Source organism: Peromyscus californicus, unplaced genomic scaffold (genome assembly GCF_007827085.1).
Source record: "Peromyscus californicus insignis strain IS unplaced genomic scaffold, ASM782708v3 Scaffold_5__1_contigs__length_169319896, whole genome shotgun sequence".
NCBI classification, from domain to species: domain Eukaryota; kingdom Metazoa; phylum Chordata; class Mammalia; order Rodentia; family Cricetidae; genus Peromyscus; species Peromyscus californicus.
In genome coordinates this window covers 149602524-149746702 of record NW_026294573.1, presented here as the reverse complement: position 1 = coordinate 149746702, position 144179 = coordinate 149602524, and the positions used below count along the sequence as shown (strand labels likewise).

The 144179-nt window shown below is 38.8% G+C and overlaps 1 pseudogene; it reads left to right on the top strand.

Moving 5' to 3' along the window:
• The first annotated feature begins 47675 nt into the window (after positions 1-47675).
• Positions 47676-48984, top strand: LOC128097572 (NEDD8-activating enzyme E1 catalytic subunit-like; annotated as a pseudogene).
• The last annotated feature ends 95195 nt before the right edge of the window (positions 48985-144179 follow it).

Genomic DNA, 144179 nt, shown 5'->3' with positions numbered 1-144179 from the left:
GGTATAGTTAGAAATTGAGAGATTTTTTTAAGGTCTTTCAGGTGAAAGGGGAAAGAAAACCATAACAGCTATGTCTGGCAACTGGCTAATGTCCAAGCGCAATCAGCAGATTAGTAAATCCTTCCCATGTCAACCAACCTAATGTGCATCTGCAGGGGAAAGCTTCAGGCTGTTCCTCAATGATGTCTTCATCAAAGCCAACTGCTGCACTGAAACCATGCTAATAACCCCACAAAACTGAGCAACAACTGCCTATATGGCGCAGTTGTGGCTCTTGGAGGACAGCAACGATGTATTGCTTACCACTATGCATCTCAGGATATTCTAAATCCAGGCTTCTTCAGAGTAAATTCATCAGAATGTCTTTACATTTGGAGGCTGTGACTCAACACTGAACATTCCAAGCAGGGAATCCACAGCAGAGGAGAAAGAACTCACAAGCTGGAGGACTGGGGGATCTGTTCCTAAGGCTTAATGAAATGTCTGCTCAGAGTCTGATAAACTGAATTTCTTTTCAAATTTTGCAGAACAGGGTTTCTGCCAAGGAGGTGTATTTTGTAGACAGGCATTGTAGCACAAACTCAACTTTGTATTTTCAGAAGTTGATAATTTGTTGGAAATGACAGAGAATATATCTTCCATATATTCCCTGTGTGGGCTGTTGTAGCACGAATTGTTAGAAGGTCTTATTAACAAAACAAACCTGGAGCTGGGTGTTGGGGTGAATGCTGGAAGATCAGAGAAGCAGAACAAGCCACAGCCACCTCACCTTGCCAATTCCTCAGCTGATTCTGTTTCCTCAGACTGGAAGCTTCTGAGTCCTCATCCAAAATGGATCTCAGCTGAACTGCTGCTCAAAAGCCTAAAAGCTTAACCAGGCTCTAGTTCCTGGTTTTCACACCTTATATACCTTTCTGCTTCCTGCCATCACTTCCTGGGATTAAAGGCGTGAGTCACCATGCCTGGCTGTTTCCAGTGTGGCTTTGAACTCAGATATCCGGATGGATCTCTGCCTTCCAAGTGACAGGATTAAAGGTGTGTGTGCCACCATTTTCTGACCTCTGTATCTAGTGGCTGTTCTGTTCTCTGACCCCAGATAAGTTTATTAGGGTGCACAATGTTTTGGGGAATACAATATCACCACGGGCTGTTTTACACTTCTCTCTCCAGGTCTGCTTCCCAGCCTTTCCTCTGTCCTCAGCTAAGACTAACCTGGAGGAAACACATCCCTTAAGTTCCTGTGACTTGCGGTTTCTGGCTGAAAGCACTCCCAGAACAGCACCATTAGGAGGCTGAGGGAGGCAAGTTCCTGCCCTTCACTCCTCTCTTCTCATCCTGCCGCCCTCCTAGGCCTGGCTATGCCACCAGCTAAAGGTTTCTGTCTTTTCAGTTTCAGGAAATAGATTACTTTTCCTTCTTCTTTTCTTTAGACATACAAATTAACAGCTGTCTGCAAGATATTAGATTCTTCCTTTTGAAACCCTACATTCACACCCTTGAAGACAACCCATTATAAAGAAACTCTTACTGAGACAGCCATGTGGACTGAGCCATCTGTTTACTCTTGAAACAATGACGGACAATACTACCATTCCCAACCCCAGACGTAAATCTGCCCTAGATTTAGTGTATGTTTGCATTTGGGTGGTTCTTTAGAATACACGCCTGCATACACTCCACACCACACACACACACACACACACACACACACACACACACACACACACACACACACACACACACATCCTGGTTAAACCCCATTTTTCTGATTTCAACTTTTCCTTGCCTTCCAAAAGGCTATAGTCACCCCTCTCTCTATCCATTCCTTAATGTCAGCCTGGAGCCGTTATTCCAGCTCTTGCTGTTCTCCTACTTTAGTTCTCTAGAAATGAAAAGCTCCTACAGCCAAATGGTTTGCAAAGATTCAGAATTCCCTGTGAACATAAGCTGCAAATGGCAAAAGTGACTTTTGCTAGCTGCAAGTGGCCTTGATAACACGGTCGCTGCTACATGCAAATGAGTGCTAATGTGAGTGTAGCTTTGTCACTTGAGACTAATGTGTTTTAGAAAAAAAAATGTTAAGGGGTACAGAGATTTCTGATCATTCTTATCTGTGTCAGTCGCTTTGAACCTCTTAACTGACCCTGAAATAATCAGCACAACATTTTTCTTTCATTTACAGAATATAAAAACAAATCTCTAAAGTTAAAGGGAAATGTTCATCATTGATTCAGTTGCTGAACATACTCAGGGCTTACTGTACAGAAGGTATTGTGTTTGATTGTATGGGCTTTAAAAATGGTCAGGACACAGTCTCTACATTTAGGAACTTCATAGCCAATGACTGTGACAGAAACAAGCAGAGGAAAGTACCTTGTGCCAAGAGTAGAAACAGAGGACCCATTAAACCATCCCACGAGCATAATGAAGGGGTTGGCAAATTTTCTTGTGTGATCATAGGTCTTCCAGAGGTAGTGTTTGCATTAAATCAGCAAGAGTAAACATGTGCGATGGCATACTTAGCAAATCCTCTTCACTGCTCTGTGGAAAGCCCAAAGTCAACAAAGTTGGGGTTGAGCGAGTGGCTAAGAACATTTGCTTCACAAACCTGAGGACCTGGGTTCAAATGCCCAGCTCCAAAGTGAAAAGCTGAGTGCTGCTCTGTGCGTGCCTGTGACCCAGCACTGGGAGAGAAGTGAGACAGGACAATGACAGAGCTTGCTGCTTGTCAGTCTAGCTCCAGTTCACTGAAGGACATTGTTTTCACCAAAATAAGGAAGGCAGATCGTGATGGAAAAGTACCTCCTGGCCTGTCCGTGTACACACACACACACACACACACACACACACACACACACACACACACATATACTACAACATACCACACACATACCACATATACACACCATACACACACCAGATGCACACAAATACTACACTGTAACGCATACACACACACACACACACACACACACACCACATACAAACACTCCCCCCACATACCACAAACACACAGGCGCACACAATATATACCACATACACGTACACATATACAAAGAGATCACACACACTATATATACATCCATACCACACACCACACACAAACACCACACACACACACACACACACACACACACACACACACACACACACACACATATACACTCACATATACTCAGAAAAAATCAAGGAGATTCAAAGTATTTGTATTATCATTTCTTTTTTGTTTATTTCTATGTTTGTGGGCTTTTTATTGTTATTGTTTGACAGGATCTTGGCTTCATTTCCCAGTTCAAATCGTCTTGATTCAGCCTCCCTCTTGAGTGATTACAGACATATGCCACCATGCCTGATGGTCCTCTATCACTTGCATCATTCCCTCCTGTAATTCTTTTCTATTTTTATTTCTGCTCAGTCACCTAAACTACAAAGTCGGATAACAGTCCCAGCAAATCTGTCTGAAACAAAGTCCTGCTGGATTTACTTTCCTAAAGGAATGGAAGGAAAGGAGTGGAGAGGGTTAGGGCCAGACTGTGCTTGCAGATGCAGGTGTCCTGCTCTTCATCATTACCAGTATTCCTCAAAAATAACTAAACTTTACCCCAGAGCAGAGCTAAGCTAACTATTGCCTGCCTTAACTTTTTAAGTACAGAGATTTTTTTATCTAATACTTTATTCATTTTTGAGAACTTTTTGGTTTTATTTTTGAGATTATATAATTAAGTATAATTAAAACTTTTCTCCCTTTCCTTTTGCTCCCTCCAACCTGCCCCCCCCCCACTTTCCTTCAAATTCATGGCCTCTTCCTTCACTAACTGTTACTTCATGCATATATATACATATTTTTTCTAAATATAACCTGTTAATTCTGTGTAATGTTATTTTTACACATGTTTTCAGGACTGACCCTTTGGCCCTGGACAAACAATTGATGTGCTCTCCTCTGGAGAAGGCCACCTCTCCCACTCCCAGCTTTACTCAATTGCCTGTAGTTCCTTGTGTTTTCATACAATATATTTTGGTTACATTTACTCTCCCCTGTCCAACTCCTCCTAGAGCAACTGTCTCCCTTCCCTATCTGTCCAACTCCATGTCCTTAAAACAATTGCCCACATTGAGTTCAATTCGTGCTGCCACTGTATCCTTGTGGGTGGGTGGGGGCTTTCACTGGAGAATGAGCCACCTACTAGAGGCCACAACCTTAAAGAAAATCAATTTTCCCTCTCCCAGCAGTCATCAATTGATGGCTGTGGAGTGCTCACCTTCATTGAACACATTTCCAGCACACATCTTACACCTGAAGTTCAAGGAACCTCCCAGAAGAAGGAGCAGAAAGATTGCAAGAGCCAGAGAACCACAACAATTGTTAAGAGATAGTGTCTCCTTTAACAACAACAACAACAGAAAGGGAGGGGATTTAGGGGATTAGAATGCAGTGGGGAATTGTGCTGGTTTGGGAAAGTGATAGTAGGTCTTTCCCTAGGTTCCATGGCTTCATCAGCCATGAGTAATTGGTTCAATTTGCAGTGACAGGCATGAATTCCCTCCTGTTGAGTGGCCCTTAACTCCAATTTGGTGACTGGTGGTTATCCCCAGGATATGACTGCCAATATATATATATTTAGAATATCTTGCCATGTTGGTCATTGTTGTGGTTCATTGGCATAAGATCAGGTGTGGAGACTTCCAGGTTAAATCTTACATGCCAAACTTCAAACAATTCAATGTATATAACTTATTGTTGTAAATCATAGTGAGCCCATCATACTGCATAACCTTAGAAGTTATTCCTCTGTTCTAACCAAGTTGTTGAAGATGTTAACTATTGTTTTAGTTACTTTTCTATTGCTGTGAAGAGACAACATTCTCAAGGCCACTTATAGAAAAACGGAGCTTATTGGACCTTAGAGTTTCAGAGGGTGAATCATGACCATCATGGTGGGGAATATGGCTTCAGGCAGGCAGGCATGGTGCTGGAGCAGAAGCTGGAGTTTACATTTGGAGTTTACAAGTAGAAGGCAGAGAGAGAGAGACAGAGACAGAGACAGAGAGAGAGACAGAGAGAAAGAGAGACAGAGAGAGAGACAGAGAGAGAACTAGACATTGGTAATAGTGTGTGTAGGCCCCAGTAACACACATCCTCCAATAAGACCATACCTCCTAATCCTTCCCAGAAAGTTCCACCAACTAGGAATTAAGCACTCAGATATATGAACCTGTAGAAGCCATTTTCTTTCAAATCACCACAAGAATACTCTTTCTAACCCCTAGAAGTCACTGCTCTACTCTCTACTTTTAAGTGATAACTCAGCTTCCACATATGTGGGAGCATGTACTATGTGTTTTTCTATGTCCAACTCATTTCACTTGAGATGATGCCCTCCAGACCCATTTATTTTACTACATATAACAAGGTTCCACCGTTTTTAATGGCTAGATTCTCCAATGTGTATACACACCATTTTTTTTTAACAACTCATCAGTCAATTGGCATCAAGGTTGATTTCATATGGAGACGATTTCATTAGAGAGAACTGCAATACATATGGAAGTGCAGGTATTTCTTCAACAAACAGATTTCTTTTCCATTAAATATGTGACCAAAGCATTCTTAATATTTGAGCAAGCACAGAACATGATGTAATTTCATTTAAAAATGATTACTATCAAAACCAAAGATTCACTTAAAAGTCTATTTAGAAGTGATAGAAAAATTTTTAAAATATATATCTATTGTGTATAGTATCGTGATAGGTATCAGTGCTGGGAAAGTAAAGCAATTTGGATACAATATTAGAAAGAAAGAAACAAAGTTTAAATGTTACTTAGACTACAGAAGAAAATCTGAATGTTTCATGCTGCTCTTTAGTTTTTACTCATTTTGCAAAGACATCAAAATGTGAATATTCTAAAATTGCTTATGGTAAATAACATGGATCCTGCCTTCCTGTCTCTTCAGTAGCAAAGCTTGGTAATTATTGCTGTCATTCGATGTTCAGGCTGCTTCGATGCATGCATTGAACCCTGATGCTGTTGGCTGTGCTGTTGGTTTGAATGAACGAGGGTGAGCAATCCCACATTCCCAAAGCAGATGCTCTTTGCTCTAGATCTTCCAACTGTTCCAGGAAACTGTCACACAACATAGAACCCACAAGGAGATCGTACCCTTATATATTTTATTAATATATGTCGGTGTCTTTGTTATACAGTTTTTTTTTTCTTAAGGACCATCAAAGCAGCCACTACAATGTATAATAAATATAGCAATGTCCTACTAAAGAAGCCAAACCTGATCAGAATGCTTCAGCTGAAAAAATTAATTATCCAAGATATTTGTCTCTTCTTCCGTCTTCAGCATTCCCTCCATTTATTTCTCACTCTTCTTCTCTTGCTGCCTCCATCTTCCTTTCCCTCACTTTTTCAAACACAAGCACGCACGCACACACATGTGCACACACTCCACCCTCATAAAACAGAACTCTAAAGGTAATTCTGCTTTCGTCTCAGGTTGACCCAGTTCTTTCTGCCCCTCTTGTATATCAACAGATACTCATTATCTTTTGTTTTTCTTTCTTTTCTTTCTTGACTGTTTGCAACTATGTTACATCACTTCATTATGTGATTATAAATTTTCTTTAAAATTTAAAGAAATTACACAAAAAAACCCTTAGGGCAAGATATATATTATCACTGAAAATTGTCTTCTCAAATAGTGTCACCATCAGAAAAACATGTTACAGGAATGCCATATTTTATTCTCCAAGAATGTGGACTATGCAGATGTCACTCTGCTCCACTGAGTCACTCTTCCTCCAGGTAGCCAGAGGTTCCCTCACACAGAAGACAAATGTGAAGGAGAACTTGAGCACAGAAATCCAGACAGTGAGGTCCTATAGGAAATCCATGGCAGCTCAATGAAATAAAGATCTCATAGATTCTAATCAACTGAGACTCTTACACCAAACACCTGCTCCTTTCTATTCTCACTGGACTTAGTAATATGGGATACTTGGTGTTTTACAAGTTTATTAGAAGATATTTAGCTATGATCCTTGTGAAGATGTTAAATGATATTAACCATTGAAACTGGAAGTCACCACTCTAAACCCCAATACTACTTGAGCCAATTGCTTTATAGAAATCTTGCTGTAGGGATTCTAGGCTCATTCCCTATTGACCCTATTCTCATGGTGGAATTCCATGGCAGAAGGACAGTTATAAAATGTTTTCATACATCAGTTTCAATAAAGTGGTGTGAGTGAGAAGTGGAGACTGCCCCACCTCTTTCTTCCACTACTGCCCATCAGTTCTTCCCTTTGTCTTCCCAACTGCTATAAAGTCAGGGCACTCTGATTTACCAAAATGGGGGAGCAAGGAAGCATTATAACCACTGACAGTCCACCAAACCTTCTACTATAAAGAAAAAAAAATTCAGTTGCCTTATCCCTACCAGAAAAAAAAGAAAACAGAAAACAAGATAATGCTCCATATTATTCTTCTCAAAGCCCAGAAAATCCAGTTTTTGCCTTAGTCTTTGGTTCAAGCCACTGTATTTTCTACTTTTATAACATCAGACCTATCATTGAAATAATCCCTAAAGTGGAATACAATTTTTCTTTAAAAGTTCTATTTTGTTTACAAAGTAGGAAAATAGCCAAAATGGCAAAGTTGTGGTTGAAAAACACCAGGATAAAGTGCTACCAGTATAATAAAGACATGACACATCAATGTGCCATTCCTATGTGGGGCATGGCCTGCAGCTACTTACGGAGGAGCATCACACCAATGAAAACAGAGCAACAGTTCACACAGTGAATGGCATGTACTAACCAACACCATGAAAGACAAATACACAAGCTAAATGCAATATGCACCATGAGGTTAGATTCGCCAGAACAATATAAAATAATAAAATAGAATGATTAGAAAACATATGGTAATTGAAAACTTTTTACTAAGTTTCTCAGTCTAGATAATTGCACCAAAGTATTTTACTAACTTCCCTCTTTTGAAACCATCAATATTTTAGAGAAATACACACTGACATTTTTAAGAGCCAACGAGCACAACATTCAGAACTTGCTCTCAACTAAGAATACTAATACATCATGCATCCACACATATACAAGCATATAGACACACATTCATGCATACACACATACATGTCCACATGCATATGCTCATACATAGACATACATGCAGGGTAATGGGTGATGGATGGAGACAGAAACAACAAAGATAGCAAAATATTAATTCATGAAGAATCTGAGAAAATGGCACTTCAAAAAAAATTCATTTTATTCTAAATTTTCTGCAACTTTAGAATATTGTAAATTGTTAAAATCTTGTTACATTGATTCAATGTGAAGTTGTTTTATGAATTCTTAGAACTGCTGAGTTATCTCTTGAATTTCTGATGAATCCCTTTTATTCTAAATGGGAATAAGAGCAGATTAAAACAACTTTTTACCCTAGTCAGTCTTTATTTTACTGATGATCTGATCATTCCTTTCTGTTTATTACTGAACATTACAACAATTTCCTTGTACCATGTGCAATAGGTCATACACCACAAAATAATTTTAATATTGAAAAATGTTCCATTCTAATTATATCCAGAGTAAATGGTTGGCAGCAATTAGCACTTGGAAGACATCTTTTGATGAAGGCTGAAATAAAATTATTAACAAACTGACATTTACTCCCACATCTTCTGTAGTCACTGCCTCAGAGATATTAAAACAAATATGGCACAGAATAGTGAGGCCAAACTACTGGCAGGAAATTGCTACAATATCAGTGTGTGAAGGCTGGTCCTAGAGGGCACTGTATAAGCCAAGCTTCCAACAGCTAGCTCATGATTAGCCCTGGCTGGTCCTTTAACAGAGTGGTAGAACTTTGTAGCAGGGGGCATGTGATCCAGCAAAGGAATAGCCCCTTCTAGGACACCCCACCAATGATTTAACTTCCTGCTCCTAGGCTAACCCTCCTGAAAGTTTGACTAGCTTCCCATGGCACCATCAGCTGGGAACTAAGTCACAACGCCTGCAACATGGGGGGGACATTAAAGATCCAAATCTTAACAGCTACAGATAGACAGGAAATCAAGAAAACAGGGGGAATGGTGTTTTTGCATGTCAGCATCTTTAACTAAACTTATTCATTGATCTGGTTTTATAATAAAATACATATTCAGGAAATGGATCCAGCCTGCAGTGATTCACAGGCATTGCATACTAGAGGAGCAATCAGAGATTGTGCAGAACGTTCCGTGTGTACTGTTGTGGCTGATAGGAATCTCTGGTTAAAGGACTCGCTGTGCACAGTTTAGGAACAGTTGTTCAACTTTCTCTTCCCCTTTACCCGGGATTATTCTTTGTACCAGACTAACTGCAGATGGATGACCTCTTTAAACAGATATAAATACCATAAGGAATCATGAGGACATTGAAAATGTCTCCTATTGTGCATGTAAGAGAAAGTTTTTGCCCTAATAAGTCAAAATTTTTTAATAGTAGATTTACTATAGTAGATTTCCATCAGAGGATAACACCGCCATTCTACACATTAACATTAATCTTGCTCTCAAAGTAAAACCATTGACCACGAGACCTGAGCTGTTTCCAGTGCCTGAGTTATGCCCTGCTAAGAAACTATTCATGTTGGGAGATTTATTATTTATCTTAAGCAAATAAAGTACCAGTAACTTGCTGGGCGTGGTGGCAACATGCCTTTAATCCCAGCACTTACAGGCATAGTAGATCTCCGTGAATTCAAGGCTAACCTAGCCCACATATTGAGCACTATTGTAATGTTCTGGTTCATAGATGCACAGAATGAAGGCCAGCCTGAGTTCAAACTATTCCAATCACAGGTTACATGATCTTTGCACAATACATTAAATACTAGTCTCACTAATTTTGTCTTCTTCCCTGAAAAATGAGCATAGAGCATTGTGTATGTCACAGACATTTTGAAAGGCTTAACCTATAAGACTTTTAATACAATGTAGGGATTAAATTAGAATTAAACATGTTTATTACTTTTCTATTCCTTGACTATATGAAAATAATCCATTAGTTTGAAATCTCTAGACTAGGACCATCAGAATGGAAAATAAAATTTAAAAGACTTCATGTCATTAATCTTCTTATCCCTTTACCTGACTTTCACAGGACCCAAATTCTGTTTTGTGTGTTCATGCAATTAGGTATAACGAATGCTAAAAATGATTATAACCTGTTGCTTGGCTTATATCCCACATCCATTCCCTGTCTCTCTCTGACTTCCACCCTCAGACCTCTGCTTTTCAAGATAAAACAAAAGAAATGGAAATGAAGTGATGTCTCACCAGCCTGCCTTCCCTTGCCAGGGAGGCAAGACAAATGATGAGCTTGTTGTTTGTCTCCAGACAGCCTCCACACAGCCTGCAGCAGCCCTGTCAGCACCGCCCCGTGATGCCAGGGAATTGCTGGGAGTGCCACTGTGCTGCCGCCAATTTGTGCTTCTGCTCTTGCAGAAGCCACTCAAAGTTTCTGGCAGTTTCTGTACTTCCACCCAGGCTCTTGAGCGTGCGTCAGATGTGTGCCCTTCCACTTCCCGCTCTTGCTTTCACCCCCCACCCCCCCCCACCCCGCGACTGGGAAATTGGGTTAACCTCTCTCTTTCCCCATCCTCCAGCTGCTGGATCCAGAAAAAAGGTAAAGGACAATCGGATGACTGTATTAGAAAATTAGTCTGTGGGAAACATCCAACAGATAAATATTTCAAACTGCAATAATGAATAATTCCTCAAATATTCCAATGCACAGCTTCCTACAGAAGCACCAAGACCATTATTATTAGAGTATGTAGTGACAAAGGACAAGGAAGACAACTAAGAAAGCCAATAAATGACACTCAAGCTAAATCCAGTGGGCAGGAGCAGTGAAGCAGTGTGGGACACAAACCTGGACCAGCAGCTAGTTTTCTATGTCATCTTGGCTCGGCTGGGGCTCCCAGTTGTCTATCAAACACTAGACTAGGAGTTGCTATGAAGGTATTTGTTAAATTTGACCAATGTGTTCTGACAACACACATCACCATGTTACCCTCCTGCTGTGGGATGGTTTGTATGTCAAATCTGTTGCTCTGATTGGTCAATAAATAAAACACTGATTGGCCAGTGGCCAGGCAGGAAGTATAGGCGGGACTAGCAGAGAGGAGAATTGAGAGAACAGGAAGGTGGGAGGAGACACTGCCAGCCGCCACCTTGACAAGCCGCATGTGAAGACACTGGTAAGCCAGGAGCCACATGGCAAGATATAGATTTATGGAAATGGATTAATTTAAGCTATAAGAACAGTTAGCAAGAAGCCTGCCACAGCCATACAGTTTGTAAGCAATGTAAGTCTCTGTGTTTACTTGCTTGGGTCTGAGTGGCTGTGGGACTGGCAGGTGACAGAGATTTGTCCTGACTGTGGACAAGGCAGGAAAACTCTAGCTACACCCTCCATAGGAGGGTGGGTTTTTCCCATGGGTTAAAGGACTTAGTGATAAACATCAATTCTCCCCCAAAAGGAATTCTGCCTCAAGAATACAAGAGAACCTGCCTGAGTTTCCAGCTGTGAGGACTGTCCCGCTGTCGTGAAGACATCAAACTCAAGACTGCAGCAGCAAAGTTCACATTCATTTCCAGCCTGCTGGCATGTCTCTTAAATTTCACACTTCCTGGCCCTTTCACTAATCTTAAACAGTGTTGAAAGTCAAGTCAATCTCTCTCTCTCTCTCTCTCTCTCTCTCTCTCTCTCTCTCTCTCTCTCTCTCTCACGCACACACACAGAGGTCCCACTTCTCTGAAGAGAACCAATTATATTATATAACACACATGTGGTTAAGTATATTGGGTACTGGTATTCTGATCACTGGTCAAAACTATGCCCTGAGGTAGTCTAGTACTAAGCACCTCCTGTGGTGATATTTTATTTGTGCACCCCAATTAAGCTTATCTGAGGATCAGAGGAAAAAGCCAGCCACTATATTAAACATAGTATTAATATATTAATAGTATTAAACATGGTAGCACACACCTTTAATCCTAGTATTCAGGAGGCAAAGAATCATCTGGATCTCTGTGAGTTCAAGGCCACACTGGGAACAGAGCCTGGTGTGGTGACATGCCTTTAATTTCCAGCACTAGTTAACCATAGTGGTCTGGAGGTCTGTATGGACAGACAGGAAGTGGTAGAGCTGGACAATAAGAGGAAGTGTTGTAGCTGGATGGAGAGAGGAAGTGAGATGGCAGAACACAGAAAGGATATAGGCGTGAGTATACAGGAAGTAGCTCTCTTTGAGGATTTCCTAGCGGTAAGAACATGGCTGGCTTCTTTCTACTTCTCTGATCTCTCAGTTTTCACCCCAATATCTGGTTCCAGTTTTTTATTAATAAGACAGTTTAGCAATTCATCTTGCAACCTACAGCAGGTATGCCCAAGTTTTTGACATGGACATGATGACACATTTTTGTATCTACTAAATTCACACTGAAGAACTGTGCCATTGAGTTAAGAAAAGAACACAAAAATTACATAATGTTTTAAGTAATTTCATTATTTTGTATTGGTCCACAGTTGTAGTTATCTAAGGCATCTGTGGTCAGAGGGCTGAAAGTTGGACATCCCTGATCCCAGTATATTGTAAGGAGAAGCAACACATCCTTTTCTAGCTCTGGGATGGGCCCAGAAAGCCCTCAGACAAGAATGGAGATGCTAGTGATTAGAAGCTTGTTGATGCACACCAAATGATGGGCCTAAGGAATGTCAGTCAAGTGTGACGCATCCTCTCAGTCCACACCTGTACTTGCTTGTCTACCTGACAGCTTACCATCACTGTAAGGCAAAAAGCAAAACAAACAAGGGAAATACGAACTGAAATATCAGTGTGTTGGACTTCAGCCTCTGCAGTCACGGTCCCCCTTCCCTCTGCCCCCAGTGTTCCTTCTCCCTCAGCCTACACTTCCTCTAACCTCGTTGCTTGCTTAGTGCAGTAGCCTGGAACTCTCTGCCGGAGTGATCTGGATTCTTCAATGATAAACCCATTATCAGTTTAGGATTGCTACAATTACCTGCTAATGCCTTTATCAAACATGGAAGCAGTGAGGGATTTGCCAGTTCACCTTCCAGCCTTCTTCACCCTACCATTGTTATTAGATGCAACACTATCCCTTTCAGAAAATGAGAGGTTCTGTAGAATCCTGTGAGAGCAAATCTGACTTTCTGTGTATCTTCAGATAGTGGTGATGATGGAAGCAGTGTGGTCAACAAAGCAAAGAGTCAAAATGCATCACTGACCCTCCAGGGCAGAAGGCTTCTGGACAGAATTAATCATCTGTCATTGAATGGCTAACTGCTATTTTTGAGGGATTAGGTCACACTTTCAGGTTAGAGGGGACCAAATATCACAGACTTACCATTACTGGATGGCTGATTTCCTCAAAGAATCATACTACAAGGGAACAGCATAAATATGAATGTCATAGACATAGCAAGGTTTGTGCTGTGTGATTCTGGCGTAGCTGTGTCTGTGAGTATGTGTGCTCTGCAGGTTTCCTGGGAGTTCCAGGTCACTACCTCCGTTGCACAATGTATTGCTGCTGCTCACACCGTGTCTTCTACTTTAGTCAGTTTAATGGTACTCAAGATGGAAGAGAAATGATAGTCTCAAAGTCACTTGAAGGTCAATTAGTTTATTATCTTAGTTTATTCTATTTTGTCTTTAATTTTTTGATTTTGATTAGCATTTATTAATTTTATAAGGTAATGAGTGTTATGATGACATTTCATACGTGCATACAGTAGACTCTGATCATCTTCAGTCCCCTATGCCATACCCTGATCTGCCTTCTACTGTTTCCCTTCATCTATCTCCAAGTCCTTTTTCTCCTTTCGTATATTATCTCTATTGTATGAAGTATGGGACTTCATGACCACCTCCCTTCTCCATGTTGGGTCTTGGTTTGGCTTGTGAGTAATGTCACAACTGCTGTGAACTCAAATGTGTAGCTGCTTCCCTGTTGTGTCTGCAGGGCACTGTAGTTGTCCACTGCCTCTGGGTTTTATACTCTGTCTTTTCTTCTGCAATAATCCTTGAGCCTTGGAACGATGAGCTGTGATAAAGATGTCTTATTTAAGGCTGAGAATTATGCAATCTCTCATTCTCTGTACTTTGACAAGTTGTAGGCCTCTATGTTAGTCAACATCTACTACAAATAGAAGCTTTTCTAATGAGGGTTGAGAAATGCATTAATCCAAGTCATTAAGAGTTAATTTATTATTATTCATTTGCTAACAGTTTGCTCTGAATTTCTGTAATAAAATTCCTAAAGCAATGGAAAAAAAAAAGAGTTAATTTAATGCAATGTCCATTTTTCAAAATAATGGTAGTAGGTTCTCCCTTAGGACCTATGACTTGGGTTGTCACAGGTTCTTGGCCTGACAGTGGTGTCAGGTGTGGGTTTCATCTTATGGAGCAGGACTTAAATCCAATCAGAAAGTGGTTGGTTACCCCCATGATGTCCCTGACGTTATTGTTCTGGTGGGAAAAAATCTAATAAGAACAGTGTCATCGACATTACTTTGAATTAGATGCAACGATTGGATAGGTTTTTCCATTAAACATAATTCTTGGCTCCAGCACTAAATTTCTTAGTGCTCCTTTTCTTCTCAAACTGGACATTTTGTATTTTTTTTTTTTGCCATGGATGCTCTTTTTCATTGTAGTCCTACCTAAGAGTGATTACTAATGACCATGCAACAAAGTCAATGTTAGTCTGTCTTGAAATCTCCTCAGCCAAAGAAGTGAATTCAATACTTTTCAATTTAGCCTCAGACAGGTTCTTAGGACAAGGGCAAGGAGCAGCTACATCTTTGCCAAAATACTACAAAGAAAGGTCTCTAGCCTAGTTGTTAGTATTTTTCCCTCTGAAACCTCTTATGCTGGGCCTTAGTAATCCACATTGCTCTCAGCACTATTGTCTTCCAAGTTCCTGCTAGGATGGCTCATCAAGACCCACTTATAGTATTTAATCACTTCTCTAGTTCAGAGTCCCAAAGTCTTGTAGATTTCTCCAAATAAAACAAATAAAAACAAAAATAACAAACAACAACAACAAATGGTCAGCCCTGTCATAGCAATAGCCTACTCCCTGGTACCAATTCTATCTTAATTCCTTTCTATTGCTATGGTAAGATATAATGTATAGAAGACAGAGTTTATTGGCGCTTACAGTTTTAGAGGTTAGAGTCCATGACTATCATAGTGTCAAGCACAGCAATAGGCAGGCAGGCAGGCATAGTACTAAAGCAGTAGCTGAGGCTTACATCTTAATCCACAAGCATGAAGCAGAGAACAAACTGAGAATGATGTGGACTTTTGGAGTCTCAAATCCTGCCCACAGTGACACACCTCCTCTAATAAGTTCATATTTCCTAACCCTTTCCTAATCCTAACCCCTGTCCTATGAACTGGGGACAAAACATTCAAATATATGAGCTATTCTCATTTGAACCACCACAATCATACATTCCATTTGTTTTTGGCAGATTAAATGATTATATCTTTCAGCATCTTCTTGACTTAAGTAAAGCAAACCAGATTAGGTTATAATGAAGGATATTCACACCAGTTCTTGGTCTATGAATTCACTTTAGCCAGTTTTCCATCACTATGGCAAACTTTCTGAGATGGCTAACTTAAAAGGAAAATCGAATGTATTTTAGTTGATCGTTTGTGAACTTCAGTCTGTGGCTACTGGACCCCATTACACTGGGTTCGGAGCAAAGAACATGGTGCAAAAAGCTTCTTATTTTATGGTGGCCAGGAGGCAAATAGAGAGACTTAAGAGGCCAGAACCCTAACATCTCCTTTAAGGATGCTGCCCAATGGCCTGACTTCTTCCACTAGGCCCCATATGGTTCCACTATATCTCATTTAATGATGAGAAGCTTTCAACAGATAACTTTTGAGAGACATTTAAAATCCAAACCATAACAGCATTAAAAGTCACGTGAACTGTTTTCCCCTCCCCCACCTTTCCTTGTTAGCCAGTCCTTAATGTAGGAGGAGCTGTCTCTAGGATAAGGTGAACAATGTTATGAGTATAAATATGCTTTCTGTGTTAATTCATTGATATTGGGGGAATGTTTGTTGAAGTAGTTAACATGTGAAGACAAGACTTGTTTTTTAATATCTGTTATTTATCTGATTAGTTGAAGTCTCTTGTCTAATTGTTTGAGAAACTTAACTGAAACTCTGATATTTGTTCTGCAGAACATTTTCAAATTCTTCTCTGTGACTTTTACATTTACTTAATAGTTTTGTTAAGTATAGTTCTTACACATTTTGTATACATAAACAAACAAAAATATAGTTTTGTTTATACTTTCCTTCTCTGAGAATGTTGCAGGCAATATTAAGCTGTAGTCTAGCATTTATTGTCACTATAGAGAAGTCTAAGGAAGTCTGAATGTTTATGATTTGTAGCCATGTTGACCTTTCATGTATAAACAGAGACTTCTTTGCTTTCTAAAGTCCAGTAAAAATTTCAGCATATGTTCAGCTTTTGTCATCCATCTATTGTGCTGTTTCTAACTATAGATTTCATTTTCTTTTCACTTACAAGGAAGATTATAGTTACACTTGTACAGTGTACAGGAATTTAAGACCAATGCAACTATTTTACATGCTAAACTCCAGAACTTGCCATTACAGCAAGATGTCCTCCTATGAAAATGAACTTTGTACATGGCACACTTGGTATTAAAATTCTATCTAGATGGGCCAAATGAAACCATATTAACTATTTTAATCTTGGTCTTCTCAGGTTGAGACCAGAAGTCAGAGAGATTAGAATCAAGAAGAATTTGACCCGATGGAGGAATCCATATCATGAGGGCTATGAGCAGTTTCTAAAAGATGTGTGTGGCCCACAACTAAGAGCCAGAAAGAAAAATCCCCACACCTGAAATAGCAAAAATAGAGTTTTGCCAATAGTAAGGATGAACTGAAAGCAATCATTTCCAAGATGATTCAGATGAATGAGCCATTGGTAAACTCCTTCATATCAGCCCTTTGAAACTCCTTTCAGAGGACCCAGTTGAGTTGTATCGGATTTCCAGCCTTCATAATCTGTAGAGTGATAAATGAGTATTGTTTTAAGCTAACAAAATCTGTGGAATTTGTTAGACAACACAACATGGGTATGTTTTGTGCTGGGTGTGATGGTAACCGCTTATAATCCCAGCACATGGACAGTTGATGTGAATGGATCAGGAATTCAAAGTCCTTCTCAGCTGCAAAGTAAGCTTGAGGACAGCCTGGGCTTTATGAGGCCCCACCAGAAAGAGAGAGATAGAGAAAGAGAGAGGGGAGCAGAGATAAAGATACCTTTTAAAGCATTTCTCCATTTCCTTTGCTCCAAGGATCTACCTAGCTACCTTTAATCATAGACATTTCTCAGTCTATCCCCACATATGTTATTACATTTTCTGTGATGTTGAACCTCCCTTGTGTTATCAATTGGTCTTTCCAACTAGAATTGCTCATTTTTATCAGTCTTTTTATTTGTGAATTCCAGTGGTTTCTCCTCTGGTTATCTCCTTCAGTGGTCATCATATACCTTCTGTGTTCCCCAGTTTCTACTCTGAACTTCAAAAATGGTTTGTGGTTTATAAGACAAAGCAATAAGTTTACTCCTGATTATTCTATGGTGCTTTGTAATATTTTTCTAGCCAATGTTCCTCTGGTATTCTCTCTCCCTATTCCATTCTTTTCATCTTTCTTGCCTAGATCTCATGTCTTATCTGGTTTGTGTCATTTTTAAGTGACAACTGTTCTCCTTGGATCAGTCGTTTGGGAGTGATCTGTGTAGGAACAGAGACCACAGCTCCAGAATGGCACAAATGTCCCCAGGTACACTGTGAGCTTTCTTACAGTGAGAGGTTGTGCATATTAGTGAACTGACTTCCCTTTTTCTATCTTCTTAGCCCACATAGATTGTTAAACAACTTAAACATTGCCTCTTCATCCTGCAGCTTTCCTCAAAGATGGAATGGGTTTTTTTCTGGCTTTTCAGCTTCTCTGAACAGGACAGAAGTCCGCACATCCTGTCTTCCTGCTGTGGAGAAGGCATTGTCAATACACCCATACAGACTGTGCCTTCTGCCTTTTAAGACTGTTGCTTGTTGGTTTATTTGATATATAAATCTTCCCACATACATTCTAGGCATTTTCTCAGCCATCTTCCTTCTCTATTAAGAACACAGTTTGAGTCTGAACTAGACCTAAATGCAGTGGGGGTGAGTAGGAAGAGGTTTTGACCAGGTGGGCTTTGTTTGCTTCATGTTTTGGATTTCTTTAGATAGATTAAGTAGATCATTAAAAAAAAATTAGACATCTGTCTATCTCTCCTCACTATATCAATGCCCCCCCCCACACACGCACATGTACATACCTAGGGGACATCATGAAAAAGAGTTTGGAAAGGATGCACAAGCCAGAGAAAGGAAAGGAGTTTTGAAGTCCTGTCCTGTGGATATGATGTGACTGTTGGGTGGATGAACTCACAGCAGCTGTGTTCGTCTAAACAAGGCCAAGCCAGTTGAAACTTCCAGCATGAAGAGAGGAGCCACTTCTGAGGCCCTATCCCTACTTGTGGAGCTATTGGCACTAAGTAATATCACTGGGGTGATGGCACAGGTAGTTCACCCATGCCCCAGTGGATGTTTTCACACCCTCAAATAGACAGCACTAATTGGACTCAGTGTGTTAAGAACATTTTTTTTGAAAGAAGACATAAAGCATGAAGTTGGGAGGAAGACATGCTGAGGCAGCCCCTGGGGGAGTTTGAGGGAAGGTGTGTTGGGAATGTATAATCAAGATATATAGTATATGTGTGGGAAATTTTTCAAGGAATAAAATTTTAAATTAGAAAACACTAATTTTTTTTTGAGATTACTATACCCAGCAATGAACAACATATACTTGTGTGGGATTACATGTCAAATCTATACAGGAGGAAAAGAAAAGAAAAGCCAAGTAGGCTGCCAATTAACTGGAAGAAGACTTTCTAGATAAAAAATAATGACAAATTAGGCATTAACTGTACTTTTCATTATGATATCCAGAACTTAAGCATCAATATTTTACTATTGTCCAAAATTCGTTGTGTGAAACAGTCATCAATGTATACCTAGAAATCAGATGTGATTAAAAGTAAGCAGACTGCCGGGCATTGGTGGTGCACACCTTTAATCCCAGCACTTGGGAGGCAGAGGCAGGTGGTTCTCTGTGAGTTTGAGGCCATCCTGGTCTACAAAGTGAGTTCCAAGAAAGGCGCAAAGCTACACAAAGAAACCCTGTCTTGAAAAAACTATAGATAGATAAATAAATAAATAAATAAATAAATAAATAAATAAATAAATAAATGTAAGCAGACTATAATGGAGACTAAAAGAGGAAATGGGAAGATGTGCATAAAAACCATCAGAATGTGGATGGAATTTGTTAGCAAAAACAGTACATCCTTTTGGTCACTGGAATAATTACCCTCAAGTGTTAAATTTCTGAAATACTAGCAGTATAGAGGTAATATAATTGTTTTTGTATTTATTGAAATTATGTAATCTGGAGTGTGATTTTTATCCAGTAATTCCCAACCCATCCAAGCATCCTTTATGACAACATTCCAATAGCTGAGTATTTTGTTTTCTCTGCATAAGGATAAATATATCAATGGAGAGGATATACAGAATAAACTATGTGATCAAAAGCTGATTATCAAATATTTCATTTAGCTAGAAGAATAACCCTGTGCTAAAGTGACCAAAAACAGAGTTTATTAAAAAAATTTCAAAGTTCTGTTTGTTTTCACTGTCTATTAAGATCGTCTCTTTAGAGACAAAATGTTTGAATTCCTGTGCTATTTTCTCAGAAGAGATGTGAAACACTTTCCCCTCTCTTCAGAGTCCTCACCGAAAGCATGGAGGCTGTGTGACGGTTGTGACTTCCATAGTTTAGTCTTTTGTATTTGACAATGCTATACAGAGATTCACTCTTTTCTATAGGCTGTCCAAATTTAGACTGAGATTGTCTATAGACTCTCCATACAATTAAAATTCCTTTCAATTTGCTTTCATTTTTTTCCTATTGTTGATTGATCTTCCTTTTTTCAGTTATTTTTTATTTGAATATATCAGAAATAATCTCATTCTTAGCTTCCTGAGCAACAGAATTTATCAAACAATCCTTGGGAGACTTCCAAAGTGTTCCAACAGCCTTAGAAATAGTGTTTGCCCAGTCACATCTGCTACTGTGTATATTCATCGTGATTTCTATACCATGAGTATAAGGCAATGCACCTCATTAGGTCAAGAGATGGTAAGAATTGAAGTGATGTGGTTGGTGGTTTACTTGAGAAATATGAGGCAAGCTTGGGAGACAGAAACAAAGAGAGCAAGTGTGGGTCCCCAGGCCAGCAAAGACCAGCTGAACCCTGTACTTTAGCAAGCAGTCCCTTCTGGATTATTAAAGAACAAAAATCAAGGGATCCCAGAGGCACAAACTAAAGCCTAATTAAAAAGACCAGAAAGTTCTAGAATGAGCCCACTGTTAATGTAATAAAAATATGCATGCATTTATTAGCATTATTTCTACCTGAAACCTTTTTAGGAGTAACAACAAAAAGACCACAATATGGACCGCAAATGCTCCTCCCAATACTTATCTCTGTGAATAAACGCTTCTCCTCAAGACTTGAGGCCAAACCCTGCATTAGGAGAAGCATGCTCAGGGACAGATGAGAGGGTACACAGTACATATGGCACCACTGAACTCTGGTGTGGAGACTGCAGCCCTTCCTGGTGGACCAGACACAGCAGAGGTCAGCCTTGCACAAGGAAAAACTCCTTGGACATCCCTTCTCTCAAGTCAATAGAAAGCATGGATTTCCCCTTCATAAATTCCTTAGAAACTTTTGTCTCACATAATGTCATTGACAGATTACATAAAGCCTTTTGTATTCTTAAGGTCCTTTCATGTGTCTTTGTTTTTCCTTGTAGATCACAAGTTCAAGGAGCACAGTTTACCTTTCACAATATCTGTGTGGACACTCAGAAGCTCAATATAGCATTAAATTTGTTTTAGAAATCCAATGTTTATCCTCAACTTGAGGTTTTGTTCACAGAACGTAACTAACAGGAAGTGCATAAAATTTTCTCTTCCTTGGATGAGCTTCCAGTGAGAGTAAGTGTTTTCTTCTCTCATTTCTAGAATGTAATATCCAGCAAACACATCTTGAAGAAGGGAGAGTTTTGTTGTTTGTTGTTTGCTTTTGTTTTTGTTTTGTTTTCACAGTTGGCAGGGAAGTCAGGGTGGTAGGTGTGTGAGTGAGGCAAATGGTCACATTGCATCTACAGTCAGGAAGCAGAGAGAGAAGAATGCTGGTGTTCATCTCCCTTTCTTCATTTCATTCATTCAAAGACTAACCCATGAGAGAGTGTCACCTCTATTCAGGGTAGGTCTTTCTTCTCAGGGAAAGCTCTCTGAGAACACCCTCATAGACACACCCAGAGCTGTGATTTCCATGGTGATTCTAAATCCAGTCAAGTTAACCAAAAAGACTAACCATCACATCACCCCTTTCTTCTAGTAGGTTTCATGTTTTGTGTTTCACATTTAACTCCTGGTGAAAACTAAACTGGTCCAGCCACTATTAAATCAGCATAGAGAGTTCTCAACAAACTAAAAGCAGAACTCCCGAAGACCCAGCAACACTATCCTGGGTGTACACCCTTGATAAGCCAGTGTACCACACATAGTTGCATAGCCAGCAAGAATGGGAAAAGGTGGGAGGGATGTGGGAGACCAGCTCCCACATTTTAAGACTTAAGACAAAGTACTCTTGAGGAGTGAGGGATAAGAGATATTAGATAGAAAGATGGAGGGGAAAGAAACAGATAGAAACACAGGATAACCTTGGGTGGGCCTGGATCCTTATCCACCAGGCCCCTCTGTCTCTTCTAAAGGGCCTTTTATAGGAATGCCAAGGGTGGGGGGAGCAAAAGACCTGCCCCTAGCACAGCCAAGGGCAGACCCTTCCAATCACCTGGTAACCACACACATGGTCAAGCAATACTCTAATGCAGCCCTGCTGGGTAAAGCAAGCTCAGATCTCACTAGAAAACCTTTGTGGGCCTCCACAGAAGGAGGACAATGAGAGCAGTGAATGAAAGTGTAATGACACATAGGTATGAAACTGTCACAGCGAGAACCATTTCTTTGTATGTCAATAGTATCACTTCACTTACTTCTTCCCAGTCCCCATAATATGGGTGTATTGAGTATTCCTACTTCAGTAACAAGGAATTTAGAGCATATATAGGAGTTGTGCCAATCAGGCACATTTCTACAAGTGATAAATCACACAGTGTTTTGGCATCACCAGTACCTGGGGCTCATGTTTTTAAATATTTGGAGACTTAATAGATGGTTATGGAATAAATCAATTGGATATACTTATTGTCAATGGAATATGGAAAAACATTGAGTAGAAGGAAAAGGAGCCAGGACAACAGCCAGGAGAAACAGATATATTAGCCATAAGAAAGCGTTGTGAGTGAAGACATGTAGGGCAGAAGATGAGTATGGTGGTTTGAAAGAAAATGGCTCCCAAAGGGAGTGGCACTATTAGGAGGTGTGGCTTTGTTGGAGTAGATGTGGCCTTGTTGGAGGAATTGTGTCACTGTGGGGGTGGGCTCTGAGGTTTCCTTTGCTCAAGCTACACTTAGTATCATAGTTCATTTCCTGTTGCCTGTATATCAAGATGTAGAACTCTCAGCTCCTTCTCCAGCACCATGTCTGTCTGCACATCAGCATGTCCCACCATGACGGTAATGGACTAAACCTTTGAAACTGTAAGCCAGCCACAATTATATGTTTTCCTTTATGAGAGTTGCCTTGGTCATGGTGTCTCTTCACAGCAATAGAAACCCTAACAAAGACAATGAGTGAATAGCCCCAAGTATGATGCTAGTGGAGAATATGGGAAGAAATTTCTTGCTGGAGATAGAAGACAAGACCTCAGCACCAAAGACTCATGTGCCATGTGAGTTCTTAGGGAACCCATGACATATCTGAGAAGTGTAAGTGTCCTTGTACTACAAATGAGACAAAATACTTGACAACAGTGTCTTCTGAGAAGCCTTGGCTCTGCCTGGATGGTACCCAGGAAACTAAAATTCCTCCCATAAATTCATGTCTTCACTGCCTCTCCCAGTTCCAGTGCTCCTCCTCTCCTTATGGCTTAGTTTACTTATTATTTCTTGGTCTTTCAAATGTGTTTCACATGTCGTCTTCTCCAAGAAACGGCCTTTCTCTCATTTTCTCTGTACTGCTGTACAAAGCAGCCTGTCATAATTCTTATAACACTGTAGTGTAATCAGCTGCCACTTTCTTTTAATGCCTTTTCTCCCTAGGTGTGGACATTTTGCAAGTCCATATCGTTCACCCTTTTGTTTACCATTTTTAAAAACAAGGTAAGGACTAAGTCACTGCTATTCATTCAACTGTCCTTTAGAATCACACTATAGTTGCTCCCCTTAATTATTTGGCAATAATACATAGAAAATAACCTCCAGGGCTGCCAACGTGTCTCAGTCAGTAAAGACATTGGCCTTGTAAGCCTAATGACTGGAATTCAATCCCCACATAAAAGTGGAAGGAGACATCTGACTTTTAAAAACTTGTCCTCTGACCTTCACATGTATGCCATGCCTTAAATGTGACCACACATATCACACACATACAACTAAAATAATAAGGCCTAAAAAACAAAGCTCAGTGTATTATGACTACCTTGAGTCTATCATTTATGATATCAAAAAGTTCACACAGTTGAGACTGAGCTCCATACCTCTGCATTTTGATCAGTTGTGACTTTCTGTAGTGGTCTCCATTACAAGGGAAGGCTCACAAGGCCTCAAGCCTAGACAAAGAACTGCAGGCAAACAAGGAATGCTGAGAGCTGAAACTCTTTTCCTAGGAAAGAGCACACCAATTGGTCCTCCAGTGCCAAATGGTCAGCCCAGACAACATATATATGGATTGAGCAGATTGTATTTATATCTTTAGGAATAAATAAATATATGTTACATATATATGCTACAATACAGAAAAAAGAAGCCATGGATTTTAATGATGCAAGGGGGTACAAGGGAGGGTTTGGAGAGAGGAAAAGATTATTTTATAATCTCAAGAAATTAAAAATTAAATAAATTTAATTTTTTATTGTTTAAAAAATTCTACACACTACAAAATAAAGTGCAGAGGTTAGCGGTGTTTGACAAGTGGGGGAAACTCCAAATTTGGTTTAAAAAATTGAGAAAAAATGATAATAGGACTGGTGTCTAAACATTCTGTGATTGAAAACAACCCACCCTTTGTCTCCTTCATCAGCTAGCTTCCAGCTGTGACTGTACAACTGACTGCCAGCCACCCCTGGCTCAGCCAGTGAGGAATGTCTCCCAGGGTCCAGTCACAGTCTCCTGTAGTCCCAAGGATCTCACGATAACCCCTGAGGACTTCTCCGGCCATTGTTGTGTACTGTTAGCCTGTTTCTGATGCTCAGCAGGTGTGCACTGGTGGATGTGCCCAGCTCCGTGTTGGGAACTGAACATGTAAAGGGAACAGGGCTACCTACCACAGACTCTGCCTTCACAGAAGTGACCTGTGCAAGAGAGTGACCACTACTAAGACCAGAGAAAACAGGTGGGACAAGAGCAACAAGGACTTCCAGTCCCAGTCAGTTGTCAGAGAGTACTCTAACACCTAAATAAAAACTTCAAATTAGCAAGAGAAGAAGAGGAGGGGGAAACGGAGAAATGAGAAAGCATGTGGGACATGGATGTAAAGAAAATTGAAACTCCAGAGATCAGCAAACCTAGAGAGATAGTTAAGAGGTAGTTCCCTTAGTTAGATCCTATATGTAGGTAGTCTGGTTGTTGAAGTGGCCAAGGTGAGGTCAGGAAGTAGCCTGGCCAACACACTAAGTTTCAGAAACCTAATCAAGGGGCATGGTTTTTGGGGTTTTTTGTTGTTGTTGTTGTTTGTTTGTTTGGCTTGTTTTTGTTTGTTTGTTTTTTGTTTGTTTATTTTGTTTTTGAGACAGGGTTTCTCTGTGTAACAACCTGGCTGTCCTGGAACTTTCTTTGTAGACCAAGCTGACCTTGAACTCACAGAGATCAACCTGCCTCTGCCTCCCGAGTGCTGGGATTAAAGGTGTGAGCAACCACCATCTGGCTTGCGGTCTTTGTTTCAAAGGCAACCGTAGACAGGGATTCAAACTGAGGAGGGACAATTCAGTGCTGTTTCAGAAGGACCCCTGCAGTCCCAAGTAGGGAAGTACAAAGCTGAGGCAGTGATCTACAGTTCTAAAGACTGAAGCAGAGACTTAAGTGGAGGGGCTTACAGTCAGTAAGCAGTGATTGGGAACAAAAAGCTGATGCCGTGGAACTCAGCTGTGGTACCCCAATCCAGTGAGCATCATAAGTTGTCCTCATTTAGCATGTGGGCAAACTGTGCTTTAATTCTACTTATCTGTTTATGTTGTTGCATTTAGCTAATTCCACACTAATAAAATGTGATGATACCTTGGTTGGTTTACTAGCTGAGTTTCTTTGCTCTGTATTTTGGTGTTGGCTGTTTCCTATGTGAAGTCAGTTCTGACTACACTAGTAGACATAGGCTCTCTTTCCTCCAAATTTGTTCTGCATTGTACCAACGTTCATCATTATAACGTTTCATTGTAATCATCTGAGTCTCTGACATTAAGAAACAAGCTCTTCTTTTTTTCTTGTATTTCCTGTATCAAAAAATATGGTGCAATTGTACTCTGCCGACTTCATGTAGACTTTGATAATATTTCTAACATTGCTGTTGCAGTCCACAAAGAATACTTCATGCTAGAGAAGTGCTAGAGCAATAGAGACTCTGTGTTTCTCAAGTCTATTACATGTTTGTATCACTTTAAAAGGAGTAAAACTATAACAGAACACAATACTAATGACTCTATAAGGCAAGCCCTTTGTACTGCCCTGCGCTTCCTATGTAGGCATTGCCAATCACAAACTAAAGCTGAAACAATGATTCATTCAAAGTAGCTCCGACATGCAAACTTCCAGAAGTCTTCCTCTACATAATTGTACGAATTACTCATTTTCTCTCTGGCTCAGCCATTCCTCCTCTCTACCACCGTGACCTGGAAAATCAGAGCAGGGTATATATAGAAAACCACAAATGAAGTGCCCTGGGAGAGGCATCCACGTCTTCCTGTCCTGTTCTGCCAGCCTGGCCTTCCGCTTATGTCTGGGTGCGCTTTCTATCAAACTTCTGTCTTGTATCAATTTTTAGCAGCATGGATAATTTATTGCATCTAGGATGATAGAAAACCAGCTTTATACATCATTCAGCTTGCAAAAGATGTGTAGCTTCAGCTCCTTAATGGTGTCATTTTGGCTGAATGCTATTAACAGATTACCCCTGCCTAGGGCAGTGGAGCATGTGCGGCAGAAAGATAACCTTGTGTCCATAATTTAATATTAACTGTTTTCTCCATAGTACCTCTTTCCAGTACATTAACAACAAACCAATATGGCCTTGTCCCCTGCGGTTGTAGTCCTCAGCAGAAAAAAAAAAAGAGAGAGAGAGAGAGAAAGAGAGAAGAAGAAGAAGAAGGATTACATGATAGCAAGTTCCTGAAGATTTCCAGTGAAGTATTACAAATCACTCAACACCCGCTCTGTAGAAATGAAAAATAAACAGGCTTAGATTCAATCAAATTTAATTCCTCCAATTTAGCTTTACCACACTTCAAAGGGTGCTCTTATTAATGTCTTGGTGAACAAATTTAACAGTCATTTTTTCCCTTCTTATACAAAAGCCTCCAGTTGTGTTCAACATATAGTGAGATCAAGAAACTGTTTTATTTTATTTTATTTTTAGCAAGTACTTTGTCACAGTTTGATATAAAAGTGTAAGCCATTTAACAGAAAACTCTTTCTGGAATTTTTATCCTATTCCATTCCCGGGAGCTAAATTTATATCCTGCATTAGCTATCATAGCACGGGAGTATTAGTCTTCTCCCTCTGCAAGCAGTTCAGGGCAGTCGGAAGCCTATCGCTTGCCACCACTCACATACACAGGCATTATGAATTTATCTCATCTTCTGCAGCAAGTGCCAGGCCCGATTCATTCCTTTAGGCTACTTTACTAATAACCTATTCCTTATCAGGGCCTCTCCACCTCAGCTTGTGATCAAAGACCCAATTAATGGGATGGAGAAAGGTGAGGCATTCAAATAATGGAGACAGCTGTTTTTCTCTGTTAGAGAAAATCCATTTGTATTGTTATCGCACACGCATGTTCCGTGGCCCCTGTTTAATTCAGTCTTCCCTCTATTCCTGCTGCTGATTTAAAAAAAAAAAAAAAACAGGCACAATGAACTCTGAAGAGAGTGGCAGAAACATCACTGTGTTTCAACTCAGTCTGGGAATTATCAACTCGAAAGCAAAATACAAGGTGATAAGAAGAGGAAATGTCTAACAAAGACCACATCAAAAAGAACTGAAATGTTTCCAAGCAGCATTTTCTAGCCATCATTCTGGGTTTTTGTTGTTGTTGTTGTTCAGTTTCTTCCCTAGTATCTCGTGGCTCAACTGTCTACTTCAGTACAGCAGACACTGACAATATCTGGAGTTCCACATCAGTTGAAACGTACTTAAGGCCAGGAGTAATCATAATTGGCCAGTGAGGACATTTTTATGAATGTTGTGCACTTCTTAGCTCAGGAACCATTTTCAACTGACTTTAAGAAAGCTATTCCTCCTCTAGTCATACTATTTCCACCAAACTAGTTTTTAACTTCTTTTTCTGCCTTTAAATATTTTAAGCATTTCCTACCCTCGAGGACATGAATGCCTTTCTTACCTGAGTCCCTACATGAAAATATGTGATCAGTAATTCTCAGGGAAGAAAAAAAAAAAGTCTGACCACAGCTACATAACTCCTCTACTAAGAAATTTGACTTGTCCCTAAGTGCTGTGTCTTTCCTGCTTGGCAATGGAGCAGGAACTTTGGCTTTAGAGTTAATGCTGCATTGTCTATATTTTTTCTTAATAAAATCAGGTCAGATGCAAACCTGGAAGAGAAACAAAGACAGCCCTTCACTCAGACTGCATTCACGGAAGGCATTTCCATGTAAGGGTCTAAATCCTGGATTGGTTTTGCTTTTGTCAAATAAGAAAAGAAACATGTGTATTGTTTTTCTCCCCTCAGGAGAATTCCTTGGAAAGCTAGGATGAGAACCACATATTTGAATTCCTGCCTGAACACATATAACTAGAAAACAAAAAGTCTACAAAGCTATCGTATATGCAATGAACAGAGACAGTAAAATCTAAAAGAGCTGTTCTCCAGGGTGATAGCTCACAGGGGATTCCAAAATGTGTGTGTGTGTGTGTGTGTGTGTGTGTGTGTGTGTGTGTGTGTAGAAGCATTATGCATCTGCATGCAAATTGAATATTTAAAACAAGATTTGGGGAAAATAAAGATAATCTGTGTCCAACATGGATTGGTAAGCAGGTCAAGCTTTTCTATTATTTTTCATTGACTCCAGCCTTTAGAAACAAACAAACAAATTTTTAATTGGCCTTTTTCATCTGCATTGCAAGAAAATAAAACTTCCTTTATTTGAAGGCAGTAGGCCAGTATGTCATTTTCTTGCCTTGAATCCAGTCCAAATAAATATAAAATAAAAACACATCACCCTTCTTTGTTTTTTTTTTTTTTTTTTGGTTTTTCGAGCACATCACCCTTTTAAAAGGACATAAAATAGTAAAAGTAGAACAATCAATAATTTCCTATAGGCACTAGAGTACAGGGCACTTGGTGTCAATGGAGTACAAAACACAAAACAAATATGAAATGTAGCTTCAGTCCTTCAGCTGCAGAAGAAAAGATCTATAAACCTTTGGGTGTGTAACTTTATCTTTATGGAGACAATAACATATATATATATATATATATATATATATATATATATATATAAAATAACTTTTCTCTAGCAATCAGAATTACAAAGAAAATGCCTTTTTTTTTACTAGAAGGATTTTATCAGTCATGAGAAGCATGTTATATGGCGATGACAAGTGCCCACAAAAATCTCAGTGGTTGAAAGCATTTACTTCCCAGTTAGTGTGAAAAGGGTATGTGGCCATATGTGTTTAGGGACATGGGAAGACAAAAGCTCTGTCATCCCAAGGTATCACCTTTCCAACACAATGCTTCAGGGTCCACCAAAGGAGAGAGAGGACTGCAGACAGCATGTTCAGGAGTAATTAATACCCAATTGTGAAAGGATCGTCATCCTTCCCACTCATAGCCATTGGCCAGAACAAGTCACATGGCCACACCCACTATCAAGGACAACATATGCCCTAAAGCAGAGTCACAAGCATTGGTGAGCACTACTGTCTGCCACAGGAGCTACTTGCACTTGTTTCAAAGTTTAAGAATGAAGAATGTAATTAATAATCTACTTTCAATATCCCATCATAAAAGATAACATAATAATATGACATCCAGAGAGTCACATCCAGGTTTGCCCTTTCCAAGATGATGCTAAACAGGATATCGAGGAGATGGAGTCCTAGTCAGTACCACCTGCTCTGTGATGGAGAAACAGGCTTTGTGCTGCAGCTCTACCTGTCTGTACAATATAAAAACCTTGGGTGTGTGTACAAAGACGTCTCCTGATTAAGATCTGGCTGGTTTGTTGAATAAAAGCAGGTAACATTCTCCATAATTTTAGCTAGATAGTGTCAAGAGATTGAAGTTTTAGAAAGAGAATGCCCTGGCCAAGAATACTCAAGTCTTAAATCAATGGTATTTTCTTTGTGCCCTTGAGTTCCATAGACAGAATTAAAGACTTACCACAGATAGACACTAATTCATTTTCCATATCAAAGATCAGGGAAAAGCATGCTCCCAGCCCTCAAGAAACCCAGTTTAGAGGAAGAACCAGAATGTAATATCAACTAAAATATCTGAGGAAAAAGTGCAGAGGACTGAATGTTTTACAGCCTGCAGCTGCCACCAGTGATGGCAGCGGGGATTCTGAACATCCAACATCACACACCCCTGTGTACACTCTGGTCTAGTTTTCTTATTTCTGTTCTTTCCTTCTTATGACATAAGTGATAAGGAACTTGAAAAAGTATGCAGACCTCCCTCTTCCACTTCAGGTTGATGTGCTCTTTCTCTTTGGTCCCCTCAACTGCCCTACATTCAACCACTGACCAAAAGAATCCATCATTCACATACTACCGCATCCAGCAGCATTTGCTGACAGTCTGCTCTTCCTACAGCTGTAAATATCTTCATCTTTTTCTCCACTTCTGCTTATTTCCCTTATTCTCAGTCCTATTATGCACTCTGAGCCCTGAAGACTCTGAAGGTCATTGAAACTTTGTTTGTACATCATTCACACGATTCCCAACACACCATGCTTCACCTCACAACTTTTCAACTTTACAATGATAGGAAAAGGATGCACATTCAATGGGACCACACTCTAAATTTGAATCCGTGTCCTGAGTTAGCAATGTGTGATCCAGTCCTATCTGGTGATGCTCGATGTGGTATCAAGCTGCAGCTCCAAGTCAGACACACCAAGATGCGGGGGAAATTACTTTGATTTCCTACAGCACTGTGCTGCAAATTGTAGTGTGTGGCAGGTGAGGAATGATCAATTCACTTTTGCCTTACAATGGTTTCAACTTACAATTATTTAAGGCGAACTTTATTGTTAAAGTCTGATTAAAATTTTTGAAATTCTTGGTAGCTTGAGAAGCCAAATAACCTTCAGCTCATCTTTTATCACAGCATAATATGAATATGTGGTTATGACCTAAGATTCAAGTACCATGTTTTATCTCCAGTTGTCTAACTCTGTTCTTGAATAGATGAAATTTAGATGCTGAGTCAAACCAGATTATATTCCCCTATAACCAGAGTCATCCCTCAGAATTCTCATTTTTTAATGCTTCATCCAGTCATGAAACCTGAGTTTCTTTAATCATCAAATACTTTGAGATCCTTTCTATAAATCATTCCCTTGACTTTTCTCCCCTCCACCATTAATACCATCTTAACTTTAGCACTTTACACCTATATTTCTAAATGGGCATATCATCATGTATTATGCCTTTTATCTTCCTTATTCTTAATCACCTAGCTTATTATTGTAAATTAAATTTTCCTAACAAAAAGTTATGTTACATTTATCGGGTCACATTCATATTTAGCAGCTGTGATGGCTAACTGTATGTGTGCATGTGACTTGGCCACGGGAAGCCCACAAATCTGATAAAAGGTATTTTTAGAGTGTCTGTGGAATGTGCCTCTAGAAACAGATAACATTTGAATTGGCAGACTTGGAACAGCAGTTTGCCCTCCCCAATGTGAGTGGACATTATCCACTTTGTTCAAGTCTGAACACAGCACAAAGATAGAGGATGGATTGGCTTTGTCTGCCTTGCTCTTTGCCATACAATATCAGGCTTCTACCATCCTTTAAGGAGACTTGCATCATTGGCAGCCCTTCCCTTCAGTCCCTCACACTTAGACTTTAACATATGCACCATCTTCAAGTCTCCCAGCTTGCAGTGGCAGATCTCAGGGTCTCCTCTTGCATCATTACCTCATACCATCTTTTGCACTCAATCTCTTCAGTTGGTTCTATTTTTCTGGAATACTCTCACTAATGCAACAACTGAAAATAATTTCCCATTGTTTACAGAGTTAAGAACAATATTTATGCTCATATTTATGCTCAAGTTTTGTAGCATTTCATCTGACATTCTTAGTGTTCTCTTCCTCCACCCACCTGCCCCCCCCCCCCCCCCCACTGCATGTAAACTCACTATAAGGTGCAGATCATCTGATCCATTTGAGTTAGCTGTTAGGAAAATGGAGTTTATGCTTTCCTCCTTTCTACAAGTCAAAGCTCGTGTTGTCTTCGCAGTTGAAAAATTCCACCCCTCCTAAAGGACAGCTCTTAAATCTACTGTTTAAGAAACTCCTCGCCGGGCGGCGGTGGCGCACGCCTTTAATCCCAGCACTCGGGAGGCAGAGCCAGGCGGATCTTTGTGAGTTCGAGGCCAGCCTGGTCTACAGAGTGAGATCCAGGAAAAGGCGCAAAGCTACACAGAGAAACCCTGTCTCAAAAAACCAAAAAAAAAAAAAAAAAAAAAAAGAAACTCCTCTATACAAACTATTAATTTTGTCTGTGATGCTTATAGACAGTACTAGTCACTGTAATCTAGACACTGTATTGGTTCTTTCTTAATCAACTTTCACTCCCTTGTTATATTGAGGTAAACATATGTCATTTCCATAAGCTATGAGAGTCACGTAGACTTTGCTCAATTGTTCACATTTCTTTCTCACCTTTTGTAAGAGCTACAAAATACTTCATGTGAGATGCCTAGTATTTGTTGAATGTATATGTAAGATATTTTTCAACCTCATATTCCCTCAAGTCACAATATATTATGTTTAATTTTAGTTCATGAATGTGATTTGATTCAGTTTTATAATCCTTTTACATAGTTTTATGATTACCATTTGAAACTACACTCTTTTAGCTGGACATAGTAGCTCACAACTGTAATCCCAGCACTTGAGAGGCCTAGGCAAGAAGACTGAGATCCCTAAACCAATGCTACTAAAGAAAACCTTGTCTTAACAAACAAACAAAAATATTGCAGTGTTTTTAATGTTAAATGAGAACACTGAGAATAAAATTAAAAGTATATAAATACAGTATGTTTTAAATAATATTTTAATTGATTCCTTGAAAATTTCACACATGTATAAAATGTATCACAAAAATACCCACATCAAACCTCCCCCAGGACACCTCCTCCCCAAATTCATGCCATTTTTAAAAGAACCTACTGAATCCAATTACTGCTGCCCATATGCACATAGATAGGAGGCCATCCACTGGGTCATGGGCATCCTATCAGAGACCGTAACTTCAAAGGAAACTGACTCTATTCCTCACCAGCAATCAACTTCCAATAGCTCCTCAGATGGGCATCGGCCTTGGGAACCTCTCCCTAATCCATGCTAGAATTTGTAGAAGCATATCATGTACAGGTTTTTTGGTAGATAATCATAGATGCTACAAATTCATGTGTACAAAAGCCATGTACAACAAACAGCTTTCTTCTCCAACCCTTGCCTCTGCACTCTTTCTCCATCCTCTTCTGCAATGTTCTCTGAATCTTGGAGGGGGAATGATATAGCTGCTCCATGTATGGCTGCCGAAGATGAGCACTCAGAGCCACTTCTTACTTTGAAGAATTATAACTCTCTGCAGTAGGAAGCTTCTCTGACTATGGTTGAAATCTGTGGAAAACATATGAATATAAACATAAATATTTAGAAGAGAGTTTGACAACATCAGAAAAACAGCAACAGTAGATCCATTCCCCTGACTCACACACCTAGAACCTATGGTCTTCCCAGACAAATGATGGTGGTATTTTGTTGTTGCTTTTTTTTACTAGATTGACAGTGTTGAACATGAATTTTCTCCTGTGTAACAAGCCTCAAATCCAACCAGAAAGCAATTGGTTGCTCCCATAAGAGCTAAGCCACTATTGCATCAGTGGACCTATCTTGCCTAGAAGGTCAGTATTGTGCTATTCCAGGACTGACTATGACCACTGATGTCTTTTCTCCCCCAGTAGCCTGCATAGCATCTTCCAATACTATGAAAGCTTCCCAGGTGGGAGAGAGTTTTCTGTTCAGTTTGACATTGGTTTCTCTGTGAACTGAAATCAAACTGTGTAGTGTCATCAGCAATAGAGTCTTACCAACTTGTTATGGTAGACAACAGAGCAATGGCCATAGCCTGTCTTGTTATATATGCCTCTGGGGTCTCCCCAACCAATAACTCCTAAGAAGGTAACGCATGCCTGGCATTGTGCATTTACAATGCTAGATTCCTTTGTAAAAAAAAAAATGTTTCAATGGACAAGACATTCCAAAGAACACAACAAGAATATGAATATGTTCTAGAAAACTAAAAACGAGACATTTCCTCCTTGGGATTCCTCCAAATAGCTGAAGTTTCCTTTTCTTGCAACACCTCTCATCTACAGTGACATAAGAGACAAGAGTGGGCTTCTAACCCTAATATAACACAGATCAGTCATTTTCATGTACAGGAAATTGACTAACAAGAGGAGCTTGGAGTTTGGGACAATAAAGGCCCTTTTTTAAAGTTAGATATTTATATACTGCTATAACTGTTTATTTTTACTTCTATCTGAATCAATTATCTTTCCTTGTGGCCATCACACAGTTATTTTAGTTGAGTGCATTTCTAGCAAATTATTCTGTTCTCTTGAAGAGCTTAAATTTGTTCTAGAGACTTCTATACCCAGTATACATTTCCATATACATACACAGAATCATTTATATTTAAAGACACTATGCATTTATAATTTCTTTATTTTACCAAAAAATGTGTGTCATACAACCATCCTATTTCATCTAGCAACAGACATGAAGATTTCTTCCTACACACAATCTGTCTGATGTCAAGGATCCCATCTTCTGTTCAAAGAGACTAGTGTATAATCTGGGGAGGTAAAGAGATAACTCTCCACATTATCATAGCCTGGGAAGGCCCCAGTTCTACCACAAGACCTTCAGCTGTCAGTTGATAGGCAACTGTCAGTGCTTAGTCCTGCCAGACTATGCAGAGAAACTGTCCTTGTGATTCATCAGTCTAGACCACATATAGAGGCCAGTGGTCATTAATGGTCCATTTCTAGCCTTGTCTCTATTTGCTCCCAATCATTGGGCAGCATGAATTTCACCATCCTTAGAGATGGTCTTGTATTCACTACTTGCTCATACTGTACTTTTGAGAAAATCAGAATAAGACATTCTTACTCAAAAGAACCTCTATTGTTTCCCAGTTTTATATGCCAGAGACATATAATATCCTGATTTTGTCAGAATAAGACAGTCTTCTACAACCTTTAAAACATCTTCATATTGAATGCACAACTTGATGTCTATCATGTGATCTTTCAGACAGATTCTTGCAGAGTCCAAAACTGCACATCTCTATGTGGAACAAAATCTGAGTTCATGCCTCATCAATCTTCCCCAGACTCTTGTATCATTCAGCTCTTTCTTCTGTGATGAGCATCACTGTCTTGTTCTTTTAAAAACATATTTTTTAATATCTTCTTCTTTCATATATTACATCCCGACCACAGTTTCCCCTTCTTTCTCTCTACTACCTCCCCTCCCCCCATCCACTCCTCCTCCATTTCCCTTCAGAAAAGGGCAGGCTTCCCATGGATATCAACCAAACATGATATATCAAGTTGCACTAAGACAAGGCACCGCCTCCCCTATTAAGACTGGATGAGGAGACCCAGTATGAGGAAGAGGGTAGCAAAAGCAGGCAAAAGAGTCAGAGACAGCCCCTGCTCCCACTATTAGGAGTCCCACAAGAAGACCAAGCTACACAACTGGAATATATATGCACAGTGCCTAGGTCAGTCCCATGCAGGTTCCCTGGTTGCTGGTTCAGTCTCTGTGAGCCCCTATGATCCTAGGTTCTCTGTCTTTTTCTTAATAAAAATGGAAATCTTAGTACTTCTAATCTAGCATGAAACTATCTTTAGTTTCAAATTACCCATATTTTCATAACAAACTCAAAATATCTATAAAGACAGGTTTGTTAGATTTTTCTTAAAAAAAAGAGAGAAGATTTTTTTTGGAAAAGGATTTTTATAATACATAAAAAAACAAAATTCTGCATAAGTTCTAAGAATAATGTAGAAATACCTATTAGTAAGTTGTGCATATATCCTTTGGCACAGAAAGTTTCAGATAGTTCATCTAGAGATAAGTAGGCATATAAAGATGTATATGTAAGTTTATGCAATATAAGAGGAGACACTCCAAATTGCTTAAATACTCTTCATTAATGGATTCATTAAATTAATTGTGTATATCCACTTGGTAATAAGCAGGCTTTGGAAAGAAGAAATCATGATAGTAGCTATAAATCAGCAAAGAATTTCAGAATATTCATTTATTCATGGATTTATTGTTACAATAAATATCTATTGAGTGCCTATACCATGATAAACACTTTTCTAGATATGATGATGATGCTACAGTGGAAAGGATAATTAGATTCTCTGCCATGTCAATCTTGTACATCATGAGAAAGTAGCAAATTAATAATAATATAAAATGCTGTGCAGTGATATGTAGTGGAGAAAAAATAACACAGAGTGAGAGAGTTGAGAGGGATGGAAACAACACTGTTTGGGGTAAGGCCATCTGAGAAGGCCCCAAGGAAAAACTACTTCTGAGAAGGCTTGCATTAAATGAGGCAGTGGGCAGCACGGAGAAGAGTAAGAGGGAAAACTAACTCAAAGGTCAAGGAAAGTCCTGCATTGGGAGCTTATAGGAGAGGTTTACAGGGCAAAGAGAAAAAGAGAGTGGAAAGGGCCTTAAAATATTTGAAAATTGCATTACATTTTATTATTTTTTGAGAATTTCCTACATGAGTACTATATTTATATCATTTCCACATCACATTCTTCCCTGCGATTCCTTTCATGTCCCTTCTACTTCCTCTTAACTTCGTGATCTTTTCATATATATAATATATGCTGGACTTATTTAGTGTTTATTATTTAGTATTTATTATTCTTTAATACACTGTATACACACACACACACACAAATATATATATATATATATGCTGAATTTATTTAGTGTTGCTCATATGCACATATGTTTATGGTTGACCACTTGGGATAGGATAACCTATCAGGGGCTCTTCTCTGTACTTACTTTGCCTTTCTTAGAAGTCATTAATTATCTGTAGCTCTTTATCAAGAGGTAGAATCTTGGGAGATTTTCCCCATCTACAATGGGATGGATGTTAGTTGATGTTGAAGTTTGGTATATTTTTAGCCAGAAAAATTAATCTGACTTGAAAAGGCATAAAATAATTACAATATGAAAAGACAAACATTTTAAACTTTCTCGTAAAAGTTAATGATTTTTCCCCATTCATATAAGAGCTACCAGAAGCATATGAGAATCCTATGTCAGCACAGCTTCATCAACATCAGAAATTATAATTATGAACTAGTGGATAATTTTATTTGCTAACCTGTGTGTTTGTGAGTGAAGGTGTGAATGTGTGTATGCATGTGCCCATGTGCACACATGCTGTGGGTTAATGCTTTTGTACACTGGTTTAATAAAACACTGATTGGCCAGTAGCCAGGCAGGAAGTATAGTCAGGATAAGCAGACAAGGAGAATTCTGGGAAGAGGAAGGCTGAGTGAGGATACGCCAGCCTGCCATCCAGGGAGCAGCATGTAATGGCACACAGGTAAAAAAATGTAGCAACATATAGATGAACAGAAATGGGTTAGTTTAAGTGTAAGAGTTAGTCAGTAGGAAGCCTGAGCTAATGGCTGAGCAGTTTTAATTAATATAAGCCTCTGTGTGTTTACTTGGGTCTGAGCAGCCACGGACCAGGTGGGACACAGGAAAACTTTGAGGTACAAATGGTGCCCAACGTGGGGCAAGAGTTTCCACCTAAAGCCTAGAAAGCTTTAAAAAAAAAAAAACAGATTCTAAAACAGAGCTCAAAACAGCTTCCTACTTGTTTCTCTTGGGCCAGTTGCAGCCTGTGGACTTGAGCTACTCTATGGCAGGTTTGTGGCATGTGGGCTTGACCTGCAGCATGGCAGATTCCTGCAGTGGTACACAGAGGCATCTCCAAACCACATATTATGCTGCATGGTGGATTTAGCCTTTGTTAGTACAAAAAAAAAAGTTTCTGGGCTACACGCTGCTTTAATGGAGGCATAGACCCACTACTTCCAAGAGTTGGTGGTACACATGGCTCCCAGAGCCAGAGCTGGCAGTAAACATACCACCACCATGTTGGAAAACTGAGGTGGGTGGAGCCAGCAGCCAAAACTGCCATTTCAGTCCTAGTAATGCTGTAGTTTAAAGCAATAGATTCACAATAAGGCATATTCAGATGGAATAAGACTTTAAATGGTTTACAGTGTGTATAAAAAAATACATAGGCTTGGAAGAGAGAGGAAAAGAAATATAGACAGTTATATAAAAGAATTAGAAAGTTTTAAAAAATAAAGTCTTTAAAGAGAAAATAAAAGTAATATGAAAAATAAGCCACATAAAGATGGATATTACTCAGAGAGTCTGGATTATATTGTTTTGGGGATTTTTAACTGCAGAAAGACATTTTATTGTAAAGGATGATGAGTTAAACCAATATGTATGTTTTAAAGCTTTCTTGACTTCAAAATTTGGATCTAAGGACATGTTGCTTTGGAAAGGAGGCTCTGGTTTTATTTCCAAAGGAAACAAGAGGCTATGGATTTGTTCCAGGTTAAGATGGATCAGATTTGATCAAGCCAGACCTCCTCAACTTTAACAGATGGTACCTATCAACAAAGGTTATAGCTGGTCTTTCCAGTACTTGACCATTATTTCGAATTTTCTTAGGATCCCCATAAGACTACCAGCACCCCCTATCAGCAGGAAGTAGCCTGGAACACTACACCCACATTCCCAAAATAAATGAATTATGGATGTTTGTCTTTGTTTGTTGGTTACAAATTGTTATTAGTTATAGTCAGTATCTTTCTAAAAGATGAAAGGGGGATATAGATATAGATTTGGTAGGGTAAAAGGGTAGATTGTTGAACCTACTTTTAAAGAGCAACTTGTTTAAAATGTTTTACCTTGGTATAGATTTTAGTCATTGATACAAATTTAAACTTTAAAGTTAATTTTGTTATACTGTATGTATATATTTCTACTCTCATTTAAGGTATTATGTTTATGTAACTCATTTAAATTGTAATGGATAACTAAGAAATACAGATTAACAATTAGTCTTCTATGATAGTTAAAAGAGTCATGTTGAGTTTTCTAGATATACATAGATATAATTCAATTAGGTATACATAGATATAATTCAATTAGGTGGGTAATCTTCAAACACTTCAAAGACCTACAGAATATCGCATTTAAAATGTTTTAGAAACTTAGACTTTCTGGACAATGAGACATGTCTGCTCCTGGCAGCACTGATTTACTTCAGAGAGAAAGATGGGTGTCAAAGACACTCCATATGGAGTTTATCTTCTTCTTGGCAAAAATAGTCATTTGAGCAAGAAACTGTTGTTGCCTGGACTGCTTGACAAAATGTTGTATCAACTGGACATGCAGGACCTATAGAAATGTGACCACTGAATTTTGCAAGGCAAAATGGTTCTTCAGGATCCTGCTTCACAGAAGAAACTGCCAGACATTCTACAGGACACATAGAAAATTGACTGAGAGACTCTAGGCCTGTAGGCTAAAGAATGGATGCCTCAACATTGCAGAAAAACTTTGACTGACTGTTCAGGCAGCCAGCTGTCTCTGTTATTCTAGATTTTTGGAAGTTGCTTACAATGCTCTTCTTATTTACTTAGAAATATTACATCCTTCTGGGGTCTTTGATGTAGTTGAAGACTAGATAGTTTTACTTTTCCTTGGTTATGATAAAAGATAAGTTAGATATGAAGCCTTAGACTCACAAATATAGAATAAATAAAATATTTTCTTTGAATTTGCTAAATATAAATAGACTAGATATTATAACTATAATTCTTGCTTGATAACTGTTTTGTTATATATAGTTTTACTATGTTAAAGTTAAAACTTTCCTTTTTAATTAAACAAAAAAGGGGAAATGCTGTGGGATAATACTTTTGTACACTGGTTTAATAAAACACTGATTGCCCAGTAGCCATGCAGGAAGTATAGGCAGGATAAGCAGACAAGGAGAATTCTAGGAAGAGGAAGGCTGAGTGAGGACACGCCAACCTGTCATCCAGGGAGCAGCATGTAATGACACACAGGTAAAGCCACGGAAAATGTGGTAACATATAGATGAACAGAAATGGATTAGTTTAAGTGTAAGAGTTAGTCAGTAGTAAGCCTGAGCTAATGGCCAAGCAGTTTAATTAATAGAAGCTGCTGTATGTTTACTTGGGTCTGAGCAGCTACGGACTGGGTGGGACACAGGAAAACTTCCAGCTACATATACAAGTTGAGATCAGTGGAAACTTTGAGTGTCCTATTCCATTCACTTTTGCCCTTGAGACAGGGTATCTCACAGAATCTGGAACTAGGCAAGCAGCCATCAAGTCCCAATGTTACTACCATCTCTACCTCCACCTAATGTGGTTACAGGCAAGCATACAGCCATGTACAGTTTCTCACAAGGGTGTTTATGGTTTGAATTCAAGCCTACATGGTTCTGAAACAATTACTCTTACCTACTGAGCCATCTCTCTGGCCCTTGCTATGGTCTTTGAGTTTTTATATTTTTACAATAAAAACAGAAATTTGTGAAAGTAAATGTTTTCTTTTGTAAACCTTCTATATTCCAACCTAAAACATCACCAAATTAGTGTCTATTATCTATATGACATCCAAGCTTTTCTGTACTATCATATAGAAAACTGTTGAAAGGATTGGGTGGTATGTTGGAATAAACTCATACTGGCTCACAAAAGACAATTGTGAAATTTTCATGGATTTGTAATCTAGTAGCTAAACTGTTTATGTTACAAAATGCAAATTATCAAACTTTTAATCAGGATGAATTTTTTTAACATAATCAATTTCCCAGAAAACTACTGATTTAAGCAATCTCTTATTTTGAATTACACAATAGTTAAAACTAGATTATTGGCTCTGAGACTCATTTGAGACATCTCAATTCTTCATAGAATGTATGTCTTCCATCTTATCACCCTGTCAGAAACCCAGTCACAATGAACCGTGGTAGCAATGGATACTTTCTTCTTTCTTTTCTTTTCATTTCTTTTTCTTAAGTACTTTCAAGGAGAAGAAAAAAGTTCAAAGATCTTGGTTCGGTATATAGTTCCCTTTGGAGGCATCTATTTCTCTATTCTGCCTCTGTCATTGCTACTTGAAGGTTACACTGCATTTTAGACTTTGTCTCTATGTCTTAGAATCAGTGTGATGAAAAGTAGGCAAAAAAAACAGGATGTTAATATCAATAATGTAGGATCTCTCAGAGTAGGGAAACAAGCCAGAACTAGGAACCAAGACACTTGTGCTCCTGGTATATTTTCAAAGTATATGGTTAAAGATTCAGAGTCTAGAGAATTTGGCTGTATTTAGCAACATCTCATCTTCCAAAATCCAAATTCCTAAAGACCAAACCTTTGTTACTTGAGAATATGACCTTACTTAGACAATAAAGAATTTACAGATACAATCACATTTAGATTAATTATGTTAAATGAGGATAGTTTCTAAACCCAAAGGCTAGTCAATTTATTTACAGGAAAACAGAAAGAGTGTTTTACAGATAGACAAGAAGATAGGGAGAAGACATATAAACATTGCCCTTTCATAAGAAGGCAGTTAATAGTAAATGGAACTCAGTCTAAGCCTGAGTCTTTTGACTCACCATTGGGTGCCTGTTTCACACACTCAACTCTTACTGTTCATCATTATTCCTGTGACACAGCCACAAGCCAAATACCATGAATGCTTGGCCAATCTCAGCAACAAAGATCAGGCAAGGCAAGAGTTTCACTACAGAGATCTCAAGTCTGCTTTCTGTAGAACACTAAAATGTTGTGGTTTTAAACCATCAAATTTGTGGTTACTTCTTACAGGAGCTAAAAACAGCTAATGAGTTCAACAACTTCTTTTGTTTTCTTCATGAAGAGACCAATAAACTCTCAAATCTAAAACTATCATCCACTTTTCTCAGAGTGTCCTCTCCTATGGAACGTGACAACAGATTTTATGAATTAGATTATCCTGAGAGTGTCATAGATGATAAATACCTAATAATTGGAATGCAAGTATATTTGTCATAAAACTGTATGATCATGTCACGTTAAATATCACTTTAAAATCAATGATGACACAGATAGAACAAAGAAAAAGGAAAATGGAAGCCTAGTTTGGTTTTCTGGGGGCAAAAAAAAAAAGCAAGATAAAGATTTATTTGTCACAACAGTAGAAGTACAGTAAAAAAAAATTGTTTTTGTGAAATCCAGAGGACACAGAATAAGCAATAAACAGCACAACAGCATGAGTTTCTAATAAGCAAGCTTGCCAGGGGAGCGTGATTGATTTCCTTTCAGTTTCATTACATAATTAGAGCACTAAAGAAGTCCTGTAGTAGACCCTGTATATTTGAGCATTAGAAAAATACTTAATTGAAACTCATGAAATCTTGCTTTAAGATTGAAGTAAAATTGGCTGGCTCACAAAAACCTTCACACAAATGGGACTCGGGTCAGAGGAATATAAACAAGAAAAATGATAAACAGTAAGAGACTGAGTGTGTGAAATAGGCATCCAGTGGTGAGTCAAAAGACTCAGGCTTTTAGACTGAGTTCCATTTACTATCAACTGTAACAATTTGGAAGAATAGCTTCCATTCCATGGGGTCATTAAACTACTGCAAGATACTGATTAGTGGAGTCCTTGAACCCTAAGGAAAGTGGTAATCTTGTGGGCTCACTAAAGCCCCAAACATAGGCAATATAGAAGATAAATTTTTGCCATGAAAAGAAGCAAGAATGAAATGCTGGGGTGTGGGGTGGCTGGAGGAGGGTTAAAGCAGCAAGGGAGTCAGTACATAATTATTAGCAAAACAATACACAATGCTGCTAAAACCCAAACAAAGGCTTTGTAAGGATTCAGCAACCACCAATTGTCTTGTAGTGCTAGCATGGCTTTTTAGCTGTGTAAACAAAGTCAGCTAAAAAACAAAGAAGTGGCATTCCCCACTGATTTGCCTCATGAATTTAACAATCCATGAGAACCTGTATAATGTATGTACCTAGTCAAGACTTTCTAATGGATTAAAAATGTAATTACTTGCTGGCATATGCCTTAAAGAAATAGATAGCATGCCCTTCTGGTGGACAAGGGTACTGTAATCAGTACTGTATAGATTGATTTAACACAAGAATTGTTTCAGGATATATATTGAATATGGATTCAGCAAATATTTACTGAGGTAATATATGATAAACACGTATTTGGGAACCAGACATTTATCTGAGAACAAAATGTAGGGTCATGCTCTCCTGACAGACATATTGGAAAGAGGTCTAGAGCACAGACAATTCAATGCAGAACCATAAAGAATAGGATGACAGTATGGGGCAGAGTGGTCAGGGAGGGTAGTGCTATGAGGCAAAACCATTTAAAATGGACTCTAAGTTGGGGAGCAAACCATACATAGAGCTTGAACAAAATGGTAGCTATTATAAATATTACTGTAAATTCAGTGAGGGATTGGGGAAAAGGCAATTAGTTTTTGAGCCTTATTCTCCTACTACATACCAAAGTTTATTACAATTGCTTAGCAAGAAAAAAAATGTGTGTGTATGTGTGCATGTGGAGAGTACTGAAATATGAGAACATAGGTTGCTATGTCCACAGTTCATTTGATTGATTCTAATCCTTACCTAGTCTTGGGCACTCACTTACAGAAAGAACACTTTCCCCTAGAATTTCTTTAAGTATTAACCTTACAGGTATTATTTCTTTTGGCACATGTCATGTAGAGTCCATGGACACACAGCAGTGAAACAGACTCTGGTTGTGGGGAAAACAGAACTTAGAAGAAGAAAAGCCAAAGAACATATTTATAGTACTGATACTGGTCGGCAATGTGAGCCAGGCACAGGAGTCATCATGCAGCATGATGAAATCCCAGGAAAGAGGGGACAGCATAGGCGACTGACTAGATGCATTAGCCAATATTCCAAGAAAGAATGAGTCTCCAGTAGGGTGAGCACTACTTACTAAGACTAGTCATAACCAGTTCTCTGAGTCATAAGACACATTTTCAGGGCTTCAAAGCCACAGAAGTTATGTTAGTAGTGTGTACACTTAAGACCAAGTTCTGAGCCTGGCTCCTCCAGAAAAGTGATATCAGCCCGATGCCTTCCCTTCTCTTTTCAGTTAGCTGAGCCAGCTCTCTGCTATGGCACCCAAAGGAGAAAACAAACTAGCTTCTAATACCATTCAAATTTGTCTCACATCAACCACATGGTCCCTAACTACTACATCTGAGAGATGAAGAGCAATCTTACGGGCCTCCATTCATTTGCTTCTCCATCATTTTATTTACATTAATGTCACACACATGCACACATACACACACATCTTTTTTTCTTGCTAAGCAATTGTAATAAACTTTGGTATGTAGTAGGAGAATAAGGCTCAAACACTAATTGCCTTTTCCCCAATCCCTCACTGAATTTGCAGTAATATCTATAACAGCTCCCATTTTGTTCCTTGCTCTGTGCTGAACCGTGTCATGAGCTTTTTCACCTAAGTATAGGAACAGTTTTTCTCATTTCAAGAAAAAAGGAATATAAAATAAAGTTGTCACATCGCTGGTTCAAGAGTCAAGAGACAGATACATGATTGGAATCTAGGAGTACCTAAACTGGGCCCCAGACTCATTCAGGAAATCTAAGAATTGGGTTCAAGGTTCTCCCATGCCCAGTCTCTGCTCCTATTTGCCACAGCAGCCTCAATGTTCTACTTTACATGGAGAAATGTTTTGCTGGGATGGGAGATTTTAAAGCAAAGTAATTTTTATCACCTTCCCCAAAGATCACTATCTGTAGTTATTTGAAGAGCAGCGGGGAGGAAGCAGAATCTCTGTATGCAGTCCAGGCTGGCCTCAAACTTGCAGCCTTCCTGTGTTCTCTCCCATTTATGGGAGTTAAAGGTTTGTACACTACACACAAACTGGGGCTGTTGTTACAACCTTTGCAAGTGTATTGAATATTTCTGCAGTACATGATTTGTGTCAATATTGCACACAATTAAGCTCCCTGAAAGAATCAATCCTATACCCGTAATAAATGGAGAAAGAAAGCATCAACTCCATTTTGCAGAATCTTACCTGAGGTTGTATTACTCCTAAATGATAAATAGAGGGCTTTCTTAAAAACAAACAAACAAAAAACTTTTATATTTTGATTGTATTTCACCCTATCCCAGTTCTTCCTTGATCCCCTCTCCACCTCCCTACCCACCCAACTTTATGCCCCCCTTCTCTCTCTCTCTTAAAAAATAAAACAATAAATAAGAGTTTTATCAGAAAGTACAGCTGTAGGCAATGCCTTTATCCACAAGGCTGTGCCACCTTTTTTTTTTTTTTTTTTTTTTTTTTTTTTGGTTTTTTGAGACAGGGTTTCTCTGTGTAGCTTTGCGCCTGTCCTGGAACTCACTTGGTAGCCCAGGCTGGCCTCGAACTCACAGAGATCCGCCTGGCTCTGCCTCCCGAGTGCTGGGATTAAAGGCGTGCGCCACCACCGCCCGGCATGTGCCACCTTTTGTGAAGCTCACCAGTGAGACAACCACCGCCCCACCCCCCACCCCCCACCCCCAAGTGTTTTCTTCTAGGGATTCCTGGAAGAAGAGAAAAGAAGGAGTTGCTGATAAACTGTTTTCCCGAGGAAACCATCTTTTACTCCCCATTGCTTTATGTACACCAAGACATGGCCTCCAATGTGTGTCCCCTCCCTTTGTCTCCCAGATGTAGTACACCAGAAAGCTCAAGGTATGGAGCCACACAGTGCTAGCTGAGGATCTTCCACTTCAGAGCTAAGTGAGCCCAGAGACATTTAGAATGCTTGAACCTCAGTTTCTTCATCTATTATATGGAATGACAACAGCAATTGTAATACATACAGTAATAAAAACAGAAAATTCTATTAAAACACACTAGGTTCTGTGAAATTGAACAAGATAAAAGACATTTGCCATGGAAATACATATCAAATAAACGTCAGCTGTTATTCTACTATGTTATAATTATCTCACTATCTATATTCCCAAGTGTACAATAAACTTTCTGTGGTCCCAGTGTTTGGCAGCTAGTAATCCCTCAGAAAATATTCATTAAATGAATGTCTTCATTTCTCTTTGGGAGAAATTCCTACACATGCTTCTTTTAGAAGACGGTCTCTCCTTAAGAGCTCACAGTGTTACTCTTAATGACTCCAGTGGAGGCATCAGCACAAAAGCAGCCCCAGCATGCATTGTGCCATGACGGACTGCATAGCATACTCCGTGTCTGCACATATGTGAACTCCAGGCTTTCTTCACAATTTCTCTCTAACTGCTGGTGCTTCACGGACAATGTGCCTGTTGAGTACAGTCTGAAAATGGAGACTGAATGGAGATAATTTGGTACATTATTTTGTAGAATATAAAAGATAATTCCTGCATTCCATTCCAGATGTCTACACAAAGTGAGATTCTTTCTTTCCTAGGATAAGCTTGTCAATAAATGTAATTTTAGGTGGAGAAAATGCTGTTTTTCTCTGCATATATATTTTTTCTCTGCAAATACATGTAAATCTATATATAAATAATCTTTCCAAAGTTGTTTTTCACAGAGGAGTGATATTGCTCCAGGGAAAATTATGAGAGATGCCAGGTCTAGAGGTTTTGTTCATAACAAGTTGAGAACAGCTAAAGTCACCATCTTAATATTGCCTTTAAAACAAGTCTCTGAAATGGGCCAAGATGTAAAAGAGTCTCCTTTCTCCCAGCCACATGCCATATCTTGTTGCTCTGTCCAGTCTTTCTCAGGCTTTACTTACAGGGCTCTGCTGACCTCTGAATAGTGGGATGAAACTATACTCTGTGCTCTTTGAGGGTGTGTGTGTGTGTGTGTGTGTGTGTGTGTGTGTGTGTGTGTGTGTGTGTGTGTGTTCAGAGTCCCTTATGGAAAGTAAGGTGTTGGAGACAGTGTAAGCCATGAGTGTCGCAGTAGTTTCACGCAGCATGACAAGGGAAATTTCCAGGCTCCATTACAACTTGCCCAGTGCCCTCAAGGTTTCTGTACATACCTTCAGCCTTACCGCGAAAATTAAAAACAAAAAGCCTTTTCTACTAGTCATCGGAGTACTGCTTTTGAATAATTTTAATAGATATTGAGAGCAGATGCTTTTCAAAATTGCACTGTTTCTGTCATGTGGTCATTTACAAAGTTTATCTAAACTTTTTGGCTTGATGTGATCTAATTTGATTATTTGAAACGTTGGACCTCTTCGATTGCAAGTGAACACTTAATCATTGCGTTATTTAAAGTGTCTTTTGCTATGTAACTTGGCTGGAAGATCCTTGGAACTAGTTCCAGAAGATTTTGGTGTTTATAAGACACTAAGATCCAAAGACAGAAGTAACATGTGGCAATAATAGTCAGGGTAGATGTAGTTTAGAAAAATTAGCTTGCCAAGAGAATCTGTAGAGATATTAAACATTTAACAGATGAATTTATAGAACAACATAAAAGGCAAAAGAAGTACAGAAAACCCTACATGTGCTCTTCAGGAGGATGCCTGAGTGCTCTCTTATCATGAAACTTGCTAATGAAAATCGTTCTGGGGGGAACAATATTGCGGATGGCTAGGAGCCAATGGCTTTTGATGGTGGGTGTGGGGACAATGGAGACTGGGAAGGTCATTGGAACCATGTAAAGAAGTTCCTTGAGCGATCTGAACCCTTCACACACCCCGATTTCGAACCAACCACTGAATCACTCCAGTTCTTGTTAGATACATGCAAAGTTCTAGTCATTGGAACCGGTGGCTTAGGATGTGAGTTCCTGAAAAATCTGGCATTGTCTGATTTTAGACAGATTCATATTATAGACATGAACAATCTAATACGCAGTTTTTATTTAGGCCTAAAGATGTTGGAAGACCCAAGGCAGAAATTGCTGCAGAAATTCTAAATGACCGAGTTCCTAAATGCAATGTGGTCCCACATTTCAACAAGATTTTAACTACACTTTTTACCAACAATTTCATATTATTGTATGTGGCCTGGACTCTATCATAGCCAGAAGATAGATCAATGGAATGCTGATATCTCTTCTAAATTATGAAGATGGTGTGTTGGATCCAAGATCCATTGTCCCTTTGATAGATGGGAGGACAGAAGGCTTTAAAGGAAATGCCCAGGTGATCTTGCCTGAAATGACCCCTTGTGTAGAAATTTATCCCCCACAGGTCTGCTTCCCCATGTGCACCATTGCATCTATGCCCCGGCTCCCAGAACATTGTATTGAGTACGTAAGGATGTTGCAAATGCCTAAAGAGCAGCCTTTTGGAGATGGGGTTCCATTAGAGGGAGACGACCCTGAACATATTCAGTGGATTTTCCAAAAGCCTGTAGAGAGAGCATCACAATCTAATATTAGAGGTGTTACCTATAGACTCACTCAAGGGGTAGTAAGACGAATCATTCCTGCAGTAGCTTCTACAAATGCAGTCACTGCAGCAGTGTGTGCCACTGAGGTTTCGAAGATAGCCAGAAGTGCATACATTCCCCTTAATAATTACTTGGTATTCAACGATATAGATGGACTGTACACATACACATTTGAAGCAGAGAGAAAGAAAAATTGTCCAGCATGTAGCCAGCTTCCTCAAAACATTCAGTTTTTCCCATCAGCTAAACTACAAGAAGTTTTAGACTATCTGACCAATAGTGCTTCTCTGCAAATGAAGTCTCCAGCTATCACAGCTACAGTAGAGGGAAAGAACAGGACACTTTACTTGCAGTCAGTAACGTCTATTGAAGAACAACGAAAAAGACCCAATCCTTCCAAGATGTTAAAAGAATTAGGATTTGTGGATGGACAAGAACTGGCTGTTGCTGATGTTACCACAGCACAGACTGTACTATTCAAACTTCATTTTACTTAAGGAAAGTAAATCTATACATAATAGAAAATTCATAGAAATAATATACTTTATGAATGCTAAGGAATTTAATTGAAGAATAGTGAAGATGAAGCAGAGAGGACACCCAAGAAAGGAAATTTAACTGATGTCATTTTTAGCATTAGTGTTGCTAGAATTTGGCATATATATATATATATATATATATAATTTATTAATATATTAATGGCTCTTTTTAACTTTATAAGATTCTCTTGAAGACTGAATTTTAGGGTTGGGCTAGTAAGCATTTTCATTAGTAATATGGAAAATGATGCCTGGAGAGAAAGATTATGAACAAATGTATTGCTTCTTTAAATCAGGACAAACACTGTCTTTTGTGTGTTTGTTAATATGGTCAAAGAATGTATTCTTCAGCTCACATTTGAGTTTCTACATGAATAGAAAAATATCCTTGAATGGAAATGAGGAATTATGTTTTAAGAACATTGAATACTACAACCTGACATCTAGAGTATATCAAATATAGGCTGTTTCTTTATTACTGCTCATATAATTGTGGCTATCCAAATGTGTATTAATTATTGTAGAGTTAACTTGCCCATAATAATTTGTAAACAGTATTACAGATTAATACCTATGCATGAAAATATGAAGTATTTTCATGTGTTTATTTGCAATGCCATAGAGGTCACTATGCACAAACTTAAACCAAGACAATGGCTGTTCAAAGAAAATTAATGTTTAAATAGTTATCACTGATGCTTTTGCACTATTTATTAATAACATTGTACATTGTCTACTTTAAAAAAAGAAAAGAAAATCATTCTCAGACCATGCAATTCTGCTAGTAAATGAAGAAAAGCAAAGATTCTAGAATCTATTGGTATCCAGACTTTCATTATCACTCTAGATTTAAAGGGAAGGATGGAATTTTGTCACTTCAGATGATGGACCGTTGAAGGATGCTCTAACAAAATGAGGCCAAGAATACCTGATGAAGTCAGAGCACTGAGCTAACAAGACAGCAATCCATTTAAGCAGACAGGTGCCCAAAGATCCCATCATGTGCTGATCTGAAACCACCGAGGGTATCGACTTACTTAATTTCTTCATACTATGCTTTGTCCCCTAAACCATACATCTCATCCCAAATCCTAACCTCATCTCATCCTCTAAACTCATCTGGATCTATCATCCATCCATCTATCTATCTATCTACCTATCCATCCATCTATCTATCTATCTATCTATCTATCTATCTATCTATCTACCCATCTATCTATATCTCTGCTCACAGTTTGAGGTTACAGTCCATCATCATGAGAAATGCATGGAATCAGAAGTAGCTTGGCGCTATAGCAATAGGAATATGTTGGCTCTACTCTTTGAGTTGGCACTACTCTTTCCTCTTTGAAACAATTAGTCCAATTCTTTTAAATTCAGTCTCCTTCAAAGTTTTGAGACATTGGCAGAACGTAGTCAAAGTTTTTACCAGGCTTTAACATAAATGGCCTCTAGCACAATTCTTAATAGAATAATTCACTCACTCTGAAACTTTGTGAGCCTGGCCTTCACTGTGTGCATTACCATCAACATTCTGGTCATTAGAATTCTCACCAGGATAGCCCATTAAGCTCTGTTTATAATACTCCAGGGTTTCTTTGGCTGATACCTCCCAAATCTTCCATATCCTCCTCTTGAACCAGTTCCAAAGGCCTAAAACCTATATAGACACTTGATCATAGAAACAACTACTTCTCAGTGCCAATTGTCCATTTCAATTACTTTTCTCATTATTGTGAGTATGTACCTGACAGGAAGCAATTTACGGGAGAAAGGATTTGTTTGGGCACATGGTTTGAGGACACAGTTCATCCATCAGGCAGGGAAGGCATAACAACAGAGACTCTGTGGTGGGGAAATGGAGCAGCTGGTTACACTCCACAAACCTTGGGAAACAGAAAGTTATGGTTGCCTTCTTCCATCTCTGAAAGTGTTATCCCTCAGGATGGCTTGTGCATAAGATTAGTTCTGTGTAAAATGCTCTTCTAGGGATTTCTAAACACATAAATGAATCTTTCCACTGAGCTCTATCCCTGCATAGATGTGGGTATAACTGTTTTTTTAATTTTCAGTTTCCCTATATAAAGTAAATCTGCCAAATTCTTTATCATAGCTAACTGCCTTCCAGTTTTTTTTATCATAAATTTCAAATATATATATATATATATATATATATATATATATATATATATATATATCCCTGATTAAGTACTATGACACAGTCTTAGTTTAAAGACTTAAACTAAACTTAAAGTTTATCTTTACTTTGGAAAAGGTTTTATGCTACCAGAACTCATGCTGACCTCAGGTCCAGACATCTCAGTGTGAATACCTCAGGTCCAGACATCTCAGTGTGAAGACCTCAGGACCCCACATCTTAGTGTGAAGACCTCAGATCCCCACATCTCAGTGTGAATACCTCAGGTCACCACATCTCAGTGTGAAGACCTCAGGTCCAGACATCTCAGTGTGAAGACCTCAGGTCCCCACATCTCAGTGTGAAGACCTCAGGTCCAGACATCTCAGTGTGAAGACCTCCGGACCCCACATCTTAGTGTGAAGACCTCAGGACCCCACATCTCAGTGTGAAGACCTCAGGTCCAGACATCTCAGTGTGAAGACCTCAGGTCCAGACATCTCAGTGTGAAGACCTCAGGTCCCTACATCTCAGTGTGAAGACCTCAGGTCCAGACATCTCAGTGTGAAGACCTCAGGTGCAGACATCTCAGTGTGAAGACCTCAGGTCCAGACATCTCAATGTGAAGAGGTACTAGAACCTTTAAGAGGTGATTAGGTTATTAACAATGTTAAACACTTTTGGAGTGATTGCTCCATATCACGGGATCAAATTGTTATAAAAGGAGGTGGATAGAAAGTGAGTTGATATTTCCACTCCCCGCTTTGCCATGGTACCTTCTTCTTCCAGGATCTGCTTGCTTTTCTGTTTTTCTGCCATGCCAGAGTGGTCAAATCTTAAGCTTTCACACAGTTTTCTCTTCAGATCCTGAATTTCTCCACCTTGAACAACTGTCATTCAAATATAATTCCTTCATAACTTATCAACCTCTTGTACCTTGTCATAGCCACTGGAAGTCATGTAGGATAAATCTGTTTTCTACTATGTCTCCAAAGCTGGATGTAGTATATGATATGGACATATAAGTAAATGTTGAAAGTATATCTAAAGGAACAAATGTGAAATGGGAACAAAAACATTACATAACAACATGTAAGGCTATCTTACAGTCAAAAAATCCAGTGATTCCCAAATATGAGCTCCAGCAGAATGTCCTGAAGAGCTCCCTAAGGGTCATTAAGAAAAATGCACTTCTAATAAGGTCCCAGGTGATACTGAGGCTATGGGACAAAGAACTACATGGTGAAAGCCACTAACTGATACTTTTGTGTAAACTTTAGCATCTTCAACTTCTTCATGTTGGGAGGAGGTAGAATACTAGAAGGGGTGTTTTTGTGGTGAGAAACAAACAGAAATGAAATGAAAATAACTGGTAGCTTTAGGCATAGTTTCCAAGTCAATCACTTCCGTGCTGCTCACAACTGAATAGAGATGTCAGAAATCACAGAAGGCCATTCAGCTGAGGATGGAGGCAACTGGAGAGCCTATACTGTGGCAATACCCTCTGTGCTGACTGTAGGGTGAAGATCACAAGAAGAAAAAGCCCAAGGTTTATTAATGAAGAAAGGTAATGGCAAGAGTTGGTAATGTACAACACCTATAACAGATAACCTATAACATCTCCACTGATGCAATCAACTACGGAATTCTGGTACAATCAATATAGTTCCACCTTTGCACAAACTAGTCTCTCTCTGTGACTCTTCAGAACGGTCTTTACAGTATGCAGCTCAGCCTGCAGGTTTTCAGTAAGTTAACACACACTCAAAGAAGCAATTTACTGTGCCTTTGCTTTAATCTATTCCTTAACATTTAATATTTATGCTTTATCCTGAGTGTTTTGGCACTTGAAGGGGATCATTTTCCTGGGCAAGGCAAGGAATGCGGTGCACCTCGGAATATAGCCGACCTGCTCACTTAAGAGCCTCAGTACATCATTTTGCAATCACATATCTCAGAATAATTTATACAATCAATTAAAAAGCATTATCAAGGGATGATTTGACAACGGTTGCCATGCCAACCAGTGAAGTAGACAGTGCCTCCATGTTTAAAGGCTGCACCTGGTGATGGATGTAGCAGATTTTGAGGACTCAGACAGAATCACAGATGTCCAAAGGTGTGGAGGGAACATGATTTAAAGCTTTGATGTTGTGCCATTTTTACTGGCAAAAGGGTGTTGATGGCATGTTGTTCACTTTCTCATTAAAATTCTGTCATTTTTCACAGTGTTCTGCATTCAGAGCTGAAAACTGAAGTGAGAATGCACTTTACAGACTGATAAAATATGATAGCAAAATGGATGATGTTCATTTGCAGGCTGAATTAATTTTTTAAAAAAAGTTTGTGTCAGTGCATTTATGAAAAGCCTGTTAATCAGGAACAACTTTACCGGCCTTAATGGATATATTTTAAACACTTGTACATTAATAATTTCAATTTGGGATGGCAAATGGCTTCCAGTGCATTGAGCTGAGCAATGTGCTTTGCAGTGCAGAGATGTTGCCTGACTTCTTGCAGCCAACAGAGATGATGAAATCACTAAGTCTTAAAGATGGCAAGAAAGACTGGTGTTTTCTCTCTCTGAGTTTTCTCAGAAACCTAGAAAAACCTATGTATATTCCTGAGTATAGACATTATACTAACAATCAACAGAGAAGAACGCATGGCTTATATACAATATATAGCATCAAAGGGATTAACAAGCCAGCATGCTCTATTTCCCCACCCTGTAACACTTCACTTTGGGTGTGATAGACTGACATGACATTGGTTTAGAATTGTAATGGTTGTAAGATTAGGATTCGTAACCACTCTTTAACTGCTCTGCCACGTACTCTGTGACACTGGCAGTTCATTTAACCTCTCTGCTTCTCTTAGCTGATCTATAAAATGGGAATAATAGTGTCCACATCTTGAAGTAGTTATGAGACTTAAGCAAGTTAGAATATGTATTGACTTAGGTCAGCACCTGAACTGTTTATTCTCAGGGTTATTGGTATTATCATGTTCATCATTATTATTTGATTCAGCCTTTCTATAAATAGCAGAGCATCGATTGAGGTACCCTGTAAAGTAAACTAATGATGTTCTGATTGAATGGAGTAGTCATAAGAAGTTACAGTGTGATAAAACAATTTTATAGAAATTAAGTGTGATTTAAAAAAGTGGTGGGTACGGGCAAAGGAAGGAGAAAAATATGATACCATGGTGTATTGTTATAAAGCAAAAGCTTTTCTCCCAGTGCCACCTCCTTTCTGGGCTATAACTCATACCAAGTGAAGACAACAGCAGGCAGTGTTTTGTAGGACATAAAGAGGCAACATGGACTTTTTAAAACAAAATATCCAGCTCTCCAGACTTATGTTCTGAGGCCATTTTAGTGATAAAAGATGATGTTTGAGAAGCTTAGTCTGTGACTCCTGAAAGCTTGCTGTGTTCTTTATCCCTACTCTCAAGAGTACAGGGGCATCCTCCCAACTTGAGGGAGAGCAGATGACATGAAAGGGTAGATACCCTGGCTTGAGACTGAGCAGCGAAAGAAATGAAAGCTTCCATGGCCACACAGAAAGAATGGGGAATTCTCAAGGGACCTCTGCTGTGGGGTGGTCTGTATGTCAAATGTGTTGCTGATTGGTCAATGAATAAATCACTGAATGGTCAGTGGCCAGGCAGGAAGTATAGGCGGAACTAACAGAGAGGAGAATTGAGAGAACAGGAAGCTGGGTGAGGGAGACACTGCCAGCCACCATCAGGACAAGGAAGATGTAAAGTACCGGTAAGCCACAAGCCACGTGGCAAGGTATAGATTAATAGAAATGGATTAATTTAAGCTGTAAGAACAGTTAACAAGAAGCCTGCCACGGCCATACAGTTTGTAACCAATATAAGTCTCTGTGTTTATTTGGTTGGGTCTGAATGGCTGTGGGACTGGCAGGTGTCAGAGATTTGTCCTGACTGTGGGGCAGGCAGGAAAACTCTAGCTACAGACCTCATGTAGCAGATTCTCCTCCAGGCCCACGCAGGGAGAATGTGTGCACATCCTAGGTGTCTTAAGAGGAAAGCATAATGTGTATTATGAAATGATCTATGGCTATTTAGCAAATGTGTGATACAAAAAGATTTCTCTAGTAATTCATTTCTTTTATCTTGAGTTTTCTGCTTACATCATTTCCCTTTTCTTTTTCCTTCAACTTTGAGCAATTTCTTTACTTTCAGTATTACTTCTTTAAGATAGCCAAGATTCCTATTTTCCTTTGATGTAACTAGAAGAAAATCAATACCTGATTCCTTGTGCATGTTCTTCGTGGTATAAGATTTCTCCCTTGCACAGGGAGCTTTCTTCCTAGACATTGGTTGTTTTTTCTATGCTAATTGTCAATACCTTTTCATATGGGAAAAGAAACTTCACTCATTTATTGAATAAGCAAGCATTTACTGAAAACCTACTATGTAATGGGCACCAGCATCATAAAGAAATGAAAGCCAAAGTCCCTGCCCTTGAGAAATAAGCATTTAAAAATAGAAACAAAGGATGCTTGCAAACCAAATATTGATCCTCAGAGGCCACTGCATTTTTGAATATGTAAAAGAATCTCAAAATATTCCAACAATTTGGGTCTTTTGTATTGGCTCATTAGCATTCGTTTGTTAGTTTGTCTCTCCTACCTTCTTGGTAACAGTGAAAGGTTTACCAACTATGAGAAGTGGAGGTAAGGTCTTTGGTATTTTCACACTCTATTTCTTCCATCGTCTTCCTTACTCTTCTTGTCTCTTTACGCCTTCCTTGTCCTTTCACAAAATTATTAACACTCCTTCCACCTTCTGAATAGACATAAAGACACACCCTGAAGGAAGATGCACAGTTCCTAAAACCCACCACGCAAACATGGAGGGATGTGCTGTAGCAAAGACCTGACTGCTGACATGTATCCACTGTCATTCACAAATGACAAGTCTCAAGACAAGGAGAACACATCCCTGCAAGTCAGTGTGTAGGGGAAGCTCTCCCCAAACAAACGTGAAAGCTCTAGGCAATGGGATTTCAAACCAGTGGTTAAAGGAAATGAAACACACATGGAAAGACAGAGATAAAATATGAGTTTACTTCAAAGTTCCTTTACAACATGCAGATGATGTGACTTAAAGAGAGCTGAAACACAGGGCAATTATAAATTTGCTCATAAGACCAAAGTATGCCAAAGTACTAACAAAGATGGCACCACGCACCTCCTGTCTCCCCATTTCTTGCATTTGTCTCCTTTAAACCGCAGCATAACTTGGGAGGAAAGATTGTATGACCGCTGCTTCATCAACATGTCAACTTCTATTTGATTTTTCCCCTCAGAGATTTAAGGACTAAAAGCGTCAACTCATTTTAAATGGCATCATACCAAGCACATCTAGCGAGCAACAAACCAGTTCTTTTTACTTCTAAATTGCCTCTTAAACATTATGAGTCCAAATCATAACTTACTAAATCCATTTTTCATGCTTCCCCTGGCTAGTATAAAGCTGGAGCTTCCTGTTCAATGAGCTTAGCTTTGATATCTACTGGATAAATAATAATTGCCATTTAAATTTATATGCAGAATTTACTTTCAAAAGCCTTTTTTTTTTTCAGTTGTTTTATTTGGTTTCTCCAACAGGTCCTCTTACAAGTGAAGTGTATCAGCCTGTGCTCAGTGCTTTCCATATATGGGTACATTAAGTCCTTATGCTAAACCTGTGAAGAAACTTTGATCAAGTCTGTTATTTACTCCATAAAACTACTTATTTATCTGAAATGTATAATAGTAGTATTTAACTCATGATTTTTCATGAGTTATAAATATAATATGTATTTATATAAGTATTTTTAGGACAGTACTGTTGTGAAAGAATACTAGGTTCTTAGGGTACCTCAGTGTGTGATGTGCATTACTTTTGGTATTAGTGTCATCTTACAGTATCTATCTATAGATAAAGAATTGAAGCTTGAAGAAGCTAAATAATACAAGTGGACTAAATAGTTGAGTGAAAATTTTAATCCAGATCTATTCAGTTCAAATATTATTATTTGTATTATAATATGCATTATATGTATAATATGTATTATAATATGTATTCAGTTCAAATATTATTATATGTATGTATAATATGTATTATTCTAGCTTCCCAAGTCACTGAAGAGAGTAATATTCGTCTAGTGATTTGACAAGCACTGAGTTCTTAACTTTTCCCGTTTCTAAATTTGACACTTTGGGTGTTTTCTTAAAGATACAAAAATACTGCTTTAGGAGACTCACCCACCAAGGTAAATAATAATAATGTATGTTAAACAAAAATAAAATTACAGATGATGTATATTGTAAGGCAGGACAAATTCATGTCTCACTGAGAGATGGAGAGAATGTGTTTGATGTGTAAGGAAACATTCCAGGTGCTTATGTTTAGAAATAATACAGGAGAGAGTTGCAATTTCTCCGACCACTGAAAATAAATTTTACTAGTGGCTATAACAACACTCTTTCCTGGAGATACTGATATAGTACAACCATGGCAACCTTTGTACTAATTAATACATTGTCTTGCTCTAGAGAGTATTACAAATAATTGTTACCAAATATTTCAAACTCAGAGGCTCTAGCTCAGTAGTAGGGTCCTTGCTCTGTTCTCCAACAGTAACAAACAGCAAATAGACACACAATTCAGAAGTAAGGATTTAAAAAAGAGTGGAGGAGACTAGAACAAAGTAAACATCACAAAAGAACAAAAGATAAACAATAAACGATAGAAACCTCTTGCAGAAATCGATGGCACGAGAGGTGGGAATTGATGGTCATCTCTCACCTACACAAGGACCTGGTGATGTAGGGGTCTGCAGCAAGCCATGTGAAACAGTGTAGACAGGGGAATTGTGGACCAAGGACTCAGAGGTTTTCACCTAAGTTCCAGGAAGAATGTTGTGGATGAGGAAGCAGAGACCGTTCCATCGACATTCTGTCAAAGGAAATGATGTGGTTCAAAAGTCTGCTGGCCAATGTTCTTAGCCTTACAACAGGGAACCTATAGGACGTAGGCAGGTCAATTTGTGTACATAGATGTCCTCCAGGCACCTGGAACTTCCTTACTGTAAACAGAGTTCATCATCCCCTCCCAGATTTCATTCTTCCTCTTAGGTGCAGTCTCAGACCAGTCACTTCCTCTCTTCTTCTTATTCCCTCACATTAAGGAAACAGACATGCCAATTCCAGTACTGGGGCTTCTTCCTTCCTGGTCCTTTCTGCCCATCTTTTTGTGTACCTTGTGTCCCAAACAGCCTGCCATAAGGGCATCAAGAAGACTCTTTTCTAAAAGGCAAACGTGATCGTCTTTATTTACTTTGTGATAAAATCTGAACCCATACCACAGCCAACAATGCCCATCACTGGGCTTCTCCAGAGTCGTTTTCATAGCATGAACAACTCCAAGAGGGCCAAGTTTTGACTCCTGCTTTGCTTATCTAGCTCGCTAGCCAGGCTGATCTGCTCCTTGTGTGCATGATGAAGAGTCGGCCATCTTAGTTGGAAGCCTCAGATTCCTTGCAGTGTTTCCTCATTGCCCTATCTAGTTAGATGTCCTTCTTTCATCTCTAACATATTTCAATGATTGTGCCTCATTAGACTTTTAAAATATTTTTCAACCAATATTCTTTGAGTGCCTTGAGGTTAGAATTTTTATTTATTCAAATTTGCACCCTTGATATCTTAGGAAATTCCTAAACTATTTCAGTTATTAATAAATACTGTTGAGTTATTTAATAAATTAAGAAATTAGACATGTGTTCATTTATAAACATATATGCATGTTTATACTACAGTATGTGTATATTCCTGTCTTTTCTTGTGACATTCTAAAACCTTTTCTCTCAGAAGTATTCTTGGGTGGCAGCACATAAGAACATTGAGATAAAAATGAATTTGTTCCTAAATATGTAACCACAATCTGTTTGGTCCTTATAATGTTACTTGTATGTGTATGATTTTAGGGCTGACCAATTGGTATTGGATAACTGACTGGGGGACTTATCCCTGGGGAAGACTATTTCCTCCCACCCACAGCATTTAACAATGACTAAAGAAAAAGAGGCCGACGGCCATGGATTTGAAAGAGACCAAGAGGGTGGATACATGGGAAAGGATGTAGGGAGGAAAGGGAAAATGATGTAATTAGAGTTTAATTTCAAAAATAAGACAATTTAAACGAACTGGTTAAAGGATATGTGAGTTGTTTAACCATAGCAACCTGAGTAAAAAGGCCCATATACTTGTCTGGTCAACATTTAAAGTCAGATTACTGCCTGAGAAAACCTGAGTGTTCACCTCTTAGAGATACAAGAACACAATGGAGGGTCTTCCTCTGGTAATTATAACGATCTGTGGACAGGGTGAGAAAGGTTGGGATGGTTTCCACAGTCTTCCACCACGTTGCACAGCAAAGGAGATCTTTCTCCAATTGCAATCGCGTCACACACAGGGGAACTGATTCATTCTGGGTCAGCCTTTCCAGAAGGGGACTTGACTTCAAGGAATTAAGTTCATCTGAAGAAAATGGAGCAGAGTTGACCCTGTCCTGCCAGAAATGCCCTGAAATACATACTTCCCTGTGTTTCCCCAGTTTCTCTGACTTCCTATTTCTAAGAAATAAGTTTTTTAAAGGATACATGATGGTTCTTAGTCATTGAATAGCTCTTACAAAATAATATCATGATGAGTTAAGTGAAAATTAGAACCACGTGCCCAAAATTTCCCTGAAAAAATACACATATCCTTTAAAATGGAGGAGGAAAGTGCCAGGAAAAAAACATGTTTTTAATTTGTTTGAGTTGAAAACATTGGAAACATATTTTGAGAGGTTTGGCAGGGATTTTCCAAAAACCATTGGATTTCTCATAAACTCTAAAAGATGTCTTTCTTTTGAGGAATAGCAGGGTTTAACTGGCTCAGAATCTCCAGACCATACCTCCATTTCTCTTGACTATTACTATCTCTTTCCACACTTCTGTGTTACTAATTTGGGGTCAAAACTAAATTATGTATAATAAGCACTATGGGAATAGAAAGGAAAATATTTCATCTTGCTGCCTTTTCATTTCTAAGACAGAAAGAGGGAATGATCTTAATTCAGAGCTGGAGCTGGGGCTACATGACAGCAGAGGCCATCTTTGTAAGTCAAACCATCAAGTGTTAGGGATAGACATGATGGCTGTGTGCTGCCTAGTATTGCCACAGCTTAAGGGTTACATTTCCACTTCTGCCTGTGTCATTTCAAGTTTCTATGAGAACCACAAAAAATAAAGGAACAGCCGGGCGGTGGTGGCGCACGCCTTTAATCCCAGCACTCGGGAGGCAGAGCCAGGCGGATCTCTGTGAGTTCGAGGCCAGCCTGGGCTACCAAGTGAGTCCCAGGAAAGGCGCAAAGCTACACAGAGAAACTCTGTCTCGAAAAACCAAAAAAAAAATAAATAAATAAATAAAAAATAAAGGAACAAATCCAAAGGGATGTTCTTTAGAGAAACTTCAGAGACATCTGCTGTTGAATGCTCATCATCTCTATTTATTAGAGTAGAGAAGCTTCTCACGCCTAAGTTTGACCAGTTGGTCCTGAGGTGAAAGCTTCAATCTTTACATTGCAGATCTACCCAGTTCTACCAAGCCACAGAATGGCTAACTTCAGGAATGGAATTATTTAGGGATGATATAGGAATTGATGTGAATATTGGGGGATGTGTTATGTGTGTTTAAGTGTGAAGGCTCTTTTAGGAGTAAGGAACAGGGAATAAAAGTGACTTCAAGGACTAAGAGATAACTCTACTTTTTGACTTCAGGAATGTCTGTGAATAGAGTCCCATACTCTCTGGTTTAATTAAACAAGGGGCCTCAGAAGCGAAATCTTTTTCTAATTATGACACCATGCATATGCACTAAATATGCCAGCCATAATTCTTTTCCCTTACACATTGTCTTCAAAAGCAAGCAGACCCCAGCCAAAGACCCTGGTAGCCAAGTAGCAATATTTCAATTTTGTAATTTGTTTTCCTTTAATGCAGTTCCTTGGCCTAGAAGTAAACATTAGATCCAATGGCAACCAATCACCAGAAGACCCAAAAAGCCTGTATTAAAGAAATTCTGTAATTTCTGGCAAATTCCCAAGAGCCTGGCTAAAACAACTAAGATGCATTGGTCATTCCTCTCAATTCTCCAAATCAGCCAGTCATTGCTACCAGCCAGTGCTCAGCCTCTAGACATAGAACTAAAACTGAAAGAAGTGTGGTGAACTCAAATTATAGTGCAACACCTAAAACAGGATAGCTGCATGAGAGATCACATCACTTATGAAGCACAGGAGCAAGCCTTCCCTCTGATAGCAACCTTGTAAAGCAACTAATAAGTCTGTTGAGGTGAGGTTTCCTCCTGTGAAAATATCAAACTACTAAAGGCATATCTTAGACAGCATCTTAAAAATTTAAACAAAGGTCCAATATTTAGCTAGTGGTCTTACATTTTGTTTGTTTGTTTGTTTTTTCACATGTGTTTAATCTTTACTTTTCTCTCTGAGACATCTTAGGGGTCTCATATTTGTTGAAGGATACAAAGAGTCTCTGGTTTTCCTTTTCTTTTATTCATAGTCTCTCTCTGATGAGCCTGAGTGGCTTGGGATTATTGGGCCTTCCTATACTTCCTATCCCCACGCTCATGTGTCTTTCATCATGCCAATCAAAACAGAGAGGATGACTGGATGCATTAAGCACCCACTCAGAATTTGCCTAGCATTATCACTGCAAGAACAAAAGTACGAGATTCTGTCTCACACCTCTATGCTAAGCACAGAGCCCACTGCCTGGCTCTGTAGGAAGAGACTGGAGAAATCATAAAATTGTTCTAATCTAAGAACTATGGTTACAGCAACGGCAGCAATCAATTGTAACTATCTTAAACTGTAAATATCCCTAAGCCATTTCATATATCACTGAGTTTTCTCACATTATTAAAGAATTTGTTCTAAAATGAGGATATGTTGATATGAACCTCTAAACCTAAATTCCCAGCCAGAAATTGTAATTCTAGCTCTAAATTACTTCTCCAGCTAGCTTTTATTTTAGCCTTACTACTGAATTGACTTTTTACTTTGTTTTCCATTTGAAAAGAGTCCAATCCACTTCTTCAAGTTTTCTGGCACCAGCTGCTGGTGGCAGAGGCCATCATGAATACATAGTCAATTTACTGAGACATAGCCATGTGATCTGAACCCATGGTTCATATGCAGGAATAAATTTCCTTTGCCATTGAATCCCTGGCTTCTAATAGAACTGATTCCTAGGCAAGGTGTGAATGGGCAATCCTTTGACTAGTAATGATAGCCACTTAATGCCTATTTAACCAATGACTAACTCAATGCCAACTATCTTCTCAACAAACACATGTGTAGAACCAAGCAACTATTGTGTGACTGAAGTTAGCTATCGTCATGTCTTCTGATTCTGAGCTTTTAGAAGTAGAATGGGAAAAAAACGAGACAAGGAAAAGAACTCTCAAACTGGCCCAGAACTTTACAGTTTATAGTAGTGGTCCTCATCTTTAATTGTAATTGCCTAGAACAAATTGAAAGCTACCAAACCCATCTCACTTTCAGAGCTGTTATTTATGACCTGAGTATTAAGATGTTTTGAAGTTCCCCTATGTGACTCTAATTTACCACATTTGGGAGCCTGTGATTCTTCTGGTCTCTACCCCACTGTCTAGACTATGTGAAAGTCAGCTAATCCTATTCCATGTATTTTATCAGAATTAACCAAGGAAACATATTGGCTCTGCAGTCAGCTGTCCTGCATTGATAGACTCATTAAAGACTTAATAACATTTCTTATTTTAAAAAAACATATAAGAATCTGTCTGATAGGGGGTCTTTGGAATTTTAAATAAAAAATGATTTTACCAGCACTTTGGACAATAAATGTTTTATAAACTGTTTATATTTTTTTAAAAAAATATTTACTGTGTTTATTTACAGTCATCACATACTTAACAGAAACATCATTCTTCTAGGTTATCCAAGGTATCAAAAATAAATTTATTTTGATGAGTTCAATCTAATTCAAAGAAGCTATTGTCCAATATAAAGAATATATTCATGATTATTTTAATAGGCTAAGAATGACAAATAAACATTAATATTTTAATCAAGCTGTTGCTGAACATTCAGCTCTTTGAAATTTTGAACTTTCTTTTTCTATTGATGACTTATTCATTATTTAATTATTATTAATGTTCATTTTATTATTATTAGTGCATTTGAGTCAACTACACATTCAAAACCATTTATTGAATACACTGGGGTGGGAGCCAGCTCATGTTCTCGTAGTCCTGTTCAGATCAGGGTACATACTACTCTGCGTTACTCCAAATTGCATAAAAGTATTCTTTCAGGATGTGCTTGTCCTGAGAATCTCTGCTTTATAGCCAGCTTTTTATTCCATTTTGAAAGTGGAGGGTCGTTGGGCTCCAGGCTAGACCTGAAACAATATGTCTGACCAGCATCAGTCATGAAGCACACACTGATAAATGACTTACCCCTGGAAGTAGGAAGGATGCTACCCTACACATTTATTAGGGTGACTTGATACAGTGGGGCACACAAGTATACTAAAATTATATCAAAGAAGACAGGTACAAGACATTATTGGACATGTCAGATCCTGGAAGGAATGTAATTCCCTCACTTGGCTCCCATAAAGTGGTATACTAGATGTCTAACAATCAGATGATTGCCATCTGGTATCCCTCCCTGTGCAACAGAGATTGACAGGCAAAAAAGTCTTTTAAATGTTTTATAAAGTGTTGGTGGTTATTATTTAACTCTATCATAAACCACATTGCATTCTCACTCATTTTACTAATCATTTTTCTCACTATCTTTTCAATCTCCAGGCAGGCAGTGTCATGACTTTTTATCTTTGTCTTCCTGGTGGTTGCTAGCATAGAATTTGGAATAGAATTGTGCAATAAAGGCAATTAATAGTAACACCTTATATGAATAACTTAATAGATGCACCAAAGCCAATTAACAGAATAGGTAGAAAGGATAGTGTGAAAATCAAAAAGTAGGGATTGATCTGTGCCTCTCATTTCTTACTTCTGTAGGTATGGAAATGTCTATTGTTATGTGAGGACTTGAGTTTTCAATATGTGGCCAGTCATCAATAACTGCTTACTCAGTGTGTGCCCTGTTCTAAGATGGGCAATGGAGACAGCAAAATGAGCTGAACACATGTCTCTCTGAAGCTGTTCACAATATGATGAGGAGGAACGGTTATTTCTATCACCTCCCTCCTTCCAGGCTGAGGAGGGTTAGCTAAAAAAAAAAAACAAAAAACCAGTAGGTAATAAGAAACATAACAAGGCAGTAGCATTTTATAACGGGACTTCTGCTGTCATACCTTCACCAAACATCCATTTTTCCACTAGATAATATAAGAAGGTGATGGAAATGGCACAATCAGAGCTTTGCAGGATGCAAGTAACTGATACACTAAAGTTGTGAATAAATAATAGTTTTTGAGAGAACCTGCCACATTGATTTCATGGGAAAGAAAACATTAAGTTTCTATAACATTCTGTACAGAATAAGACAATAAAACCCACACAATGATTCCATGTGGAGAATGACTTGGAGTTTATAGGCACTCTACATATTCAAAGTAAAGGTTTGGAAACACCTGAAACTTCACCCTCAAAGAATTGACATCTACAATCAGCAAGTATTCAGTATTACTTATCCAAATAATGGTTTAATTTACTAAAGTCACAGAAAGGAAAAAAAGAAGTCATTCACATTTTGACTCACATAAATCCTGTAAATAGCTTCAATTATTTTTTGATCATGTTGTTTGTTTTCTATCAACAGGATTAGGTCTGTACTTAGAAGATTTTCTTCCTTTGTTTGCTTAATGTACTTTCAACAGATGTCTTAGAAAAAGCAGAGATTCAAACCCAGATTTGAATCAGGGCCCTACTTCCCATTTTCTTCCTGTTACCTAAGCAACATCATCTGTTATAAGGCAATATTAGTGCTTTCCACAATGGGGTAGTATGACTATGTCTAGCAAAACATAACGTATATTCAATGATGAGATTTATATAATTTAATAAATTACATATCATGTGAAAATATTTGAATCAATGCAAATGCTTCACAAATATAGGTGCTTCCTTCCATAATGAGCTCCATAGATACTTCTCACCATGCCACATGATGAGTGTTTGTTGAAGCAGGGTCTCATGTTGCCCAGGCTATTCTTGAACTCACTACTTAACTGATAAGAATGACCTAGAACATCTGATATTCCTGCCTCTACCTTCCAAGTGCTGGGATTACAGATGCAAACAATTACACCTTGTTTATGCAGTGCTGGGGAATAAACCTAAGGCCTCGTGCATGCAGCAAGCACTCTATCAACTGAGCTTCATCCCCAGGCTGTAGATGCATTTCTAAATGGTCTTATTAAACAAAAAACACAGAGTCAGATATATGGTGAAAGCCTGAGAGAGATCAGGGAAATAGGGAAAGCCACAGCTAACCTTACCTCACCAACTTGGCAGCTTCCAAATGCCGTGACTTCCTGTCTACCCACTCCTATATGCCTTGCTGTTATGCCATCTGTTCTGCTCTCTCCACCCAGCTACATGACTTCCTCTTCCTGCCCAGCTCTGTCACTTTCTGTCTGTCTGTACAGACCTCCAGACCTCCATGGTTAACTACTGTTGGAATTAAGGCATGTGTTACCACACCTGGCTCTGTTCCCTAGTGCGGTCTTGAACACACAGAGATCCTGCCTGCTAAGTGTTAGGATTAAGGGCGTGTGCTACCACTGCCTGACTTCTTTGTTTACTTAAAATGTCTTGCTATGTCCCCTGATCTCCAGGCATGGTTTATTTATTAAGGCACAAATAAAATATCACCACACCAGGTCTTAACTTCCTTTTTCTAGTGTCATAGTTCATCCATTGCTACACAGTGATTTATTTCTACACCAGTCATTGGGTAAACATTCTCACATCTCATCCCAAAACACAGGCCTCCTCAACCATAGACCCACAGATTTTTCTTGCTCGTACACCTGTTCTTAGATTTAAGTATACCAAATATCTGCACTGTCCACCCACCCTATTAGAGTCTCTTTGTCCCCATCTGTGCTTCCTTTCTCACCTTTTTTAATACCACCTGACTTATGTAAAATTAAATTATACAATGTAACAAGATAAAAAATTTTATAAATATATGTTTTTCAAACTGTCATACCAGGGTCTTAAAGGCAATGAGACTGTCTTAGATATTTTGTGTTCTTTCCAGCTCTAAGCCTGTGAGCTCCATCACATGAACACTTACTAGAAGCTTGCTGAATTGAAATCACTTATTTGAAATTAAGTAAGCATATCAATAAGTCAACGTGTTTTCTTCATTTTTTTCAATTAGTTTTTATGAGAGATATTAATATTGGCTCCAAAGTAATTATACTTAAAATTAACAGTACTCAAAAAGTTTAATCATTACCAAAGGAGTGGAAATAATTGATCCTGGTATCAGAAGAAAGAATGGGTGCTGGAGAAAATAGCTAAGCTGGTAATTTGCTTGCTGTGTAAACACAAAGATGTATATTCAGATGCCCAGGACCCATGCAAAATCTGGACATGGCAGCATGCCTCTAAAACCCCTCACAGAGAAAGCAGAGACAGGGATACCTATAGCTTTCTTCCCAGCAAGTCTAGCCAAATTAATAAGCCCCAGGTTCAGTGAGAGACACTATCTATAATAATAATAATAATAATAATAATAATAATAATAATAATAATAACAATAACTTGTATAACACCTGAGAAAGACATCCAATGTTACCTTTGGCTTTTACCACCCACATACACACACATGAATACTCACTTGCATGCACATATCATATACACAAGACTACACACACACACACACACACACACACACACACACACGGAAAAAAGAAAGAAAGAAGGAAGGAAAGAAAGAAAGACAGAAAGAGAGAGAGAGAGAAAGAGAGAAAGAAAGATGAAAAGGGCCCCCCAAAAAATGCTGAGAATGTATCTGCCCTCTCTTTTAAAGAGGTACAAGTTATCTGGGGCTGGGGTGAAATGGAGCACAAGCTTGTAATTTGTTAGAGGCATTCTAGAGACACGCTGCCTGAATTTGAATTGTAACTCCACTAGATAGATACTTCTTGGAACTGTGAATGAGTAACTGGACCTCTGTATGCACTAGCTACCATAATGAAATGTGGATGATGAATAAAAAGTTGATATATGTGAAGCATTCAGGACAGTGCCAAGCACACACTGTAAGTGCTACATAAGTGTTTATAAACAAATAAGGGACATGTGTCCTAGAAGAAGTCCCCTAGGAAACACAAGTCAAAACACAGACAAAGAAGTGATAATTGATGAAACAAAGATATAGAAGGAATTTTTTATATATATATAGTGTGAGTTCCGATCTATATCTGAATCTTCCTCAGGCTTAGTAAACGCAAAGCATTGGGCCCTATACCAGAATTACTGAATAGACATTATAAGAGGAATGTGGAAATTCTGGAAGTTGAGTTTAAATAACAGTCCCAGGGAGTTTTGATCAACTTTAATAACTTCTTGGCTAAAGTTATACAGGGAAATGTGGGGCCTGAAGACCTGAAGCATCACATTAGCATCTCCAGAGCCTCTCTTAGACTTGATAAAGCTTTTCAGCCAATTACCAGAATATTAAAATCAACAACCAGGAATCAGTAGCTTGGATAGGGAGATGTCTTGGAGGGCAAAGTGCTTGCCTAGGGGTGTGGCTGCATCCATGTCTGTAATGCCAGAACAGGGGGTAGGGGTAGTGAGAGGGTGGGTGAAGACTAGTATTGTCTTAGTTTGCTTTTTATTGCTGGGATAAAACACTGACCAGAGATAACTTGGAAAGGAAAGTATTTATTTGGCTTACATGTCTTGATCACAGTCCATCATTGAGAGAAGTCAGGTCAAGAATTCAATCAGGAACCTGGAGGCAGGAACTCAAGTAGAAGCCATAGAAGAGTGATGCCTGTTGACTTGCTCTCCATGGTTTACTCAACCTACTTTTCTACACAATTCAGGACCATCTGCCCCATAGTAGCACCAGCAAGAGTGGCCTGGGTCCTTCTATATCAATCATTAATCAAGAAAATGCCCCTGCAAACTTTCCTGCAAGCCAATCTGATGGGGACATTTTCTCAATTGAGGTTTCCTCTTGCCAAGTAACTCTAGCTTCTGTTGACAAGCAAACAAAGAAAAATACTAACCATCCCAAGTGGTCTTATGGACTTGCTGGCCAGGAAATCTAGGCAAAATGGCAAGCTCTACGTACAGTGAGAGAACATGTCTCAAAAAATAAAATACAGCGCAATAGAGAACATGCAGCATATGTATCTATCCTTCACATATACATCTATACTTTACATATGCAGGCATGAGTAAGTGTATCCTCACACATACATGCACGCAGATGCATACAACACATAAACACACACATACACACACACACACACACACACACACACACACACACACACACACACAAATAATTTAAAAATAAAAGCACCAAAGAAAGAAAATGAAGAAGGCACTAGTAGGCGGAAAGACCTTTCATACTCATGAATCAACAAAATTAAATTTCCACAAATGGCTATATTACCAAAGGCATTTGTAGCTTCAATGAAAATGACTATATTATCAAAAGACATTTACAGCTTCAATGCAATCCTATCAAATTCCAATGACATTCTTCAGAGAACTAGAAAAGCTAGTGCTAAAATGCATGTGAAAGCAAGAAGGACCCAAATAGCAAAGCAATTCCTAAGCAGAAAAAATAACACTGGAGATATCAAAATATCCAATTTCAGGTTACACTACAGAGCCATGGTATCAGCACAAAACAGAAACATAGACCAGTAGCTTGGAATACAAGACCAAGAGTTAAGCACACAGCTAAAACACACTGAACATCTAGCAAAGGTGTCAAAAACATACAATGGAGAAAAGGTACCCTCCATCTCACACCCCAGTTAGAGTCCTTATCATCAAGAAAAAAATGACAGCAAATGCTGATGAGACTATGGGGGGAAATAATTATTATGCATTGCAGGGAGGACATAAACTATGCAGTCACTATGAAAATTAGTATAGAAGTTAACACATCCCCCCAAAAACCTCAAGTTAGAATTATCATGTAATCCAGCCATATCATTCTTGGGCATATACTTGAAGGACTCTGTCAGTCTGCCAAGATACTTGAGTCTCTCTATTGATGTCAGCACTATTCACAATATCCAAGATAACAATCAATATTGAGTGGATAAGGAAAATGTGATGCATATTATATATATATATATATATATATATATATATATATATATATAAAATAGAATTGGTCAGCTCTAAAGAAAGGTGAAATTATAACATTGTATAAACCTGGATGGAGTTAGATCATCATGTTAAGCAGAATAAACCGGATTCAGAAAGACAAATATTTCATCTTTTCTCTTGCATACAAATTACATATATATATATATATATATATATATATATATATATATTGCACTATTTTATACACATATATGATATGAAAGCATAAAGGAAACTACTGGGTGGGAAGGGTGCACTAGAAGCAAGGGGACAAGAGAGAGTAATGAGTGATGATTATGAGCAGAGTAGAAGAATGTGTATATGAAAACATCACAATGAGACCCATCATTTGTTATACTAACTAGAAATAAATACATAAAAATACAGAAATGCAGAACATCAGCACCCATCCCAGACCTACTGAATTTGAATCTTCATTTTCATAAACTTGAATAGTTTGCAGGTATATGAAATTTGACAAGTGTCAGTTCTAGAAGATATATACTTTGGAGAATTGAATGTGCTACTTAGCAGGGGTATTATTATTTTGTATCACTTCATTACCGTTAATTTACAGGGGAATTGCCCTCTCCCTAAAATGCCGGAGAGAAATTGGGGTAGGAGTTTTCCAAGTACAGTTACCAATTAATAGTATAAGTAGGTGTGTGACACATGGCAGGCCCCAGCTGTGTCCTGAAGGAATATCAACCAAAGCAATGAGTCCCCGAGACTAAATATGCGCAGGCTTATTTCTCCATAGAAATCTATGTGGACATTTCTGTCTGAAAAGTGGAATTCTGTTGCAGTAATAATATTTAAATGGAGCCTCTTCTGTGACTCTTTCCCCTCTCCACTAGGTACACCACATTTTCCTCTGCAGAAAGCTTGTTAGTAGAGAGACACAGAGAAATTAGGCATCTCATGGGAGGTATCCATAGGCCCAGCCTGGAGATGGTGTGTATTGCTTCTTCCCAGATGCTTTGGGACATAACTCAGACACATGGCCTCCATAGCTGAGGCAAGGAAACAGACTAGCGGAGTGGTTTACAGGTGCGAAGACAGTCGAAATGGGTGATAACATTTCAATGTTTGTCCCGATAAACTTACTGTGTAAAAGATAGGGACCCACAGTACAATACAGAGGAGTTAAAAAGCTAGACAAGATAAAGTATTATGGGAAGCCAAATAAGAAACATGAATGAAGAGACATTTGATATATGAGGTAAGATCGAATACACATTATTAAGAAAAAATTAACTAAAATGAGTAGTTCATCTAATTTTTGCCAAGACTCTGGAAGGTAAGAATCAGTACTTCTTCAGTGTGAGAAATGGGAAAGCCAAGATCCAAAGAGATGAAATACCTTGCCAAGTGGGTGTTGAGATTCGGACTCCTAGGTACCTGTGTTTAAGGGCCAGATTATCTGCCTGATTCTGTTTTCTCCTAGCCACAAGGCCACAGGGAAGGTCACAGCCAATACCCAGGGCATGACAAAAATCATCATGGAAAAGTATTTACTGTGGTTAGTACATATTGTCCTATTCATAAAATACCTTTTTGTTGAAAGCAACAGAAAAATCAGTTTTTTGAAAAAAACTAACAATAGATTGTATGGAATGGGCTAATGGGATGATTGGAGGATTAAGCATAATGCAGCCTTCTTCCTACAACTATGGGAAATCCCAAGTTAAATTTTTTATTAAAAATAATTTTTTCATAGAATATATTCTGATCACAGTTTCCCCTCTCCCATGTCCTCCCAGATTCTTCCCCCCTCCCCACCTACCCAACTCCACACCTTCTTTCTCTCTCTTTAGAAAACAAACAGGCAAATCAAAGCAAACCAAAATAAAAGAAAAGCAAATAAAAAGCCCAAGAAACACACATAAAATCACAAACTGATATACAAGGAAAGGACCAGTAAGATGAAAAGTTTACAAACAAAACAATGAAACAAGCAAAAAAATCTACAAAAAATGCCATTGAGCTACTTTTGTGTTGGCCATCTACTGCTGGGCCTGGGACTTACACTTAAGCGAGGTTTATGTACCCAGTAAGATTCCATTGGGAAAAAATTTTCCTTTGCCAGTGGTTGCCAATTGCAGATAGCATCTTGGTTAGTGATAGGAGCTCATATACACTTCTCCCTTTCAGTGCTGGGACCTTATCTGTCTAGGACCTGGGCCAGGCCCTGTGCATGCTGCCACAGCCTCTTTGAGGTCACGAGTACATCAGTCCTGCTGTGTCTGGAAGACAGTGTTTCCTTGGTGTCATGCATCCCTTTTGGCTCTTACATTCTTTCTTCATCTTCTTTCACATAATTTTCTGAGCCTTGAGGGGAGGAATTTGATGGAGACATCCTATTTAGGAATAAATGTCCCAAGGTCTCTCACTCTCTGCACATTGTCCAATTGTGGGTCTGTATTAGTTTCCATCTATTGATGGAGGAGGCTTCTCTGATTATGGATGAGTGAAAACAGTGTGCTTAGTCTAGTTTCCTCTGTGATTAGATTCCAAGGTGAAGGTTTATGAATAGATGGGATATTTGGAAAGTTAGGTCAAGGAAAGAAGGAAAGATATACTAAAATTTGTTATCAGGTTAGCTAGTGCTATGGAACACATCTAAAGCATCTCCAGGATCCCTGCACAAAGGATGACAGGCAGTACATTGTCTTCCTCTGTCCTTTAGTCAAGAGTAGCCTCATGGGAATTGACTTCCTTATACTTGCTAGTTACATCCCAGGTTAGGAAATTCCAAGTCAGAAGCAAGTAGAACATCCTATAGATTAAAGAGGTGATTCATGCCATAGCTGATAGGTAAGGTAGAAGCCATAGATTTTCTGCATCAGGGAACAGAGGGAGAAGAAAGAGTACATATTGGCCTAGTAGATGTGGCTGATGTTGCCTGTAGCCTAGACATACAGTAAGTGCTGAGGTTACCAAGCAACAAGACTGGTTCCCTGAACTGAAGATTGGGAGAAGACTCTTCCTTCATGGTACTGTGGTCAGGGAAAAGACAGAGACATTTGCAGTGATCCCAAGGATCCAGCTAAGTAGTGGTGTTCTTCAAGATGAACTGATTAATCATAACTAGAGGTCCTCTTTCATAACAACATCTCAACCACATGAATATTGATTGCTAAACTTTTTGCCCCCTAAGATTATTATACACAGTGCTCAACCCTGAATGAACAAAATGAGTACCGTTTTTTCAACATCACTTATCTTCAGTCTCTATACTTTTTCCTTGATTAGAAGGCTCAACACAAAGCTATATGCATACGTAATGCATTCAGTTTTTTCATATGAAATATTCTTGATTACAGAAGGATAACAAGAAAGATTTAGGTGGTGCAGGAAACCTTCCCTGAAAAGTCACTGGTCAAAGATAATCATTCTGCAACTTTGCATTTCAGAAAAGTGAAGCCCTATGAACTGAATTCACAATGAAATAACAGGGTTGCTCTTTGGGTGTTTTTTGGTTTGTTTGTTTGTTTATTCTTCCTGCTAAACCAGGACTGAGTACATGGAAATCAAAACTCAGAAGGGAGAAAAATGAAGCATTTTCTCTTAACAGAGACCATGAAGGAAAGGCTGGAGAAGGAAAGGGAAGTAGGAGACACCGATCAATTTCAGTGTTACTGTCTCTGAACAGGTTGAAACTGGTCACAATGTATACTCCTCCTCCTCCCAGCTTTACATATTTGACTATAAACATAGAATTTCTGTTCCTGGGCGTTCAAAATTTAGATGATTAGTTTTGAAATCAGAACATCAAAGTAATCATCCCCTTGCTTGACGTGTACCTATCTTGCTGTATAAAATATAGGTAAGAACAGTTATGAGCTACAAATGGTCGCAGTAAATTTGGAATTAGAATACCTGGCAAATTACGAACACAACCTGGATTCCATAGTCTATTGGACAGGAAACAGATGTTTGCTTCAACTCTCTGTGGGCTGCCAAGCAAAGGGCTGTTTACATCAAAGCTTGCTGTGTTGACTACAGATGCATAAAGGTTACTGCAATTTCAAACTACTTTTTTCAAGGGTCAAAATGGTTTTGTTAGATAATTAAATTATATGCATGAATAACAATAGCAAGCTCTCCACAAAGAACCAAGTGTAAGTACCAATTTGATACAAGGAAGCAGGCAGTGGTATTCTGAGAGTAAAGCAGTCTACTGCTCTGTAAGTCTTCTGGGTCCCAACTAGTCACACATTTTTTCCATTTATTTCAGTACTAGATGCCAGCATTTTGTCCCACCTGCAATATGAATAAAATAATTTATCTAGAAAATGACAACATCATATAAACCTCTAGGAGAGAGAGAGAGACAATGGCCACTGACCACGCTTTTCTTTCTGATCCAGAAATTACTCATCTCATTCTCAGAAAGATCAGAAGCAGCAGAAGAGTAAGGATGGCCACTTCTTTTCGTTTCCTGAGCTGGGCATCAGGGATAGGTGGAGCTAGAGAGAAGGGAAAAGATCTCACACCTGAGTCTTATAAATCCTATAAGGATTTTGAAATATTTTTCTTTTCCAATTAAAGTAGAAACATGAGGGTTTTTAAGTATAGAATTGACATAACATGACTTACCTTCAATATACAGGTCTGTTTGTGTGAAAAATGGACTTTTGGGTACCAGCATTGGAAAAAATGAATACAGGCTAGAAGCTATCAGAGTGGCCCAAATGAGAATATGGCCAGACTGCAGGAGAATTCGTGTGTCACTTTGCTTAAAACAATTTCATTTTTCTCAATTTAATGAGTCAAGCTATGAATACATTTATCTCTGTTGCTTTGCCATCAATATTAGTAGGTGGAAGCCACCAATATTAGAAATATAGTTCATATTCCAACCCATTTGAGCCTTCTGATGACTCCAGCCACAGCCATCATCTGGTTGAAACATGTAAGACTCCAAATAAACAGTGGCCATCAGAACCAGGCAAGCGACAATCCTGAGAGGCAGTAAGGTACCCTCTCAGGTGCTTCATGGGCATGCAGAAAAACTACCTTCTGGTGTGCACAGTTTAAATTTTTTTTTTCTTCTGTAGACCAGGCTGGACTCCAACTCAGAGATTCACCTGCCTCCGCCTCCCGAGTGCTGGGATTAACGGCGTGTGCCACCACTGCCCGGATAGAAGTAATACTCTATAGTCTCTGTTTTTTACTACTCTACACATTTAGACCCATTGCTTTTTTTTTGTTATCAGAAATCATTTTTGTAATAGCTGAAGACAGAGAGACAAGATGATGTTGACAAGCTTTTGTTAGAGTCAACCTGGAAAATAAATTAAACTTTAGGAGGCATAAAATTTTCTAACTGAAAATGTATTTTTAATACAATATATTCTAATTATGGTTTCCCGTCCCCCAACTCCTCCCAGATCCTCCTTATCTCCCCACCCACCCAAATCCATGCCCTTTCTTTCTCTTTCCCATTAGAAAACAAATAGGCATCTAAAAAAATAAACTAAAGCAAACAAATAAACCAAAATAGGACAAAACACATAGGAGAGAGAGAGAGAGAGAGAGAGAGAGAGAGAGAGAGAGAGAGAGAGAGAGAGAGAGAGAGAGAGAAAGAGAGAGAATAAGAAATATACAGATCCCTTCTAGACACAACAGGATCGACACACATATGGACTCAAAGAGACTGTGGCAGCATGCAGGATCTGCACCAGTCTAAGTCAGATGGGCTCCTGATTCTGAGACAGGAAGGACTCAAAGCCTGTCTCTAATCCAGAAGCTATCTCCAACTGATAACCACTCTTTGAATCTATGTTGAGTACCTACAGGATGCAAGTACCAACTTAGCAAAACGAGGAAGGGGCCCAACCTTCACTACAAGAGGACTAGAAGAAAATGAAACAATAAATAGAAAAGAAAACACTGCTGGTTATAATGAGGGTTACTAAGGAAAAGTCTATTAGATGGACAGTAATATGATTGAAAGAGGGGGCTACCTGTCTCAGACATGAAGCTATGTTTCCAAGGAAGCAGAAACCAGGCTCAGGGGTAATAGAAGAAAATGAAGCCAGCTACAAGGAAATTAAAGCATGTGTGATCTAGATGATAAAACAGCATGTCACAAAATTACTACGATAATTCAGAAAGACAAACAGCAAAGTACCATGTACATTCTGTTCCCTTGTGCAGCTCCCCTTTGGAGAACTACTTTGGTTTCGCTGTGCTCCTTCTCTCTGTATGTGATGATTTCCTGGTTCTGTGTTGGAGTCCACACATTTACAGCCCCTGTAAACTTCGGTGCTGAAACTCAGTCACAAATGTGACGGCTTTGGAGGGCAGCTTTTGGGGAGGTGAGGGATTAAAGATCTTACAGGAAAAGTGTAAGAGAGTGTTATCCTCATCTTGCACCGAGAAGACACAGAGAAAGGAAGACTTCTATGAGCTACAGAATGGTCCTCACTAAACACAAGATCTCATGGTGTCTTCATCTTAGACTCCTAAACCCCCAAAACTATGAGAGAAAAATGTGTTACTTATAAGCCCCTCAATCTCTTTTCTCATAACTGTTCAAAGGAACAAAGACATAACTAATCCAAAACCCTGTCCTGAGATCTGGAATCATATGTTCATATCTGCTCACACATTCCATTTGGATCTCTAACTAATGAAACCAGCTCCATGTACCCCAGGTTGTATTCTCAGTCTTGGTCTCAACACTTGAAGTCTTCATGATCTAAGTAAAACCAACTCCATTGTCCAGACACCAGTCTTCCTGGATACTTCCCTGATCCCCACACCCCACATTCCATCAACTGGTTAAGTTACCCATCCTACCTTCCAACTAGACCCAGAATATTTGAATTCCTCTTAACTGACTCACTTCAGCAACCAGAGCAGTCTTGTGGACTTTTAAACCGTCTGTATTGGTTTACTTTCCCAAAGTCCCTGTAACAAAATTCTACAAACTGCATGTCTTAAAGCAACAGAAATATAGCATTGTGCATTTGGGGGGCAAGACTTCTGAAGTGACTTCTGAAGTGAGCAGAGTTAAGACCCTCAGAGGGTCTTAAGAGATGGGGTATTCTCATCTCCTTCTAGCTGGTGGTGTTTGCCAGCCCTCCTTGGTACTCACTGCGCTGTGGCTGCATCCCTCCAGACTCTTCCCCATCTGCACATGCCATTCTCTTCTCTGCACCTCTGTCCAAATTCCTATCTTCTTCTAAACTTCTAAACTAGGGTCTATGGCCTCATCTAAACTTATTTAGATCTTCAAAGGCCTGGTGTCAAAATATTTGCAGATAAGGTTATAGGAGCTGAACATATCTTTAGGAGAAATACAAGGATGATTCAACCAGTTTAGTTTAATTTAGTTTAGTCTAGTTTAGTTTAGCTCAGTTGTCTAGTTTAGTGCTGTGATTCCTTTTGTTTTTTTGTTGTTTGTTTGTTTGTTTTTTGTTTTTTTTTAAACAAAGTCTCAGTATGTAGCTCTGGCTGGCCTCAAAATTACTGGGCAGTCTAATTAGGCATAGGGACTTGTGATCCCCTATCTCATCCTTTCAAGAGCTGGGATTACAGATACGCATCATCATGTCCATCTTACAATGCCAACTTTAACAGTATCCATTGTCTTTCTCACTGGAAGTCACATTAGTGATCTCACACACTCCATTCTCTATACGAGTTACCTATCTTTAGACCTCTCGCTGCCATCTTGTCCTGTTCTCTTTGGGACCTTTGCAATGAACCTGTTTCCTCTGCCTGTTATCTTCTCTCCTGAGACACCCCCTCTGCTCGGCAAGACTTTCTCTAGTTAGCTTATTTAAAACTCCTAAGCTACCCCATCCATCTGAGGCTCTTTGTCTGTCTTCTTGGAACTCCTTTTCTCCTCTCTACAAAGCAGCAACTGTCACGGTCATCACCATCCAGAAAGCTGAAGTATTCTGCTTGAGATCACAGGAAATGGAGATTCTGGCTCCTGGGAGTTTCTCCAGGGTTTGTACTCCAGTGTTCTATACAGTCTCTGAATGATGCTTTTTCTAGAGTTTATTCATTACCCACCTGGCTAGGTTATAAAAGCTCAGCATCAGTGACATAAATAGATGTCCTCATACTTTCAGCTTTCTTTATTTCTTTTTTCATTCTTTTTGTTGTTGTTGTTCAATGTTCATAAAAGTCTGATTTTTAGTGAAAGACTCTGGGTGGAAATTCTGAGCATGAAAGCATAAACCAAGGTTTTTTAACCAGTGATCAAAAAATGTTGACTGAGCAATAAACAAATAAAGGAGACTTTACTCTTTGTGGGATAACCTAGGAGATGCAAAGACCTACAGAAGAGCACAGATCATAGTTAAATGATTTATTTAATCAGTATACATGTGCATATAAACCAATCAGAAATAAACATCAATGGCATCATTTCCAAACAAATTCATTTATTGGTGTGATGTCATATAGACACACTTGTTTATTTCTATGAACACACACACACACACACACACACACACACACACACACACACACTCACACTCACTTTGATGTTGTGCCAAAAATCAAAGAAAGAAACAAAAGACAATCATTTATAGTGGAGGAGGTTTCTGGGAATTACCCAAAGTGAGTGGCAATACTAGGCTTGGCCATTGGCTCTGAAGATGAACCTTCCAGTGGGGCTGTACTTAACTGCTTGCCAGTCACTGTGGAAAGTGCTTTTAATGGAGTGTTAATTTGCTCTCCATAACCACACGAAGGCAGGAATTTTATCTCTGCTTTCCAGATGAAGAAACTGGGCATCTGGGAGATTTAATGACCTGAACTAAAGTCAGATAGCCAGAAAGGATGGGAAGATATTTCTGTATGACTACACAGTAGTACTACGCAAAGAGCATCAAGTATACCTACCAACTCACAGTAGAACACACACAGTGAAGAACATTGGTGTCAGCTCACTGCATGCATTGTCTTTTTTGGGGTGTAACTGCTCTGACAGTCACACTTCAAAATGAGTGGCTCTCACCTGAAGTTCCTAAAAAAGAAAGGTTTCAGGTTCCAAATACTCTTTCAGAGTTTGAAACATCTGCATAGACTTAATGAAATACCCTGGGGGATGAGGCCAAAAGTTGACTTTGAAATTTATGTGTTTTGTATATATATATATATATACCTATATGCACAACCTTAAGGTAATTTTATACAGGATTTTTAGTGTGCCTGTGTTTTCACTATGACCAGTAACAATAAGTAAGGTGTGAGTTCTTTTTTTCATTCAAAACAAGGGGCAATCAAAAAGTTGAATTTTGAAGCAGTTTAGATTTCAACCTGTTGCAGCAGACATGGCTTTTAAGAACCCTAGGACATTCCTATCTTGAGCAATACTCAAAACGCATAAAAGTATTTGTTTTTCTCTTTTGATCCTTGGCATGAATATCATTATCTTGCACATTACCTCAGACTCATTCCTCTACAGTTGCCAAGCTGACAAGTAAGTTTCTATCAAGAACCCAGTGACATTTCTATGAGAAGAGAGATTGTCATGATTGACTATAGGACACCAAGCCTTCTGGGTGAAGAGGTGTGGAGTTGTGTGTGTGCAAGTGCATACATGTGTACAAGTGTGTGTGCATAATCGTGTTCAACCTTACGTGTAAATCCTCTGGAGCCATCTATCTTGTTTGTTGTGAGAGGATTTCTTACTGGGGCATGGGGTGTACTGGTTAGGTCATGCTGCTTGGCCAGAGAGCCCCAAGGAACCTCTTGTCCACTTCCACAGACTGAAATTCCAAGTGTGTGCCACCAAGCCTGGCTCTCTCTTCCTTTTCTTGAGAGCTGATGACCACACTACCTCAGGTCCTCAAGCTTGTCCAGCAAACACTGTGCCCCTGAACTAGTTCCCCACCCTCACACCTGGCCTCTTGACAAGCCACAGGTGAAGAACTCTTTCATCCTCACACCAGGTTTACACACTTCCGTACCACAACTGGCAGTACAGATGGCTGATCTCATCGGATTTGTATTGTTTTTATTAGCTTCAACACAGAGCACTTAAATTATCATACTAGTGTCCCACATATCTGGTAGAGTGCTTTTTTAGACATTTTAGCTTTCATGTACTGACAATATGTCTTATAACTAAAAATCAACCTTGGTATGTGAGGAAGTTAATTAAAATACGCTAACTGGTCTGAATTCCACTGGGTACTGTTTCATAACAGATTTACAAATAGTTATTCTTTTGCTGAAGGAAGAGAAAATAAACCTCTTTGAAGAATTATTATCTTTAAAACCCATGTGTCGGCTGCCAGAGCTCCCTCAACAAATGTGGCTTTCCCCAAGATAAGACCCTATCATTCATCATTATATTCTCCACACATATCAATGAAATTAGCACTTAATATGCTCTCGGTTCACACTTAGAGATTAAATGTAATTCTCTCTAGAGGCACTCTCTCTTTCTGATTCTTGGACGCCACGAACAAGAGCTGTTCCTCTTTGTCATACTTCCTCCACCATGATGAACTGAAACCATGAGAGAAAATGAGCCTCCACCTCCAATTATTCACATCAGGATTCCAGTCACAGTAGACAGAAAGCTCACCAAGAACAAGAAAAGAAGCACATTTTCATTATCTTTTCACATTGGCGCACTGGGGCTCCTAAGACGATCCACCTGACTGATTTGTTTCAGTACAGCCAGTGGTACTGTAATTGTTTAAAGTAAAGGCATGGAAGCAGAGGAAGCCGGATTGCTGTAAGTCAAGAGCAGCTTGGTCTACACAGCAAGCTTCATGCTAGACAGAGATACCTAATGAGACCTATCTCAAAGAAGAGGAGGAGAGGAGGGAGAAGGAGAAGAGACAGGGAGGAGAGATGGTCAGATGTGTTTAGTAATGTACAGTCAAGAGTTTGTAAAGAAAGTGAAGGGAAGACAAAAGGCCTTAAGCACTGACCACCACAAAAGGAAAGCATAGGATGGTTGTACTATCAAGGCCAGTAGAGAAGTAAGTGGACAACCAGCAAGGAGAAACAAGAGTTCTCAATAACCAGAGGTCTGCAAAGAAACAACACCGACGAGGCCCGGGAGGAGAAGCCTTGTTCAAACGTTGGTGCTTTATGGTAAAGATCTTCAGCAGAGGAGGCTGAGAAGACGACTGAAGCAGGAAGAGTGGTTGCTTAACAAACAGGAGGACGACGTTAGTTGGGATCACCAGCACTAGGGTAAAAAGCCAGGGGCTGTGAGCACCTGTAATCCCAGTGTTTGGGGGATAGTAATGAGGATCACTGTAGCCCAGCTCCACGTTCAGAGAGTAATCCTGTCTTAAACTTTGAATCCTACAACTTTGAAGAGTTGTAGAGCAGGACAGTGCTCCTCTGGTCTCCCTATGTACACAGGCACATGCATGATCTCTCTCTCTCTCTCTCTCTCTCTCTCTCTCTCTCTCTCTCTCTCTCTCTCTCTCTCTCTCTCTCTCTCTCGCATACACACACACACAATAAAGAAAAGTCTTCAGAGTTGTAGACACGACGGCAACTCTCCTATAGATGAAAGTTTACATTTGCAGATAAACCTCTGTGCACTCAGTCTGTGACAGTTGACAAGAAGTCAAGTGCTTTTCGAAGAAAGGTACATGAGATGCACATGGTTATCTCTCCATTCTATGGGGACATCTGGAAACATGGCATCTGTGACCAATTGACAATAACCGTGTCTGTAATTTCCAGCTATTTCATCAGAAACATTTAGTGAAAACATCCTCCAGAAGAACTGAACAGATGAAAATGTATGGAATATGGTAATCAATACTGTAATTTGTTCTTTCACCATATGGGAAGTACAGTAAGTAGGTCCCTTCCCAGATGGATTAGAGAATTTTATCTGTGTCATTTCTCTTTTCCTGAAGTATGTCTTGACACACAGTTTAAAGACATTTTTCCTCAGGTGGTTTTTGGTCTGCTGAAAGTCAGCCTCTCATATCCCTTAAGACAAATCATGTACAAGACATGTTTATCTCCTGAGTTTGTCTGAGGGACTCGGAATGCTAGAGCTTTGCCAAACTGTTGCAAACAGGCAAAAGTTGGAGACACCCCAACCGTCTTAACACAAAGTGATTTTCTCTTAAAAATCATCTTTGGATGACTATCAATTCATTGAAAAGTCTTCTAATAATTGCAGATCCCTTTGAAAACAAGTTCAAGGAAAGTGCTGCTCGTGAAAATAAAGATTAACTGTGCACTCAGGGCTCATGCAGCACCATGGGAAATATGAAACCAATTCTCATCCACATCATACTTGGGAACTATTGTAAAGTAGTTATAGTCACAGCTTGAACATAAGGAGGTAGAACTTACAAATTGAAGAAAACCAATGCTGTCCACGATGCAAGAGATAGAACACATGTGACTTAACTTAGATATATTTGCTCAATGTCTATAGCTGAGTCCACATTGTTTGAAGAAAGTGTTTATAAGCTTAACCAATTATAAGATGATAAGACAATAAAATCTTTATCATTATCTCTAAATGACACACTCAGTAAGAAATTTGTTTTTAATATTTTACCACATATTAATGATAGGTTTATTTAACTAAGTGAGATGGTTCTTCCGGCTAGGACACATTGGCCATGTACAACCACCATTCTTCCACTTTCATGCCCACCTCCTCCCTCAGCACCTTTCCAAGTATCTAGTCATCACAATTCTATTTCAGATTGACTTATTTTAATTTCTACATATGGCACTTGCCTTTCCAAGTGTGGCTTATTTTACCTAAAGGGCAGTTCCATCAATTTTGCTACAGATTATAAGATTGCTATTTTTCTTTACAACTGAGTAACACCCAGTTGTATACACACACACACACACACACACACACACACTCTCTCTCTCTCTCTCTCTCTCTCTCTCTCTCTCTCTCTCTCTCTCTCTCTCTCCAAAATTTCTTTACCTACTTATCTGTTGAGGAGCACTTAGCTAGGGTGATTACTGCTGCAATAAACATTGGCATAGAGACATTACTTTTAATGGTGGGTTGAATTCTTTCAACTATGCAGCATGGGAAAGCTACAAATAGTAGTTCTAGGTTTAGTGGGTTTATTTTATTTTTAACTATGTATATGTACATACAGGTATGTCCGTGTGGATATGTGCGTGTGAATGTAGATGCTCACAGAGATCCCCTAGAGCTGGGGGCTGCCGGCATCCTGGAGAGACTTAACCCACCTAACATGGGTTCTGAGAACTGAACATTGGTCCTCTGGAAGAGCAACATGTCTTAAAATCAGGTACTATAGTGCCTTCAGCCTTTCCCCTTTGGCAAAAAAAAAAAAATTGTTAGCTATTTAAATCATTTTTGCTTCCATCTTAATTTTAGAAAGTGTTTTTTCTACTTTTGTGGAAAATGTCAGTATTTTGATGAAGTTGAATCTGTAGATCACTGTGGGTAATATAGACATTTTACCAATACTAACTACCCATATTAATTGTTCCTTTGTTCCAGGTCTTCTCCAATTTCTTTCATCAATGTTTTGTAATTTATTTGCATTGTACAAATTCTTCAGGTCTGTAGTAAAGTTTCTTCATAGATATTTTATTATTTTTTGTAGCTGTTATGAATAGAATGACTTTCATGATTTGTTTGTTAGTAAATTCATCACTGATATAAAGAAAGATATTTACCTTTTATATTTATATAATATATGTTATAAATACATACATAAGATACATATTTATGTTATATTTATATTTCTTATTCTGCCATTTTAGTAAATTTATGTATCAGGTTATTCCTGTACTTTGGTGGAGTTCTGGGCTTTCTATGTACACAGTCATCACCTGCACACAGGGATAACTCAAGCCCTCCTTTCCCTTTTGTGTGAATTTTTTACTTTTGCCCATTGTTTTGCTAACATGCAGTACTGGGTTACAGAAGAGCAGTGGAAGAGAGCAGCCCCATCCTGTTCCTGACCCGACAGGAAATCATTTCAATCTTCCCCATCAGGAGGATGCTGGCTGTAGCTTTGTCACCCTCGGTTACAGCCAAGTGTGACCCCTCAACACCGAACCTGGCAAGGAATTTTAGTATGCAAGGATATTGAATTTTACCACATGCTTTTTCTGTGTGTGCTCTCTATGAATTTCAGTGTGTGTGTGTGTGTGTGTGTGTGTGTGTGTGTGTGTGTGTGTGTCCTTGTCAGATTTTTGGCATTAGGGAAATAGGGGAATTCTGGCCTCAAAAAATGAGTTTGAAACCAGGCATGGTGGCACACACATTTAGTCCCAGCATTCAGGAGGCAAAGGGAGATGGATCTCTGTGAGTTCAAAACCAGTCTGGTCTACAGAGCGAGTTCCAGGACAACCAGGGCTACACAGAGAAACCCTGTCTCAAAAAACAAAAACAAACAAACAAACAAAAAGTTTGAGACTGTTCTTTCCCTTTCAATGTAATGGAACAATTTGAAGAATTGGTGTTAGTTATTTAAAAGTTTGGTAAAATTCAGTAGTGATACCATCTGGTGTTCTTCGTTGGCAGAAGTTGTATTAGAATTTAACCCCATTAATTGTGGTTGGTTCTGTTGTTTCATTTAAAAACTTTAATCAACTACATTAAGACATTCAGGCTATAAAAATGTCTATATAGTAGCTTAAAAAGTAGTGCTTGTTCCTGAAAAAACAACTCAGACACACAGTTTGTACTTTCTGTCCTTAAATCCTGCTGCTCACAGTTCATCTCATGTAAATGATCTTTATACACCAAAATGTGGTATCTCAGAGGCCTTCTCCCCATGCACAGGCCAATCACAGAAACCATTGTTTCATTGAATGTACAAAGTGCAAACACAACAAAAAGAACAAAACCTACATCCAGATTTTGCATATGCTTCAGAAAGAAGAGCACGTATGATGTCCTAAGGGTGGGACACAGTCCGAAGACTATATAGGGAATGATGGAACAATCCTTTTAGATGAGTCTTCAGGAATCCAAAGTATGCTGCCCCTGTCTCTTGAGTATTTCTGGGACAACAACATTTGTAGCAATTTCAATTTCAGAGAGTTCTTGGTCAACTGAAGGACTTCATGTGGACTGGAATGCTACATACATTTCAGGTAAACATCAGTGGAGGAGCACTCTCTTGTTGGCAGTATTAATGGTTCTGAGGCATTTGCATAGAAGTAGAAACACATACTGAGCATATGTTTAAAAAAGAAGGGGCACTATGGAATTGGCTCATTAGTAGAACACTTGAATAGTCTGCAAGAGTCCTTGAGTCCCATGCCAGCTTTGAAGAAACTAAAGTTCAATTAAATTGCAAAGGAGGTAGCTATTTCATATATTTACAGTCATGTCTATGATGTCTTGATCTATCTGACCTTTTTCTCCTCTACAGTCTCATCTCTAAATTTGTCAACACTTGTCACCTCTGGCTGAGGATCTACTTCTAACACAAGCAACAAAAGCAGTACCAAATAAGAATGCTAATGTAGAACTTAATACTACAACCCTGAACTGGAAAAGTATCAGCAAATAAAATGTCCAGAGAGCCACAACTGGGCATCAGTATGCGCCCAGAGAGGAGGCTATATGTCCTCATGAACAAGGGAACTAGGTGTCTCAGGCTCTTAGTAACTATTAAGGGTGACTCTGAAACTGGCAACCCCTGCCACCAGCCACCCTTATCAGTGTCAAATGCCACACCTCATTTCCTTGCCTTAACCAGGGTAAGAATTCAGCTTGAGAGATATGATTTGGGGGTGACAAGGGCAAGGATAACTCTGGTTGGCAGGCAAGGATCATGGGGAGTAGGAAGGTAAGCACATTTGGTCTTGAGTTTAGGGGAATGAGCTGAGGTGGGTGGGCACAGCACTGGTGCCCCTTATTGAAAGTCCCTTGCTTCTCCCCATCCAAGTCCTCCTTTGCTTCCTGCATTGTGGTGAGGGAAAATGCATACTAGAATAAGAGAGGAACTGAGATACCTTCCCAGCTCTTGGGTCTTTCCCTCTCCCAATGGGGAAAAACAAAACAAACAGAATCCACGGGCACCCTGGTAGCCTGTTCTTCCAGACAAATAAATGTATAAAACAGCCTGGGCAATGGTTCTTTTACTATTCTTCTTATTTTAAAAAGTCTGTTTAAATTGTCTTCATCCTTTCTTGTAATTTGTGTTTTTATTTGTTGGAGCTTGCTTTTCTAAGTCCATGAGAGAAGTCATTAGATCGTTCGTTTGAAATCTTTCTACTTTTTAACGCAGGCACCCATTGCTACCAATGCCCCTCTTAATGCTTATTTTGTTGTGCCATACAGGCTTTAAAGGATGCATTTGTATTTTTATTTAGGAAAAATTTTAATGTCCCTTTTATTTACTCAGTGATCCACTCTTCATCCAAAAATATGTTTTTGAATTTCCATGTTTTTGTATAACTTCTAAAATTCTTACTTCTAGATTCATTCCAAAGTGCTCAGAAAATATATTTAGGATATGATTTCACTGTAGAACTTAGTCCTTTGAGCATAACATCATTATCATCTTAATCAGAACAGCTTTGACAACCCACAAGCAATCTTCAAGAACAGATCTATCGATGTTATTTCCTTCATGGAAGGAAGGGTTGAAGGGTACTGTTAAATACTCACCTGGGATTCTAGCCACATCTTCCCACACTGTCCACCTTTCAGCTGTATATAATCCTGCACCAGTTGCCTGTGGGTGGTCTTATGGTCTTAGGGGCTCTCTGGCAGTAATGGGGTATATACAGATTTCTAACTGAAGAGGAAAACTCCATCTATGCAACTAAGGGGAAGCCGCCATCAATGCTGAGGTGAGACTTTCTGGTTATGTTTGCTTTGGTTTCACCCACACTGCTGCAAGCAAGCCCACACCCATGCTACTATAAGTAAGTCCAGTAAACTCCTTGGTCTACTGTTGGTATCCTATCTGTGGGCATCAGACAGTTGTTCATGTCTCCCTGGGAAAAGCTAATGCAATATATTTTAATGGTTCTGAATTAGTTAAGACTTGATTTGTGATCTAATATACAGTCTATTGTAGGGAAAGCTCCATATGCCAAGGAAAAGAGTGCGTATTCTGCAGCTGTCTGCAGCTGTTGGTTAGAATGTTCTGCAAATGTCTGTTAATTCCATTTGCACTATAGTATAGTTTTACTCTGATATTTCTATGCTGCTTTTGTATCAGGGTGCTGTGTCTTTTGATGAATGTAGGATATTGAAGTCCCCTACCCCAAGTAATCTTGTATTTGGGCTCATCTTTCCCTTTACTCTCATGTTGCTTGCTCTGTGTAGCTGTGATCTCTGACATTAGACATATAAAGATTTACGACGATTCTATTTTCTTGAATTTATCCTAGGTCATTATGTAGTAACCTGCCTTGCCTCTTCTTACAGTTTTATGTTCTGTTCACGAGATGGAAGTATAGATACTCGTGCTAGCTTTAGAGTTTCATTTGCTTGGAATATCATTTTCTATCCTTTCAGTCTATATTTTTACTGGTGAAGTCTGTTTCTTGTAAGAAGTATATTGCTAAGTCTTTTTCTTTCACAAAATCCACTCAACCAGTCTCTATCATTTCATTAGAAAATTTCATTCATATGTCTTCCAGTTCATTATTGGAAAGTGCTAACTTACACCTACCATTTTATTGACTTTCTAGTAGTCATTTTGTAAATTCTTTGCTCTGGTTTTCCTCTCTTTGCTAGAGCACTGCTGTCTGATTCCGCTTTATTTAGTGTTTGTGCATTTGGTCTTCTCATTTATGCTCACTTGCTTCATGATGGAAGTTCTCTTTATCTTGTGCCTGGTCTAGTGATCATGCACTCCTCAGTTTTATCTTGCCAGGTCTTTACTTCTGAAGCATCAGCTTGCTGACCGTAGTAATCCCAATGAGCAGAGAGCTTTTCCCCTCTTAGAACTCAGTCTCCATCATTCTATTCCTTCCTGCCCTACATGCTTTCTACTGAGAAAGTTGTTGTTAGTATAGTTTGTCTTTAAGTCTGATTTGATGGTTTCTTTGCAGATTTTAAAACTATTCTTTGTCCTGTACTTTTTGTCATGTTAATTATTATATGTCATAGTAAAGATCTTTTCCCATCATGTATATTTGGAGTTCTCTATGTCTACTTTACACAGACACTCCTGTCTTACTCAAGATTAGGGGCTTTTACACTGGGTTTATGTGACTTTATCACTTACATTTCATCTTCAGATGTTTCAATGAGACAATATCCCAAATATGTTCAATTATTTCTTTATTTTTTCTTTTACTCTGTTTAAATGGAATATTCCAAAGAATGTATTTTTAAGCTCAGATAGTCTTTCTTCTAATTAATCTGGTCTGTTACTAAGACCTTCTACTAAATTTTTGTTCCACATACATTTTCAAGGTTTCTGTTTTATTCTTTCTCTTTTTTTGACCTTCTCACTCATCTCCAACATTGTATTTCTAATTTTATTTGTTTGTCTATATCTTTTGGACCTCACTGAAGTTTTTTTAAACTTCTTATTGATTCGTTGTGGGTTTCACATCATGCATCCCGGTCCCACTCATCTTTCTGCCCCCTCGTTTCTACCCTCTGTCCTTGCCACCTCCCCACAAAAAAACACAAAAATTTAAAGTAAAACCAAAAAACAAAACAAAAGGCCAACCAAACAAAATGATTTTAAAAACCTTGGGGTGGAAGCTGTAGTGTGGGCTAGTGAGTCACACAGTGTAGCCTTTAGTCCACACATCCTGACTTCTGAGTGCAGTTCCAGGCCTCTGCCTTCTGCTACACTATCGACACTGGGCCCTCTCTAGGACTCCTCTTGGATAGCCTATTGTTGCCTTATGCCATGGAGGTTCTGAGCTTTGGATCTGCAGGTCCAGCTCCTTCCCATGCTCCAGCAGCTCATAGATCGGGTGGATGTTGGGGTGGGCCACATCATCATAGTCCTGGTTCTGGACTTGTGCCATGGAGGTTCTGAGCTTTGGATCTGCAGGTCCAGCTCCTTCCCATGCTCCAGCAGCTCATAGATGGGGTGGATGTTGGGGTGGGCCACATCATCATAGTCCTGGTTCTGGGCCTGGGTGGTAGCTGGGTTGGTCGGTCCACCAGCTTTCCCTCATGGTCAAAAAAAGAGAGGTTCATCGAACTAAAAAAAAAAAAAAAAGCTTTTCTTTTCATTCTTAAGAATTTAATCCATTTCACATTTTCTGAAATTTGTTACTAAAAAGTTTGGTCATTTGGAAGTATCATTTTATCTTTCTTAAGTAATTCTTAAGTTCTTACTTCTCTTCATATTTCTCGTATTCCTACACTGAGATCTGTGAGTGTCATTAGCAAATGTCTCCTCCCCTTAGTAAGTAGCTCTCTACAGAGGATGAATCTCAGAATAGAAATCTGTTATGCAATGCTGGCTTCATTTCCAACTGGACAACATATGTAGTTTCTCTATAGTGTCTTTCATTGTGACTAGTAAGTCTGGGTAGCATACATACCACATTGAAGATGGGTGGATCTACGATCTCTATGGGTCATTCAAGAGTGTGGATACTTTTTCAGTTCAGGAAATTGTAGTGCAGACAACAGAATGCATGAGATACACACAGTATGGTTACTCTTACAATGTGAGTATTGTCCTATGTCAAGTAAAGTCGTATCCTAAAGTCCTATTGAAGTTGGCTCTGTAACTTGTCAAGTTCTCTGGTACATTCTGGACAAGAGGTGGTGAGAGATCCAAAGCACTCATCTTCTACATGGTAGTATGGGTTCAGGGAGAAAATGGTTATGGGAACCATAGAACCGCACCAGGGGTCCTGTCACACAGTCTCATTAGTGGTACATGGGAGAGACAAGGAACAGGAGCAAGCAGTAGTGAAGCCACATGGGCAGGGGCAGCAGGGTGCATTGTATTCCCTTTTGCTGTCACTGATGCTAAGACAAAATGTGAGTGCATTCTCAACAGTGGGTCCTCAGGACTCTCTCCCTAGCTTTGTGCACTAGGCCAGCATAACATCCAAGGCTTTCCTCCCCAGACACTTACCTGTCTAGTGCCTACCAGAAAGTAAACATGGGATAGCAGCAGCAAAAACCTAACAAAATTCCTCTGGCGACCTCCTTTGACAAGTGGTGACAGAGCTTTCTCACATCCTGGCTCTTTTGACAAGAGTTTTGATTTTCTTGTTTTCTTGTCTTCCATTTCCTCACCTGTAAAATAAGTGTACGCAAGTATTTGCCACAAGAATTAAATGTGATAGTGTATGTAAAATATCCCATGCAAAGGTCCTAAGTCATAATACATAAAGCAAATTTGGTGGTAATTTTGTGTCATTTCCTGGGGAGCAAGAGCAGACACAATGTTATGGCAATCCTCTTTGCTCATCAAAACATTTTGAGTGGCTATTTGGCACCATTTCAAAGACAATGGTGATTCCCTTACTAATTCTTGGGAGAAATATATCATATTTTTTGTCTTTAATACTGAACTAGTAAGATTTTAAATATCCTTTAAAGGAATGAAATGATCATTTAAAACTTCATTAACAATCTTCTAAGACTGAGAATCTTATAAAATGCATTATTGATATATCAGAAGAAAATAAATGCATCTTCCAAATAGTGTTGATTCATTACATTATTGTTGACAAAGTGAAGTTGTTAAATGTGTATGAGCTGCATCAAATTGTGAGATTTATCTTCCTGCTCCTATGTCTTTGGACATCACTAAGAAATTAGAATAACTTCTGACTGATTTGGGGGGATAACACGGGATACTGAAGCAGGCCCTAGGAGCGGATGCCATTTAAACTGTGTTGTAGGCTCTTTGCAGCTCTTATCAAACTCAAGTGTGATCTAGTCCTGGTCAAAGGCATGAGCTGAACAATTAGACAGGTATTAAAGGTAGATGCTTCAAAATTTCAAAGTAAAATTTGAGGTTGATATAAATTTGGTGACCACAGCTCATAGAAATATTACTCTTGTTTGGAATCTTAAAAAGTATCTTTCTTAGGAAATGTGTCTAGTTTATACAATTACTGTCTTTCTGATGGTATAATTTCATTATGTTGATTATTTTGAGTAGGTCCTGATCTTAACTGTCAATGTTTATTGTCAACTCTGTAGAGTATAGCCTATACCCATACCCAGAGGAACTTAAATTACAGATAATCACTTTTTCTAAAAGAAGAAAATCCTGTAATCTCAACAAGTTATGAACCTGTTGATTTTTTAGAAGCATTTTCCAAATGTTATGTCAATTTCCTTTTTAACAACTTGTAAGTGTTGGCCAGTGTTCGACATGGGGAGCAGATGGGCCATTCCACACTTGGCGATTATTGCACATTCTGCTATCTCTTGGGAGGCTCAAAGATGCTGCAGGAGCCTGAGAACATGTAGACCTACAGAACCTTGACTTTGTGAGACAGAAACTCATCAAGTATGGATCACCGTGACTGATGGATAAACTATATATCATATTGAAAGTACAAAAACTAGGGAGCAAACTTGGCCACGTTTTCTTTGCTTCCCCATTAGGGTTTGGAAAATAGTTATTCAAAAGGAGGGACCATGGTGCCCTGGTGCTGGATGCATCACAGAAGCTTCTGCTCTATCTTACTGTTTCCAGATGAATAATCAAGTTATCACAAGATTAATCTAATGAACCTGATGACATACCCTTCTTTGTTCTTATGACCATGACAGTTCAGAAAACCTTCCAGGCACCCGAGGATAAAGTAAAAGAGTAGCTTAGTTAAAATGATTTTTTTTCTAAGTGGGAGTGAAAATCAAGTTTGTAAAGACAAATAATTTTTGATGAGGCAAGTACCGATTCACTGTAAAAATTTGTATCATTCTCTTGTCTGCAGTTCTGTTTTCCTCACTAATTTCTGTCTGGTTTGGCTTATCATAGCCTGTGTGTATCTTACTGAAGCTGTCTTACAGCTACCAAAGGCAACTGGCATCTTTATTTGAAAACCTTCCAAATGAAAATGTGTGAATTTATTGGTATGATTGTGCTCCATAGAATTAGAATTTAGGACCATAGGTTTTCATGGGCATGAAAAGTGGAGCTAGAGTTTTTTCTGAATAAAATCTTGGGCTGCCTGAAGACAGTACTTTAGACCTCCTTAATGTTGATATCAATGATGTGGCAGTAATCTTTAGTTTAACTAATTTAATTCACCTATAAGACATATTTCTAATTAATACAGCCAGTAGTGAATTACTATATTTTTATTTTTAGTTATTATTAGTGCACATTTAAGTATGACATATATGTGTGTTTGTGAATGCCAGAGCACTCTTTCCACCATGGATCTGAGCCTGAACTCGGGTCTCAGCTTGAATAGTAAGTGCCGTTACCCACTGAACCATCTCTGTAAGCCAGGACCTCGTTTTTTCCAAGCTGACATTCAAGTATAATGGGAATTGACAGATTTTAGTATTAATAAGTTTAGAACTAAGATCTTTGGGGCTCAAAGAGATGTGTAAGGACTCCTCCACTACTTTACTTAAGATCTGAGATCCAGGATTGTTAAGCCTCTTTGTAGGAAAGTAAAATTCCATAATTTCTGACTCCTTGCTTAGTATTTCCACTATTCCATGATGCCTGTTGGGCCAGAGACCTCTCGTTTTCAGGGCAATAGTTAATGTTTTTGTCCTTTGACCACAAAACACATCTAGAATTCTCCTATCTGGTAGACAGTCAAAAGCTATGGGAATGTGGATTTCCTGACTCTCACCCTAACCCTTTCACTAACTTGAAAATTTTCTAACCCAAATTTTGTTTGATGCAATCCAGAAGCATGTGAAAACATATACATGGACTTCCAAGTGTGAGTAATGGAAAAAGTGTCTTTCAGTGTCTGAAACACTCACACCCACACCCAGGGCCTTACACTTGAATTTCCATAGACATCAAGAACCTGAGAGTTGTTGTAAAAACTGGGAGCCGGCAAAAAAAAAAAAAAAAAAGCAGAGGGACTCCAAAATTATAAGAACTAAATCCATTCGAGAGGCTAATCAGAAAAGGAAAGGCCTCTTATTTCCTAATAAAGATTTCGAAGGTGGATGGCAGCCAAGAAAAATGTTTCTCTCCTACCCCTATCAAAAATGATGCGACTAATTCTGGAAGTCTAATGGGGCTGGCCACTCTCTGGATCCATCTGTGCTATGTCTGGATTCTCTCAGCCAAAAAGACTCGAGGTCTGGTTTTATTCAATTGTACTTTGCTCTGTGCTTTCATTTTATGTACCCTTTAAATAGTTGTTTTAACCATAGCACTCATCAAAAAAAAAGAACTATCTTTTATCATTTGGAAATATTGAAGGGATGTTTCCTCTCTCAATGCTTCTCAAAGCATTTACAGCCATTATATAATGAGAAGAGAAATTCCACAGGATCCAGATTCAATAGACATGCGAAAGTTAAAGATACCTGAACATATTTCATATTTGATATACATCGTTCAATATCTGAAAATCCTAAGTAAATTTATGATATTTTATTACAAGCTATGTGATTTTTATAGACTCTGGGGAAAATATATTCTAACTTTGCATCTTTAGATCAAATATACATTGAACTGAAAAGATAGGCTACTTTCTAAATGTACCTTGTCATACTAAAAATCTAAGTATTTAACAATATTTTGAAGTGTACTCTTACAGTCAGAAGTGCATTTGTTCATACATCTGTTCTTTCTTGATGTCAAACTTACATAGAAATTCTGTTTACACGTTTGTTTTTTTCAGTCCTAAGGTATAATGAGTATGTGGTTTTTAACTGCTGCCTGCCCAGATCTGCAATCTAAGAATGATGAAAATGAACTTCATGTTGTCAGTGTGTGGCCACATGAGCTCACACTTGGAGAGATGGAGATGGTGATACCACAGGCAGGGGAAGAAAGTCATAGATGTCATCTCTACTGGCCTGGCACACTGGACACACTGTCCTCACTGCAGGAAGGCTAAGCTGTGTGGATTTAAATGCCAGTCCCGTAGCATACGAATCATATCCACTCAAGCAAGCATTTAATTTCTCGTTGTCCCAACAGCATCCCATGGAAGACAGGAAGCATAACAGTAGAAAACAGTGGAGGTTGTGACCGAAGGTGACAAACCAGAGTTCTTCCATAAAGATGGCCTTGTGGGATGACTACTAACAATGTCTGACCTGAGAATAGCCAAGGTACCAAGCTAGCTCTGCCACTTCTTGTCTGTAAAGTGATCTGGTGGTGCTGGGTTGCGCTATGCTTTTTGTTGTTGTTGTTTGTTTGAGGCAGGGTCTAACATAGCCCAAGCTGGCCTCAAACTCACTGTATAGCCAAAGATGACCTCGAGCTACTGATCCTCTTGCCTCTACAACTCCTAAGATTACAAATCTGCACCACTATGCTAGGTGCCACCATGAAATTACCTTCTTTCAGCCTTGATCTCCTCTCTGGAAATGGAGAGATCATAAATAACAGTAGTACTGCTTGTGGTTTGTACTGGGTAAGTGTAAAGCAGAGGCATGCCTAATGCATAGTTAGTACTCAAAAAGGTTATTACATAGCATTATAATAAAACAAAACATTAATAATATTGTCTAAATATATTTAGAAACTAGACTTTCTAAAAATGTCCTAGGAAAGCATCGCAGGCTGATTTAAAAAAAAAAAAGGACTTACTTTTAATTGTTTGTCTGGCTTGCTCCCATCATGAAGGCCGGAGAAACACCCTTCCTCCTTCCTCCTTCACTCATCCTTTCAACCTTCCATCTTGTCTAAAGCCATTTGCCAACAGCAAGCATATGCTTTATTAAACTGATAGGGCATGATTTATCCTTGTATCTGCTCAGGACCGGTCCATGCAGTTGTGCCTCAAACCTCATTCACTTACAGACAATTTGGCTCAAAAAGGAAAGGAGGTGCTTGTACTTGCTTTAGTGGTGGGTAGTTGAGGAGGGATGTGTATTAAACTTGCTTGCATCATGACCCACCTGCCTAACAATATCTCCACGATGCAGCATGCATTGCCCTGCAAGCTGTGAGAGCAAATGGTTGCAGGCACATGCATTTTCCTGGGGGATGTTACACAGAGCTTTGTGTGCCTTCCTGCTTTTAAGCGATCTTAACATGGACTTTCATCTTTATTCATGAGAACCACGGGTGTGGTCTCCATGCTGAGGAGCAGTCATCTGGGGCTCAGCACTTGACAAAGGTGATTTTACTGGATGATGTCTTACTGAATATTACAACTAACAGTACAATTGTCTGTCAGTGAATGAGGTTTGAGTCACAACCACATGGACCAGTCCTGAGAAGAGACAATGTGGTACTGTGTCTTATCAGTTTAGAAAAGCATATGCTCACTGTCAGCAATATTTATTTCTTTAAAAAGTACATATGGTCAAAGGCATGGTTCTTTAAATTCTAGCATATTAAGCCATTGAACTCAGAGATTCAGTTGTATCAACATAAGGAGCATTTTCCACAAATGTTAGCCTTTCCACTCACCACCCAATGACCTCTTGAAAAACAAGTCAGGCTGCCTGTAAAGTCTGCCCCTCTAAATACGGCTTCATACATAAACCGGGGGTGTAGATAAGAAGAAAATGAGGTGCAGAGACTGCTGTAGAGCTAGGCTTCAGGAGAAATCAACTTTGTAATAAATTTCACTCTCACTGGGGTACCTAAGTTGCAAAATGTTACCTAATTCTCATAGCAAAGGAATCAATGTTCTGAAATTGGATGTCTGCAAATTTTTCCTAACTTTCACAACAGCAAAGTACATTCCTCATCTAGTGGTAACTATCATTTGTCCAAAGTAAGAGGACTTTTTTTTAGATTTATTTTACATACCAACCACAGTTTCCCCTCCCTCCTCTCCTCCAGTTCCCTCCCTCCACCTTCTTTTTACCTCCACCCCCATCCACTCCTCAGAAAGGGTAAGGCCTCCCATGGGAGTCCACAATGAATTGCCTATCAAGTTAAGGCAGGACTAAGCCCCACCACCACCACCAAGGCCGAGCCAGGCATCCTACCATAGGGAGTAGGTATAAGAGAACTTTTTACATATTGATCTTGCTACATGACTTTCAAAGCTAGAAATGCAATACACAGGCTCTTTAACCAAACAATGAGATCATATTCTGAAGTGAACACTTAGGGATGATAAAATAAGTAATTCCATATGCACAGGAACCCATGAACCATTAGTACTGGACTCCTGTTTCTCTTATCATGTCCTTGGTCTTTTGTCTTTTGACTCAATTAGGTCAGCCTCAAGGGGCTTTGTCTTTTTTTTAAAGAGAGAGAAAGAAAACCAGACTGGCCTTTAAGCCAGAGCACTCCAGTTCTGTCCTCTCAACATACAGTGTTTATAGATCTTGCAGAGAGAATCGGGAGGAATGCTTCAGATTAGAAAGCCTCTCCACATCAGAGATGGTTTTCATTTGTTGGCATTTTTAAGTCTTTGGTCCTAAAGTAGTCCTTATTAGTCAATAAAATAGCTAGTGAAATGAGGGTAAAATATATAATGATTACATTCCTTAAATAAGATGTACATGTCCCCAATGGTATGCAAATGTGCTTCCTTGTACTTGGCCTTTACCTTCTCTGAGGGTGAGGATGCTGTATTAGCCAAGAACAGAGGACTTTTCTGGTCACTGGGAACCTTTCCTAGGTTCGTGGGGGAAGTTGCTACACTGGTAAAGCTAGCTAGAAAATCTTTCCTCTGAGCCAGGGTGGAGAGGCTGGCCTTTGACTGCAGAGGAAAGTCCCCCCTCTTCTTAAGCCTTTTTGGCCCGGACAGCCCGCACAGATGGTGTGAGCAATTCTGCCAAGCCAGCCGGTGAGAACAGGCAGGCAGACATCTGCAGGTGAAGGCCAGGAGGGAATCACGGCTGGAAGGTCATTGAAAGTCAGTGCACAGAAAGGCTGTTTCCCCGGCAGCAGAAATTAGCCTGCAAGACCTCTGCAGGTCCACACAGGCACTGGGCCAAGAGCACTGGACCACATCCTTGGGCTGTCCTAGGAGGTAAATCCTGAGCCTGCTGTCTATTAAAACCCTACACCTGAATCAGGTCTGTTTTGAAGATCATAACAAGCTTCCACTGAGGTTCTGAGAGCTTCACAGCTCTAGGAATGGGTTTGTAAGCACATTAAAATCAAATGAGGGGGTTTTCTTTTGCACTCAATTCCTAAGTTCTGTGTAGAACTAATTAAGAATCAGTATCTCCCTATGGCAGCTCATGAAAAAGTACAATTCTCAAAGGCAAAGCAGGGTGTTACTTGACGCATGGACTGGAGGGTGCACTCCCAACCTCCTATAGACTGAGGAGGGAGGAACGAGGGTTCTGGGTCAGCCTGGGTTACATAAGGTGCTCTATGCCAGTCTGGGATACACCACCAGATACTCTCTCAAAAGATTGTTTGTAAGGATAGAGACTGAACTCTGGACATACCCAAATCCTGGTCCTCTACAAGAGCAGTGCATTCCTGTTGAGACATCCCTCTAAAGCCACTCTCAAGTGTCCTTTTAAAAACCTGGAATCCCAGATATAAACAAAAAGCCTAAAATAGTTAGAGCTTTATTGAAAGCTTGGCAAGCCCTAATTTAAATAAAAGAGTTCTGAGTGTGGCTGTGACGGTGTTTCCAGAGGTGATTAGGTGAGGAGAGCACAAATGTAATGTATTGATCAATGGCTTGATTGATTCATACTTTGATAGCATTATTAGAACCTGGAGAAAGGTAGGAGGCAGGCCTACGTGTGTGAAGCAAGTTACCAGGGGCCTGTCCCCGGGGCTGTGTTTTCCCTAGCCTCTACCCATTAGACCTTTTCTCTTCTTCCGTGGCTACCATGAGCTGAGATTTTTCTACCTATCACCATGATGCTCTACCTGGCAATGAGTCTAGAAAACAAAAAGAGCCATTGGAATAAACCCTCTGAAACTGTTAAGTTATCAGGCACATGGTCACAGTGACTGAAAAAAAAAAATCACCTGTGATGATCTCTACAAGTAGAGACACTGAAGAGTCCCTCACCGCAGAAACACTGATTCATTATGTCTGACCTTAAAAAAGGGAAAGAAAGAACTTTTGCCCTGAAGTTCTATGAGATGATTTTCCTCTGCAGGCTGTCCAACTGGTGCCTGCCATCAGAGGCTTGGAACCTTGAGCATGCATCTGAACCAGCTGCAGGGCTTGTTGAAAAGGATCGCTGACCCTCGTCGCAGAGGTTATGATTCAGTTAACACAGACTAGGGCACATGAATATCTAATGATGTCCCACACAGTGCACTGGCAACTGATGGTCTTGAACATCACTTCAATAAGAATCCCTTAAAGAAATGTGTGTACTGTTCTGTGGTTTTCTTAACTCCAAACCCCTACTGTAATCAAACCTCAATAATATGCAAGATAATACTGTTATTACCACAAAATAAATTGTATTCCTTTTAAACTCACTCTCAGTGTGAATTTACCTAAAAGCCACGTAACTATGTTTTATATTTTTTAGACTGTTTTGCCATAGCTCAGACTATCCTTAATCATAATAAAAATATTAGGAGCGTGCATTCAAACTTGTAAAGCTTTGGTATTGAAAGGCTATTGCAAAAGGAAAGTTTTCCTTTTAATGGGAGCTGGAGACATGCCTCAGGAGTTAAGACATGGTTCCCAGAACCCACATGGTAGTTCACAACCATCAGTAACTCCAGATCCAGAGGATCCTCTGCCTTCCAACCAGTGTGGGCACCAGACACGTACCTGGTACACAGACGTGCATGCTGGCAAAACACTTCTTCACATACAACTATGTTTTGCTGTGAGTTGGTATCTTAAAGGAAGAAAGGGAGGGAGGTGGGTTTGGTCCTGGTAGGAGTGGAGGGAAAAGTGGGGAATATGATTAAAATACATCCTTTGAAGTTCTCAAAGAATTGATACAAATGTTACATAATGAAAGAAAACTAGTGTCTATCTATACAGAAGTATTCAAACTCAGTATAACAAGAAAAGAAACAACCCAATTAAAGATGGATAAGAGATCCAAATGGATAGTCTCTAAAGTGGACACACAAATGTCCATAAACACATGAAAAGCTGTTCAATGTCACTAGTCCTCAGGGAAATGCAAATCAAACTCCAGTGTGGCACCGCTTCACAGCTACTAGGATGGTTACAATCAACACACCCATACACACACAGAGAGAGAGAGAGAGAGAGGGAGAGAGAGAGAGAGAGAGAGAGAGAGAGAGAGAGAGAGAGAGAGGAATAAACATAGGCAAGAATATAGGTTTGACCTTTTAAGTTTCACATTACTGATCAGAATACAGAAGGGTTCAGACACATTGGAAAACAATAGTATTTTCTTTGAAAGTTAAACATAGTATTACCATATGACCCAATGATTCTATCCCTATGTATAGAGTCAAGGGAAAAAATATGTGCACACAAAGTCAGTCTTATAAGTACTAATGATTGTGGGCACTCTCTTATGTACATAATAAAAAAAGAAATTGGACTTGCTTTATTTTACCTACAAAATCAATCCAAAATGAGTCAAAGACTTAAACATAAGAGGCAAAAATAATATTAAAATCTTAAAAAAAATTAGGTGTCTTTGTGATTTTGAACCAAGCAATAGTTTCTTAGAAGTGGAACAAAAAAAAAAAAAAGAAAGCATATTAAAGGTCATCATCAAAACTAACAACTTTTATACCTCAAAGGAAATCATAAGAATGTGAAAAGACAATCTGCAGGAAAGTTTATTCAGCTCATAAAACAGGCAATTACACTCATACATATACACTCAGGGGAAAATATACATGTCCATGAAAGAACTTGCATACACATGTTTATAGTAACATTAGCACAATAGCCCCAAATTCCTGCTTTGAAAATACATTCACAAACGTACATTGCATTGATCCTCGGTTGCTTGGTTAGTGGTTGTAGTTCAGAGAAGAACTACAGCACCACATATTTCCACTGTTGGGGCAAATAAGCAGACTTTGCTTCGAATGGATGTTTCTATTAACACGATGCCTAATTATTGAAAATAAACATGTGCAAGCATGAGCTTCAGCTGACTGCCTCTCCACCTCTCTTTTCCTCCTGCTGGTTCATGCAGGGGGTCCTCAGCTTATTGAAATCTGCCAGAGACCCTGATGAGAATGTGCCCTTCATCAGCAGGAATGTGCGAGTCCACCCTGAGAATTGTAATTTAAATGACATGTCTCATCATCCTGGCTTTTAAAAAAAACATGTACATTTACTACAGAAAAACAAATTAGGATTTTTTTTTTATCCAAAATAAAATGCTTATCTCCTGTAAGACTGCATTTGTAAGATTTGTTTCCCTTTGATGAATATAAACAGAATTTCAAATCAAAGATCCCAAAGCTCAAATCATGAATGCAGCTGAGATTGTGTCTGCATAATAAAATAATTTATTCCTAGATATGGCAGCACATAATTATAATTTCAGACTTGGGGAGGCAGGCTGATGCTGATTCAAGACTTTGAGGCCAGCCTCGGTACCCTAATGTTGAAAGGAGTGGTGGTATATGCTTTAATCACTATTATCTGGAGACTGGAGACTGAAGATGGGTTTGAATGCAAAACTAGCCTGGGTTACATTGTGAGTTCAGGCCAGCCTCGGCTGTATAGAAAGGAAGACCCTGTCTCAAAGTGTAAGAAATGAGCCTACAGACTCTTTGGAGATGCAGTAAGCTATTACCCACTCTCTGGTTTCTGTGCCTCCAACACGTCAGTCCCCTCCCGATCCCAATCTTTCCAGTTTAAGCCATTTCTGCAGGCACCACTGAAAGCTTCCACCTCCGCTTTCATACAGTGTATCAAAGCAATTCTAATAATCAGGGATCCACCATCAGGACTACCTAGGAAAATGTTCTGGCGACCACAGTCCATAATCCTTAGGGGCTTCTGGCAAGCAGAAAACAGACAGTCCTCTGTAACAGGGAATGATGTAAGTTCTTTGGAAACCAGAGCAAGAAACAAGTGACAGCAGTTTCCCTTCAGTGTTAGATGTTAGCAAGATCCTGTGTACAAAAGCATCCTATACATTATAAAGTAGCAAACAAAAATTAGTACTTATAGTAATAGGAGTGATGCTTTCTAGAAAACATTATTTATTGCATATCATTTCTTTAGTAATTCCTAAAGATTAGGATGGCTGTCTGTGTGATCCTAGAGATACAAAAATAGAAATTACATCGAATTTACTAATATTTGCAATTATAACACATTACCATTTTCCTAGGGAAAAACATATTTTCTAACACGCTTTAATGGTAAAGAGATTCTATTACTGAACTTACTAAGTTCTAGCAGGTCATCAATAAACAGTGATAAGTAGGTTCACTTCTAAATAAAAACACCCGACCTCTGCTAATGAGTATCTAATGTAGTCAGCAACCAAATGTGACTTGATTTCATTCAGTGACTTCACAGCCTCGAATAAGGAACTCTTGTGAACTTCCACAATTTAGCGACTGCAGGCTGGTCCAGTGCCAGTGGGTTACTAGTACTAACCCTGGTGTCCACTGTATGAACAATTTAATGACTGCAAATATTGACCAAGTATATTTTTAAAGTAAATGCTTCACAATAGATACTTTTCGAGAATGGATATTCTCTCTATTATGTATGTTTTGTGAGAAAAAAATTAGTAAGTTAGATCAGGTTCCATTACTTGGAAGAATAGAAGTCATTAATGGTAAAAGAAAGAGAGAGAAGAGGAAGAGAGAGAGAGAGAGAGAGAGAAGGAGGGAGAGTGGAGAGGGAGGGAGGGAGACACCTGTATTTCTACTGCTCTCTTCTCCTCTAGTAAACTTTTTATCTATAGACGACAATATACAAAAATAGCAACAATAAACAAAATAAATTACCAGTCTAAAGCTGATAAATAGCTATCTTTAGCCTCAAGTAAGGAGCTTATTGACCATCCCTCTCATGCCAGGAACTGGAAGAAACTTGGTGGCCCAGAGACCTAGGATAGAACCAAACACAACTGGCTAAAATAAATAAATAAGTCAGTGAACCGATTCCTAATGATATTCTGTCATACTCATAGATTGGCCTAATCCAATCTTCATCAGAGAGGCTTCCTCCCACAGCTGAAGGGAGCAGATGCAGAGACCCACAGCCAGACATTATTCAGAGTTCAGGGAACTGGCAAAAGAGGAGGAGGAAGGATTGTCGGAGCCAGAGGGGTCGAGGCCACCAGGACATCATGGCCCACAGAACCAGCTAGGCAGGGCTCATAGGGGCTCACAGAGACTGAAGCAGTAACCACAGTCTGCGTGGGTCTGCGAGAGGTCCTCAGCATAACAACTCATGCTGTGGTTGTTAGCTGGGTGTTCTTGTGGGGCTCCTAACAGTGGGAGTAGGGGCTGTCTCTGACTCTTTTGCCTGTGCTTGGGACCTTTTTCCTCCTACTGAGTTGCCTCATCCAGCCTTGATATGAGGGTTTGTGCCCAGCCTTACTGTAACTGGTTATGCAGTGTTAGGCTGGCATGCCTGGGAGACCTGCTCTTTTCAGAAGGGACACAGAGGAGCAGTGGGTCTGGAGAGAGGAGAGATGGGGTGGGAACCTGGAGGAGGGCAGGGAGGGGAGGCAGCAGTCATGATGCACTGCCTGAGAGAAGAATAAACAAAAAGAAAAAAAATTAAAGAGAGCTAATTGAAAATTACCTCAAAGTTGTTTACCTAGACAGAGCCAGGTTATGGAAAAAAAAGAAAGGCAAGGTTACGTAGTTTCTTGGCCTATGTGAAATCTGTCCTTGTTTCCATTCTTTAAGTCAAGCACATTTTTTTCTTTTCTTTTTCTTTTTTTTTTTTTTTTTAAACAAGGTCTCACTAACGGAGCTGGCAGACTAAGTAGACCTGGCTAGTATAGAACTAGGCAGAGCTCCAGGAGTCCAGTCAATAAGAGAGAAGAGGGATTCTATGAGCAAAGGATATCTAGACCATGATTGGAAAAAATACAGAGACAACTATCCAAACTAGTGGAAATGCATGAACTGTGGACCAAAAGCTGAGGAGCCCCCATGGTGCTGAACTAGGCCCTCTGGATAAGCAAGACAGTTGTTTAGCTTGAACTGTGGGGGGGGGGGGGGGGCAGGCAGTGGGATCGGGACCTGTCCCTATTGCATGAGCCGGCTTTTTGGAGCCTGGTGCCTATGCTGAGACACTTTGCTCAACCTTGTGCAGGGAGGAGGGGCCTGGACCTACCTCAACTGAATCTACCAGGCTCTGCTGACTCCCCAGGGGAGATCTTGCCTTGGAGGAGGTGGGAATGGAGGGTGGGTTGGGGGGAAGGCTGGGAGACAGGAGGAGGAAGGACGGGGGAATCTGTGGTTGGTATGTAAAATGAATAGACTATCTCTTAATAAAAAAAAATATTAAAAAAAATCAAGGTCTCACTAACAGAGCTAGCAGACTAAGTAGACCTGGCTGGTGTAGGACTCCCAGAGATCTACCTGCCTATCTCCATAATGCTAGGACTAAAGGCATATGACACTATGCTCAGGTCCTCTTATTTTTTTAAATGAGAAGTAAAGCATGTAAGATTTTTGGATTTTTCCCTGAAATCTCATTGGTAATTTAGATTTTAGATTAAAATTCCTGAAAATGGTTGACTCAGAATGGATCTAAAGAAAAATTGTTTAAAATACAAAGCTCTCTTATTTCTCCATCACAGGAGCACTGGAAGGCAGTACAAGCAGTTGTACTGTAGATCTAAAATCATAAGCCACAAGAAATGCAAAAGTTTTATATGCTTTAGAATAAAAAGCATTGATGCCAGTTAAACTATGGCACATGCCTCCTTATTGTTCAAATTTTTTTTAAATTAGAGAGCTCTTGAGAGTTGTTTGGGCATAAATATTTATCAGCACACTCACGTCTAAGACAAAAATAGCAGCAATATAAATTTATTATGACATTCATAAATCTTGGCATATGATTGTCAACTCTTTATTACATTTTTAGTAACAAACATAACATAGATTTATTTGCAGGATGTTTCCTTTTTGAGATACTATAGAGCACGTGGTCATTGCCCTAGAAGAATATATTAATTTTCAAACAATAAGAATATATGAAGTCATATCTATTTTCATAGGGATGGATATTGGCTTCACTCTTCTCATATTGCTTCATTGTTTTTTCTGTGTCTTTCTGTTAAGTAACTTCTTTTTCAATGCTGAATAGCAGGAAGATATTTTCACAACATTTTGCTTAGCATTTAAACTCAACACACTGCAGGCTCGTTTGAAATAACATCAATTTAGACAAGAGTGATCAAATCCATACCTAAGCAGGTAGTAACTACCATGTCCTTACTAGACGCTAACCGCCAGCTATAAGATCCATGCTAGCTCTATAGACATTAAAATACAGCAAACTGTGACTCAGACTTAACGAAATCCAATAACCATTTTATACTTGGGTTGTGGTAACTATCATTAGGAATTTTACAGTAAGACAAACATGAGTGCTGTCTCAGTCTACTTAATGCTGTGTGATTACTTAGCCTCTCTCAACCCCTCTCCACTTAGAACTGAATTATTGTCTTAGTATCTACCACAGAGAAATATTGTAAGGGCTGCACAGCACAGTTTCTACATAAGTTGCTCATTGAACTTCATATTGAGGTTTTTATCACGAACATTTTTTTGGTTCTTCATAGTCACCTGAGAGGTAGGCAGAAAGAAAATGTCTTCTTTTTGCAGCTGGAGAAAGTAAGATCAAACCAATTATAATCTGCCCAAGATCACAGAGTCATCAAGCGACACAGTGACAATATCACAGCTCTTTCTCTCTTTCCCCACTTAGAATTCCTACTTTTGTTGTTTAAGTGTTGAATTAACTTGAATACAATAAAACTGATAGGGGCACAGTGGGCACTTTTGAGGCTCTCGAATCCAATTCCTCTTTCTTAGAGTAACCCAGGAGCTTTGAATTAGGTCTTAATTACTAGTTCCAGGGATGAACAAAAGGCCTAGTTTTGCCACTCAGAACTTTGAATTCCCCTGGCTGCAGAAATTGATCCAGGAATAGACAGTTAGATCTGGCCAAGTCAGTCAGAATAAATCAGAGTTAATCTTAGGGCTTTTACTTGAGCAACCAGAAAGAACTATTTAAACCGAAAGAACAACACCCCCTTCTTTTTGGCTTTAGCTTGAGGTGTAGGCTGGAGCAGCTGCTGCCATCTTGTGACCACATGGACCCTAAAAATGAAGCAAAAACATGGAAGAAAGTATGGCCAAGCTGGGCAAAAGACCCAGACGAGCTACTATATCCAATATGTAAGCTTCTGAATTCATCCACACTTGAATTTAGTCCTTTTTAATTCCTCAGTTATGTGCATCAATAAAGTCCTTTTCTTTGCATGAATAGCAGCCTTCACCTCCCAAGAAATACAACTCTGAGAGGAGCAATGTAAACTGAAAACCATGTGCCCAACAGGCATCCTGGGTGTCAGTCCCATGTACAACTCCATTTTTGTTCTGAAGTGGCAAGATTAAACAAGTAAAGATGACTGAATACCATCAGTCTCTGTGTACACCATCCTATCAGAAAACACACGTGTCTCAGTTCCCATCTACTGGCCAAGCACTCTGAGAGATTCCAGTATGAGTTATGCCAAGCAACACAAAGGAAAAACTTGGTTTTAAGACCTTTGAGTTCTCTTCTGACCTGAATGCCACACACTTGGAACTGTTTCTGTCAGTGTAACAGAGTCTTCCTGATTAATGCTATCACGGGTTTGGAACAAGTTGACACTATGCAATTAAATATGCTGCCTTTTAACACTGTAAAATCTGACAGCACAGGCAAAAGCCCAAGTGGAATTAATCCATTAGCTAATTACAATAACCTATGCAGATTTAGAAAACCTATGTTAATAGGCTACACACAAAAAAAAAAACTTCAAGCAGCTCCCATAGTAGGTAAGTAGTTAATTTTCCTTGCTAAAATGCAAAATAGTGTTTACCGAGGAGTTAGTCAATTCCAACAATTAGTCATTTCGGATAAGTATAAAAAACAAGTATATGTTCACACATTCAAGGATCGCTCTTTAATTTTCACCACTACAGAGGAACATTGATTTTATTCTGATTTTTCTGTTCCTTTAGCATGCTAGCTTAAGTTGAAACTTTGACATTTTCAAACCATCCACTCTGCTACTAATCCACATGTGTTGCAAAAATGTTTGTACACAGGATGAGGTTTTCAAAAGAAATAGATTTTTACTTGAGTATACACATGGAGTTTTGTTAGATTTTATATCTAATTATACATAGCACAGATAGAAAATCTGCTTAGGCACTTGTGTTCAATAAGTATTTATATTAGCATACATATCCACTTCCATCTCATGCATTATTTCTCTCCCCCTGTGATTGTAGGACAAAATATCCAGGGAAAAAAGAAGTCTACCCTCAATTTGCAGCCCAAGAAAAAGAAAAGAAAGAAAGAAGAAGAAAAAGATTCACACATATATTCCTTGCAGTAGTGATTGCTACTGCCTGTGCCCCCTCAATATGGCAGAAGATGGGCTTAATTAAGGAATCTCTGACAGCTTGCCATTGACTAAAATGGGAAAGGAAAGAACCGGTCAGTTAGCCTTTTTCAGCCTCCCTGAAGCTTTCTTGTTCTTATTCATTTTCTTTCCCGAGTTACAGCGTCCAGGTGAGGTACGTAGGTCTGCGAGTTACCCATGAACATTCAGTTTCCTAACAGAACAGCAGTAGAATAGTAGGTAGCCTTCTGTCCTCACAGTTAAAATCTCAATCACGAAAGAGAAGCACATTTCCATCGCAACTCACTGTATGCAAACAGTTCACTTGCATTTCTGTATATGCTGAAATAAGTTTCAACCAGCATTGTTCTTTCATACGTGTGGTTACCTCTGGCATACTATTTTATTTTATTCTATTTCACTTTTACAAATTTTCTTTATATATCTTCATTGTAGATGATAGTTTGTTGTATAAGAACATTTTCGGACAAGTATAATGTATTAAGCACATTCCCTTGCATCACCCCTTTCTTCCCCTCACATTAGGAACCTTTGTTCCCCATAGAAAGTCTTGTTTCTACTTGCATATCTATTGACATACCTGATTTTATTTATCCAAACAACACAATTAACAAATGAGCTAAAAATGAATAGACATTTCTTAAAACCTGATATACAAATGGCTAATAAATACATAAAATAAATGTTCAAGCTTACTAGCCATCAAAGAAATGCAGATAAAATTACTCTGGAATTCCATTTTCCCCAGACAGAATGGCAGTATTTAAAGAAACAGATGTCAACAGATGCAATGAGAATGTGGGGAAAAGTAACATGTATAGACTGCTGGTAGGAATGCAAACTAGCTTAGCCACTCTGGAAATGAACATGGAAGTCCCAAAACACTAAGCTCAGATATGCCACAGAACTCAACTACATTATTCAATTCAACATATTACAGAGATATTTGAATAATTTTCTAGCCCTATTAACAATTGCTAAGCTATGGGACAAAGCTAAGTGTTCAACAAGAAAGAAATGGATTTTTAAAACGTGGTGTGTTCTTTCAACCATAGAGAATATCATTATGTCATTTGAAGAAAGGTGGATACAACTAGAGATAATCATACAAAGTAAATAAAACCAGTCTCTGAATGACAAGTATCATTCATCCTCTCCCGTATGTTGTTCCTGAGTTTATATAGATTCATGGAATCATTTATGCATATCTGACAAGAAAGTAGAAGTGAGAGTGTTGAGGGGAGAAAGGATGTAGGAGGTGGTGGTGGGAGAAAGAGAATGGGGAGGCGAGAAGAAGTGGGGGAATGAGCTCAATGTATGTTCTGTACTTGGATAAAGATGTTCTTGTGTAACACAGCCCCGTGCACAATGAACCCAAACAGTGAAAATTACGGGGGAAAGAGATGAAAAGAGAACAATGTTGATGAAAATGTGGAGAAGTAGAACCCTTATATGAGGCTGGGAAGAATAAGTTAATGCAGCCATTACGGAAAACTACATTAGAACTCCATTACAAACTAAAATAGAATCATCAAATAGTTTTGAAGTCTCACTTCTGAGTTTTTGTCCCAAAGACTTGAAATCAGAGTTTTGAAGAAATACTCGCAAGCCTTATGCACATTGTAGCATTATCCACAGTAGTTAATATAGAACGTCCACCATTGGGGAGATTATTACAGAAAGTATCACACACGTGTACACACACACACACTAAAATACTATTCAGACACTTGCAGAAGGACAGTACATTCTTTACAACAAGGTAGGAAAAGCAGAAAAACACTATGATTAATGAAATAAGCCATGCACAGAACAACATTTATGTATGTGGAAATGAAAACATTCCAGTTCACAGAAGCAGACATTAAAATACTGATTATCGGAGGCTAGAGATAGGGAAAAATGAAAAGATGTTGGTTAGAAGGTAAAAAATTGTAGTTAGAAAGAGAAATAAATGACAACTATTCAAAGTGATAGTTTTATCTTGATTGATTAAATCATTCCATACTGTATTTATATATCATAAAGTTGTATACCCAACAATTACATATCTAATTGTTAAAAATAAAATAACAAACATATTAAAATAATATAAATAATGATTCAAGCTATAGAGAAAGCGTAAACATAGTGGGAAATGAGGCAAGGATGGAGTGGGTGGGGCTGCTATTTTGGAGAACCCAGAAAAAAAGCCTTCTACCTACAACATGAACGAGAAGAGGGATGAGCAATGCCACAGTCCTCTTAATGCTCTGATGATCAATCCTAAAATTTTCTCAGGGGGGAAATGACAACAAACTAGAGGAACAACTTTGTTACTCTGTGGAATTTCAAGAGAGACCACCTTAGATACTTAAGGCAACACGAAATGTAAACATTTCACCTCAAACACTAGTTGGACTCCACTTAACTGTATTTATTGCTCTACCAAGAACTCTGACTTAAAGAAAGAGTCAGCAGGGTACACAGAATCTGAAGAAAATTTTTTTAAAAATCCAGGAGGGGCTCAATTAGGAAAGGAGAAAGAGAGAAACACAGAAGAAGGAGAGAAGGTAAAATGACAGTAAGGGTGTCTAAGAAGGTCACTACAAGTAAGTCGGTGTAAAAATATGCATATGTAGTTTAAATGAACTGTTCCCAATTGGAGTGACAATGATCCCTTTCCACTCCAAGAGCCATAGCCCATAACAAGACCCTATAGCATCAGGCATTTGAAGTCCTCTTCTGACCTGTTGGTCAGGGTTGTCCAAGAGACTCCCAAAGGTACAGGCTATTACTATAACCTCAATTGTCTTGCAAAGGTAGAAGGTAAATCCCTATTGCTGAAGATACTAGGGACTTCGGACAAAAGGCCCAGAGCCCCCTGAGTTGGAATTAACCTGACAGCCTCTTCCCTGAGGACTAGCTTTCATGATATAAGAAAATGTCATGCAAGCTTCCAAAGGGGGGAAGCAATCAGTCATCGATGACATCAGTGAACCACAACAATGACAAGTATGTCCTAATAACTTTAAGGGTACAGTAATAGTACATACCTTGTACCTTGGCTGTACTAACAACTCTACTTGGACTTAAGACCCAATCAACATTAAGAAAACCATGCCTAGTACTGGAAACCCAGCCGACTACCCAGGGCTAGTTAAATCATGGATCTTGGAGGAGAAAATACAACTGTCACTTTACTAAGCCAGCATAATCCTTATCTACATTATAAATATTTGTTCTTATGCCCACAGATAAGTGTAGAACTCATCCCTCATCAAGGAAACATTTCCTTGCAACAAAAAGAGACCATTACAGAAAACCACAATCAATCAAAATGGAGAATTATAGATCCCAGTTCCAACTGATGCACTTACAACAACTCCTGGACCAAAGGCTCAGGGACCTTGTGAAAGAAGCAGAAAGATTTTAAGAGCCAGAGAACAGAAGTGAGATTGTGTCTCCTAGAAATGTCAGAGATGCAACATCCATGAAGTCACAACAACGTGGCTATCTAAACAAGACCTGAACAAGGACAACAACAACAGAAATGCTAGTGTGGATGGGGTAAAGCTCAGGAGGCATCATCTCTACACAATGGACCTCATACAATAAAGAACATTGAGGGCTGGAGAAATAGTCTTTCCCTGGGAAGAGCACACTAATTGTTTAGCCAATTCTAAAACGATATACACATAAGTAGCATTATACAGACTGAGCAAGTTATATTTTTGTATTTAGAAATATGCACACACATATATAAACATACACATATATATAAACAATTAAAGAATAAAAGAGGCTATGAATTTATAAGGGAGCAAGGGGATTGCATAAGAATGTTTGGAGGGAGGAAAGGGAAGGGAGAAATGATATGATTACTTTATAATCTCAAAAAATAATAATTTAAATAAAACAAACACAATCATCCTTGAAAATAGGAGGTATTTATATTATAATTATATTAAAATTTGTTATGCCACTTATGTTTGGCATTATTTGAAAATAAACAATTTTCTTCTAAACTCTGTAAGAAAAAGAGAGGGAAGCATATATCCCATGGCTCTATTCTGTCATCAAATTCTTGTTTAAAAGAATTCATGAACTATGATCCACATTGGCTAGATCACTCGATGTCTTATTTATTTGGGCCCAAACTTATAAAAGTCTTTTATTTAACTTTGAGTATAGTAAACCAGATGAGCTCTGTACCTTTTTTAATAATTCTAAAATATTCAGACCTACAGTCTCAATCATATTAAAACAATATCCTGGCCTGACATTTGACACTTCTTCACTGTTGAGCTATATATAACCTCTAAGTTCATTCTGCTGCTCCAGTTCTGTTTATTAAGACTCATCCATATGAATATATTTATTTCCAAAAATCTAAATTAACATTTTTGTCATCAAAATATCCCAACTAAATTACAGTAACATGTGGAGGCCAGGCAATTTCTCTAAGGTATATGTCTAGCCATGTTCAACTTATATTGACATCCCAGACTGCATACAGAATTAAACTTGAAGAAGCAAAAGTGGCTGTTAAATTTTTCTCTGGACTTGAAATACATACCTATAGCCACATTGTTAAGAAGCACTGCACACACACACTGAGAACTGAGAAGAAAAACAGCTGCATGGTGATGTCTGGCTTAAAGGTAAAACTACATGTAGCTAGTGTATTTGGACATCTGCAGTCTTGGGAAGCATAATTGTCAGTGTTGTCTCATCCTTTACAATGACTCACATATGACTGATAGAAGTAACTGGTTATTTTTTACTGTAGATAAAAATAAGACTATAGTGTTAATACTTTCACGCTGCCTTAGAAATACATGCAAAGCCATCTTATTTGAATTTGAAATATCATTCATATTCAGCCATAAAGGTTTCAGCTATGCACATAGATATATACAGATAATCAGTTACATCCTTTCACAAAGCCATCTCAATTCTCATTCACCAGTCAACTTCCTTCTGCATTTTCACACACATGCCCCCCAAAAAACAATTAAATTATATGTATATTCATTATGTAATTATAGATTTGGGGGTCAGGGGTAGGTGATGGTGACCTAAATTATAAAAATGATTGCCTTTTAATTGGATATGTGCAATACAGCTTCATTCAAAATGTAAATTTGTCTAATATTAAATTAATATGCAAGGACAGTATCATTCATCTGTTATTTTTAGATATTTGCAAGACTATTTAGTTAATTGGCTGTGCTACAGTGTAATGGCAACCAGATAATGATTCCCCCGCCTTGTCTGGCACAAGAAGCATCATCCCACAGTCCAGACATAATGGTTACAAATTTCTAGGGTGGAAGTCTGAATTTTTAGCCAGAAGTGAGGCTAACTCCCATGTTTAAGCAAATTTGGGTAATGAAGGAATTTGTTATAGATAAATTGCAAATAAATCCTGACAGTGCAGCATTTTGAACATATACAAATCACTTTTAAGAGTCCTTTCCTTTCACTCCAAGTTAGAATCAATATTACTATTATTCACAGTAGTAAAGATATGGAAACGAACTAAATGTTCTTTAACAAATAAATGGCTAAAGAAAGTGTGGTGTGTGTTCACAATGGGCTATTGTTCAGTCTTGTCCTTCTGGTTGTGAGCCTTTGCCTGTAACATTGTTCAGACTTAATATAAGAAGAATCCCTGCCATTTGTGATGACATAGACTTATGAGAGAAACTATACTAAGTTACATAAACCAGACACAAGGGTATAAACACTGTACAGTCTCAATTAAGTGTCCAATCTGAAACATTGAATTTATAGAAACAGTAGAATTACAGTTTCAAGGGCTGAGGGTCTGGAGAGATGGGAGAAGTGGGTAAAAGGGAGCAAATTTTTAGTTATTAAATATATCCTGGAATATTTAATGAATTTTACGGTAATTATGGCTAGTAATAATGTGCTATATATTTAAAATTTGTTTAAATCTTAAATAATCTCAAAAGAATCATCCCGTCTATATCATGCCGCCTCCTCCCAAGGCTCAGGGAAGATGAGACAGAAAGATTGTAAGAGCCAGAGGCAATAGATGGCTACAGTAAAACGGTATTTCTGAACAACAGGGCAGTTGCACATAAGAGCAGACAATGATTGTGACCACATGCATAGGACCTGCACATGATGAAGCCAGATAAAAATCCCAGCATGCAGGGAGGAGGAGGTCAGGAAGTCCCACCCTTAACTGAGGAGCTATTGGCAATTAATGGCTGCTAGGAGAGGAAGAGTCAGTTTTACTCAGGAATGCAGCCCCTAAGAGACTGCCCACCTGCTCATGGCTCCAGTAAATAGTTCTACACACAACATTAAGAGGATTAAAAAGTAATGGTGGAGGAGAGGGGAAGAAAGAGGGAGAGAGAGAATGCATGGTGGAGGTTAGGAGGGAACTGTGGTGGTGGAGATGGGGGAGACTGAATAGGAGAGAATAGGAGGTAGATTTGGTCAAAACACAGTATACGTACATATGGAATTCTCAATCAATAAAAAAAGAAAACTTGCTGTTTGAGTTTGCCAATGTGAGTTTTACTTTAAAAATGTGGAAAATGGACCTTACCTTAAGAAACATTAAAGCGTACTTAATACACATAAAACATTAAGATAGAATTGTGTTATCACTGGAACCTATGGCTAGCTGGAGTAGAACAATCCAAAATCGAAGTTTCGCATCTGTATTTAAGAACTTAGTTGATCACAAAAGAAAGGCCAGAAGCCACTAGGAAAAATGAACTATTCTACAACTTCAGTTGTAATTAATGGCTATCTTAGGTTCTTCTTGCATGATAAAACACCATGGCCATAAGCAACTTTGGTAGGAAAAGATTTATTTCACCTTACGGCTTAGAATTCATCTTCCAAAGGAAGTCAGGGCAGAAACTCAGGGGCTGATGCAGAGATCATGGAAGAGTGCTGCTTACAGGCATGCACCTCATGGCTTGTTCAATCTGCTTTCTTATATCATGCAGGACCATCAGGAGGGGTGGTCCCACCTACAGTGGGCTGGACCCATCCACATCAGTCATCAACCAAGAAAATGTACCTCAGCTGACATTCTATCTTCTAAAATGGCTCTAGCTTGTGTCATGTTGATGTAAAAACTGCCCAAACAATAGCCACTAATAAAACTATTCTCTCTACATTTTTGTATAAGATTTCTCAACAAAATTATCTTTAAATGCAGCATTCAATGTGAAAATATTAAAACCAGATTGTGCCGGGTGGTGGTGGTGCACGCCTTTAATCCCAGCACTCAGGAGGCAGAGCCAGGTGGATCTCTGTGAGTTCAAGGCCAGCCTGGTCTACAGAGTGAGATCCAGGACAGGCACCAAAATGACACAGAGAAACCCTGTCTCGAAAAACCAAAAAAACAAAAAAAACAAAGAAAAAAAAGAAAACTAGATTGTATGGTCATTTCACAAGCAAATAAACTAAAATTGCAACAATATAATAAATATTTTGTGCTGTACCTTAATCATCATAAAAATCAAACAAAATAACTTTAAGATAATAAATATAAATAACTAACTTACAGTACATAAAAGCAATGGGGAAGTGAAAATAACAAAGACCAATGGACTTCATTTTTAAATTTTATTTTTTATGCATATGAGTGTTTTGCCTGCATGTATGTCTTTGCATGCATGATGTTAGTGGAATCCAAAAAAGGGTATCAGGTCTCCTGGAACTGTAGTTATAGATGGTTGTAAGTCACCATATGAGTACTGGAAATTTAACCTGGGTCCTCTGGGAGAGCAGTCAGTGCTCTTAACCACTGAGTTATCTCTCCAGCCCCTTCACCACATAAAGTTTTAAAATGTCTACTCAACTTACTTTAAGAAGAAGTGAAATTTGGGGGAAAAAAAAAAAACAGTGATTAGAACTCAAAATCTTCCAAAGTTAAAGGTAAGGATTATGCTTACATTCCTGCCAAGTAGGTAAAGAAAAGGAACAAGCAAAAGGGGGAATTAAAATAATTGAGCAGTGTATTATTGAGAGAATTTAACCAATACTAAAACACCATTTTCAACACACTAAGCTGGCAAGAATTACAAAGTAATTTGTCCATTGTTGATGAAAATACAGTGAGGGAAGAATTTTTGTAGCTACTACAGGGTTTAAAATTCATAGTCTTTCTGGAAAGTAGATAATATGCATTAGGATCTGAAAATACTCTTGGATTTATGGACCACTTAAAAATATATATTCGTGGATGTGAATTAAGGTCATGGTAAATTGTATATATAACTGCAGTAGATGTATTAAATGTTAATGGAGAATAAACTATACCTATATTACAGGTTTAAATTTATAAATATAAATTAAACATGCTGAAAAGGTCTATACCAGAATGTCAATATTAGTTATTGCAAGGTGATAGCTAAGAAAAATTTACTTTCACATTCTTTATAACTCAATTTTCAATATAGTTTTCCCCATGTCTGTTAACTGGGAAAAACTATATCATAAACAGCAAAAGCAAAGTCAGATTAAAACTAATCACTCTTCCCTAGTGAGTCTGGCATGGTGTTTGTTTATCTAACTCATGTTTTACATCTAATTTATATGATGTCTTAGTCACTGTTCTACTGATATGGAAACACCATGGCCAAGGCAATTCTTATAAGAACAAAAAAGCATTTAATTGGGAGCATGCTTACAGTTTCAGAAGGTTAGTCCATAATCATCATTACAAGAAGCAGATAGGCATGGTACTGGAGCAGTAGCTGAGAGCTTTATATCCAGTCCACAGACAGCAGGCAGAGAAAGAGAGACTGGGATAGGCATGTTCTTTGGAAAGCTAAAAGTCCATGCCCAGTGGCATGCCTTCTCCAAGAAGGCTGTGCCTCCTTGTCCTTCCCAAGCAGTTCCACTAAGTGGTAACTAAGCATTCAAATATATGAACCTATGGTGGCCATTCTCATTCAAACCACCACATAAGTTAAGGCACTGAATTCATGCTTATATTGTAACATCAAAAGCATAGAAAGACAGGCCAGGCGGTGGTGGCGCACGTCTTTAATCCCAGCACTCAGGAGGCAGAGCCAGGTGGATCTCTGTGAGTTCAAGGCCAGAGTGGGCTACAGAGTGAGATCCAGGAAAAGCGCAATGCTACACAGAGAAACCCTGTCTCGAAAACCCCCCCCCAAAAAAAGCATAGAAAGGCATCACAACTACTAAAAGAATATTTGAATTAAAAAATAATAACCAGCATATGAAATTTTTAATTTGTCCATTCATAATCAGAATATTTACATGAGATATTAAGTGTCTTCTAATTTTCTACACTTACTCATTGCAATGAGTGAATCTCTCAATTGCCTCATGGAAAAGAACACACACAAAGGCCAATATCTAGCAATGTGACCAAGAAACTGAATAACAATTTAACTTGGTCAAAAGATGTACATTCTCTAAAATAATGTTATTAACCATCACTCATTACAGATATTTATGAAAATTTAGGGCTAAAATATTGCCCAGAACTTTTAATGAAAGAGCAATTCATCAGATATGCAGTTGTATTTCCTAATCGCGGCTGGACCACCTGATACGGTTTAAATAATGAGTGATTTTTGATAAAGGATTATTTGATAAAGATTTGGATTCCAGAGTGGCAATACTGATAGATAGACAGTCCTTTAAGAGTCGGGGAGCATGGATATTAAGGAGTCCTTAAAATATTGAGACCTATCCAGTCGCATAAAAGAAAAGAGTTTTCTCCAGTTCAGTCTCACTGGAGGTATTAACCACAGTCAAGGGTAAATCCCTTTCCCACCAGTAGATGGTCAACACAAAATGAGCTCAGTGGTATTTTTGTAGACTTCTCACCCCATATTGCTTTGTTTGGGCATTTTTTTTCTTATTCATCTTTTGCTTGTATATGGTATTTTCTGATTGTGTTTTTATGAGCTTTGTTGTTTTCCTGTTTGCTTTCTGAAGAATCAGCAAGAAGGAGCATGGAGTTGGGTGGGTAGAGATGGGAGGAGTATCTGAGAGGAGTTGGGGGAAGAGAAAGCATGATGTGATAGGACTATATTATATGAAATTTTTTTCAAAGCGTAGAGTCCCTTAAAGGGACACTGGTCCCCAGCCTGTTCTTTATTTCTCTCCTTCTCCATTTCTCAGCTAGTTCCCTTGCTCTCAACCCTTTTCTCTGCTGCTTCTTGGCTTTTGATCTAACTGGGTGCCTCTATCGCATGTTCCTAACATGATGTGTCCCTCTTTCCAGAGACCCAAAGTGATGAAGCAGCTTGATTTGGGCCTATAACTTTGAGATTCATGAGCAAAAGAAACCTTTTCTCATTATCTCTTAATCCTTCAGCATTTCATTATAGTAATGCAAGGCTGACTCAGTATTCCAAAATATGTGCTACATCTGTACTAAGAGAAAAAACAGACTCCCTTAGCTTTGAAGAAATCTAGGTGAGCTGCTCTCTTCCTATGTGCTTTTATTTGTGATAAAATTATTTAGTTTATCTTCTGTCTGCAACAGCTGGGAACAAATATAGAGACCCACAGCCAGACATTCTGCTGAGAGTGGGAGACCTTGGAGCACTCAGTCTTAAATGAGATGTCTCCATCAAATCCTTCCTCTCAGAGCTCAGGGACCCGAGCAGAAGGGGAGGCAGAAGAGTGGAAGAGCCAGATGGGACAGAGGCCACCAGGAGAACAAGGCCTTCTAAGTCAACTAAGCAAAGCTCATATGAACTCACAGAGACTGATGCAGCAAGCACAGAGAATGGGTCTTCACCAGATCCTTTGCATATATATTATAGCTCTCAGTTTAGTTTTTTATGGGACTCCTCAGTGTGAGAATGAGTGAGTCTCTGATTCTTGTGCCTTCTGTTGGGCTCTTTTCCTTCTGTTGCTTTGCCTTGTCCAACTTCAGTGTGATTGTTTTGTTTTATTTTCTTATATTTAGTTGTTGTCTCTTAAAAGCCCATTCTTTTCTAATGAGAGACAGAAAGAGAGTGGATCTGGATGGGAGGGGAGGTGAAGAGGAATAGGGAAGAGTAGAGGGAGTGGTAACTATAATCAGGATATAATGTATGAGAAAAGAATCTATTTTCAATAAATTGGAAAGTTATTTAGGTTATATTGAAAACAATATGTGTGTATTAAAAAAATGAATATGCAGTGAGGAAGAAATTTGTAGCTATTTTATATTTCCAATACTTCTCTCTTAGAAATGCAAGCCAATTAGCTCCAACATCACACAGGAAAATTCTTACCTGGCAAAGCACAGTAAGGCAGACGTTTCTGTTTTCTTGGTATTATTTACTTCCTGCAGACCTTCAGTCTTTACTTTACTTCCTCTCTACCTGTGAATTTTTCAGTGTTCTGCCTACTAAAGATCATGACTAATTTTTGCTTCCAAATGTACATCATCTGTAGCTAGAGTTTTCCTGCCTGGCCCACAGTCAGGACAAACTCTCTCACCTGCCAGTCCCACAGCCCATCAGACCCGACCAAGTAAACACAGAAACTTACATTGGTTACAAACTGTATGGCCGTGGCAGGCTTCTTGCTAACTGTTCTTACAGCTTAAATTAATCCATTTCCATTAATCTATACCTTGCTACATGGCTCGTGGCTTACCGGCATCTTCACAAGCTGTTTCTCATCATGGCGGCTGGCAGTGTCTCTCTGACTCAGCCTTCCACTTCCCAGCTTTATTCTCCTCCTTGTCCCGCCTACACTTCCTGCCTAGCGATTGGCCAATCAGTGTTTTATTTATTGACTAATTAGCAACACATTTGCCATACAGAACATCCCACAGCACTCATCTTTGTTTGTATTTAAAAACAATCAAAAAAAAATCATCTCACTAAAGTTAGTAAGAAATAATGGTGGTGACCTCACTTGGTGAGGACTTTTGTCCTGATTCTCATACTGTGTCATTTTCCATCAAATCAGCCATGCTGGAGAGAAAGAAACTTCTGTTAAACCACTATCGTATACCTTAGTATTGATACTAAATAAGTGATGGGAGAGGTTAAATTAAGTGTAAGCAAATGCTTGTCCCTGACAGATCATCTTATCATATTTCCATCTTCAGAGGGCAACCATGAAGTCCATGCAACAGTACTCAAGAAGCTGAAGTCCTCACTCCAATCTCATCTCCATGTGAAGCAGTTAGCTGTGTGAAACTGACTTGTGTCCACTCTCTGCTTACCCCACTGGACTGAGCAGAAAGAAGCCAGTGAGTTGGAGTCAGAAGATATGACTAAATGCTGAGAATCATCAGAGCTCCGCACAGTAGGCTCCCAGTTGTCTGCATATGATATACTTTCTGACTGAATCTCTAATGCCTGCCCTACTGATGTGTATTCAGCACCACTGCACCAAACAGAAGATGCTTCAGAAAGTATTTCAATTAGAGCTGGCATTCTGCAAATTATGTGTTGTCATATGGTTGGAAACTGGATGCAAATGATTTGTTTGAAATGTTTGTTGTTCTAAGAGCACAACTTAGCAAAAGCTACCAATACTACAGCATTTTTTACTTCTATTAATTCAGTTAAAAATGACTGTTAGACAAGAAAATGAAAATATTTGACATTTATGAGGAATAGAAGAAAGGAATAAAAGAATGGTTAGTTTAAATAGCAAATTGGAACTCAAGTTATAAATCTCAAGTATTTTCTACTTTATGAGAATACTAACAGTTTCAGAACACATAATTGTATAGCCATTGGGTCACAAAAAGGTTCATACATTAATATACCTAGATTTCTACCACCAATATTTTTCTCCTACATGAATCAATTGGCTTCTGAAGAAAACAAATAGTTCTGTTGATTATTGGTCTCTTTGTTCTACACATTCTCTTTCTTGTTCACTCCAATCACATGAGAAGACAGCAGAGATATGAGTGTGTCCATGGCTGCATGTGGCATTGTGTTGTGAACAAGTATTCCTGAGAGGAATTGTATCTGCCATGTATTTTACTTCACTGAAATGATCACAGACCAAAATGAAATGCAAAAACCCTGATTATGTTTCACATCTTAGAACTAAAAATTTTCACTCTGTTTATCTGAGGCCCAAGGAAAGAAAACAGATCAAAATACACAAGGGAACAGGCTATAAATCCCAGCCGTGTTGTTCTCTCTGCTTACATTTTTATAGTATAGTTATTAAATTTTCATGCTAGTTTGTTGCCTAAGGAGTACAAAAGGAGATTTTTGTTATTTCATCCTTTTTCCTTTGTCTAAAAAATAATTAAAATTCATTTGTCAAAAAAATGCACCCAAGAGCACCAGAAGGAACTATTTTACCCTTAAGTATTTTAACCTTTTGGCTGGGGCTTTGTTAATATGTAAAGAATAATGTGTGATCTGTTTGAATTTCCCCAAGTTTTATCTCAATTTATTCACAAATTCATATTTGAGGGACAAAGTCAACTCTCTGAACATCTTTTAGCTCACAGCTTCACAGTGGCTAAAAGGGTTTGTGTACAAGTGAAGAAAAAATTAGCCCCCATTGACTGCCAAAAGTCTCTTCAGTATTGTAAAAAAAAAAAGTTTAATTGCATTCACTGATGACAAGTGTGGGTGTTGCTTGGCAGACAAGAGGAAAGGACTTTGCTATGTATTTGCTGTTGAAAATTCTCCTCATTCTGCTAACGCTTTCCCTCTTCATGTCATCAAAAATAATTTTTACTGATTATGTTGACACTTTCATAATGCCAGCATTTTTCTTACATTTTACATTTAACTGTCATGATCTGCATTCAAGTGTGTTGTCTTTTTTATATAGTATATATGTTTTTTTTAAAAGACCCTACTTTTTCAAACTACCAAGTTCAAGTTTTACTTTGCTTTATGAAAACTAGTTCATATCTATACCATAATAGATGAGCAACACATTCATTTTCAAGCCTCGGAAACTAAATTTATCTTCCCAACCAGTTGATGTCTTAAAGTATATTAAGCCATGGTAGCTTACAACTCAAAGTGGTGCAAATAAGACAATTTTAGAAAGTGAATTACTTTGGTCATTTCCCTTGTGAAGAAGTTTCAGAATATTTTTAATTTAAAAGAAATATAACCCAACAATAAAAATGGAAAACACTCACTGCAGGTTGTTTTATATAATAATTGTTTTCCTAAAAACACACTTGCAAACCACATCATATTTTCCATCACTTATTTTATATTTAGAAGACATGTGCAGGCTCTTTTGCAAAGCGTATATTCAAAGCCATCTCCATGGCACAACTCTTGTTTCTACCGTGTTTCTGGCACCAATATCTCACTGAAGAGGATCTGCTCAAATCTTTTTATTACTGGTGATGAAAAAGTATGATTTCATCTTCGGGTTGCTGCATGTAATTTCCCCTCCTTCTCTGTCCTCAAATCTTAGTAGACTTAAATAGAAAACTCCTGAATCTTGTGATGAATTGGAAATAGAGGGTTAATGATTTCCTTGGTTGTATCTCCTAAATTATATTTAACTGAAGATCACCATAACTAGAAGACTCCTGCCTATCCAAAGTAACTGGGCAATAAGATCTTTTTTTAAAAGGCGGGGGGAGAGGAGGGCTTGGAATGGTTCTATGGATAAAGTGCTTGTCACATAAGTATGAGGACCTGAGTTCACACGCTAGCCTCCATGTAAAAGGCTGGCATGGTGACACTCAGGACTCGGAGTGGAAGAAGAAAGAGAGAAGAGGACAGAGGCTGGTAGAACTTGGGGGATCATTGGCCAATGAGTCTATCAGAAATAGCATATTCTGGGTCACTGAGAGATCCTATCTCACAAAATTAAAGTAGAAGGCAATAGAGTAGAGGTAGATGCCCAACGTCAACCTCTGGTCTCCACACATACCTACAAATTAGATACAATCTTGACTCCTCATCAAGGAATCTTCTCTTTGAATCAGACTGTTAAGGAAACCATAGCCAATCAATATGCAGAGTTGTGGAGTCCAGTCCAGTAGACACATCTAAAACTCAGCCCCCTTACCTAAAGCTCAGAGAATATTACAGAAGAGGGGGTGGAAATATTATAAGAGCTGGAGAATCAGAGGCTTTGCTGTAAGATTATGTGACTCCTAGTAACATCTGAAGCGATATGCATAAAGTCTCACCAACACGACTGCCCAAACATGAACGAAACAAGGAGGATACCAACTAACATAGTAAACTAGATAGGGAAAAGACCACAAAGCCTCAATCTTATACAAAGAACTATGGGCAGCTGAATAAAGCTGAAGGTGGGAGAGGTGGTCATCCCCAGGGAAGAGCACACCAATTGGTTGTTCTGTGCCAAACAGTCAGCCCATGAAAACATGCATATAAGTAGCATTATATGGACTCAATAGGTTATATTTATGAATATATATGCATATACAAATATATATATGCATGCATGCAATAACAACTGATGAAAAAAAGAGGCCATCAATTTGAAGGAGAGTGGAGAGGTACCCCCATCTAGTTTGGTGTGTTAGTTGATTACTTATTTTGTCAGCTCATGTTTAGGCCATCATGTTGGTTAAGACTTTATAAGTGCACCTCTGGTGTACGGATGAGTCACAGTCTCATAGCAAAGTTCCCGAGTTCTTCCAGTCTTTCTGCCCTCTCTTCAACAATGTTCTCTGTGTCTTAGGTGTGAGGTGTTTTGTAAATAATGAAGGGTTTTGCAGAGAAGAAAGGGAAGGGAGAAATGCTATAATTAAGTGCAATTTCAAAAATAAACAAAAATATTTTCAATTTAAAAATTAAATTTTCTTTATTTTGGGGGGATTTCATACATATGTATACAATGAAAAATTTTGTAAAAGTTGAACACATTTGCTCATATATGTGCACACACAGGCATACAAAAATAAGAATACATTTAAAAATAGAAAATACAAGTTGGAGAATAAATGACAACAAAGGCAAAATGTCAAAGGGAAGGATTAAATAGCAGTAACAGAGGGTCAGAATGTGGGGGAGAGGGAGAGAAGGGGGTAGAGAGGGGAGAGAGAGGGAGAGGGTAGAGGCGGTGAGAGAGAGAGAGAGAGAGAGAGAGAGAGAGAGAGAGAGAGAGAGAGAGAGAGGACTTTCCCATCAGGCTAGACTGTAACTTGGAACTGTGAGCTACAGAAGCCCCTCTTCCTCAAGCTATTCTTTGTGGCTGATTTTATCACAGCAATATTTAGCAACACTAAGCCCATCCATTCACTTGGCTGAAAGCTGCTGCTGTGCAGCATCCCTTCTATTCATCCTTACTAATCGTTCCTGGGCTACTGGAGTCCATCCAGGAAGATTTGCCTGGGCCTATAATATAATTTGAAAACAAGGTTTGTGGGGCACCATCATTGGTCACTTTGCTCAGGATTGCTTTGGTTGTGCAGGTTCTTTATGCTTCCATGTGAATTTCAGGATTCTTTTCTGTTTCTGTGCCGAATGCCAATGGAATCACAATAGGGATTGAATATGAACCTGTAGATTGCTTTTTGCAATATTTCCTTGAAATTCACTACAGTTCTTATACTGGAGCCTTTCTTGCCTCTTCACAATTATTTTGTGGCATTCTTTATCTCTTTACAGTTTTGTCTTAAAGTTTATCTTGTCAGATATAAGTAAATCCATTCTCTTGCAATATCATTTCTCATCCTTCCAGTTTCAATTCCATGTGTCTTTGTGAACAACATGCTTTTCTTGTAGGCAGCTCATTTTTAAGTTTTAAAAAACCTATTCACCTAATCTGTATCATTTGATTGGAAAATTAAGTCCATTTATATTTAAAAATATTTTAAAAAGTGCAGGCTTATGCTGGTAATTTTGTGGATTTTTACTACTTATTAAGGATGGTCATTTTTCCCCTTCTTTTCTTATTCTTCCTTGTGGTTCTTTGGCTATGGTAATCATAGTTTCTTTTCTTCTGCTCTGTCATATATCTACTCTTCTAATAAGATTTACACTTTCACCTGCTATTATTGTGGTGGTTATTTTTCATGAAAATAGAACTCTCTTTAAAAAATTGATAAGGCTGATGTAGTGATCATGAATTTTCTAAGTTGATTTATCCATCTTAGAAACTCATTATTTCCCCTTCCATTCTAATGGATAGTCTTGCTAGGTATAGTAATCTTGGTTGATCATTGTTTTCTTTTAAGATTTGGAAAACATCATTCCATTCATCTGGCCTATTGTTTCTGCTGAAGAATCTGCTACAGCCTAATGGTATTACACTTAAGTGTAACTAACTTGGTGCTTTTCTTTTGTGATTTCTAAAATTATTTCTTTGCCCTCAACTTTTGACAAACTAGCTATACTATACCATCATTAAGACTTTTGTTTTTCTATGCTTGTGAAGTTATGTCCTTCACTTCTCCAGATATCTTTAGATTGTGTGCACTGACATACTGGGAGGAGGGATGTTCAGAACCACAAAGGTGATTACCTTCTCTTCTAACAATATAATGAATCCAGAGATGACTGGTCTCCTGAGTGTTGAAGGCACACCCTCCATTACTCTTCCTATTGTATAGTAATCTCCTGTAGTATAGGATACTCCACAAGTTTAAGTCAGAACCTCTCTACTGAGCCAAGTCTGCTTTCTGAGACAGCTAACCCTCCTAGCTGGAGCAATAGGACCTCAGAGCAATCCAGTTTTAGAAAATAGTTCCTTCTTAAGAAGTATTCCTGGCTACAAGACCCTGGCATTTTGTTGGGTGATTATATGAAATCCTTTCCCAAAGCCAGACTACTATCCAGAATTTCGTCTACTCATCTAATTAGGCTACGAGCCTACAAATGTTTTCAAACATTGCCGTTGGTAGGATTGCAAGTATCTATGTTGAGAGCATTTTCTGGGACTTTCTTCTACCCTTATCCCTAAAGAACAGAAAATCTACAACTTTTCTGGCTGTAGAACAAGGAAGCAAGTGTCAAGATGTTTTCTCTTACTGCACTGTTGGGTTAGAGTTCTGAATCTTTCACTTTCCATCTTGTGTTGCTATATCCAGGAATCTTCCACAATCATTCTCTTCATAATAAAACTATACACCTGTTCCTTTAACTTTTCTTATGGGATACATGATGAGATGATGCTTCCAGTCAGCACCTTGAGCTCTCTACTCTTCATTCTCTAATAGCTGACTTTGCCCTTCACTGATTAATTTCTAAAATAATACAACACTTGTTAAAATTTTAAAACTGCTTTTATTATCTACTATATTAAAGATTAAACACTCGAGATTAAATTTAGAAACTTAGATGTTCTTCATTAATCTATCATATTTTGAAGCACATATATGATATGTGTGTGGTCAGTGGTTTTAATTTTATGATATTTTATATAAGGAAATAAACACTTTACAATCTAAATTTTCTTAGCCTTTTAAAACTTGTCATTAATTGTAATGTAAAATACACAAGTTTGGCTATCTGAACGTATGCATTTCCACAGTACCTGACTATACACATATACTTTTGGTGCAACTGATACTTCAATCTAGTTCCAAAACATTTCTATCATTTCAGAAGATACATGTTAAACTATCACTCATTGTTAGTAACCCTCGGCAATTACTAATCCATTTTCTGTCTCTAGTAGATTTTCCTGGTCTGGAATCATATAATATCTACCCTTTCATGTCTGGTTCATTTTATTCAGCATAATGTTTCCAAGGTTCAACCATGCTGTGAAGTGTATCCATACTTCACTGCTTCACATGATTGATTAATGTTCCACTGTATGAATATACCAAATTTAGCTAATCTGGTTGTTGGGAGTATGTGGGCCATTTCCACACTTTGATTTTTTTTCTGCAAACATTGCTCTCTGTCCCTTGATTTGAATATCCATATTGAATTCTTTGAGGAGTAGAGTTGCTAGATTGCCTTATATTGCTGTACTTAATTCGTGAAGGAAGCACTGAGCTATTTGTGACAGTGGCTATGCTTTTCTTCATTCATATTAACAATGTATAAGACCTAGTTTTTTACATTCTTACAAACACCTATTTTTTGCTTTTGTTGTGGGCATCCTAGTAAAGGTCTCACTATGGTTTGTGTTTGCACCATTAATACCCAATAATGCTTAGCATATTTTCATGAGCTTGTTGGCCACATTGGCTCCTTGGTATAAATATCTTCTTTGAAAAATGATTTATTTGAGTCCTTTATTCATTTATTACTTTGCCTGATTTTACAGTAAAAGTAAAAAAATAATTTAATCAAAATTTACCCAAAAATAGGAACTTTGGAGTTTTGATGAGGATTACATAAACACATAATTGGTCTGTGCCCAGCTGGCATCTACATAGTGTTGTCTTATCCAGTACTCAATGTAAATAACACTACTCAAATATTTTATGACTCTCAAGAGTATTTAACAGATCTTTAGTTATTAGTCGTGTATACTGCTTTAAACCTTTATAGGCTTGTAAAAGTATTGCTATTTAGTCCTCCCTCCCTCCTTCCTTTCATTTGTTCCATCTCTATGTAAGTTGAATCTTGTTTGCCACTAAGTTTTCTATAGATTCATTATAATACTCATTTCACAATGGATGCACATATCAAAACGTCAACTATACAAACTTTAAGTACATAAAATTACTATGTGTCAATATAGCTCAACACATTGATTATTTTGAAAGATAATCAAGAGATACTCTTCCTTCTCTGAATTTTTATATTTATCCACATCAGCAACATTATAGTGCTCAGTTCTGCATTGACTATATCTCTCTTTTTCATCTCAGTAATTTCAAACTCGTTAAGTAACAAAATATCTTCATTATCTTTGCAGATGTTTGCATGACACCTAGTACCTTAATGACCTGCTATAATACATTTTAAGGATCATCTTACCAGTTGTCACTTAAAAAACAGCTTATTATCTAGAGTTAGAAGTTATTAAAACTACAGCAAGTTTACTAAGTAATAAGGAAGTAACTAGGTTGGAGCATTTGTTTTGGAAGTGAAATCAAGGGAGAATTTTTTTTTTTTTAGTGAATAGAATCTATAGAATTTGACCTAAATATATTTTTGTTACACATTAATATAATAGAAAGTCACATGTTTTAATACAATTTAACTAACATGAAATATTTACATATCTTCCAAAATTCTTTTAGCAACATTAGAAGCAGCAAGTAATATGTCAACTTGGGATTTTCATAAGGCTTTAAAATACCATGCCACTGTGACACTTTAAGTACCCAACCATTACAGTTCCTTTAGACAATAGGGTGTAGATTACAGATAGAGTGCACACTGAGCATGTGCAAGGCCCTGGGTTCAATTTCCAGCAACACACACACATACACACACACAAAACAAACAAATGAACAAACAAATAATGAAATTTAAAAACAAAAAAGAAACTGTATGTCCCTTTCTTGAAAATCCACAGGGAATATTAGTATCATGAAGTTTTCTAGAAATTCTTCAGGGGAACAAAAGACATCACTAAAATTGGAATATCTGAAAAGAGTAAAAATTGGAACAAAATACAGTTGGTTCAAAATCCAGGGAAGCAGTTCACTACAAATTATTGAGGAATAAAGTTGTGAGTTTTAATACATATCAATAATGATACTGAAGAGATATAAATGCTAATCATCCTTATTTGATCATTACACATTAAAAATATAGAGAGAACTATACTATACCCCACACCTAAGGAAAAAAATACATCATTAAAAATAATTAGCTTGCCAGTGGTGGTGGTGCACACTTTTAATCCCAGTACGCTGGAGGCAGAGACAGGTGGATCTCTGAGTTCAAGGCCAGCCTGGGCTACAAAACGAGTTTCAGGACAGTCAGCACTACACAGAGAAACTCTGTCTTGAAAAAAACAAAAACAAAAACAAAAAAACAATTAACTTACCTGAGTTGCCTTTTTAAAATGGAATATCTCAACTTTATTTGACCATTGAATCATTTATACAAGTATTGATTGTAAAACCATACTAGACATCATATGTTTAGCAATGTCTTGAATTAAGCATCTCCACTGAATTACAGAATTCCTTTCTCACTTATAATCATGTCATTCAGAGGTAAGTATCCACCTTATCTACTGAGAAAACGAGCTGTGCTTTTCTTTTCTTTTGTTTTTCTTTTTTCTTTTTTGTACCACTATAGAAATAGTAATGGTTCATCAAATCATAAACTACTTTAAAACTTCTAAAGAATAATATTACTCTAAGCAAGTTTCATTGTCTAACTCAAATGATATTGCCACACTCAACTGTGTCAGAATGCTCCAAAGATAACCAGCCAGAGGTCTCTGAAGAACAACAGGGTTACCACAGACACACTTTGTGAAACTCTGGGCTGAAGAAACAGTTTGTCACCTATTATTCAATAACTCAATGGACATACAAACTAAACATTCATAGGAAGTGAATGAACCTGGCATTTGCCCTATCTATCAGCATGTTAGCTTAGCTTATCAACTCTGCTGGCTGCATAATGTGGTCTGTTCCATTGGAGTTGCTCCATCTGTAAGTCAAACATTGACCCAATCTCTTTGTTGGCATTGCTTCCAGTAACTGGTAGCCATGCTATCAACAGAGAGTAGCCATTCACCCAAACCACAGGGATTGGAGTCTATCAGCATCTCAATGTAACAGTGCTAAACATTTCTTCTTTAATCATGATTGCATGCTATCTGTCCCATTCTGCCACAGCTTCACAAATTGGATATTTAGCTTATAAACAACACTGACACTAGATTTAGTTTCTGATGAGGGCCGATTTCCTGACTCACAGATGGTGACATCTGTGCATTTACATGTGAGGAAAGGAGAAAGCAACCCTGGGATCTCATTTTTAAGAGAACTAATCCCATTCATGTTGGCTCAGTGCATAATCTAGTCATACCTGAAGGACCTGCCTTCTAATAATATTATCTTGGGGATTAGGATTTCAACGAATGAATGGGGCAGGAATAGAGGGCACACAAGCATCCTGATCACTGTAGTCTCCTATGTGATCACAAGGAGCCGAAGACGCTGTCTTGTCAATGCCCACTGTGTTGTAGTGAACTTATTCATTGCAAATCGCCACTTGAGAAATAGCATTCAATACCCTAAGGAGCCGTTTCGATATCCTTAAAATTTGGAGATCTAGGAACAAAGATTCCAAAACAGTTTGCTCTAAGACAAGAGAAAGATGCAGAGAAGTTGTGGCCTTGATTTGCTTCCCTCGCTTCGGTTTCCCACTTCTGAATTAAAATTCCTTCCGTGTTGGCATTTCATTCTTGTTTTTGCCTACGTAAGGATGCACAAAACACTTTGTCTCTTCACCAAAAGATTTTGGTGACTAGGATTTACATTTGAATAATATCATGCCCAGATGACTCAGGTTTGAGGATCCTTTTGGCCTGATAATTTAACAAACTCTGGTCACCAGTAAGAAAAGACTTTTGACACTGCCAGCCAAGCAAGATACGACAAATGAAGGTCAGTTCAATTAATTCAAATTGCTTTTACATTGTAAATCACGGCAGTGGTAGTGGTTGTGTGTCTTTTTAATGACAAGGAAAATAACCTGGGAGGCATACAAAGGCAATGGCCACAAGCTGTAATGTTAGAGAGCGATTTGAACACCCCTGACAAACAACTCGAAAGGGAACTATCCTTCCCATGCCTGGCACAGGGTTTTGTTAGTTTGTGGGTTTGGGGGCTGGGAGCATTATCCTCTTGTATGGTATTTATTGTGTATGTTTAAATAAGCTTATAATATAGTGTTCCCCAATGACTTTTTCAAGTTCCTTTGTGTTATTTATCACCCATTCCTCTTTCCCTCCCATGTAAAGTCCCCCCTCCATTTCCCCTTTCTCACTTCATAGCACCTGTGTCCTTCTACCCCCTCTGTAGGACTCCTTCTTTGCCCCTCCCTTGGTGGTCCTTTCTACTGCCCTGGTTTCTGCGTTACTTCAAACTACAGAATCAAGGCTAAAGATTTAAGGACAAGGTGCCTCCCGGGACTGGAAGGTAAGATGCCACTGTTGAAGATGCCACATGCTTCCAATACAGGATTTGGAGGAATCTGGCTGGAACTGACCCAAAGCCTTCCCTGAGGGCTATCTTTCACACTGTCCACAGGTGCAAGTTTCCAGGGAGAGAAATAAATCAATAGCCTGATCCAGCTGTAAAGCCCGTGAACCACAACAATGATCAGCATGGCAAGATGTCCCCAAAGGTGCAATAATGATACCTATATCTTAGGGGAAACCAACAGATGTTTAAATGGACTTATGGCCCCATCAGAAGGAGGTAATTCATGCTCAGTACTAGAAACCTTGCCAATTACCCATGGATGAAGAGGTGGTGGACCTTAGAGGAGAACCCACCACTGCCCTTTTTCTTGGTGCAATCTAGATACTTACCTTCCACCCAGAGATAAGTGTAGCTTTAACCCTTCATCCAAGAAACTTTATGCAAGAGTTGAAGATTATTACAGAAATTCACAACTGCTCAAAATTCAAAGAATAAATGTCTCCAGAGTGCCTGACCACAACTGATACATCTACAGTATAACCCTTATACCTAAGGCTCAGTAAACATTGCAGAAGAGGAGGCAGAAAGATTGTAAGAGCCAGGGATCTAAGATGCCTGCTTCCAGACAATGTCTTCTAGACGTGACAGGGAAACCACACCCATGAAGTCTCAAGAACACAGTTGCCTCAACAAGCTTTGAATAATGACAACTCCAGTTGACATGCCAATGCGGTTGGGGAAAATCTTACAGGGTCCCACCCCTAGATGAAGAATTCCATGCAGTTGGTGACTGCTGAAAAAGGGAGAATCCGTTTTATTCTGGCATGAGCTTCCTGATCTGTTATACAATCCCAAGTGGTCAGCCCTAAATACATGCACATACAAGCAACATTAAATGCAAACAGTCATTGTTTGTATATGTACATGTATGTGTGTGCATATAAATGTATGTATGTGCATAATGTGTGTATATGACAAAAATAATTAAAGAAGAGGCCATGATTTGAGAAGGAGTGGAGGGGGCTTGGCAGCAGTTGGGGTGGGGAGAGGAGGGGCAGAAATGGTGTAAGCATAGTACTCATGTATGAACTTCTCAAATAAATAAGTACTGGGGGTGGGAGGAGAAGAGAACCTGCTCCCACTAATGCAAAACTTCTGGTTGCTCTGTTTCTTGCTCTGCTGTATAACTCTAATCATTTCCCATAAGTCTGAACAGCTTTACTGATTCTCATGAATCCACTGTCAGACAGCTGGGGGCAATGTGCAGAATAAAGAGACCTGGAACATGTAAAGGGAAACTGAATTCTAATTCCATCCTCGAAGCTCCACCAAAGTTTGCCTCCATGATGAATTGGAGGAGCCAAAGGACCCGAGGACCAACTTTTGATTAATTACTGGAGGTGTAGCACAAATCTTAGATGGTCTTATTAATAAAAACAAACCTGAAGCCAGGTATTGGGGTCAATGCTGGAAGATCAGAGAAGCAGAACAAGTCACAGCTTCCTCACCTTGCCAATTCCTCAGCTGATTCTATTTCCTCAGACTGGAAGCTTCTTAGTCCTCATCCAGATTGAATCTCAGCTGAACTATTGCTCAAAAGCCTAAAAGCTTAACCAGTCTAGGTCCTGGTTTTCATGCCTTATATACCTTTCTGCTTTCTGGCATCACTTCCTGGGATTAAAGGCTCTTGTTACCACGCCTGGCTGTTTCCAGTGTGACCTTGAACTTACAGAGATCCAGGCGGATCTCTGCCTCTGGAATGCTAGGATTAAAGGCATGTGTGCCACCATTTTCTGGCCTCTATATCTAGTGGCTGTGCTGTTCTCTGACCCCAGATGAGTTTATTAGGGTGCACAATATTTTGGGAGACACAATATCACCACATGGAGGCACTTCTCCAGTTTAAATAATGGAGCTTTGTATTTGGGACTTACTTCTTGTCCCTTCTAAGAGATTGTATCAAGTCACCAAGTGTGCATGTGCATGGATTAATATGTCCACACACATACATATGCACATACAACACACAGAGAGAGAGAGAGAGCTTTAAATCACAAATGATGACTCTAATATACTGAGAATGCTATTTTTGACTGACTAATGAAAGGATTCTGAGGTCAATAATATATCCATCATTATTCACTGTGACGTCTTCAGGGCAATAACAGTGTTCATGCTGTGTATTTGCTGGTGATCTTGGGACCAGTCTTTGCATTTTTGTAACTGAAATAAAAACACATGATGTCCACTAGATTATCAATCAAAGTCAAGCAGAACAATAAACTACCAATAGGGTCCATCAAATATTTCTTAGCTTTGTGGGTTTTTTAACCATTAAATGGGGAGCATGTTATTTTATGTTTGACCCTTTTACTTAAGAGATATAATTCATATTATTCCTGTTGTGCGTTCATGTTTATTCCTTCAAAAATTAAGCAGTAATTCATTGATTATCCATTCTTGTCAACTATTTTCTTCAATAAATTTTTTATTTCTTGAAATAAAATTGTGTGGACTAAAATTTAAGAGCATAGTAATACAATTATAGGTTAAAAAATATTATTGATTGTTTATAAGCCTTGCTGATTTACAATTTATAAAGCCAAAAATTAATTGATACCCAGGAAACTGGCATAGACTCTTCTTTAAGCCTGTTTGTTTCTGTTGGATGGATCAGCTGATACACTCTAAGAGTAGAGTTTTAACTTCTACTTATAAGAATTTATGCTTCTGTTAGTCAGTCAATAATCTTATATATGGAAATAGTCAAATCCTGGAATTCTTTCTCTTCATTGGCAAAGACTGTCTTTAGCATATGGTACCAACCAAATCCATATGCCATATTTATTGAAAATCTACCACAATTGAGAAATATTTGGTGATGGTTCTAAAGTAAGCTGGGGCCAATACTCATCATCCAAATGAAAAACACTAGGTGTTTCATAGCAGATTATAAAACCCTAACATCGGCCGGGCGGTGGTGGCACACGCCTTTAATCCCAGCACTCGGGAGGCAGAGGCAGGCAGATCTCTGTGAGTTCGAGGCCAGCCTGGTCTCCAAAGCGAGTACCAGGAAAGGCGCAAAGCTACACAGAGAAACCCTGTCTCGAAAAACCAAATAAATAAATAAATAAATAAATAAATAAATAAATAAATAAATAAAACCCTAACATCTGCTCTACCCCATCTTCAGAACTCTGCTCTACTCTTCAAGACCAAGAGAATGAAATAAAGTGGTAATGGATAGCTAGCTATTTACCAAAATATATCCTATTTTTTCCTGGAAACAAAGTTATACGACATATTTGTCCCTTCCTTGCAACTGAAACAATTATATGAGGCTAAATTATGTTCTGTAGATTGTGGGCTATGTGACACATGCCAATTAGGTACTGAATCCCCCTTGCATACAACCATCCATTCATTTTTTTCCTCTATCTCCTGGCTAAATGGAGGGAGTTCCAATAACCTTAAGAAGTTAAGAAATGAGCCGGGCGGTGGTGGCGCACGCCTTTAATCCCAGCACTCGGGAGGCAGAGTCAGGCGGATCTCTGTGAGTTCGAGGCCAGCCTGGACTACCAAGTGAGTCCCAGGAAAGGCGCAAAGCTACACAGAGAAACCCTGTCTCGAAAAACCAAAAAAAAAAAAAAAAAAAAAAAAAAAAAAAAAAAAAAAAAGAAGTTAAGAAATGAAAATAGAAAGGTAGAGTTCTCTTTTTGCTTTAAAAACAAAACAACAGAGGCCGGCGGATCTCTGTGAGTTTGAGGCCAGCCTGGGCTACCAAGTGAGTTCCAGGAAAGGCGCAAAGCTACACAGAGAAACCCTGTCTCGAAAAACCAAACAAAACAAAACAAAACAAAACAAAAAACAAACAAAAAAAAAACAAAAAAAACCCCAAAAACCATGTTGTTACATTTATTTTATTCTGGGAGAGTGTGTGTTATTGCTTATATGTGGAAGTCAGAGTGTAGACTGAAGTTTCTCAGTCCCACCTGTCGTCGCCCCCCCTCCCCCCCCCCCCCCCCCTGCAGCAGCCGTTTTTTATAGAATAATCACTCAGAAGCTTAATATTAATTACAGTGTAGATGGACAAATCTCTTCTGCCTGCCTGTTTCCGAATAACCAGTCAGAGGCATAATATTAATTACAAACTGTTTGGCCTATGGCTCAGGCTTATTACTAGCTAGTTCTTACATCTTAAATTAACCCATTTCTTAAATTAACCCATTTCTTAAATTAATCTATATTTTGCCACATGGCCATGGTATTACCAGTCTGCTGGCATCTTGTTCCTTGGGTGACTAGATGGCCAAGTCCACCTTTCTTCTCTCTGTATCTTTGCTTGGATTTCCTGCCTGACTATAACCTATCTTGCCGTAGGCCAAAACAGTTTCTTTATTAACCAATGGTAGCAACACATATTCACAGCATACAGAAACAACATCCCACAGCAGTCAGAGGGCAACTTGCAAGATGTGGTTTCTTTCTTTCCTCCATCTGGGGTTCAGGAATTGAACTCTGGTCATCAGTTTTGAAGACAAACACCCTTACCTGCTGAGCTATCTCAAAAGCCCAGCAAGATGATCTGGGGCCCTTCAATGGACATATGTAAAGATGTGATGAATAGTAATTGGACTGTTGCCTAAGTATGAAATAAAACACAAAGATGTTAAGCCTCTGAAATGTTAGGGCTGTTTCTTACATCAGCTACTCTACCTCAACTATCCTTGTTAATGTAACACAAGGAACAAATGATTATCTTAATCATACTGTGTCTCCATTAAGATTCCTAGATGATAAACAGCCCCAACCATCAAAACAAATGACTACTTGTGGTACAATAAGAACAGCTTATGTTTTCTAAGCACTTTTAACACATAAGGAAAACACCCTTGTGTACAGATCATGAGATGAAACTCCAGATGACTATAGTTGAGTCAAGGCCCATGAGTAAGAAATGCAGCTACAACTCGGGTCCAACTGTGTGCTTCATTGCAAATCCTAAATTGCTAAACTTGGTTACATTTCCTCTCAGTTCTCATGATCATCCTGTATCTTTTCAGCAAGTGATAGAACCCATGATCATAACATCAAACATGCCTACTGGGTGATAGGACTCCTTGCCCTTCAGAGTTCTGATTTCTAAGCCTGTTGAAAATTGTAAGTCTGAAATTTAAATCTGTAATCATTAAAGATCTTGCTGGTAAGCAAAGATCATCTACTGAAGCTGGTTGAAGTAGAAAAGCAGTTTGCTGACAGTATTAGGTTCAACATGCATCCACGCTCACATATACAACCATCCTCCAGTTTGTTCCAGGAATTTCACCAACAGAGGCCCTTTGGGTCACACCATGGACACTACATATGTGCACATCATCACTTTCCAGAAGTTATCTTCATCACAGTCATGGGGATGGCTAAGACTTCTGCCCCACTCTACATTTCTCAGAACTTAGATTCTGTATGGCATCAAATCCTGATTCTTAGTGTTGTTTTCTCCTAAAGAAGACAGTTTCATAAAAGTGTCTCTCTTTGATAAAGACTGTACTTTATCTGGTGACTAGGAAAATGGGTTCTGACTTCCACATTAAGGAGCTATGTCTTACCATGTGGTAAACTCTTCATGCATATGCCATCTGTTCAAAAGGTGCTTGAGGACCACCATAACATGATATACTCTCATCAAAATGACATACAAAAAGCCATACCAAAAGCCAAGACTGGGAAAATAGGAATGATCTTCTTTTAACATGCTAGTTCACTTAGAAAACAGCAGAGATGTTGGAGAAAAGGGAAAAGCAATGACTTCAGGGATGCTAGGTCTTCATGATAATGTGGTATAGATAACACCATATTCTTATTCTGATGCAGTTCTGTGTGTTTTCCCAGTGTGAGGTCTTTTCAGGCCTCTAAACAGTATGTTCACAAACACATATCAAGCAATGAACACCTCCAAAATGTTCACATTGACCTCAGAAAGTGTAACTAACAGAGTCAGTTTCCATAGAAGAAAGGTTAAGGAATATTAGAGAATTCTCAAGAGATGGATGAGGTCAAAGGAAAGGGGAAAATAGTTTGGCTTCTAGTGGGTGCAGAAAGGACAGTACAGGAAGTTTGTACACAGTGGTCACAAGGATCAGACTTGGACAGTCTACAAACTTGGTTTCAGTCCCACCCATGAATTCTGCCCATGAATTTAGACTATTTTGTAAATTCCACGAATATTATGTGTCATGGGGTGCCAATGTAACTCCTGCCTTGGTACAGAGCTTAGCCATTAATATTTTTTTTTACCACATTCAGCTTTCAACTGAAAGGAGCAAAATGAATAAATGGATTTTATTTATTTAGGTTAAGTAGACTCCACCAATGACTACTTAAATAGTTGGAGAGAAAAATGCTTTCATAACATGGATTTCCAGAAACCACTGAATACTTGGCTGTGTCATTTAAAGAAAAGTTGCTTAGAGAATCAATTTCTCATCTGTTTTAATTGTCACACACACACACACAAATTGTCTTTGAAACACTGCATAACGACTGGATGGTGCCTGTGTATCACATTGTATGGGCCACTGCTTCTCCTAAACCCAGGAGTTATAATCGCCACTACCCTTTTCTTTTTCCAATGCTTCTGTCCAAACATCATTTCTTAAGTAGTCACATTGATCATATTGATTAATGCTCCTGGTAGAAATGATGAAAAATCGATTTGTTCTTCTGAACCTCGACTGTGTGTATGGTATTTAGAGTGTCGCTTCCTTGAACTCTGTGAGAGCGCTCTTCTGCCCTTTCCATTCTGCCTGATTACATCTGCAGATGGAAATCAGGTGTGAAAATCCATTAGGCTGCTTCACAACAGGACAAACTTGGGCTCATACTGGACTCTCATGTTCTCTCTTCCTTAATTAAGGCACAAGAACATTTTGCCATAGAGAGAGAATGAGATAGATTATGGATCGCATTCCTTCTAATGGCATGTGTTTCATCCAATTGGGGAATAATACATTTCTTACTTCATTGCTTTGCAAAGAGCCACTTACTCTGTTCTTCAGAGGAAAGAAGAAAGAGCTTGATTTCCGTAGACCTCTCAGTTATCCATGCACAAAGGAAAAATGAAGTGTACAGCTGTTTCCCCCAAATTATAGCATCTTTTTTCACTAAACATTTTAAAACCCAAATAAAGAATAGCATTTAAATGATTTAGCAACATTGAATCTTTTTTTAGAGCAAGAATAACCCTTAATGTTTGCAGCATATAAAAGCAATTACAAACATGGGCTTTCTTGTCAGATGGCCTGGATTACAGCCCTGCCTTCCCATGCATTAGCTCTGTGACCCTTGGCAATCAACAAAACCCCCGTGTGCTTCCCTACTTCCCTCTGTGTGCTGATAGTTATAAACACTAAATAACAGAATAGAACAGGCGAATTTTAAATAAAAAAAGCAAGGAAACTCCCATAACTGCATCCTAGGCTTGTTTTCTGTCTTATCTAAGACAATGTAGCCCAGTCCTTAGCCATAGCTGCTGTCCATTACTTTATGTCTTACGTTCAGTGCATTTTTGTCACAGAAAAGCAGAGCCAGATTAAAGAAAACGAACAAAAGTCCTTTGATATTTTGTCTTCATCTTAACTACTTAAGTGAACCTCAAGCATTTTATTTTCTGGGTCTGGTGAGATAACTCAGCAGGTAAAGGCTCTTCCACCAAGACTTATGCCAGACTGATACCCCAGTTCAATACCCAGGACCCATGTGCTGTAAAAAGAGAACCAGCTCCCACGAGTTGCCCTCTGACCTCTACATGTACATGATACACTCCTCCCTCACACACAAATAAGCAAATATAATGAAAAGAAATTTACTTATTCAAAGGTTAAATGAGAATGTGAAACAGTGTGTGTGTGTGTGTGTGTGTGTGTGTGTGTGTGTGTGTGTGTGTGTGATTATTCTCTATAGAAGGGGAAAGACACAGAGTTGATCTAGATTGATAGGCTAGTGTATAACCAAGTAGTCAGAGTTCTCTCCAGGTGGTTGACAGGTTCACAGTTGCCAGCTTATTTCAACCAAAGTAATCTCAATAGCAATAATATAAAATGAAGAGCCAGCATACAATAGATAGTTTAGCCTTTGTTGATTTTTAAATTGAAACAATTACTAAGAAAAACCACATGGGATTCTCACTTATATCTGTAATAAAGGATGGATATACAAACTTGCACAGAAGTAGATACTTTATAGGAAAAAGAAGGGATTTGAATGCCCAGAAAATGCAAATTAGATTGCATTTTGTAAAGTGCGACTGCTCCATTTTAATGAATTTCTAGAGAAGCAGACAAAAATGATGTTAGAATTCTTCTGTGCCTCCCAACTATGTTCTCTGCCAGTACTTATCATTTGGTGTTTTAGATGGAGTAACAATGCTTTTCTGTGTCTATTGAGGTGATTATGCAATTTCTGCCAATACCCTTCATAATAAACTAGCATTAGAATAAACATAAGAACTGTCCACAATGAACCAATATCTAATACTGTAGTAAATGGGGGGAAATGGGAATATTTCTACTGAAATCTGTAATAAAACAAGGGTGCCCACTTTCTCTGTTCTGAATATAGTGCTCATATTCTTGGAGCAGTAAGAGATAATAACATCAGGGATACAGTAGCTAAAGCCAAACTGTCTCCAGTTAGAGATGACACAAAAGATGATCCTATACTCCAAAGACTGAGGATTCTACCCAGAAAACTTGAAACAATTTCAGCAAAGTGGCTTGATACAGAATCAACATATAAAATTCAGTAGCTCTCCTATGTTCCAATGATAGACATGCTAAAAAAGAAGTTAGGAAAATAGTCCATTCATAAATAGTCAAATAGACAAAAGCATAATAAACATCACAGTCCATAATCTAAAATTATACTTCAGAGCCAAGTTAAAAAGAATGGTACTTGGCACAAAAGTAGGCTTGTAGACCAAAGGAATAGAATTAAGGACTCAGAAGTAAGCACACAGCTACAGCCATCTACCTCTTGGCAAAGGTACTGACAACATACATTGGAAAAAAGACAATACCTTCAAAAAACAGTGCTAGGAAAACTGGGTATCCATATGAATTAGAATGAAACTAGATCCACATTCCTTGCCCTGCACAAAAACCAAATTTAAAATGAATCAGAGAGCCCGGCAGTGGTGGCACACACCTTTAATCCCAGCACTTGGGAGGCAGAGCCAAGTGGATCTCTGTGAGTTCGAGGCCAGCCTGGTCTACAGAGTGAGCTCCAGGAAAGGTACAAAGCTACACAGAGAAACCCTGTCTCGAAAAAAAAAAGACAATAAATAAATCAGAGATCATAACATAACACTTCAAATTTTGAAACTTAAAGAGAAAAGGCATAAGGTCTTTCTTAAAATGCCTCCAATAGAGTGGGAAAGACTCTAAGAATGGGATTATAGGAAATTAAATAGTTTCTGCCACCAAAAAAAATGTCAACAGAGTAAAGACACATTCTTCCAAGTGACAGAAAAATCTTTGTTAACTATCCACCAGTGGGTAGTTAATAGCAAAAACACATAAAGAACTATGAAAATTAAATTCCAAAAGCCAAATTCTCCAATCAACAAACTTACTAAAGAACTGAGTAGATCATCCTCCAGAGAGGAAACACAAAGAGTTAATAAAATATCTGATAGAGCATCCAGCATTGCTAGCCATCAGGGAAACACAAGTTAAAACTACTCTGAGATTCTATCTCACTCCAGTCTGATGGATAGCATCAAGAAAAAACAAAAAGACACATGTTGGTAAGGATGTAAGGAAAAAGGAACTCTTCACTGATTGTGGGAAAGTAAACTGATACCACCACTGTGGCACTCAGGTGAAACTAGGAAATATTATACTGACAGAGGCAACTCAGACTCAGAAATATAAACACTGCATGACCTCTCTTATTTGTGGATCCTAGCTCTGAATCAATCAATCTATCTATTATCTATCATCTGTCTGTCTGTCTGTCTTTCTATAGATCCTAGAGTCATCAGAGAAACCAGCAAACTAAAAGGGAGGGAGGAGGCCAATATAAAAGGTGAAGGAGGGAGGAAATATAAAATACTCTTAAGAATATTTTCAAAGGCCTTGGGAAAACATGTTTTATAGTGTGTACGTGTGTGTGTGTGTGTGTGTGTGTGTGTGTGTGTGTGTGTGTGTGTGTGTGTGTACATCCAAATGAAGCTATCCTACTTGGAGTGATAATGCTTCCCTCAACAGCTGCAGACTACCTAACAATAGCCAGTATCAGGCATGGGAAACCTCTCTTTGAGCTGTTGGTAAGGGGAGTCAAAGAAACTCCCAAAATAAGTATAATCTATTGCCACTATTCTTGGCTGCCTAATAGAACTTGAAGGTGAGGCCTATTGCTGAAGTCACCACACACTTCATACATTGGGCATGGAGAAATTCAGCTGAAACTGACCTAGAAGCCTCCTCCCTGAGGACTATCTTCTCATGGTATGTTAAGGTAGTATGCAAGCTGCACGTGGAGAAAAAGAATTAAAAGTCCTACCGAGTTGTAATACCTATGAACCACAGCAATGACCAGCATGGTGAGATATGCCCAAGGGTGCAATAGTGGTACTTTAATCTTGAGGATAACTAATAGCTGTTTAATTGGACTTAAGGCCCACTTAACAGAAAGAAATTCATGCTTGGTACTGTCAGTCTAGACAGCTACCAACGGCTGGAGAGTATGGAACCTAGAGGAGAACCTACTATTCCATTCCCCCCCCCCAGCATATTTCCTAAGTACATTCTGAATATTTATCTTTATACCCACAGAAAAGTGTTACTCTTACCCCTCATCAAAGGAGCTTGTTTTTCCCTCAGGCTGAGAACATTACAGAAAAACCACAGGTATGTAGAGAACAACTAACCACAGGGAGACAGCCCCAATTTATGTACCACCCCTATACCTAAGGCTTAGCAATGCAGAGGAGGGGATAGAAAGATGGTAAGAGTAGAGGACAGCGATGTATCTTCTGAGATATGTGACAGGGAACTGCACCCATGAAATCTCAAGAATACAGTCACCTCACCAAGACCAGTACAATGACTTCATCAGTTGATATGCCAATATCGATGGGAAATCTCACAAGGCCCTATACCTAGATGAGGACCTACAGGTAATTAACTGCCACTGAGGGAGAATCAGTCCTCCCCAGAGATGAGCTTCCTAATATATTATCCAATCCCAAGCAATCAACCCAAAACACACATACACACATGAACAACACTAAATAGACTCAGCATGGTGTGTGTGTGTGTGTGTGTGTGTGTGTGTGTGTGTGTGTGTGTGTGTGTGTAATAACTTAAAGAATGGTCATGAATTTGAGAAGTGGGGGAAAGATATAGGAGGAATCAAATGGGGAAAGGGAAGGACAGAAATTATATAACTACAATACTCATGTATGCAATTCTCAAAAAACCAACAAAATTTAAAATGAAATAATTATGACAACTCTCAATTATTAGCTCATCATGCACCAGTCGTTTTGTTATGTGTGATCTGCACATTCTTTCATCCCTACAAGTATACGAGAGCATCACTGTCATATGTCTAGCAGCAGAAACAGGTAGTGTGGCATAACTGGGTAGTCCTAGCACTCCAGAGAGGAGGGAGGCAAGAGGATTAGCGGTTCAAGATCAGGCAGGCATGGTGGCACACGCCTTTAATTCCAATACTCAGGAGGCAGAAGTAGGTGAATCTCTGTGAGTTCAAGGCCAGTCTGAACTACATAGTGAATTGCAGGACAACCAGGGCTACATAGTAAGACCCTACCTCAAAAATAAATAAATAAACAATAAACTAACAAATAGGCTAAATAAATAAATAAATATTCAAGATTATCCTCACCTACATAGTAAGTTCTGTCACGCTGGACTACATGAGACCTTGTGATGTGGTTTGAAGGTAAAATGTCCTCTGCTAGGCTCATGTGTTTAAAAGCTTACTGTCAGCTGCTGGTACTGTTGGGGAAGGTTGTGGAATCTTTGGGAGGTGGAGGCTCACAGCAGGAAGTAGCCCACCTGGGGTGGCCTTTGAGCTCTCTACTTCCTGAGTTCTCTTGCCCCCCACCCTGTTTGTTTCCAGGTGCTCCCTGCTGTGAGGAATTGCACCCCTCTGGAATTATAAGTCCAAATAAGCCCTTTCTTCCTTAAGTGGTTCTTTCAGGTTATTGCATCACCACCATGAGAGTAACTAAGACAACCTGTGTGAAAGGATTCCTTGTCCTGGTTTACAGAGCTGAGCCTGGCCGACACGGGCTGAGTTAAGGACAGACTGTTAGCACTATGCATTCTACTGAGTAAAACACACTAAGCAGCGAGCAAACCAATGGCTTCCAGCTCCTTTATCAAGCATGATACTTTGAGCTCAGTAACTATACAGAGACATACACATAGTTGGAAATGGCAGCTGGGGGAACAGATGTGTAGATGGACTGTATATTTCTCACAACTGCCAGATGTGCACCCCAAGCTACAACTCTTAAAGGTTAACTTCCTCTCTTGATGCCAGAGCAGGATAACAAACCTGCTAATGAGGCATTCACCTTAAAGTTCCTTCCTCTTAAGTGCTAGGGAACACAGCTAGGTCTCAATGTTATTCAAAGAAAGTCACCACATTCAAGCTGCTTCTTCCTCTGGGTCTTGTTAGGTTGGAACCTCTGGCTCTTGCCCCCTCACAAACTGGAAAACTCTGTCTTCCCTACTTCCCCCAACCCCACTCACACTGAGAATACTCTGAACAGAGGAATGGCACCAAAAACCCAGTTCCACATTTCTGGAAGCCAATGCAACCAGCCTTTCTGAAGTGGCCAGCCCTCTCAAGCGCCTGCCAGGGACTTAGCTTTTCACCATACTGGGGAACAGTCCCAGCTCCTGGCTGGCATGTCATCACCCCTTGCCCAAGGTCTATAAAACCTCCCTGCCTTAGCCCAGGTGCATGACTTTTCTGGCCCAGTTTTCTGGGACTGGTGAACCCACCCAGAAGAAACACCCAATAAACTTGTATTTATGTTTTCAATCTGGTCTGATCTGGCCTTTTGCATCAGCAGAAAACATATCAGGTCTTACAGCTTCTGTGGATCTCACTCATCTCATGCCTTTCTTCAGCTGAAAAAAAAATAGTATGTCATAGAAACAAAGCTTCAAAATCAACTCCCAGTATAATATGGAGTTTTCTTGCTTGCTGGCATTAAAAGAGTCACACACACACACACACACACACACACACACACACACACACACACACACACAGCCTCAGAAGTGTTGCAATTACAGGTATCCACAACCATATAGAGATTTTATTTTTGTCTGGTTTATGGCAAATGTGATATCTCAATACATGTATATTGAGGGTACTCTGCCCGGTTTGAGCACAGTGAGCATGGCTCTGGCAGGCCTTACCCTTCTCCCCCATTCCTTCTGCCTTGCTAAAAACCATTAGATTACATTCCTAAAGCTGGCCACCAAGGTTTATTCCCTTATTTGGCCATGTCTTCTTCCTGAGCTAACTTCCAAGGTCCAGCTATCAAAGTATTAAAATCTCACAATCAGAAGCCCCCTTTGGCTCACTTAATTAACATGCCCAATTAAAATTAAACACCTCATCCTAACATAGGGCTTCCCATTTTACCTTTATAAACTGCCATTTTCCTATGTGCCACATCTGTCTCCTCTCTATCCAGAGGCGGTCCCCCAACCCAGGACAAATATCCCTGCCCCTCTCCCTTGTTCTGCCCCCTCTCCCTTATTCACGTCCCCTTCTCCCTCCTCCTCTATCTCTGTGTTTGTCTCTTATTCCCTGCCCTCTGTCCCTCTGGGGCTAATAAACCTCCTTTGTGTGGAGAACTTGGCCTTGGGGCTCCTGAGCCAATACTTTTCTTTTCATATACAGTATATAACAATCAAATCTGCATATGAGTTAGCTCAGATATTCATTTCTTTGTGGTAAAAAAAATTTAAACCCTTTCGTTGCATGTCTGTACTCCTTGCTATTTGGGCTACAGAGTTCAAGGACAGCCTGAGAAACTTAGTGAGAACTCTGTCTCAAAAAGAAGGGAAAGGGAGCTAGAGTTCTGATGTTGACTGCTTACTTAGCATGAGCTACAAGGCCCAGGGTTGATCCCTGAGAACACAAACACAAAGAATGGAAAATTATTTTAAGCTATTTTGAAATATACACAGTTTTAAGTAGTTGTCATAACGTACAACAACATACCAGCACTTAGCCCTGTGATGTAACTAAACCATCACATCCATTAAGCAATTTCTTCCCATCCCCACCCAAGACCCTACCCTCCAGCCTTTGATAAATTCCTTTCTACTCTCTGTAAGTCTGGGGGTCTGTTTTATAAAATGAAAGTAGAGATATTTCATTTTTTCTGTTTACATCTTCTTTTGGATTTTAAAGTACCTGGAATCCGAGGCTCTTATGCCATCCAGGTGGCAGCGGTGACATGTTTTCATTAGTTGTGAAGGTCCACACAAACTTGCTGAATAGGTGTCAATGGAGATGACCGCACATTTACTCCTTGAATCGCAAGGCTCTATACAGGCACAATTGGAGGAGGCAGTGTGTAGAATGCGGCTAGCCAAAGCACAACCATATGAAAAGTTAACCCTAAGCCTACTTTCACTTCACTCTCTAGTCTCATCTTTCAAAAAAGACTCAAGTCACAGACAGGTTAGAGGTCTTGTCCAAGTTTGAACATTTTGGCAAAGTTGAGAACTAAATCTACTTCTGTCCTACACCCTTTTTAGTCATGCTCACATCCAACCCTCCATCAGATCATGGTGGGAAAAAAGCAGCACAGACTCAACATGAAGAACTCAGAGACAGGAACAATCTTTTTTGCTGTGGGTTGAACAAAAAACAAACCTGAGAAATGAGGTTGTGGATCCAAAAGACACTTTAGTTAATATATTTAGCGATGGCTAGTGTTAATTGTCAGCTTGAGTAAATCTAGAATCACCTAGAACACAGGCCACTCTCTGGGAATGCCTGTGCGGTATTGTCTTGGTTGCATTA